The 144,179-nt window shown below is 46.3% G+C and overlaps 1 protein-coding gene across 1 annotated transcript; it reads right to left on the reverse strand.

Annotated features, from left to right (window-relative positions):
- Positions 1-49,894: 49,894 nt before the first annotated feature.
- On the reverse strand, positions 49,895-115,766 carry LOC138249313 (extracellular calcium-sensing receptor-like). The gene is made up of 6 exons (XM_069203271.1): positions 115,609-115,766; positions 96,222-96,513; positions 81,798-82,640; positions 72,323-72,550; positions 59,363-59,486; positions 49,895-50,808 (listed from the first exon to the last, which is right to left on the reverse strand). The coding sequence occupies exons 1-6, from the start codon at positions 115,764-115,766 to the stop codon at positions 49,895-49,897; spliced, it is 2,559 nt and encodes an 852-aa protein (XP_069059372.1).
- Between the last annotated feature and the right edge of the window lie 28,413 nt (positions 115,767-144,179).

The raw sequence follows: 144,179 nt of genomic DNA on the forward strand, positions 1-144,179 counted from the left end.
ACTGCCATTTGTTAGACAGTCAAGGTGAAGGTGGGGACTACAGTTGCTGTTGGTCAAGGTGAGAAAGGGTCTAGACACAGCCTGACTCTTAGTCTGTCTCTGATTACTGCCTCAAGAGGATGATGGTAGCCAGGTGCAGAGAACTCACTTCAGTTGGCCTATGTTTGGGTGCTCCTGCTTGGAGTCATGCCCATTGCTACCTGCTGGGCAAGCCATCACTTTCCAAAAAGGCAGTGTGTGGAGAGCAGCTGAAAAAGGTAATTTGAAGAAGAAGCAACCCAAGTTGTTTCTGAAGACTTAGACAGTGGATTTACAGTCCCTGTCTGGAATATGTCTTCGGTCTCCAGCCCGGCGGCCGTCTGTGATGCTATTAATGGTGCTTGACCAATGACTTTGTGTTTCACCACTGCGCATATTAGTTGCTCAATGTTCACCAGTAGCACGTTATGGGCCTCATTCCGACCCTGGCGGGCCGGAGGTAGCACCGCCAACAGGCTGGCGGTGCTACATGGGTAATTCTGACCGCGGCGGTAAAGCCGCGGTCAGAAAAGGGCAACCGGCGGTTTCCCGCCGGTTTACCCCTGCCCAAGGGAATCCTCCATGGCGGCACTGCTTGCAGCGCCGCCATGGGGATTCCGACACCCTTCCCGCCATCCTGTTCCTGGCGGTTGTTACCGCCAGGAACAGGATGGCGGGAACGGGTGTCGTGGGGCCCCTGGAGGCCCCTGCACTGCCCATGCCACTGGCATGGGCAGTGCAGGGGCCCCCTAACAGGGCCCCATTAAGATTTTCAGTGTCTGCCTTGCAGACACTGAAAATCGCGACGGGTGCCACTGCACCCGTCGCACCCCTTCAACTCCGCCGGCTCCATTCGGAGCCAGCTTCATTGTTGAAGGGGCTTTCCCGCTGGGCCGGCGGGCGGCCTTCTGGCGGTCGCCCGCCGGCCCAGCAGGAAAGTCGGAATGACCGTCGCGGTCTGTTGACCGCGGAGCGGTCTTCCGACTGGGTTACTTTGGCGGGCGGCCTCCGCCGCCTGCCAAAGTCGGAATGACCCCCTATATGTTTTGTTCAGTTTAGCCGCCTATTGGCTTTGACATGGCATTAGCCATTACTTTCTGTATTCTGCCTATTGGCTTTGACATGCTGTATTCAGTCTAGCTGCCTATTGGCTTTGACATGATATTAGACATTACATTTTGTATTCAGCTTAGCTGCCTATTGGCTTTGACATGATATTAGACATTACATTTTGTATTCAGCTTAGCTGCCTATTGGCTTTGACATGATATTAGACATTGCATTTTGTATTCAGCTCAGCTGCCTATTGGTTTTGACATGACACTAGACATTACATTTGATATTTAGGTTAGCTGCCTATTGCCTTTAACGTGGAGTTAGACATTGCAGTTGAGAATCCAAGCTGTATTTTTCCAAGCTGTGTTTTTCCACAAGATGAACCAAGATGTTTTCTTCACACCAGACTAGACCTGATAAGAGAGAGTACATTTGGTGTTTTCCTTTCTGCTCAGGCTTGGGAAGAGGAGAAGTCTAGGAGATCTGGCCAGTCTCCAAAGGCTTGCGTAGTTTTCCCGAGTCTGAGAGGAGGGGGCACGCTTTTGTAAGGATGACTCGGGGCTTCAGAGATTTAGATTCAAATCTGCTTGACTTCGGGCTGGAACTTGGTGCCAGTTGCCAGTCTCCCGTGTGGGTAGATAATCTCTTTCTCGCAGTTGACCAGAGTCATCAACTTGCAGACCCCAGAAAGATGAAGCTGTAAATAGTTTCTCACACAGTGAAGTATTTGTTTTGCTTTGCATTATATACATATAACCTGCTGTGTACATTGCAACTGAGAAGTACTGTGATATATTTTGTTTTCATTGCTGCGATACTTTTACTCATTTGAACGTGTGTTTGAAATCTATTAATTCGTCTCTCACGAACTTGTGGGTGGGGAAGAATTAACAACAATAAAGGTCTTCTTTGAACTCAGAAGTGCATTCCAGATATGTTCTGTAAGCTCTGATACGAGATAAGAAGGAAGGCAGAACACCGTCATAATCCCACCCTCAGGATTACGACCTGGCCCACTGCCATGGTTTTCGAGCCAATCTTACCACCACGAAAACCATGGCGGTAGGCATTATCAGTGACAGGGAATCCCTCCCCTGGCACTGATAGGGGTGTCCCCCACCCCCCTCCCCAGAGCCCACGCCTGCCATCCCCCTCCCTCCCCCACCCCTGCACATGTACACACCCACACGCGCACCCATATACACACATGCACACACGCATACCCACATCCACCCACGCATGCACACATACATAGCCACACACTGTAATGCACACCAACATACTTTGTCGCACACAGGCATTCACAACACACAACATACACTCACATTCAGTCATTCACGCACTCTTTCAAAGCGACTCACACCAACATGCACGCATACCAAAACGTACACACACCCCCCCACACACACACAACACCCCGACTTACCTGCTTGCAGAGTTCCTCCGGCTGGAGACGGGACGCGGCGCTGCTGTCAGCAGCAGCGTCCACCAGCAAAACCGCCAGGCCGTATCATTGCTCGTGATACGGTCAGTGGTGTTTCGCTGGCATGACGGTGCTGCTGTTAGCAGCGCCGCCTTACCGCCGTTCGCCACCATGACCGTTGGCGGTATTCCGCCAGCCTTCTGGCAGAATACCGTTGATGGTCATAATACGTGTAGACGGCTGGTAGCCACAGTGGTGGCATGTTGGCTGTCGTCGCTGTGGCAGTAGGCGGCAGTTACCACCAAAGTTATACTGAGGGCCTATATTCCAATCACACATTGTAACTGAATATTTGAGCAACATTAAATATTTTAACATGCTTTGAAACAATATTTACAAACTCAAATAAAAACGGAAAGAATTAGCTGTGTTTTTTGCAGCATTACTTGTGTGCTATGGAATATTTGCAAGGATTTGCTTTGTGTCCTTATAGTATGGTGAATATTGGAGGACCAAGCAGGGTGTATCAACTTAAATGTTTTCTTAACTTTTGGTGGGAGTCACCTTAAAAGATGTGGATTTCAAACCTATTTTACCAATAGACCTTAAATAAAGGACAACAAAAGTTGGACCTGGACATATTTCGGCAGTTTCATTACAGGAACTTGCAGAGTTAGTTACATGTTTTATATAGAGTGAAGCCTCCACAGGTAGCAGTTTTGTTTTTATGGGAAATGTTGCAAAAATAGCTGAGTAGAGAATCATGTAATACCAGTAAACAAATCTATAGTACTATAAAGCAGTTACAGAAGGTACTTAGAAGTGGTGGTTGGTAACTATGGTGATTGGAGGGGGCAAATGAGTGGTGGGTGGGTACTAAAATAAAAACTTCCTTAACCAATCCTGGCGCTGCTCTCATGCTGTTAAGCAGCATGACAGAATTGCCAGGATTGAAGGGAGTGGCCTCTCTCGGCGCTCCCCGGGACACTGGAGGCTTGTGCATGCTGTCAAACCAGCTGTCTAGGACAGCTGGATTGAGAGGTTTATAGTGTGCATGTCCGGCTGGCTATCGCCAAACAGCTGGCCAAAGTGACATGCGCACTATAAATAAGTGCACAGGCAGCCTTGCCCACCACTACTGCCACTGAGCAGGCCCGCCCCGTCCTGACACTCGGTTCAGGAAAGGTTGACAAAAAATAAAATGGTAATAAATTAACTTTATCACCATTTAATTTTTTGTCTCTGGGGTTTTCTGGAGGTACTTCAGTGAGGCAACACTCCTCCTCTATAATGGAGAAGCCGCCCCTGGAATATGGAGTATGAGAAGCATGCAGTCAGACCGAAACATTATCCTATACAGGACCCCTTCCTCAGCAGACAGCATGGATAAAGAGGTCATTCACATTTAAAAGATACAGTCTCAGTTCATCTTTTAAAATGTGGCAGGGCAGAATAGCTATAATATCCCTTGGGATGAAGCTCCATACCAAAGGTACACTTCCGGAGAAGGATTGTTTAGAGTTTTTTTTATGGAGCAGTGTTCAATGGAATAGCCGTCTTTAGTGCTGCTGGCACCCACTGTGACAATCTTTGTTGGCGCCCCCCAATGACATCCTCCTCCATGGGTTCCCTTACTACCACCCTCCTCATCTTATGTTAGTCCGTCTCACATGTAGTTCATTAGTTTTTAGTGCTACTGTAGGATATCAGAGCACTTCACATCACACACACACATAGGCCCTCATTCTGACCCTGGCGGTTCTCTACCGCCAGGGCCAACGGGGGCGGGAGCACCGGCGACAGGCCGGCGGTGCTCCCTTGGTCATTCTGACCGCGGCGCTTTGGCCGCGGTCAGAACGGGAAAACCGGCGGTCTCCCGCCGGTTTTCCACTGACCTTAGAATCCTCCAAGGCGGCGCAGCTCGCTGCGCCGCCGAGGGGATTCTGACCCCCCCTACCGCCATCCTGTTCATGGCGGGAAAGCCGCCATGAACAGGATGGCGGTAGGGGGGGTCACGGGGCCCCTGGGGGCCCCTGCCGTGCCCATGCCATTGCAATGGGCACGGCAGGGGCCCCCGTAAGAGGGCCCCGCAAAGTATTTCAGTGTCTGCCTTGCAGACACTGAAATACGCGACGGGTGCCACTGCACCCGTCGCACCTTCCCACTCCGCCGGCTCGATTACGAGCCAGCATCCTCGTGGGAAGGGAGTTTTTCCCTGGGCTGGCGGGCGGTCTTTTGGAGACCGCCCGCCAGCCCAGGGAAAAACTCATAATACCCTCCGCGGTCTTCTGACCGCGGAGCGGTATAATGGAGGGCGGGATCCTGGCGGGCGGCCTCCGCCGCCCGCCAGGGTCATAATGAGGCCCATAATATAGAGACAATGAATCATACAAGTGTAGATCAGTGTACATAAAATATTACATAAGTCACTGAGGACTACAAGGTGTGGGAATCAGAAGTCATCCATTCTAGTAGGCAGTATATTTTAAGAGTGCTTGGTCTGGAAAGGCTTAAACATAGGATTTAAAATGTAACACAGTGGTTGGGGTTGGTTTTACTAATAAAAATGTATTTCTACCCAGATGAAACATTTTTTAGGAACATTACGGCAATGAAAAACTGGGGCAATAATACAGGTCTAAGTTGCACCTTCCAGTTCTCATGCAGCTGTTTGTTGTCAGTCACAGGTCACTGTGCTTACCGTAGGTCGACTACCTGGCTAGCCATAACCCACTATCATTCCGCCTATGGGAGTAGACAAGTTCAGGGACAGCTTTTTCCATGCAAAAACAATGTCCCCATGGAAGCTTGTGTTGGACAGTGTAGGTGTACATTGTACTGTGTGGATGTGGTGTTCCCTATGCAAGAGTACCAAGAAAAGCGTTCATTCCTATATGTATATGTGGATTTTTGACATAGTACCCCTATGCCCTCCTAAGGGCCCAGACACTTAGCAGGGCCAGAGCCAGGGGTCTGGAAATAAGATTCACATTTTCCTAGCTTTATTTAGACAGGTAAATTAAAATGTATTTAGTGCTAAAAATCCGTGTAACACCAAATATTTGGAATCCTTAAGGGAAGCCATCCTCTGAAAAGGAGGTACATGATCAGTGAGTGTATCATAAAAATCGTGTCTGGCTGATAAAACCTCAAAGCTTCCATGGCCTTTGCCAGACAATATTTTTTTGGCAACTATTTGTTTTATTAGGAAATATTTCGAAACAGTCTTACATGTAACCATGATAGCAAAACCTATCTATGGGTACAACTTAGCATCTTAGATATGGATATAACTTAGATATCTTACATGTAGCAGAATTGCAAGGGCAGTAAGATTCAAATGTAGTATATTTGTACTACTTCAGAAAATTCCAGGATGAGAGTGAATCAGGAACACCCTGGAGAAGGCACAGGTCTTTTGAACTGTCCTAGTGTTCACTAAGGATTTTGGAGCCTACTCACAAAGGTAGAGTTACTAATGAAAAAATGTATACATGTGCATTACTCCAACATTATTTCACACTCATGCAAATGTAAAGCTTCTCAACAGTGTGGGCTACCCTACCTCCTAAAATTGGGGGTGGAGTCAGCATAAAACATCAAATGCAACTGTAAGGTGACAACTAGCAGTGACTTAAAACTGTATTTAGTGTTCTACAGTCTTGACAGAGACGTCCGCTATCTGGGAAGATATCTGCGCTTGGTAAAGTATAAGAAGAAATTCAAAGGTTTATTCAATTTCCACAAAATTAGAGAAAAGACTTTTAAGTTAGAATTTAATTTAATTTAATTTTAGATATTTATTTAAATGTAGAATAACATTACAATAAATTACAGCATCATTAACTTAATTTTACATAAAAGGTCATTATTTTGACAATAAAACGTTTAAATAAAGTTATGTTTCTGAAGTTTAATTAAAACAAAATCCCAAGTAAGGCAAAAAATTATATTACGTCTTACGTATTTAAAATTATTAGAAGTGATGTATGGAATGAATTAACAGTAATCTAATTATCTTTATTACATATTAATGTTACATTAATTGTTATATTGATTTGTTTTGAATAAAAATAGAAAAAATATATATATTTTAGTTTTAGCCTTTTAAATATTAAATCAAATGCAATTATATTTTGGACAAATGTATCAATTGAATTTATTTTAATAGTATTCTAAGCCTCTACCTCCATTAATGTCTATAGGAGGGTTTTGCAGCAGCTGTAAGTGGCTATAGGTGGTGCTGAACGCACTCCACCTCTGTGCTGGAGTACATGTAACTTTAGAAATACAGTTTGTGTCTGGACTGTCTTTTTTGTCGATAGGAGAGTGAACATCACTAAATCCATCTCTAACCTTCACTTAACCTCCTTTCTCCTTCCCTAACCCCTTCCCTTTAGTAGTAAATATTCCCCATTTTCAATCCACTACCATCTGTCCCACCCATATTTACTACTAATACATGGACTTACATGTGCAGAGACTACACAGTTGAGATCTTCTCACAAAAAAAGATAGGATAGGCGAAACCTTCACGCATAAGTTTCTGGATAGTATTTTGTAGTACTACTAATGGACTACAAAATACAATTTGTGAATAGGCCCCATATAGTAAAGCAGTGAGGTGTGTGTGAGGATGACTAGACCATTTAAAGTTATTGGGACAGAAAAGCTGGCAAAAGAGGTGCCGCGACTTGGGGGTGCATGGCAGGTATTTTTTTCCAAAGGAGCATACTGGATCTCATGAGGAAACATTTTAGGAGCAGCAAATAAGATTGGCCATCAACCATCAGAGATCTATAGCCCAAGATCAGTCTGTAAAACAAAGTACAAGAAAATGTCTGAGCAATCTAACCAGTACAGAGGATTATGCTGCTTTAATGTCCTATCATACGGTGACGTTTTTCAAAGTAAATCAGTGAGAGGAGTTGCACAACTAGAGAACAAAGGAAGAAAATCACATCTAATAGCCTATACAGCCGAAAAGATTTGTTTTTCCTTCTTTAAACAGGTGAGTGGATTGCTTTAAGATGTTGTTTTTAATCTGTGTGTGGCTGAATTGTACCATTACCAAAAGTATATCCCAGATAACAAACATCTCCAGAAGCCACTCTCCAGGGCTACTATGGTGTTGACTATTTTCTTACCATGTAGTACAGAAGACTTAAATAAAATCTAAATATGTCAAACGAAAAGCCTCATAAGGTTAAAAAAATATTGGAAAGCAGGTAGTACCCCTTGGAATCTAAAATGAAGTTCCTTAACGTTGAATACGCCCTTGGAGAATGTAGCCATATGTCTATTTGAATCACCTTTGAGCACTTGTCAACAGCCAATAGCCCTAATTTAGACGTAAGGTGCTTATGTGCCATTGCAACTTTAACTTTTCATCAACTCATCAATCCTGGGTATTTGGATATGTATCCAATTTTGATACCTGCATTAATTGTTTAAAGACTAGTTTCAACACTAAAGTGGTCATTATGATCATGGCGGCAAATGCCACCCCGCCAGCGGTGGCAGTAACTTCCTCCAACAAGCTGGCAGTCCGGACCGCCAAATAATGAAGCACATGAGAAACAAGTAGCGGTCCATCTACACACCGCCATCATTGGAGTGGCGGCGAGGAAGGAGGAGGCCGCCCACAGGCCGGTGGAAAGGTTGCACCAGCCCACTAAATAATGAAGCACAAGACCGCCGTCAGTGGCAGGGTGGGAACAAACTAAATAAAAGGAAACACTCACCGGAGGTACACACAACATACCGACGCAGACATTGAGAGAGAGTTGGAAATAATGCCAGTGTTGCTCCTTGCCATATACCTTCACGACTGTGACCGCCGACGAAGACAATGACTGTAAGTACTACAACCTAGTACACATGGGAAGAAAGGGAACAGTTACACACACACACACCCCACCCACCATGCAACAGACCCCCAAACGCTCCCACATCCCAAGCCATACACACCAAAAAAAGATGTACTTACCCGACACAAGGCAACAAACACCTGCACCAACGTACACACATGTGCACAACAACCCTCCACAATGAAACGATGAACCATGTCACCACATTGTGCCAATAGCAACAATGGGCACTCAAACTTTATTAAAACTAGAAAAATGTAATGCCCAAATAAGGCCATTGGCCAGTCCATTCTGAATACCCTAAAGGGCCTAAATAGACCAGACTTGACTCCCACATGTGCACAGGGTACTCCACTGTAAAGGGACATCAATGGGGCAGCCAGGCACCTCAGGGAACAAGGTCAGGGGGTGGCGGGGCTGGGGACTTAAGTCTGGAGGGGGGGGCTTGGGCTTGGGCTTAGGTTTGGGAGGTGGAGGGGGTTTGGGCTTGCCCTTAGAAGGTGGGGGAGTGGGCTTGGACCGGAGGGCTGGCAGAGGGACCTGGGGCAACACAGGGCTTCTTCCTCCCTGGGGACGGGGCACGGGAATGGGAAGGGCGAACTGGGGCGGACTTGGATGTGGAAGGAGTGGACTGGGCAAGGAGATGGCACGTTTAGGGACGAGATGGGGTGGGCCATTGGGTTCAAACAGGTCAACACGGGAGAGGAAAAACTTCTTAGGGGCAGTTCGGGGGGACTTGGAGGAAGGTGTGGGAGTGGAGGTTGAGGGAGTACTTGTACCAGGTGTAGGTTTGCCAGACGTGGATGCAGGTGCCTGTAAAGTGTGCTGATGTGTGGTGGATGTGTGTTGTGTGGGTGGCTACGAAGGTTTGAGTGTTTTGGGTGGAGGGGGGGAGGACACAGTGAGACAAGACAGGCTGCCAGTGTACATGGATGCTGTCTGTGTGTGTGCAGGTCTGGTGAGTGTGCTGCATGTGCCTGTCAGTGTAGCTGTGGTGATTGCAGGTGTGGTGTATAGGGTGGATGACTGGATGTCAGATGTTGTGGTGACTGCAAGAACGGGGGCAGCAGCAGCAGTGACTGATGGTGCAGTGCTTGTGGGTGTGCATGTTGAGATGACAGACCGGGAGGCAGAAGACGTGGACTCAGTGGTGGAAGTGGATGTTGTTGTGTGTGGCTTTGTATGTTGGGTGTGTGTATGCCTGTGGTGGGAAGTGTGGTGCTTGTGTTAGTCTGTGTGCTTCTTGTGCGTTGAGGTGTGTGCATGGCTGTCTGGATGTGTGCTTGGTATGGGTGAAGGGAGTGGGGTGCTGGAATGGGTAGAGGTGGTGGGGGGGGACGGAAAGCCCAGGGACACTGGCTGCTGTCAAAGAGGAGGCCAGAGCCTGATGGCCTGACATGGCACAGTGAATGCCTTCCAGGTATGCATTGCATTGCTGCATCTGGGATGCTAGCCCCTGGATCGCATTCACGATGGTTGTCTGCCCTACAGAGATGGTCCTCAGGAAGTCCATAGCCTCCTCCGTGAGGGCAGCAGGGCTGACTGGGGCAGGGGATGAGGTGCCTGGGGCGAAGGGGACTCCCACCCTCCTGGGTGATCGGGCACGGGCAACTCGGTGGGAAGCATCTGGGAGGGCGGAGATGGCATGGGGTGGCGGAAGATGACATAGAATGGGTGGGCCCAGTAGGGTGCGCCACCACCAGGGAGCTCCCATTGGAGGAGGTATCAGAGTCACTACTGCCAGTGGTAGTTGCCCCCGTGGTAGTCCACTCGCCCTCCAACCCACTGGTCCTCTTGGCCTCTGCCAACTCTGCCTCCTTGGAACCGTGGGCCGCTTCATCCCCACTCACTGGTGTCACTGCTCCCTCGCCAAATGATGCTCATGTACACAAAGGACACAAGAGCACAGGGGTGGAGAGACAAACCATGAGAGAAACCTGTAAATACCTAAATTAAAGTATATCCCTGGCTCACACACACTCCCATCCAGGTCACGCACCTACATGCAGCAGCTACAACAATAGTCATGGCTGTGTCCCTGACTAGTGGTCACTACCCCAGAATACACACCATTACCCACAGGAAACACGGACCTGAGAAACTGTGTGGAGTACACACATGGGGAACCATGCCCAGCCAATGCACCCACTAGTCAATGAGCTCACAAAGCATCCAAGATTACAGAAAGGCAAATCACCTTTTGGGCCTATTGGGACCTCCCACACCTGCCCCACACCATCCCCGGGTCTATATGGGGGCAGGGCTACAGGAACACACCTGTCCCAGTGCTTGGCACTAGACAGCATACATACCACAGCACCCAAACACATCCATCAAAGTAGCATTACAATAATGTTGGTACTCGACTCCCCCTTGTGGCTGCTTTGCTGCTTTCAAGCGCCCATCCAAATCCGAATAGGCCACCGCCAGAATGCGGGCCATTAGGGGGTCAGTGTCCGACGGGCACCCCTTCCTCAGATGGGCCTCGCCGGTCTTCCTGGTGCAGCACCTTAGGTCCTCCCACCGCTTCCTGCAGTGGGTGCTCCACCGGTTGTAGACCCCCAGGGTCCGCACTTCCTTGGTGATGGCTTGCCACAGTCCTCTCTTCTGATGGGCGCTGACCTGCATGGGACACACAGAGCAGAAAAACAGATGTTAGTATGTGTGCCCCTAATAAAGATGACATGTTGGCCCCTATGGGACGGACATTTTAAAAAGTCATTCTACCAACTCACAAACAGAACATGCCACACAATCTATGGCTGTGCAGTTACAAATTGAACACACATGTATACAGGCATCTGCCACCATCACACACATCCAAGCAAGACAGCCACCAACTCACCTGCTCCTCTAGTCGCCCATACAACTTGCCATACAGGAGTAGGACCCCGTCCACCAGCTTCTCAAGCTCCTCTGTGGTGAAGGCCAAGGCCCATTCCCCTGTGACTCACGCCATTTTAAGGACCAGAGTCAGGACACAGTAGCACACTCAGTGGAGTACTGCCATGCACCGGAATCAGGAGTCAAGTGTCAAGGGTGCACAGTGGGGGACACCGCCTTCCACCATGACGACTACCGCCAGCGGAATGATTTCACTTCCACTCCCTCAAAACTGAATAACAGGAGGCTGCCATCTTGCTACCATCACGTAAACATATCCTGCCCAGGGGCCCCATTCAGGGCCTTCAAGTCTCCGACCTTAGTCGCTTACTTACATAAGTGTCTGATCCTCACATGCACCCATCTTAGGAAATGTGTCCACACTGGGATACCACTACAACAGAATTGACTCTGCACACATGTGCCTGACGTTGTACATAATACATAGCATTTGTGTGTGTAACCTACATTTTGCACATCCATTAATACAGTAACAACATGTGTTGCACGTCTATGTGTGTCCCTCATATGTGTTCTTTCCTCTCCCATAGGTACAGACCCATGTGGCGAAGGAGGGCCCCATCTGTGTACGGACCTCTTGTTGATTTGGAAACCATGGATGAATGTCATATCATTGTCACCTACAGACTCAATCGTGCAACAATCCATGACCTATGTGCTTTACTGGAACCTGTACTGAGACAGGCTAATCGGAATCAGCATGCCATCCCTACTGAAGTGCAAGTGCTATCTGTACTCCATTTTTTGTCTACATGCTCATTTCAAGTGACAGTGGGCATGGGTGCAGGGTTCTCACAGCCAATGTTTAGCCTCATCCAGTCCAAATTCTGGGATGCGTTCGTCCAACACATGCAGACATATGTTCAGTCCCTCCAAAGGGCTGAACTTCCTGCCATCAAGTTTGGATTTTATGCCTTTGCTAACATCCCCCATGTGATAGGTGCCATTGATGGAACCTACATTGCTCTCATACCCCCAAGAGTGAATGAACAGGTGTACAGGAATCGAAATAACTTCCACTCCATGAACATACAATTGGTGTATACTGCTGACCAGTATATATCACATGTCAATGGCAGGTTCCCAGGATCAGTCCATGATTCCTTTTTCCTGAGAAACAGCAGTGTGCCACACTTAATTGGACAATTAGAAGGGGACAGAGGATGGCTCATAGGTGAGTGTGTATGGCACTAGATCAGTACATAGCTGACAACCATTCTGTATGCAAGTAATGGCAGTTTGTTAAAGTGCTCTTTTGATCCCTTTTGTAGGTGATTCCGGCTACCCCAACTTGCAATGGCTCCTGACACCTGTGAGGAATCCCAGGACAGATGCAGAGAGGAATTATAATGAGGCCCATGACGTACTAGGAGGGTGATTGAGCGCACTATAGGTCTCCTGAAGGCTAGATTTTGTTGCCTCATCTCTCTGGGGGATCCATGTGTAACTGCCCAAAAAAGGTGTGTAGAATAGTGGTGGCCAGCTGCATGCTGCACAACTTGGCTGTGAGGAAAGCTATTCCCCTTTTAGAGGAGGAGGGTGCTGTCCAACCAGACCTGCAACCTCAGAGAGGTAATTAGAGTAATGGTAAGGAAGAATTGGTGATGTGGTGTCTGTAGTCATTACACTGTTAACTGAAGACTGAAGTGTCATGTGACAGGGAACCCAATATTTTGTACATTGTGACTTACTTCAAACACTACAGTGCGTGGGATCCCCTCCTGCAATAAAGGTATGAACATGAAATTGACTGGCTAATGCATACACACTCACAATTGTGAACTCATTATGACAGGGGACATACAATCTGGTGCAGATGTGTTTTTAATAAGTGTTACAAATGTGTTATATCGCTGTACAGTGATATGGAGTGGGCTCATGGAGCATATCCATACTCTGGTACATGGGCTCAGCTTTTGGTGGCAGTGGGTATAGGTCCATTTGTCCCTTGGTAGATGGTGTGTTGGTAGTGGCAGGCCAACAAGGTAGCACAGTGGCACACATGGGAGACAGTTCAGGGCAGAGTCACTTCTTAGCGGGGGCCTTGGTCTTGGCAGGTGTTCCAGTGCCATATCTGGGTCTGAGGGCATGTTTGAGTGACTGGAGCTGGGCTGCAGGGCTAGGAGTGCTGATCTCCTGTGTGTCCTCTGGGAGTGCCACCAGTCCTGTAGCTGCTGCAGATGTAGATGGCAGGGCAGTGTCCTGGCCAGTGGTAGGGGCTTGCTGGTGGGTGGAGGTCTCAGGCTGGCTAGGGTAGTGGTGCTGCAGCACCCCTGCAATGGTGGCCATGGTGGCATTGAGCTGTTTCCATTGCTCCATGGCCTCTTGGTGGTGTGCTATCTCCAGCCTTTGATACTGCTCTGGGGTGGCCAGGATCTGGCCCATCCTGTCCTGGGTATGGTGGTATGCTCCCAGGACCTCTGAGATCAACTCCTGGGCTGCAGCATCCATCCTTTGGATTCCCCCCTGGGCCACTGATGCCCTCCCATTGGCCCTTACCCCCTTTTCCTGTATCCCCTGCACAGGTCTGGCAGTCTCACTTACACTGGAGCCATCATCATCCTGCCTGTTGGGTGGTGAGGAGAGTCTGGTCTCTGTTCATGTGGTCTGTCAGTCTGTGACCGGGAGACACTGGTGTGGGGTTGTTTGGCCAGAGCTGATGGTGGTGGCTGGGTGGTAGGGCTGTCAGTGGTATCCTGGGTGGGGCTGCTTTAGGGAGATAGTCGAGGACTGTGTGATAGGCCAGGGTATTCCTCACTTTCCATACATCCCTCTCCAGTCTCCTGAGTGGGGCCTTTGTCTCCGCGTGGGGCACTGGCACTCCTTGGCCTTTCCATCGGGTGGCATTGGTGGTGGTGTCTGTGGGGACTGGGGGAATGGACATGTATGTTACATGTACTAATTTCAGAAATGAATGCACAGCTCTGCCCTATTTTGTGCTTTTATTCCCCTGTTGTGCCATTCAGGGTCCTTTCGTGGAATTATCCTTTCATTTTGGGTGGGAGGTGGAGGTGCATTGTGGGTGCAGTAGTGCCATTGTGAATCCTTGCAAGGGTAGGTGACTGTGCACGGGGAAAGGAAGGGGGCCTATTGGTGGGTTTGTGGGCATGCAGGGTGACTGGATGTGGGTGTTGTAGACTGTGTGGGGATGTGGTCCTGGTGGTAGTGGGAGGGGTGGGGTGGTACATGCTTTACAGGTGTGGCGAATATGAAGTAATTGTAGTTGACTTACCCGAGTCCAGTCCTCCTTGAGTCCAGCGAGGCCCTCCGGGTGCAGGATGGCCAGTACCTTCCCCTCCCAGTCGGTGTAGTCGGGGGTGTAGGTGGGGGTCCTCCACCAGTCTTCTGTACCAAGATGTTGTGCCTGGATGCCATTGACATCACCTTCCTGCACAGGTTGTTCCATCTCTTACGGATGTCCCTTGTTTGTGGATAGTTTCCCACTGCATTGACCTTGTTGACAATCGTCTCCCATAACTCCATCTTCCTGGCGATGGTTGTCTGCTGCACCTGTGCCCCGAATAATTGTTGCTCGACTTGAGTATTTCGTCCACCATTGTCCTTAGCTCCCTATCTGTGAAGCGGGGGTGCTTAGGGGGTGCCATGGTGTGTGTTGTGGGTGTGGTGTTATGGGTGCATTGGTGAGGGTGCTGTTGTGTGTTTGTGTGTGTGGCTTGTGATGGTGTTTGGGGAGTGTGTGGGTTTTGGTGGTGTATTTCTGTGTGTCACTTTTGTTATGTTGTGTTCAATGTATGCTTGTAGTGTTGTCAGTCTCATTCATGCACTTGGCGTTGCAAAGGATTGTTGAGGTGTGTATGTGAGTGTTTTATAGAGTTTTGGATGTGTGTCAGGTGTGTGGGTTTTAAACTTGCCAATGTGTGCCTTTGTTGTTGTTGGGTCCCATTGCTGGCCGTGGCCGTCCATACCGCCAATGGTCGTTCGATATCCATTATCCGACACAGTGATTTGTGCATCGTTATTTGGTGGGCGGAGGATTTGTCTGCATGGCATGTTGAGGTGTACAGCCTTTCCGCCATAGGCCCTGGTAGTGGCTGGAGGTTGCAGGATTTTGGGAGGTTTGACTTTTTGGCATCATTATACGGCGGTGTGCTGTTCACCGCCACCGGCAGTCTTCTGTTCACCGTCGCCATGGTGGTCAGCGGTAATTGCCGCCATGTTCATAATGAGGGCCTAAAATGGTATGTGACGTCCATTTGTTTTGTGGGAGCTCAGTGATGTTGAAGGTCAACATGGTTTTAATTTCTTGACATCCTGCTTGTCTCCATTTTTGTGGCCTGATCCTTAGGAGGGGGTATGGTTTATTATTGAGTAGGTGTTCTACCAGGGAGGTCTTTCTGGAAAACTTTGGTAACACTGATCTCACATCTGTACAAGGTTCCTCAGATCGCCATCTATGTCTTGCGAGAAACCCGAACTTGTCGTACAAGATAACAAAATCAATACTTTACTGTAGAGAACTAGGTATTTTGTTGCAGTACCCACCCCAATTTTTGCCTGGTATTTAGTGCAACTTTGACTGAAGTGCACTGTCTCCCTTCCAACCAGGTTTCCAGTGCCAGTGTTCTTTCCCCCCCAAAACTGTACTATTGACAATATCTTTAGAACCCTCTTTAAGTCCCTAGTAAAAGGTACACATGGTACCTAGGGCCTAAGGTGCTAAAGAGGGTATCTAAGGGCTGTAGCACAAATTGTGCCACCCTAAGGGACCCCTCACCAAGCACATGACAGGCTACCATTGCAGGCTGTTTTTTTGGTGCAGTCAAAAGTGAAAAGGGGAATTCCTGTAAATGGCAAGTTGCATAGTGTTAGACTCACGGTTTCACTGCAGGGTTGTCTCAACTTCAATGCTGCTCTGTCTCATCAACCGTGTTTTGCAAGAAGGCTAAAACTACTCTTGCGAACACATGGAGAAAGGATTCGGGAAAACCATTCATGACTATGTACACGGCTCTCATGTTTCCCAGATCCATGTGTGTCGATCTTCTCCTTGCGAAGTCAGGCTGCCTCGTTCTGGTTGAGCTACCACTCAAACAGAATATGAGGATAGCCCTAATGTTAGCCTATGAAAGGAGCAGACCTCACAGCAGTGTAAAACAAATTTAGGAGTTTTACACTACCTGGACATGTAAATTACACAGGTACTTGTCCTGCCTTTTGTCTACACAGCACCCTGCCCATGGATTACTTTGGGCCTACCGTAGGGGTGACTTATATGTAGAAGAAGGGGTGTTTTAGGCTTGGCAAGTACTTTTAAATGCCAAGTCAAATTAGCTGTGAAACTGCACACACAGGCCTTTCGATGGCAGGCCTAAGACATGGTTAAGGGGCTACTTAAGTGGGTGGCACAATCAGTGCTGCAGGCCCGCTAGTAGCATTTAATCTACAGGCCCTGGGCACATATAGTGCACTTTACTAGGGACTTATAAGTAAATTAAATAAGCCAATTGGGTGTGATCCAATGTCATCATGTTTTAAAGGAGAGAGCATATGCACTTTAGCACTGGTTAGCATTGTAAAGTGTGCAGAGTCCTAATTCCAGGAAAAATTGTGTCCAAAAAGTGGAGAGTGGGAGGCAAAAAGTTAGGGGTGACCACCCAAAGGCTGTCAGGTCTAACAATGTGTGATGTGCTGCTCCACTCCAGTTCTTTTCTTTGCAGTCTGCGAGTTGACAACCTGTTTTATAATGGAAAAAACAAGACTACAAGGAAAAACCTGGAATGGAGCAGCACATCATGCATGGACCTGGGAAACTTGGCAGAGCTCTATGTAGCACCCCCTGTTGGATGATTTGGTATGGATTTGTCTCATACATTAAGGTCCCGATAAGGGTAAACAAACAACATTACAATTCAGTCTCCTGAACTGAACTATCTAATGAACTGCTATAATATACCTTATAGTTTTGGGTAACAGTTTGTAGATATAAGTATTGTCAATACAAAGGGTTTACCACGACATATAGGCCTTCATTACAACCCTGGCGGTTGGTGATAAAGTGGCGGTAATACCAGCAAAAGACCGGCAGTAATAAATATGAAATTATGACCACAGCAGAAACCGCTCGGACAGACAGGCACTTTTTTAATACACTGACTGCCAGGGCGAAACCAACAGGCACCACGGCGGTAACCGCCAATAGCCAGGCGCAAGACAATGTACCGCCCACCGTATAATGACAGTCCAATCCACCACCTTTTCCGGGGCGGTACCAATGACATCAAAAGCCTGGTGGAAACACTGCACAGAAGGGAAACGACTCACCTCTGGAGACTCAAGGAAGAACCACGCCGCCATGGAGCCCGAGTTGCAATTCTTCCCCATGCTCTTCTACCTTCTACTCCATTATGAACATCAACGCTGGCGAAGATGACCATGGTGAGTACAGCTGCCTAGCACATAGTGGAGCGGGAGGAAAAAGAGAGTGACACACATACGCAACACGCAACACCCCCACCACCCAACACTACACACACAACCATATGCAGTAACATAACATATACATCCCGTACCCCTCAGGAATAATGCAAGGACAACTACAATAGTGTAAAAATGCTGTAATAAGATAAATATAGGTGAAATCCACTCCCCAGGATCAAGCACAGGGCATGTTGCCCCCTCCAGACCCAGGGGTGTTGTTCTATCTGCCGGCTGAGGAGCCCCCGTATCCCCCTGAGGTACCTTCCTATTTTCCAACTGATGCCCCTGCAGTGTTTTCTCTGTGTTGATGCAGGTGACAAGTGGGGCCTTGGACTTTGGCCTGTGGCCCTGTGGCCCATGCACACTGAGGACTGGGCAGTATCCCTTGAACTGTACATTTGTTTATACTGTAGGAGGCTGGCCTGGCTTGTACTGGGTACCAATGGTATTTACACCTTGTGCCAGGTCCACTTATCCCTTATTAGCAGAAGAGAGGTTTTTCTAGCAGCTTAGGCTGACAGAAGGTAGCTATGGCAAAGCAGCTTAGGCTGAACTAGGAGACATGCAAAGCTCCTACTATACCACTTATATCATATACACAATATCATAAGAAAACACAATACACAGAGTTACTAAAAATAAAGGTACCTTATTTTTATGACAATATGCCACAAGTATCTCAGTGAGTACCCTCAGTAAGAAGGTAAGTAATATACACAAGTTATATATACACAAACCACAAATAGGTAAGTAAGAGTCAGAAAAGTAATGCAAACAGTGTAGAATTACAATAGGTTGCAATAGACAAGCATAGGTCTAGGGACAACACAAACCACATACTCCATAAGTGGAATGCGAATCACGAATGGACCCCAGACCTATGGGAGCTTGTAGAGGGTCGCTGGGACTGTTAGAAAACAGTCAGGGTATCCCAGATACCCCATCCAAGACCCTGAAAAGTAGGAGTAAAGTACACCTACTACCCCAAGAGAGCACAATCGTCGTGATAGGGGGATTCTGCAAAAACAACGAACACCAGCAGTGCACTGACAACGGATTTCCGGGCCTGGGGACCTGCAAGGTAAGGGGACCAAGTCCAATAGTCGCGACAGTGTCCAGGGGGACGCAGGAGCCCAGGAAACCCCGGATGAAGGTGCAAGGAAGCTGCCTCTGGATGGAAGAAGCTTGGATTTCTGCAAGAACGAAGAGGACTAGGAACGTCTTCTTTGGCAGAAAGATGTCCCACGTCACGATGAAGGTTGCAGAAGTGTTCCCATGCAGAAATACCGCAAACAAGCCTTGCTATCTGCAAGGGTCACGGTAGAGGTTTTTGGGGGCTGCTGAGGACCAGAAAGGACCAGGATGTCGCCCCTTGGAGGAGGAGACAGAGGGGGTGCTCAGAAACTCAGAAAGCCCTCACACAAGCAGGCAGCACCCGCAGACGTAGCTAAACAGGCACTTGAAAGATTTGTGAACCAGAGTCCATGCATAGTTACAAAAGAGGGTTCCACTATGTCAGAGGCCAACTCAGCGGGTGGAGCACTGCAGGACGGAGTGCTGGGGACCCAGGCTAGGCTGTGCATGAAGGAAATCCTGGAAGAGTACACAGATGCCGGAGCAGCTCCAAATCACGCAGTACACAGGTTTGCAGTCTAGTGTGGGGAGGCAAGGACTTACCTCCACCAAACTAGGACTAAAGGGCCACTGGACTGTGGGAGTCACTCGGGTAGAGTTCCTGTGTTCCAGCGACCACGCTCATCAGGTTGAGAGGGGACCCAGAGGACCAGTGATACAGTCTTTTGGTGCCTGCGTTAGCAGGGGGAAGATTCTGTTGACCCACGGGAGATTTCTTCGGAGCTTCTGGTGCAGAGTGAAGGCAGGCTACCCCCAGAGCATGCACCACCAGGAAACAGTCGAGAAAGCCGGCAGGATGAGGCGCTACAATGTTGCTGGTAGTTGTCTTGCTACTTTGTTGCGGTTTTGCAGGTGTCCTGGAGCAGTCAGCGGTCGATCCTGGGTAGAAGTCGAAGAGGGAGATGCAGAGGAACTCTGGTGAGCTCTTGCATTCATTATCAGAAGAATTCCCCAAAGCAGAGACCCTAGATAACCAGAAAAGGAGGTTTGGCTTCCAGGAAAGGAGGATTGGCTACCAAGAAAGGTAAGAGCCTATCAGAGGGGGTCTCTGACGTCACCTGCTGGCACTGGCCACTCAGAGCGGTCGAGTGTGCCCCCAACACCTCTGTTTCCAAGATGGCAGAGGTCTGGGACACACTGGAGGAGCTCCGGTCACCTCCCCTGGGAGGTACTGGTCAGGGGAGTGGTCGATCCCCTTTCCTTTGTCCAGTTTCGCGCCAGAGCAGGGCTAGGGGATCCCTGAACGGGTGTAGACTGGCTTATGCAGAGATGAGCACCATCATTGCCCATCAAACCATTTCCAGAGGCTGGGGGAGGCTACCCCTCCACAGCCCTTCACACCTATTTCCAAAGGGAGAGAGTGTAACACCCTCTCTCAGAGGAAATCCTTTGTTCTCCCTTCCTGGGCCAGGGCTGCCTGGATCCCAGGAGGGCAGAAACCTGTCTGAGGGGTTGGCAGCAGCTGCAGTGGAAACCCTGGAAAGGCAGTTTGGCAGTACCCAGGTTCTGTGCTAGAGACCCGGGGATCACAGAATTGTCACCCCAATACCAGAATGGTATTGGTGTGACAATTCCATGATCTTATACATGTTACATGGCCATGTTTGGAGTTACCATTGTGACGCTATACATAGGTAGTGACCTATGTATAGTGCACGAGTGTAATGGTGCCCCCGCACTCACAAAGTTCGGGGAGTTTGCCCTGAACGATGTGGGGGCGCCTTGGCTAGTGCCAGGGTGCCCACACACTAAGTAACTTTGCACCCAACCTTCACTAAGTGAAGGTTAGACATATAGGTGACTTATAAGTTACTTATGTGCAGTGGTAAATGGCTGTGAAATAACGTGGACGTTATTTCACGCAGGCTGCAGTGGCAGGCCTGTGTAAGAATTGTCTGAGTTCCCTATGGGTGGCAAAAGAAATGCTGTAGCCCATAGGGGTCTCCTGGAACCCCAATACCCTGGGTACCTCAGTACCATATACAAGGGAATTATATGGGTGTACCAGTGTGCCAATGAGAATTGGTAAATTTAGTCACTAGCCTGCAGTGACAAATCTAGAAAGCAGAGAGATCATAAACACTGAGGTTCTGGTTAGCAGAGCCTCAGTGATACAGTTATGCACCACACAGGGAACACATACAGGGCACATACTATGAGCACTGGGGCCCTGCCTGGCAGGGTCCCAGTGACACAAGGACTAAAACAACATACATACAGTGAAATATGGGGGTAACATGCCAGGCAAGATGGTACTTTCCTACATATACCAGTTACATTGCATATTTCTTATTTATACTGTGTTGATCTTAGTACACTCACTTGAATATATTCCTATTGTCCATTATTCATCCGAGGAACGGGGTATATATGTTTTATTACTGCATCTGGTTGAGTGTATGGTGTTGGGGGATGTCGTGCGTGTGTTTGTCACTCTCTTTTTCCTCCCCCCTCCCTTGTGTGCTAGGCGGCTGTACTCATCGTCTTCTTCGCTGGCGTTGGTGTTTGTTTTGGAGCAGCACATAGAAAATCATTGGAAATACATGCAGCTCAGGCTCCATGGCGGTGTGGTTTTTCCCTGTGTCTCCAATTGTGAGTCCTTTCACTTCTAAGGTGTGTTTCCACCAGGCTTTTGATGTCGTTGGTACCACCCCGGAAAACGTCGCGGATTGCAGGGTCTTAATACGGTTGGTGGGACATTGGCTTCCGCCTGGCTATAGGCGGCTACCGGTGGCTGTTGTTTCCGCCCTGGCGGTCGGTGTGGTTAAGTGGCTGTCTATCTGAGTTCTCACCGCCATGGTCATAATTTGGCAGTAATTACCACCAGCCAGTTGCTGGTATTACCGCCACTTTATCACAGACCACCAGGGATGTAATGAGGGCCTTAGTCTGTCTCTGACCTCTATAGAACCATATTTATTTTGTGGTTCGGTTATTATTGTTTGCTTAATATAGTAGGTCCTTCTGGATTTATTTACTATAAGATACATCACAATCTCAACTTAAGGGCTCCTCATTATTGGGCAGTTTATCTCTCTTTCCGCTTGTTGCAGTTTGCTTTCTGCCCCTACTTACTGGCTGTTCTCCACTCATACAGAGCAAAATATCTGCGGGAATCGGGGATTGTTATTTCGTCTACAGTGACGCCACTGGGCCACTTTGGGTTTTTCCCTCGGGCCACAGTTGTAGTATTAATGCCTATCTCAAGTGATCCTTACAAAGTTTGTCTTTTATCTATACGTAGGGAGCGGTAATGCATGTTCCAATATGGCGGCCATGTTCATTAAGCGCATCTAGCTCATCTGATGTATACATTGACATCTCAATAGTCCGTCTTTACAAGGGATCTTTACAAAGTTTGTTTTTCATTTATATGTAGGGAGCAGTAATGCATGTTCCAATATGGTGGCCATGTTCATTATCGTTTTGACCTGCCTTTATCCAGATAAATATTACATATTTTTCTAAACACTGTGTGGTGTATTTTTGTGGTGTTATATTGTGTTATTGTATGATTTAATGCACAAATACTTTACACATTACCTTCTAAGTTAAGCCTGACTGCTCAGTGCCAAGCTACCAGAGGGTGGGCACAGGATAATTTGGATTGTGTGTGACTTACCCTGACTAGAGTGAGGGTCCTTGCTTGGACAGGGGGTAACCTGACTGCCAACCAAAGAACCCATTGCTAACATTGGTGATCAGCAGTGGGATAGGACTTGTATTTGTGCAGTGACATTCGATAGCTAAGTATTCCACTACCGACCCACAGTTGAAGGTCAACTTGATTTTTATCTCTTTTTGCAAATTCAGTTTTTTTGCTGACAATTTTCTAAACTTAAATCCTCACTCAACATGTCTCAGGCTGGGTCTCAAGCAAGAGATTTTGACCTGGCCCTCTTGGAGACATATAGGCCCTCATTACAACCCTGGCGGTAAAGTCCGCTGACCGCTGTGCTGATGGCCGCCAACATACTGTGTCCGCGGCGGAAATTCGCTACGGGTATTATGACCCACACTTAGAAATCAACCACAATACAGACAACCACACAAGTCCGCCACACCAAAGGTCAGTGATAATCTGGCGGTACCAAAACCCACACCGTCACGCCAACAGGAATACGCTCACACTATCACGACCCACGAATCAATGCAGCCGTCATTCAACCGCGGTAAACCATTGCCGGTACACACCACTGCGCTCAAAATACACACACATTTACAAAACACAACCACATTGGACAATTCAAACTACACACACCTGATACACATAGATACACCACACCCACACACCCAATCCAATATAAAACACATACCCACATTACCCAAAACCCCTTACAACAAACTTTTTGGAAGAAGCAGAGAGACAGAAAAGACAACACCAGCATCCAGAGGCACACAACACCATCACTCATACACCATCCACACACAAAGCACCACATACCCCAACACATCACCCCACACATCACACCAACCATCACCTCACACATCACTCACACCACATCATGGCACCTCAAAGACACCCCAGGTTTTCTGAGGAGGAGCTCAGGGTCATGGTGGAGGAAATAATCCGGGTAGAGCCACAGCTATTAAGATCACAGGTGCAGCAGACGTCCATTGCTAGGAAGATGGAGCTATGGAGAAGAATTGTCGACAGGGTCAACGCAGTGGGACAGCATCCAGGAGCAGGGGATGACATCAGAAAGATGTGGAATGACCTACGGGGGAAGGTACATTCTGTGGTATCCAGACACCAGGTAGCCGTACAGAGGACTGGCGGTGGATCCCCACTTCCTCCCCCACAACTAACAACATGGGAGGAGCAAGTCTTGGCGATCATGCATCCTGAGGGCCTCGCAGGAGTAGTAGGAGGACTGAACTCTGGTAAGTCAACTCTATGCTATTATATACCCCCACCCTACCTGCATGCCATTACAAACCCCAACCCCTACCCTCACACCCCTCACTCCACCACCTCACATATACCTCACTATCAGAACCCACAAGTCCTAATACCAAGCCCTGCATGTTACACTAATGCATGGACACCCATCACAGACCTGCATGGACACCCATCACCAAAGCATGTCCAAGGGAGGGACTCACCCATGGCACACAATCACCACTCACACAAGGGCCAAGGCGATATTGCAAGCACAGTAGTAGAGGGAAACACCCCTTTGCACAAGATGGCACATACATATACAATAACAATGCATTTAAACCCCAACAGTACCCCTACACAACGTCACCGGACAGGAGGTGCCAGCCATATCCAGTCCCCCCCAGAAGAGGCCCACAGTGATGCCAGCAGCTCTGCACCCCTGGATCAAGATGACCAGCCCGGCCCATCAGGGACCTCTGGACAGTTGGTTCCCCTGCCACAGTCCCAAACCACCACAGAACCTCCCCCCTCAGGAAACACCACCACAGCACCCACCCAGGAGGCCCATGCCACTGTCCCCAGGACACATCAATCAGCAGTGTGTCCACCACTACAGGGACCCCAGGCAACCCCACAAACCCAGGACAATAAGGGACCTGGGGTCAATGGCAGTGGGCACACGGTTCAGGGGACAGAGGCACAGGATAACAGGGAAGCTGGGAGGACTGCTGTGCGACAGGGGGAGGACAGGCCAAGGGAACCAACCCTCCACAATGCACTATCAAACATCCTGGGAGCATACCACCATTCCCAAGAGACCATGGGCACAGTACTGGCCAAGTTTCAGGAGACACAGCGGCTGCGGGAGGGACAATACCTGGGGATCAGGGAGGACTTGAAGTCCATTAAAACGACCCTGGTCACCATTGCAGGGGTGCTGGCAGACAGGGCCAACACCATGAGGGAGACAGTGGCATACCACCGGGCCCCTGACACCAGCCCAAACAATGAACAGCCTTCCACGTCCGCCGGCGCTAGTGGACAGGAGGTCCACCACAGGACCAACAGGCCACCAGCACCCCACCCCATGCAGAAGGAGACCACCCCACAAACGGTCCCTGCGATCCAGGCAGAAGACAGAGAACATTGCCAAGACCCCGCTAGGAAATGAGACTCTCCTGATTGTCACCCTTCTGTCCCACTATGTCACCCTAAGTCAGGTTGTGCAACATGCAGCATGCCACGATTATCTGGCACACCTTCTTCGGTGAGTAGTATAGGGAGCCACCTGTTAGATGGAGGCACCAGAATCTGGCCTTCAGGAGGCTGAAAGTCCGCTCAATAATACACCTAGTTCGCCCATGTGCCTCATTGTAGCGTTCCTCTGCCCTTGTTCTGGCATTCCTCAATGGGGTCAGTAGCCATGAGAGGCTGGGGTAACCAGAGTCACCTGCAAATGTCGAGGGAAATCTGTTAGACACACACTAATCCTTAGGGACTACCCCATACCCAGAAACCTATTCATACTGTGTGGGGACCTTGGGCTCACCTATTAGCCACACCCGGTGCCTCTGGAGTTGGTCCATCACATAAGGGATGATGCTATTCCGCAAAATGTAAGCGTCATGCACAGAGCCAGGATACTTGGCATTCACATGAGAGATGTGCTGGTCTGCCAAACACACCATCTGCACATTCATAGAATGGTAGCTTTTCGATTTATGTACACCTGCTCTTTTCTGCAGGGGGGACAAATGCCACATGTGTACCATCAATGGCACCATTTATGTTGGGGATATGTCCCAGGACATAGAAGTCAGCTTTCACTGTGGGCAAATCCTCCACCTGGAGAAAATGATGTAGCTGCGCATGTGTTTCAGAAGGGATGACAACACTCTTGCCAACACGTTAGAAAACATTGGCTGAGACATCCCTGATGCCATAGCCACTGTTGTTTGAAAGGAACCACTTGTCAGGAAATGGAGTACTGACAGGACCTTCTCTAGAGGGGGGATATCTGTGGGATGGCGGATAGCTGACATCAGGTCAGGCTCCAATTGGGCACACAGTTCTTGAATTGTGGCACAATCAAGTATGTAGGTGATAATGATGTGTCTGACTTCCATTGTCAACAGGTCCGACAGGGGTCTGTACGCCAGAGGATAACACCATCTCATCATCTGTCCCAGAGGATGTGCCCTATGGAGGAGAATGGTGAGTAGAGGGTCATGTATCACATAGGTTGCACAAGTGCTTCTGCAGTAATGTGAGTAAATCTGTGTGTGGCGTTGTCTGTCTGTATTTCTGCCCAAATGTGCTGTGATGCAGTTAGGTGCCATGCCATGTGCCACCCTGAAATGGCGGCTGCCTGACCTATAAGGGAGGACAAGTGGAAATGAGGTAACTGCGCTGGTGTTGTGCAGCGTTGTGGTAGGCGGTCGAAGACCGCCACGCAATTCAGCATTGGTTATCTTTGGGCCCTATGGGTTCCAGGAGCCAATGACGATGTAAGCCGGTGGTGACGGTATGCACCGCCGCGGACGTGACCGTCATTTTCTATCTGTTCACTCACTTGATACCTGACCTTCAACAGGAGAGGACCTACACTGCAAGTGCTGCTGTGACCTGTGTCTGGAAGCGACAATGGCTCGAGTGTCTGGGGAAAGGGCCCCTGCCTTCACTTCGGAGGAGTTGGAGAGACTAGTGGATGGGGTCCTCCCCCAGTACACGCTACTCTACCGTCCTCCAGACAAACATCTGATTACACTGTGAGCATGATGCGTGGGCCATGAATGTATGGAGTGGTGTGGATGGAAGATACATGGGGGGTTGAGGGCTGAGGCCTTCATGTGAGGATGGTGAGTGTTTGTGTGTCAGGGCATGGGTGGGAACTGGTGGGCAATGAGTATGACGAACCGGACGGGGGAGTCATTTCCTTTCATCCTATACCTTTCCTCTAGGTCAACGCTCACAAGAAGAAGGGTATTTGGCGTGCCATCACCAAGGACATGAGGACCCTGGGGGTCTATCATAGACGGAGCACCCACTGCTGCAGGAGATGGGAGGGCCTGCGCCGCTGGAGCAAGAAGACGGCAGAGGCCCAGCTGGGGCTGGCCTCCCAACATGGAAGGAGTGCCTGTCGCACCATGACCCCCTGATGTTCTGTATCCTGGCGGTGGCATATCCGGAGTTGGATGGGCGCTTGAGGGCATTACAGCAGCCACAAGGGGGTGAGTACATTCTCATTCAGCTGACTCTGCGCGCTTTACGAGGTGTCTGGGTGGGGGATGTGGGCTGTGGGTTCCCCTAGGCCAGGGCGAACTTGGTAGGGTAGGTCCCTTGTTAGGCAGGCTCTGTGGCACTCCAACCCCAATAGTGTTAGTGGGCATCTACAACTAGTCAGCCTCCTGTGGGTTTCAGGTGTGCAGCAAATGGGGTTAGGCATAGTCCCACATGGGCAGGTGATTTTCCTACTAACTGCTAGCGCATGGCCTAGTGCATAGGGCTGCTCCCTGTGTGTTGTGTCTGCCAATGGTAGTGGTGTAGCTAGCATTGACCATGTGTCTCCTCTGTCTTCCCCCCTTCTTGTTTTGTCACACTGTACTTGTGTGCATTAGCATCATCTGGCGGAGGAACAGAGGCACCGGAGATGGCGGGAGCTGCATCCCACATAGCCCATGACGGTGAATCTACGGAGTCTGAAGGCACCAGTGGGACGGAGGGTGAGGGGAGCTCCACGACGGGGACAGGAGGGGACACTAGCGACAGCGACTCCTTCTCTGATGGTAGCTCCCCTGTGGTGGCGAGCACCTCTGTCCCCACCACAACAACAGGTACAGCGGCCACCCCCCTACCAGCACCGCTGTCCCAAAAACCCCTCAGCGAGTTTCCCGTGCCCTCTCACCCAGGAGGGTGGGCATCTCCTTTGCCCCAGGCACCTCAGGCCCTTCCCAGGTCAGCCCTGCTGCCCTCAGTGAGGAGGCTATTGACCTCCTGAGATCCCTCACTGTTGGGCAGTCAACCATTCTGAATGCCATCCAGGGTGTCGAGAGGCATTTGCAGCAAACAAATGCATACCTGGAGGGCATTCATTCAGGCGTGGCGGCCCAACAGAGAGCATTTAAGGCTCTGGCCTCAGCACTGATGGCAGCCATTGTCTGGGTGTCCAGCCTCCCCCCTCCAACTTCTTCTACCCAGACCCATCCCCTCTACCTCAGCCTATCCCAAGCACACCATCAGGCCAGCATGCACACACATCAACACACAAAAGTGGCTCAGGCAAATATAAGCATCACACATCCGACAGGCACTCTCACAAGCACCATAGCCATGCAGACACACCAACATCCACTTCCTCCACTGTGTCCCCATCTTCCACGTCCTCCACCTCCCTCCCTGTCTCGTCTCCACTCACACCTGCATGCACTACATCCTCAGCCACTACCTCCATCACCAGCACGCCCATCACTACACACCGCTCACGTGCAATCACCACCCCACTACCCTTCACATGTCCCGTGTCTTCTCCCATTGTGTCTGTGAGCCCTCCTCCCAAAGTACACAAACGCCGGCACACACCCACTCAACAGCCATCCACTTCACAACAGCCTCCAACCCATGCACCTTCACCCAAACTCAGCAGACGTACACCTCCTACGACCACTACCTCTTCCTCCACTCCCAAACTCCCTCCATCTTCCCGTCCCAGTGTGTCAAAAAAAAATTACCTAGCTAACCTGGAGTTCTTCCCTACACCTTCCCCCTGTCCTTCTCCTAGGGCCAGGATGTCTAGACCTCAGCCCAGCACCTCAGCCACCAAATCTGCATCCACTGTGGTCCCTGCTACTCCAGTACGGTCAAAGGGGGAACCCGTCCGAGCTGCCAGTGTGCCACCAATAGAAAAGAAGGACCACCCTAATCCACCACCTGCAAAGCTCATAAAAGAACTGGCTTCAAGCAGGGACAGTCACACCACCCACCTAGCAAGGCCTCGCACAAACAGAGTGGACAGTGCCAAGGTCCCTGCAGCGACTGTCAAGATGGGGAAGGGCCAAAAGCCAAAGGGCACATCACCTCTGGCCACAACGTCACCTGGTGAGGGGCTGGTGACCACCAACTCATCAGGGATGGCAGCCACATCCACCCTAGTCACCAACGCCGCTCCGACCGCTACCTGCACCGCCACCTGCACTGTCGCTGCCACAATGTCAGTCTGCAGCATCCTCCCCAAGGATTAGCCATCCGAGGCTGCCGGAGACAGTGAAACAGTCACTTGCACCACGGCCAGCACTGGCAGCATCTCCACCGCAGCCATCGCCGCCTGCACCACCATCAGCACCGCCACGTGCACAGCCGGTGCCACTCTGTTGTACGTCAGCCCCATCCCCAGTTTACAGCCGTCAGAGTCTGCAGGTGACGCCCTGGACACGCCACTTGAGACACCAGCACTGACACGGACCAGCAATTGGCAGCCTAAGTCGCCGCAGGATGGGTCTGCCTCCATGGAGTATCATGCTACCTGTTCCGGGTACATCGCGTGGCTGTGACACACAGGTGAGACAAAGTCAACATGCCTCACCCTAGGAGCAGCATCACTGGGCACAAAGACCCCTCCAGAACCAGTGGAAAAAAGCATCCACTAACACAGTCCTAGGCAGGATGAAGCACTCTGGGAACAAAGCCCCCTCCAGAACCAGTGGAGAAAAGCATCCACCAACACAGTCCTTGGCAGGATGAAGCATTCTGGGTACAAAGCCTCCTCCAGAACCAGTGGAGAAAAGCATCCACCAACACAGTCCTTGGCAGGATGAAGCACTCTGGGCACAAAGGCCCCTCCAGAACCAGTGGAGAAAAGCATCCACTAACACATTCCTTGGCAGGAAGAAGCACTCTGGGCACAAAGTCCCTTCCAGAACCAGTGGAACATGTCACCGACTTGAGAGACTGTTGCTCTGACCTCCCCAGGAGCAAGCAGTGGCCAGTGGACCCACTTGAGAGACTTGAGAGACTGTGGCTTTGCACTCCCCAGGACCAAGCAGTGGGCAGTGGACCCACTTGAGAGACTTGAGAGACTGCGGCTTTGCACTGCCCAGGATCAAGCAGTGGGCAGTGGACCCACTTGAGAGACTTGAGAGACTGTGGCTTTGCAATCCCCAGGACCAGGCAGTGGGCATGGACCCCCCTCGAGGAGCAGTGGTGTCGTCCCATCATCCGGCTGAGGGGGCCCTGTCGAAGTAAGCCTCAGCAAGGCCTACTAGTGCAAGGGGTTCGCCCTTCTCTGCACAAAGTCCTCAGACCATATAGGAAGAAGTTGGCACAGAAACAGAAATAAAAGACAAAGTTTATTAAACCTCATGACGTGGTACTACAGTTCAAACAGCACCCTTCGATAATGTTTGAAGTAGCACACTGAACTAAGAGAGCATGGTCCTTTTATACCCATGCAGGGGCTAAAAAAAGGTGGTACAATTATAGAAGCAAGACTTATATACATATAAGGTCATATGGAAATGCACAGTCGACAGTTTTCAAGGACTAGTAGACACATTACTGTCAGTTACTAATTACTAACAGCTGCAGACTATACTGGGCATGTGCAAAATGGGAGATGCTAAATATAACTTGTCACTAAACAGATTTTCAAGAGTAGTTAACAGGAAGGTAGGACAGAGCACATGGTGAGCACGTGGCAGCATGTGGCAGAGATAATGGCTGCCATGAATACAAAATGGATTCCGTGAAATGTTCACAATAGTTGCTAAATACAAAATGTCTTCTGCTAATGCTTAATCTAATCGCTACTAAATTACAAAAGACGACCCTTTCAGCATTAGCTGAAGACATTCGTCTTTCTGGGATAATCTAAATATTAATCTTGTATATTTATGCTCATCATTTCAGCTATTTCCTTATCTAACATGTGTTGTGCTTTCATTTCTGTAATATTTCTTTTGGTAGGCATACAAGCAGTAATACACATGGAGCAGAACATTGGACCACACTGAATACAGATACAGCATGTGAAAAATATTGCAATCATTACACACAGGATAGTCGGTAGGTTCCAGCCCCAAGAGGAAACAAACGCCCAAAACCATCCAGAAAAAGTCCAAGTACCAGTCTCTGTGTGAATTTCTGCAGCAATTTTATGCAATTTAGATATTGCATCATATACTGAAGGTGAGTGATCTGGAATGAAAACGCAGCAACTACTACCGATGATGCGACATGCACCACCTCGATCAGCTAATATCACATCTAGTACCATATGATTTTGGAGCGCTACAATCCTCGCAATTTGGAGCTCCTCTGTAATATTCCCAAGTGCCAGAGCTGCTTGATTGGTAACAGCTTTCACAACCATAGTCAATCGTCTCACTTTCCTACTGTTTAAAGCAGCACCCACAAAGGAGAACAACTCTAAATTAAAATCAACATATTGTTGCAGGCTAGTGTCCGTTTGGTCTACCTCGTTTGTACTTATTGTCCTTTTATATCTATTTTTAATGATGTCATTGAACAGTTTAAAATCTCGGTGATATGATGCAGGTGCCAAAAACACAGGGGGTAATAGAAAAGATACATAACACACACCTGGCCACCCAACAAGTAGTTGGCAATATCCATAGTTACCACAAACAAAATATGTATTATGTGAAGCTGTAAAACTACTATTATTTACACCCTCAATAGTTAAAATCAAGGTACAATCGCTTGTCCCCACTGGAATTCGCCCAATGCTATGTATACATAAATCTGCTTTAGTTTTTGTAACAGAAATCACAAATTGTTCTTTCTTGTCAGAGTCTCGTATATTTGTGAAGACATATGGTATTGAAACATTGTCCGGTTGATACTCTTTCCATTCCCATTTAGTTCCTTTGGCTTGGGGATACCCATCTTTGTCTTGGTAGCATACTTTAATAAGGGGAAAAAGAAGTCCGCCCTCTGTACGTTTTCCAGATGCAAACAAAAGCGTATACCAAGCTTGACAAGAACCATTGTGTGAAAAAGGAAGAAGAATGAAAGGTGTTCCTCCTTTCTTTTGATGCGCAGGTATCATTCCACATACCCAACAGTTAGTAGTATTTGTAGCATTATGAGTATGATACAACATCTGAATGAAAGTATTATTGAAGTACGATTGACGGTGCTTCTGCTCCTGATAGGGAAGCGTAAAGTAATAGTGATCCTCTGGTACTGGAGTAGTGGCAACAAAAAACTCACGAGCAGGAGCCATCTTTTCAACAAACCAGGTGATTATTGCTATAACCACCAAAACAACAACAAACCCCATAGTACTAATGATCACTTTGTTATTCATTTTAGCAACAGTGATAATCGACCCTTACAGAAATTAATTAAAAACAATAGTTGGAGCTTTTATCCCTAGGCAGCCGCTGATTTCTTCACCATGGGCCAAGACGGGTGTCACTACTCTAATGCATGACTGATCCTCACCCTTGCCACATTGGCTCTCCGTTTCACTAACCCAGGGCGGTAGCCCAGGCAGTTTTTTCAGCACTACATATACTTTCCTCGGTCTCAAATTATATTGCGATACTCCAGAAATCGTATGGTCCGGGAAGAACTCCGCAGATTCGTCAGGTGATATAGCACAGCCATTCTCCGTAGTCAACATCGCTCGATGATCGGTCAGCACAGCAGGTTCCACCAAGGTAGGTAGCACTCTCTTGCAGTGAGTACTATGGACCCAATTCTTTCGGTTTGTCACTCGAACTGCTGTCCATGTCGCAAGGAGCACCTGCTCTGGGCCTCGCCACCTTGGTTCCAAGCTGCTTGATCTTTCAAAGGACTTAATCATCACCTGGTCACCAGGTCGGAGTTCATAGCCTTTACCTGTAGATCTGTCAGGACGTGCTTCTCGAACAGAGGCGCGGCCTCCTGCATTGGTTTCGCGTGAACTATCATAGTCTTATCTGTTCCGAAGATGGAAGCTTGCAACCCGCCGGTCTGAGATGTCTGTGAGACTACGTCCACAGCCCTTTTCTCCTCTTGCAAACGGACTGCCGCAACACATAATTTCACCAAACGCCTGATTGCATCAGCCACCTGGGAGAAAACTAAAAGACCATCACGCATTTGCTTATATTCAGCTGCTACATCATCGGGTTCTAACTCATCAGAATATTTCCGAAATAGTTCAATAACTTCTGTGCCAAATGCCTCAGTAAAATATAGCTGCTCCTGTTCCATCCACCCTTTCATGTTGTCTAAAAGTTCAGAAGCAGAGACAATGCTACAAATAGTTTTACGAGCAGTAGATCTAAGCTCAGACGCACGGTCAGCAGGCAACATAGAGCGACTGTCTCGTGTCTTCTGTTGCTCCGAACCGGAGACCTCAGCTAACTCATGAGGGGCAGAAGGAACGACATACGGAGGTGGAGGGCGATCTAGTAACAAAAACTCATTGTGCGGTTTATTAAGGGTAGGATAGAGAGGTTGCCGAACAGTGTATTGGCCAGTTACCTGTAATTTACATTATTTCTCTTCTATCTCCTTTAAATCATATATTTCTTTCTTTCTCATTTACAATGCTCTCACATATACATTCTTCCGCTGCTCTTTCTCAAGCAAGGCTTGCTCACGCTTCACTCATCCACGCACTTCTTTCTCCCACATTCGTACACAGTCAAACATATCTTGCCTAGACCTTTGCTTACACATACATTGTTCCACATAGTCAATCTTTCGCAAATCAAATGACCCATGCATAGGCCAACATAACTCAGGATCCGCATGAGTGTATTTATTCCAAAATGTGCTGTACATTATAGAAGAAAGACCATGTTTAACATACATATCTCTATTGGGCGTCCCCTCTGAGGGTGCCGGTTGTGATTCTTCCAGTTTCAAATTGGTACCATTACAAAAGCAACACATTCTACGAAGTGCGCTAAAAACAGGCATGCCAAAAATAGTGCAGAATATGCAGTATTATAATCAAAGTAGCACTTAAGGTGCTGTTCAAATCAAAATCAAATTGGAGAAAATTCTCCTCATTACCTGCCTATATAAATTGCAATTTATATATCAATTCAAAGGACACAAATTGACTAGTCACCCAAAACACAAGAGCTACAATAAGTGGTGAAACAAAGGCATCAAAACCCACAGCAAGTGCAGTAAAACGGCTCTTAACAATCACAGGGCGTCCAGGTTCCAACTGCCAAGTTCTAAAATCGACCAAATGGTCACTGCACGATGAATGAACAAAAAGGATCTCAGTTGAAGACCGGAGCCACCTGGATGGTCAAATCAGCAAGAAGGGAAAAACGCTGTGGTTGCCAAGACTCGGGTCTCCTCAGGCATTGATCGTCCACAGCGAGATCCCAATCCTTCGTCGCGACCAATCCGTCGGGCGTCCGAGTCGCCGGTGAGTCCCTGTTCGGGTGCCAGTTTTTCGAAGTAAGCCTCAGCAAGGCCTACTAGTGCAAGGGGTTCGCCCTTCTCTGCACAAAGTCCTCAGACCATATAGGAAGAAGTTGGCACAGAAACTGAAATAAAAGACAAAGTTTCTTAAACCTCATGAGGTGGTACTACAGTTCAAACAGCACCCTTCAGTAATGTTTGAAGTAGCACACTTAACTAAGAGAGCATAGCCCTTTTATACCCACGAAGGGACTAAAAAAAGGTGGTACAATTATAGAAGCAAGACTTATACACATATAAGGTCATATGGAAATGCACAGTCGACAGGTAGGAGGGGCTAACAGTTTTCAAGGGCTAGTAGACACATTACTGTTGGTTACTAATTACTAACAGCTGCAGACCTTTCTGGGCATGTGCAAAGTGGGAGATGCTAAATATAACTTGTCACTAGACAGAATTTCAAGAGTAGTTAACAGGAAGGTAGGACACAGCACATGGTGAGCACATGGCAGCATGTGGCAGAGATAATGGCTGCCATGAATACAAAATGGATTCCGTGAAATGTTTACAATAGTTGCTAAATACAAGATGTCTTCTGCTAATGCTTAATCTAATCGCTACAAAATTACAACACCCCCCTCCCCTTTCCCCTGAGGTGCCTGTATTTTTTTCGACCTGATGCCCCTGCAATGTTCCCTCCGTTTTGAGGCAGGTGTCATGTGTGGGCTTCACCTTTGCTTTTTGGGACCATTGGTCCACAAACATTTCATAGGACAGTGTACGGACTTGTGCACTTGCTGTAAATATTTGTGTATACTGATTATTTACTGTTCTCTTGGGCTATCTGTTTGTTTGAATATTTCACTAGTTAACCTCATTTCGTTTGGTCCAAGGGGTGACGGGGTGTATCTGTGATGTGATTGGATATGTGTGTGTGTGAGTGTTGTTGTGGGTGGGGGTGTTGCGTTTTGTGTGTGTGAGTCACTCTCTTTTCCCTCCTCCCCTCTCCTGTGTGCTAGGTGCAGTACTCACCGTGGTCATCGCCGCTGCCGTTCGTACTCCTGGTAGATGAGAAGATACACCAACATTGGTAACACCTGTAGTTCGGGCTCCATGGCGTCCTGGTTCTTCGTTGAGTGTCGAGAGGTGAGTGGTTTCCCTTACAAAGACTGTTTCCGCGGTGCTTTTGATGGCGTTGGTTCCGCCCTGGAAAAGATGGCAGATTGCTGCCTTGTAATAGTGTGGGCGGTACATTGTCTTCCGCCTGTCTGTTGGCGGTTACCGCCGCGGTGTTTGTTGCCACCACCCTGGTGGTCGGAGTGTTAAAGTAGCTGTCTGTGTTGGCGGTTTCCGCTATGGTCGTAATTAAATTTTTTTGACCGCCGGCCTGTTAGCGGTATTACCGCCGCTTTATCACCAACTGCCAGGGTTGTAATTAGGGCCATACTGTCAAACAACTAAAAGGGTTCTGAAAGGAGATGACTGTACTCACCCAGGGGGCCTCCAGAAAGGAGGACTTTCAAGTGGCACTGAGGGCCTGGGCAGAAGCCCATTTAGAGGATGATGCTGAGGAGGAGGAGCCAGAAGATGGCCCCTCAGAGGATTTCTTGCCCTCAGTGGATGATGTTACCACTACAATTGTGCCCCCTGCCAGACCAGGGAGCAGTGTCTCTGTTCAAGGCCTGACCCCAGAGGAAAGGAGAGAGTAGAGGGAGTTCCAATTGCAAATGGCAAGACTGAAAATTGAGGCTCAACAGGAGGAAAGGAGGGCAGAGAGAGAAGCAAAAGCAGCTGAGACAGCCTTGGCTGAAAATAAACTATTGTTGGCTCATGAACTGAGTCTCAAGGAGCTGGATCTTAAGGCAAAGCAGTCTGAGCCCAGCAGTAATGGACCTGCTGGAAAAAAGAAGGTTTGTATACCAAAAAATGTGGTGCCCAGTTTTGTGGTGGGAGATGATATAGATAAATAGCTAGCTGCTTATGAAGTTGCACTACGGGCTCATGAGGTTCCTGAAGGGCAATGGGGTACAGCTATGTGGAGTTATGTGCCAGCACTGGGGAGGGACACACTTCTCACATTGGACCCAAAGGATCAAAACACATACCCACTTTTGAAAGCCATTTCACTTTCCAAATTTTGGCTGACCCCTGAGAAATACCGTCAGAAGTTCAGGGACAGCACCAAACAGTAGACACAAACATGGGTAGATTTCTTTGACTTTTCCAGTAAGGCACTGAATGGATGGGTGCGGGGCTGCAAAGTAGATGATTACACAAGATTGTATAATTTGATTCTGAGAGAGCATATGCTCAGTATTTGTTTTGCAGAGTTGTGCCAGCACCAAGTAGACAGTAGGCTGACTGATCCCAGGAAGCTTGCTGAGGAGGCAGACCTCTGGACTAGCACCAGAGTATCCAGAAAGGTATCTGGGGGGGACACCCACAAAGGTGGTCAGGGTTCCCATCAGAGGAAAGAGTGGGGAGAAAAACATAAAAACAAGGAGTTCTCAAAAGGCCCCCAAAATAGTTCCCAAGGGAGTAGTGGTAACCAGTCCCGGTCTGATTCCAAAAGGAGAGGTTTTACTGACCATAAGACAGGGAGGTTTGTACCCCAATGTGCAGAGTGCAATAAGTATGGGCACTCTGTGGGCAACTCCAAGTGTGCCAAGAGGGCACAGCCCCCCAAAGGAGGGCAGACACCTGGGTTGGCTATCGTAGCACTTGGGGAGGAGAGGGTCACAGACAGTTTTGGGGAGCAGACAGAGGTAACCCTAGTGTCCCTGGGGGATGCAGAGATGGTGCCAAAAGCCCACATGCCTGCCAATACTTCCAAGTATAGGCAGTGGGTCACCATCAATGCGCAAAGGGTGGAGGCTCTGTGTGACACAGGAGCCAGCATGACTACTGTCAAGGGTCAGCTGGTATCAGCAGAGCAGGTCCTCCCAAATTCATTCCACCAAGTCATAGTCTCCGACAATTGTGAGAGCCACCCACCGGTAGCTCTGGTTCCTTTGAGTGGGTGGGAGGGTCTCTGGTACTCTAAAAGTAGCTGCCATGCCTGTAGATTGTCTGTTAGGCAACGACCTTGAGCACACTACCTGGAAGGAGGTAGAGCTAAGGTCTCACTTGGAGATGCTAGAATTGCCTGAGTGGGTCTGCATGACCACACGGTCCATGGCTGCCCGGGAGGGAAGTCAAGGGCGTCTGGAGCCTGGAACAATGGCCCAGACACCTGCCAAGAGGAGGGGCAAGGGGAGTGGGAAACCAGTCCCAGCAGTTCCCGCAGTTGTTGACGGGGTTACCGAGGAGGAGGCCCCCGAGCCAACTGGGGAAGACATTGCCGCCCTAGGTGATCTACCTGAGCTTGATGTCTGGCAAGATGAGGGTGGACCCACCAGGGAGGAATTCTGCAAGGCGCAGAAAGAAGGTCCCACTCTAGAGGGCATGAGGAAACAAGCCTCAGCCCAGGCAGCAGGTGAAGCCTCGGACGATCATCACATATATTGGGAGAATGATCTCCTCTACAGTGAGCCTAAGGTTCCGGCCATTGGGGCAGCGCGTGTGCTGGTGGTCCCCCAGTGTTACCAGACCTTCCTACTGGGACTGGCTCATGACATTCACCTGGCAGGACATTTGGGGCAAGACAAGACCTTTGCCGGCCTTGTCACCCACTACTATTGGCCCCAAATGAGGACAAACTCAGATACGTTGTGTAGGTCCTGTCCTACCTGCCAGGCCAGTGGTAAAACAGGAAAAAGGGTTAAGGCCCCCCTGATACCACTTCCTGTCATTGCCACCCCCTTTGAAAGGGTGGGCATCGACATTGTTGGTCCATTGGACCCCAAAACTGCCCTAGGCAACAGGTTCATCCTGGTTTTGGTGGACCATGCCACCCGTTACCCAGAGGCGATCCCTCTGAGTACTGTAACTGCACCGGTGGTGACCAGAACTCTAATAGGGATATTTACTCGTGTCGGATTCCCAAAGGAGATAGTGTCTGACAGAGGCAGTAACTTCATGTCTGCATACATGAAGTCCATGTGGGATGCGTGTGGTGTAACCTACAAGTTCACAATGCCTGATCACCCCCAATCTAATGGTCTTTTGGAGAGATTCAACAAGACCTTGAAAGGCATGATCACAGGTCTCCCTGAGGCCCTGAGGCATAAGTGAGATGTCCTCTCACCATGCCTTCTCTTTGCTTACAGAGATGTACCCCAGAAGGGGGTGGGGTTCAGTCCCTTTGAGCTTCTCTATGGGTACCCTGTCAGGGGACCCTTAAGCATTGTCAAAGAGGGGTTGGAGAAAGCTCCAAATAAACCCCCTCATGGTTGTGGTCAACTACATGCTGGCACCTCCGCAACCAGATATACCGCTGCTGGAAAACGGCCAAAAGTAACCTTGAGGCCAGTCAAGAGGTAATGAAATGCTGGTATGACCAGAGGGCCACCCTGGTCGAGTTTCAACCTGGAGACAAAAGTGTGGGTAATGGAGCCAGTAGAGCCTAGAGCTCTCCAGGACCGCTGGTCTGGCCCATTTGAAGTGAAGGAGCGGAAAGGGGTGGCCACTTACCTAGTGGACCTCCAATCCCCTAGGAACCCCCTAAGGGTGCTTCATGTCAACCGACTGAAGCCTCTCTTTAAGAGGACTGAAGTGAACATGCTTCTGGTGACAGATGAGGGTATGGAAGAGGAGAGTGAACCTCTCCCCGACCTCCTCTCTGCCAAGGAAGGTGATGGGTCAGTGGAGGGTGTCATTCTCTCTGACTCCCTGACCCTAGACCAGCGAGGGGGCTGCTACCAGTTACTACTGGAATAGTACTCCTGCCTGTTTTCTCTCACCCCTAGACTCACACACTTGTGTGTCTATGACATTGACACAGGAGACAGTCCCCCTGTAAAGAACAAAATTTACAGGTTGTCAGACAAGGTGAAGGCCAGCATCAAAGAGGAAGTCTCCAAGATGTTGGCTCCAGGGGTTATTGAGAAGTCTAGTAGTCCTTGGGCCAGCCCTGTAGTGCTGGTACCCAAGGCTGCTGCACCACATGCCAAGCCAGAACTTTGGTTCTGCGTGGACTACCGGGGTCTCAATTCAGTCACATGGACTGACGCTCACCCCATCCCCCGAGCAGATGAGCTCGTAAACAGATTAGGCACTGACAAATTCCTCAGTACTTTTGATCTCACATCAGGGTACTGGCAGATCGCCTTGACTGAGGGGGCTAAAGAGAGATCGGCATTTTCCACACCTGAGGGCCATTACCAATTCCAGGTGATGACCTTTGGGTTGAAAAATGCCCCTGCTGCCTTCCAACGGTTGGTCAACGGGGTCCTAGCTGGCAAGGATGCCTTCTGCGCAGCCTACCTAGACAACATTGCTTTCTACAGTGACAGCTGGGAGGCACACCTGCTCCACCTCAAGGAGATGCTTCAGGATCTGCAACAGGCAGGCCTGACCATCAAGGACAGTAAGTGCCAGATTGAGCAGGGTTCCGTGGTGTACTTGGGACACCTAGTAGGTAGTGGCAAAGTGCGGCCCCTCCAGGCCAAGATTGAAACTATCAAGGCCTGGCAACCACCTAGACCCCAAACAAAGGTGAGTGCCTTCTTAGGCCTCACTGGATATTACCGCAGATTTGTCAAGGGTTATGGAACCATGGTGACACCCTTGAGAGAACTCACATCCAAAAAGCAACCGAGGTTGGTGAATTGGACAGAGGTTTGTCAGAAAGCCTTTGACTCCCTGAAGGAAGCCATGTGCACGGCCCCGTGATCAAGGCTCCTGACTACTCCAAGGAATTTATCGTGCAGACAGACGCTTCAGAGCATGGCATAGGGGCAGTCCTAGCACAGCTAAATGAGGAGGGCTTAGACCAACCAGTAGTCTTTATTAGCAGAAGACTATTACCACGGGAACAGAGGTGGAGTGCTATTGCTGTGGTCTGGGCTCTGAAGAAGCTGAGACAATACCTGTTTGGGACTCACTTCCGGGTTCACACAGACCACAGGCCCCTCAGATGGCTCATGCAGTTGAGGGGTGAGAATCCTAAACTCTAGAGGTGGTCCATTTCCCTACAGGGGATGAACTTTACGGTGGAGCATCGCCCGGGGTTTGACCACGCCAACACTGATGCTCTCCCCAGATACATAAGCCTTAGCGATGAGAGCTCCCAGGAGGGTGGGTAGCTCCCCCCACTTTCAGCTGGGGGGGACACATGTTAGACCTGACAGCCTTAGGGTGGTCACCCCTAACGTTTTTGCCTGCCTCCCTCCACTTTTGAGATACTGTTTTTGCTGGTTTTTAGACTCTGTGCACTTTACCACTGCTAACCAGTGCTAAAGTGCATATGCTCTCTCCCTTGAAACATGGTAACAATGGATCACACCCAATGGGGCTATTTAATTTACTTATAAGTCCCTAGTAGAGTGCATTATATGTGCCCAGGGCCTGTAGATTAAAAGCTACTAGTGGGCCTGCAGCACTGATTGTGCCACCCACTTCAGTAGCCCCTTATCCTTGTATCAGACTTGCCATTGTAAGGTCTGTGTGTGCAGTTTCACTGCCAATTCGACTTGGCATTTAAAAGTACTTGCCAAGCATATAACTCCCCTTTTTCTACAAATGAGTCACCCCTAAGGTGTGCCCTAGGTAACCCCTAGGGCAGGGTGTTTTGTAGGTAAAAGGCAGGACATGTACTTGTGTAGTTTACATGTCCAGGTAGTGTAAAACTCCTAAATTCATGTTTACACTACTGTGAGGCCTGCTTCCTTCATAGGCTAATATTGGGGCTTCCCTCATACATTGTTTGAGTGGTAGCTGCTGATCTGAAAGGAGTAGGAAGGTCATATTTAATATGGCCAGAATGGTAATACAAAGTCCTGCTAACTAGTGAATTTGGATTTAATATTACTATTTTTAAAATGCCACTTTTAGAAAGTGAGCATTTCTCTGCTCTTAAATCTTTCTGTGCCTTACAATCCACGTCTGGCTGGGTTTAGTTGACAGCTCCTTTGGACATTCACTCAGACACACCCCAAACACAGGATACTCAGCCTCACTTGCATACATCTGCATTTTGAATGGGTCTTCCTGGGCTGGGAGGGTGGAGGGCCTGCTCTCACACAAACGACTGCCACACCCCCTACTGGGACCCTGGCAGACAGGATTGAACTGAAAGGTGACCTGGTGCACTTCTAAGCCACACTTTGAAATCTCCCCCAATTTAAAAGCACATTTGGGTATAAAAACATGGCCTCTGCCCTACCACCTCAGACACTTCCTGGAGAAGAAACCTGAACCAGAACCTGCACTCTGACAAGAAGAATTACCTGGCTGCCTAAAGGACTCACCTGACTGCTTTCTGAAGAGGACTGGTGCCTTGCTGTTTCCCTGCTGTCTTGCTTCTCTCTTGCTTTGCTGCAGAAGTACTCTCCAAGGGCTTGGATAGAGCTTGCCTCCTGTTCCCTGAAGTCCCAGGACCAAAGAGACTTCACTCCTGCAGCTGAAATCCCCATGCAGCGAAAATTCAATGCACCGCCTGCCAAGAACGATGAACAGCCTGCTCGCGGTGAGAAATTCATCGCACGCCAAGTACGGAACAACGCAGCCCCACTTTGCGACAGAAGATTGACGCAGCGGCACAACAGGAACTTCAACGCACAGCCCTTCTGGATCGACGCATGCTGACTCAGAATGACGTCGCCCGACTTCCTGAGAGGAATCGATGCTGCACCTGCCATGCGGACGAAAATTCTACGCATCGCCGACCGGAATCGACACAGCCCCTGTGACTTCACTCCGCAAGCCCAGGATTCGATGCATCATCCCCGAGGTGTCTGAAAACCCTACAACCCGAAGAGGATCCAAGTCTGCATGCCAGAAATCAATGCAACGTTTTCCCTGCATGGAAAATAACAACGCAAGTCAGTGTGCGAAGGGGCGAAACTGACGCACACTCACCGTTTTCCACGCACCTCCTCTTCTGCGGTCCCTTGCGAGGACTTTTCAGCGCAAACCAGGTACTTTGCCCTGCAAGAGACACTTGTTGTTTCTAGGAGAACTTAAGACACTTTGGCGGTCACCGCCAAATAGCCGCTCCGTGGTCAGGAGACCGCGGATGCCATTCTGGCTTTCCCGCTGGGCCGGCGGGCGACCGCCAAAAGGCCGCCCGCCGGCCCAGCGGGAAAGCCCCTGCAACATAGAAGCCGTCTCCGAATGGAGCCGGCGGTGTTGCAGGGGTGCGACGGGTGCAGTAGCACCCGTCGCGATTTTCACTGTCTGCAAAGCAGACAGTGAAAATCTTCATGGGGCCCTGTTAGGGGGCCCCTGCACTGCCCATGCCAGTGGCATGGGCAGTGCAGGGGCCCCCAGGGGCCCCACGACACCCGTTCCCGCCATCCTGGTTCTGGCGGTGTAAACCGCCAGACACAGGCTGGCGGGAAGGGGGTCGGAATCCCCATGGCAGCGCTGCAAGCAGCGCCGCCATGGAGGATTCCCTGGGCCAGGGGAAAGCCGGCGGGAAACCGCTGGTTCCCCTTTTCTGACCGCGGCTTTACCGCCGCGGTCAGAATGGCCCTGGAAGCACCGCCAGCCTGTTGGCGGTGCTTCCGTTGCCCTCCACCCTGGCGGTCATAGACCGCCAGGGTTGGAATGAGGGCCTTTGTATTGCTTCTGTAGTAATATTTCAACTCTAAGACACTTGATATCACTTTCAGTGATACCCCTACATTTGCTTATTTCATCCTTAATCGTTTTGACCTGCATTTATCCAGATAAATAGTATATATTTTTCTAAACACTATGTGGTGTATTTTTGTGGTGTTATATTGTGGTATTGTATGATTTATTGCACAAATACTTTACACATTGCCTTCTAAGTTAAGCCTGACTGCTCAGTGCCAAGCTACCAGAGGGTGGGCACAGGATAATTTGGATTGTGTTTGACTTACGCTGACTAGAGTGAGGGTCCTTGCTTGGACAGGGGGTAACCTGATTGCCAACCAAAGACCCCATTTCTAACACAGGCCAAAAGCTGTTTTTCAAAATGAGTATAGCGCTCCCCTGAGTCTGGTAGTTTTCTAGTCCAAAAATCCCAGGGGCACCCTTTTCCTCCCCTGTTTTTGCCACACACTCCAATTTGCATACTGTCCCTGAACAGTTACATGTAACGCAATGTCTCCCTCTTGCACTGGCCACAAGTCTAAAGTCTGTTGAATTATTTAATTTGACAAATCAAAGGCATACTGCTGCTCTTCACCCCATTCAAACTCATGTTTTTTTTCTTGTTACTTTGTACCAAAGGGTTAAGATTTTACTCAGATGAGGATCATGCTCTTTCCAAAAATCAAACAATCCCATGCAACACTGTGTCTCTTGCTTAGTGTAAGGAGTAGCAAGCTCCAAAATCTTTTGTTTTACCTGTGGCAATATCTCTCTATGTTCTGGATTCCACTGAATTCCTATAAACTGAACATTTTGTGATAGTCCCTGTGTCTTGTTGGAATTAATTGTACACATTGCACTCTGCAAAAGTTCTGTGTATCTATCATTAACATCCTGAACTTCTTGCTGTGTGTAATCTTTTAAAGAATGCTTTTCAACTCCTGCCAAAAACTGTGGGCTACTCTGTATTTTTCGTCCAAATATTGGCTGCACATGAACTATGTTCTGCTCATGCAGCTCACGCTGGCCCCCACCTTTTTTAACCTCCTCATTACTGGAATGTGAAAACTCCGATTCCCTGGTAACAGCTTGGTAGATTTCAGCTTTATCTTGTAATAACTTGTTCTGGTTAAATTGTTCTCTCAGTTTCTGATTTGCATATTCTAACTGTTTACATCTCTCATGCATTTTTCTGTAAGCAAACAAAAGTATCCAAACTCTCCTGTCAAGGACAAAAGGAATATCATGGCGTTCAAAAAGCACATTTTCTAAACATGGAAAAACATTCCATAATTTTGTTTTATCCAAGCACCCAACCCAAAATTTAGAAAGTCCTGATAAACAAGAAAACACAGTTGACAAGACATCATAAGGCATTTTAATTTCACATGCATTTTCAAACATGGTTTGCGGTGCTTCCTTTAACTCTCTGAATAAAAACATATATACACTTTTAAATCGTGCACTCTCAACCTCTCTTTTAGACTGTTCGATAAACGCCAAAAAGTTTTGCTTTTCACTAATGACCGAGCTGAAATACTCATACACTGACAAAAAAATCTCTGGAATGCACTTCTTAGTCCAAAGAAGACATTTATTATTTCACTACCCAATGTTTCTAAAAGGAGATTACCATGTTGAAAGCACATGTTTAAAAATAGTCACAACAGTGAAATGAAAACATACATGAATGATTCTCCACTGCAATATACACATCAAATATATGTATCTATATTATAATGCAAAGCAAATAATGAATTAAAAATGCATCACTGTAGGTCCTGTCAGATGCTTCATCTTTCTCCTGCCAGCAAGCCGATGACCCCATTCGACTGCGAAAGAGAAAGAGAGCTCTCTACCATCACGGGAAATCTATATCAGGCATCCAACATCTGAATCCTGATTGAGTTCTCTGAATCTCCTACTGTAGAACTTGGTCTCTGTTATATCTTAGAAAACCAAAGAAGGAGCTTTATGGAGAAAACCCTCCTGTGGCGTAAGAAGCATTCGAACATAATGGCTAGTTTAGGTATGCTTTGAAAATAACATGTTGGGATTTGGACACAATCCCAAGATGTCAAGTCAAAGCAAGGCCGTTCCCTGACGTCTGAGTACATTCTTATCAACCAAAGCTCTTGGTGAGAAAAAAGCACAAAAACAGACAGCCAACATTGAAAATCACCGGCAGCCTTTAACATGGCAGTGTCTAATGCTACAATAAAGTCAATAGGCAGAATGAAGCTAAGGGTAAACTGAATACAACATGGAGTCTGTAACTGGTGAACACTGGACAGCTAGGCCAGGTGCAAAGTGGTGAAACACATATTTCACTACAGGCCTCTGTCAGTCAAGAATATGAGGCAGTGTCTGGGGGATGTGCAAAGGGTAGGAGAACCTTTGCTGGGGCACAGGTTGCCCTGATGTGGTCTCTGGGAGTTCCATAGGAGCCCAAGTGTTGGGGACCATGACACAGATATCTATTTAAGGCATGTGTACAGATGGCTCTGGAGTCAACAAGTGCTGGACTCTGATGATGTTATCTATAGACTGGTGATGCTGCTGTGGAGAAAATGGGAAGCAGCTGGGAGTGGGAGGCTGAAAAGATAGGCAGAACCATGTGTACAGACAGTCATGTGTACCTTACATTTGAGAGTTACCACAGCCCACTCCCAGGCATATCCAGAGAGTAGTCCCTGGTTCCTAAAATCAGAGGTGTGTTTTACTGAAGCAAGTGTTCTTCCCCAGTAGTAGTACTGTGTACAAGGTGTGGACCATGAGATAAGTATTATTTCTGGTGCTCTGCCATTATCCAAACAACTAAGCAGGACTGAAGTAATAGTGGCTGTATTATGATTAGAGAAATGTGAGAGAAATGTGGGGTATGGCTGAATGGGGCTAGATGAGTGGAAAGAAAGTAAGAGCATTGAAAGGAGGACATCCCTGGTTTGGTTCATTCATCATTAGACTTACCACAGTCAGAAAGGGAAAACAAAATTGTTGTTCTGTATGCAATAAGTATGATTAACAAATTTCTGGTGAAGCAAGTCAAGTGTTTCAATTTAAACTCAGATTTATTAAGCCTCTTGTCACATGCAACTGTAGTGCTTTAGGGATACATTAACAGGGTTTCCAAACTTGGCATAAGAGTGGCTTATTAGTAGAGTTTGAAACCAATTGTCCAGTGTCTGTTAACTAGTTAAGTTATGAGAGAAACATCTATTTTACACCCAAGGAAATGTTTAGGACAACTGTTTATGTCCTATGTTTCAAGCAAACGAAACAGTTGAATCCTGTGGCGAAGGACAGAAAAAAAGTACATCAGACTGTCTGCTCTAAGTGGCTCCTGCTACATTTGCCGTTGGCGTCAGCTTTCCCAAGGATGAGCCAACCACAGTCGGAAAGATGATGGTCCACTCAGCTCATAATAGAGCAGGCAGACTGAGGATTTGCATGACAGGGTAATCTGCCAAATTTGTGGTAGAGAACTATGTCAGACAAACTCTAAATTTGACCCTAAGATTTACAAATATAAGGATTTGAGCTCATTACCCTCATTCTAAACCATATTTTTACAATGGAGTTCCAAGAGAGCATGTACTGATGTAATCCTCACCTGGTTTGCTGAATGTGAGACTCCATCTCTCATTTTATCATCAGTCTGAACTGATGGAAAAGTATATTGTACCTCAAATTGTTGCTCAATTCACTTTCACTGAACCTACCTTGTGTCATTGAGATGCAAGGTAGGTGTTCCCATCTAAAAAATGGTGCTATCCCCATAGTCCCATATTTATCCTGCTGTGCTAAAATGACTCACGGTGGGAGGAGGGGCTAAATAACGGTGCAAAGCTTGCTTTGCATCATTATTTAACCCCTGGGTCACATCAGGCATTAGGGGACCTGTGCACCCATTTCCATGGTCAGACACCATGGAATGGGTCCACAGGTGCCCTCCCGAAGCACCAGGAATACCCACACCAGAGGGACACTGGAGGATGGAGGGCCCATTCCAGGTAAGTAGGGTAAGTAGAGGTAAGTATTTTTAAAAGTTTTCAAAAGTGCCATTGGGGGCCCTGAAATGGGCACCCCTACATGGCACAGGGTGCAATAGCCGTGCCCAGGAGACCCTTGTTCCCTGTGCTGGCCACTGGGTTAGTGGGCATGATCCTGTCTTTTATAAGACAGGAGTCATGTGGTATGGTGGTTTTGCTTCAGAAAATTATGCTACGCTGGTTAACAGCATTTTGTTTTTGCCTCTAACCAGCCTAATGTCATTTTTTAGTGCAAAGGCCTCTTCTGCCATACCGCCACCCCCACCCGGCTAATGTCATTTTTTTATGCTAGCCCACCATTTGTGCCGGCTTGCGGGATTCCATAAATTTGGTGCCCGGCTGGCGCTCTGGAATGAAGCAAGCCAGCTCTATACTTTTTGATGAAAAAATGGGTCCGAGAATCCTGATGTAGTGCTAGAGGAAGTTCAGGGTGGAGGTGTATTGTCATCAGAAACTAATTTAGCAAATCTTTATTTCAGAAATGGAGAACGGGTTGGATAAAAAAAAGAGTAAGCCATTAAAATGGTTAGAAGATTATATTTGTGTTTCTAGTTTATAGTTTTTCTCACATGTAAGGTCTACTACAGTATTATTTAAGGTTAGCTTTTTTGTTCCACAACTATTATTATGTACTTTGTATATTCTTTTGTATAAGTACGGGGAGGTGTTGTGGGCTGTATTGTTATGGATTGTTATAAAGGATGGGGATGTGTTGTGGGCTTGGGGGTCTTCTTATTATTCTAATGTATGTTCTGATTCCTTTGATGTAAATGACATTCCAGGGGAAGAATGTGGTTGGTGGAGGAGCTATGACGACAACTCATAACTTGCTTCTGTTGTGGATCTGTACCTTGGAACTAAAGTAGTGTTTTCTAAGAATCTATGTGAAGTGCTTCACTAAAGAGCACCTGCACTTTAGCAGTGTTAACGTGTATGGAGTCCTAAGTCCAGCAAAAACAAAGTCAGCAAAAACAAACGGAGTGAAGGCAAAAGTTTGGAGGAAGACTACCCTAAGGCTGACAACTCTAACATGTCCCACTTAGGGCGACATACTGGAATGCTTGAATTATTCTCAGTCACTGGTATTTACTAGGGACACATCCCAGTCCATCAATATTTTGCACACCATGCCACCTCAGTTTGGTCCCATCCATATGCAAATCAGCCTTGATCCAGCTCCAATGGAAACAGTCAAGCTTAAACTGTCAGGCCAGGTTGCCTCTGAGTGCAATAATGTGTGTCATTATAATGTTTGACTCAGGAGCCTATCCCATTACCTTGGCAAGGCATGCATATCTTTTTTATTGTTTCAAATGACCACTTGATGAAGCGAAAGGAGGCTAAATAATGTTAGACATGTCTAGAAATAGCTTATTATAAAATAAAGCAATGAGAAAAGGTTCAGTCTACAATTCCCTCTTTCACTGGCTGCAAGAAATAGCTTGGACATCGCATAAAATAAGAGTAGCTACGAAATGTATTGATCATCCAGTCCCTTTTGGGTTTTCCGTGGCCCGTTAAAAAGTGAGTGAGTTTCTGGGAATTTTAAAGGACAGGTTCGAACAACAGACTTTTAAATAAAGATAGGCTCAAAAAATGGGAAGGATAACAAAGCTTTACAGTGACAAGCCCTGGATTGGGGCTTTAGGAACCTTGTAACAGATGCTGGCAAGTTCAGTGACACTTTGGGGGATCAGTCTGAGATGCAGGTGCAGTGGTAGCAGGCACATGAGTGTTAGGGGCCTTCACCACCCAAATTCTACCTGTGTTTTACTGTCCAACCTGTCAATGGGGGTCCATTGTCCTTGCTTGCACCACGGTCCATAAAACCATTGCTATATTACTGCAGCCACGCAAAGCCATATAATAGTGTCTGGACAATCAACTCTCCTTCTTATCTACCCGATTGGTTAGTGAGCTGAATTGTGGTGACTGGAACAAAACAGCATCCATTTCTTCAGTCAGGTCTTGTAATTCAAGTGATGGGAAACAGTTTGGCCCTATTAGCTTTTCATGCCAGGCTCTGGTTTGGATTTTGAGCAAGTTATAGCACACATTTTAATTACAAAGTGTTATTGAACATGAGACTAGTTTCAGCATCAGAAGTATGTCAAGAATTAAAGGGCAGAGCAGGTCGACATCTTATCATCTTAAGAAACAATGATTAATGACCATATGTGTGTGAATCCCGATTTGTGGTGCTCACGTATCAAGGCATTTCCTCATAGACCCACAGGGGACTATTCACTCACTGCAGTTTGGAGTATGTTTAGTATTATTATTAGAGTAGGACTAACGTGATACAACATGCTATTCACAATTTACGAATGTAAATCTCTACCTCCACCTCCCCTCTCTATAGGGAGATCCTCACACATTGACGTTTGCTACTTAGTAGTAAATGTAGACGGACCAGAGGGAGTGGCTGGAGAAAGAGACATATTTACTACTAAATGGGAGGGGATTAGGCAGGAGTAAGGAGGGGCTTAACAAGTGTTGGGGAGGTTATGAGAAGTGACATGCACCCACCCACAAAAAATAAACATTCTGCTTTTCACAAACTGTGCTTCTTAAAGTAACTGCAGCCAAAAGGGACCCAAAACAGCAGTCAATATATCCAGCTCAGAGCTGCAGCAAATCCAGCACCACACTTGGCCAACCACAGTTACTACAACACCATCCCATAGAGAAAATGGAGCTTGGGTCTTAATGGAAATAATGATAACTTAAAATTACATTATTTAAACATTAAAATAGTTAAATATATAACCAAATACAATTTAATAATGAAACACAAATGTAAAAATCTAAAGATATAACATATGTATTGTTTAATTATAAAATATTTTAGCAACCTTTTTTGAATTTACCAATGAATTTAAATGCAATGTGAATTTTGCTAACATTCTTGTGAAGGGTGTGCACTGAAATGACAATGTGTTAATGCATTTATAGATAGAATTAAGAGGCTAGGTAAGGTAAGATTATGTTCAACAGGTACTGTAACATTCCGTAACACATTAACTGAAACATGATAGCTCTGGAGTGTCCTTATTCAATCTTAAAATTTGTTGTCTATTTTTTTACCAACAATAAACTGTTTAGAATTCATATGTGGCCTTAACAGAATGATATAACACTTTGGAAAGAATATGCATCCCAGCAGTCCACCACTGGAGCACAGGATGGCAAACACCTCCACAGCCACCATGTACTTCCCCCGTGTGCTCAGGTATGCCGGGATGAAGGAGATCCACACACTGACAAACACCAGCATACTGAAGGTGATCAGCTTGGCCTCATTGAAGCTTCCCGGCAGATTCCTTGAGAGATAGGCCACTATAAAGCTGACTGTGGCCAGGAGGCCCATGTATCCCAGCATGCAGTAGAAAAACATTGTGTCTCCCTCGTTACACTCAAAAACTATCTTCTCTTTAAAATATTCTATATTTAATTCTGGAAATGGAGGAGTCTTCACTGTCCAAACAGCACAGATGATAATTTGGACCAGTGAACCAAAGACCACTATACAACTTGGTGTCTTTGATCCAAGCCACTTCCTGGCAGAGCTGCTGGGATTTGTTGCCTTGAAAGCAATAACAACAGTTATAGTTTTAGCCAGTACTGCAGATACACTGATGGAAAAAATGACCCCAAATACAGTTTGCCGTAGCATGCAGGTGAGCTCTCTTGGATGGTTGATAAATATAAAGGAGCAGAGAAAGCAGAATATGAGGGCAATGAGGAGCAAGTAACTGAGCCCACGATTGTTGGCTTTGACAATCGGAGTATTTTGGTACTTAATGAAAACAAGAAGTACAGTAACAGTTAGTAAGGTCAGTGAGGTGGCAGAGATGGTGATTATAAAACCCAAAGGCTCTTCAAATGTAAGGAACTCTATCACTTTTTGGATGCATCCATCAAGCCTCTCATTGGACCATTCACTGTCAGGACACTGAATGCACAAGATCATATCTGAAAAGATAATGAAAATAATGTTAGTGCTGTTTGAGATGTGTTCACAGTAGAACAATTCAGAATTCTCTCCATCAGAGCCTGGATGGATAAGAAAACAGCACATTAATGAATGAGCATCTATTAATTGGAAGATGCAACTGGATTAATTCCGATCTTTCTCTATGTTTAGACTACATGCGAGCATTGTGATGCAACATGCAATAAACTGAGTCAAAAAGAACCAGATTTAGACTTACACATGTTTTCTGGTTTATACCTTTAGTGGTTGGTCACTTCTTAACTGTAATATGAAAGGCCTTACACTCTTATTTATTAGGCAGATCTTACCATATTTAAAAGGATTCATAGACAAGTGTAGCGGGACCTCAACTGAAAAATACATGCAAACCATCATTGCATAAATGTATATTTTCAGTCAGTGAAAGTAGGGTTAATTAGGAAATTTTGGAAAGCACATACAACCCTACTCATAGTCATGCATAATCACATACCCATACTCATGAAGCAAATAGTTCATTAATTACATACTATCTCACATAGTGAAAAATCATTGTATGGCTGGCAATGCTGTGAGCTGGTGCGAAAAAATTAATCACAAAAAGTCGAAAACACTAAAGGGAAACTGCAAAATAGCTAGAAGCACAGCTAAAGATCTGAGACAATTGTAATTTCAATTGACCAGGGCTCTTGATGAAAATGGCCAGTTAGACAGAGAGCTAAACATACACTGAAATTAAACCAGTGTGTATATATATATATATACACATATATATATACTGTGACTCCCTAGATTTGCTCTCCTCCAATGTGTGCCTTTCTAGCAATGTTTTTAAGCAGAGGATTAACACAGTGCCATCCATGCTGAGGTAGAAAATGACAAAGGCCCTCATTATAACTTTGGCGGTCTCGCCTTAAGACCACCGAACCCACGGGTGCCAGGAGACCGCCAGTGCTGGTGGTCTTCCGCCTGCCATAATATGGATACTGCTGGATTTCTGCCACAATGTGGGGGGAAATTCAGCAGTATCCATGTTGGCGGGTGGAGGTGCTTGGGCGGTGCTATCACCTGCACCGCCCCACGAGAAGGATGCCCCCAGCCGTATTATGACCATTAGTACGGCCTGGCGGTGTCCTGCTGGCAGGGTGCTGCCAGCGGTAGCAGCGCCCCTTCCCGTTCCCTGCCAGACAACATCCTCGCAGGTCTGATAGGAGAGGGGGGTTGGAAGGTGTTGTGTGTGTGTGTGTGGTGTCTGCGTGTGTGTATGAATGTGTGTGTGGGTGTGTGAATGCGTCTGTGAGTGTTGTGGTGTATGTGTGGTTGTATGCATGTGAGTGAATGTGTGTATGAATGCTACAGTGAGTGCGTGTCTGCATGTCAGTGCATATGCGTTGGAGTATGCGTGTGAGCATGTTAGTGTGGATGCATGCCTGAATGTGTGTGAGTATGTGTGAGTGAATGCGTGTATGGATGAGTGTGAGTGAATGCGTATATGGATTAATGTGAGTGAATGAGTGTATGGATGTGTGTGAGTGGATGCCGGTCTGGAAGTAGAGGTGAATGGGTGTATGCATGGTGCGAGTGCATGGATGCAGGGTGGGGGGGGGGGGTGCTGTGACTGTAGAGGGTGGGGGTCAGGTGATTGCTAGGGGTGGGGGTGTGCTGTGACTTTAGGGGGTTAGGTGATTGCTGGGAGGATGTGGGAGCCGTCTACCAGTGACAGCGAAGGAATTCCCTGTCACCGGTAGCCCTACCGCCATGGTTTTCCTGGCAGTGCTACCGCTGCGGAAACCATAGCGGTAGGCCGGCTCATAATGCCGCCGACAGTCTTCTGTGGACCGCCGGGTCGGAGATTAACATCTCTGGCCCGGGGGTTCATACTGCGATGGTGGTATGAGTGGAGATGTGGCGGGTTGGCAGCGGCACACTCATAATGTGGCGGTATACACCGCCAGCCTGTTGGTGGTGATACCCCCACAATAACCCTGACAGTCAGAAGGCCACAAGGGTCAAAATGAGGGCCAAAGTATTTGGTCATTTATACAGCAAAGTCTTTAAGCATAGGATTAGAACAGTGCCATTCTTGGAGAGCGGTAAATGACAAAGGCCTTTCACCATTCCAGGCACAATATAACAGCTGTAAATTGGTTAAATGCCATCCAAGCCAACCTGGAATGAGCAAAAGCAATCCCTGTCAAGTGTTTCGCTACCATTATAGCTCTTCAGACGTGTTGTAGGGAGCTCTATACTGGAACTGCTCGCCACCTAAACTTGGGAACTACCAACTACCCAGAGTTCTCTCTTCTCTTTTGCATAATTTATGCGTCACTGTAAACCTGAAAGCTCCGTTTGATGAATCGTCCCAAAAGTTTCGTACAAACAACAGTGGTCACTACAGCTGCTGTCTGTAAAGTTTCAGGGTGATCTGTTAACCGGGGCAGAGAAAAAGCGGGGGGGCAAAATGTGCTCCCCATTCATTTCTCCATAGGGATTTTCAACAGCGATAGTGCCTAAACCACTGGACAAAATTACACCAAATTTGGCAGAAAGATAGATCTCGGTCCCCCTGTGGTCCCAGGTAGCCCATAAGGGCATATTACAAAATAAATGAAAAAATATAGTTAGGGACCACGGGGTAGGCCTTGAGGCTCCCCCACAGTCCCAGATAGCCAGTAAGGACATATTACGAAATAAATAAAAAAAATATAAAAAAATTAATCAGGGACTGTGAAGGACTCCATGAAGCTCCCCTGCAGTCCCAGTTAGCACATAAAGGGCTAATATATATATATATATAAAGCTATAAAGCTTCAGCCAGGCCACAGCAAACAGCTATGTCCGGGGGGCTGATAACACTTCAACAACAGAAGTGTTGTCATCCATCTTGGGACTCAGCTTCGAAATATTAAAAAATACAAAAGGGGCCAGGGTACGAACACCCTGACCCCTTAGCTCTGGTGGTGAAGTCCCAAAGGGACCGCACCAGGGCTAAAAAGCATTTTTTTTTAAGTTTTACAGACGGATCCACAGCAGATCTGCCATAAAATTTTAAAAAGAAACAAAGCGGGTGCTCCCACGCTATTATGAAGCCCCCGGGTGGGCCATGTCCCAGGGACATATCTTTAGAAATGTGGAGTGGGTGGCTTCTCATCCCCTCTCACTGAAGTCATTTTAGATGCCATCAGTGATGTCATCAGTGATGTCCCTGACCATGTCATGAGTGATGTAATATGTGAGGTCATAAGCAGTGCATTATGGGGGGCGCAAGTTATAGTCAGCTCAGTTAACTATAACTGCTGAATTTCACTGGTTTTGTAGGTTTGAAGTGGTAACCTAACTATAACATCCCTATAACCTTCGGTTTTTCAGTGAAAATCTCTCTCTCTATACCTCTCTCTCGCTCTCTCTCTATATATATATATCTATATATATATATATACATATATATATATAGATATAGATATATTCACTTAGATATAGATACATACATATATATATATATATATATATATTTTCACTGAACAAATAAAGCCTACAGGGACGTTATAGTTAGATGCTGAATTTACTCGTACAAAGCCACAGAAATTCAGCATTTATAGTTAGAGCTCCTTCAAGAAATTATAACTCACACCCTAAGGTAACTATAACTCGTGCCTTCGCCATTCACTCCACATATTATATCACTGATGAGATCTTGTATAGCATCTTTGATATTATCACTGCCACATTTGCAATAATATTATTGATAAGAAAACTGTCCATGGTGAAGGCGCAAGTTATAGTTACCTTAGGGCGCCAGCTATAGTTTCTTAAAAGAAATCTAACTATAACCGCTGAATTTCTATGGTTTGTATGAGTAAATTCAGAACTTAACAATAACCACCTGTAACCTTTGTTTTTTTCAGTGAATTTCTATATTTTTTTAACATAAAGTATTTTAAATGAATATATGTTATTCCAAACCAGCCATGCACCGCCTTCAGCCGTTCATGGTGGGGGTTGATCGCAAGGCCTGGCCTTAGCCAGGCCTTGCAGCCAAACTCTTAAAACCACCCAAGCCCATGCACGGCCTTTGGCTGATCGCATAGCAGGGCCTGTCTCTCTCAGTGGATCAGTGTGTGGGTGTGTGAGTCTCTGAGTGGGTCTGAAAGTGGGTGTGAGTTTATGAGTGGGTCTGAGTGAGTGCATGAATGTGTGAGTGGGTGTGTGAGTGGGCGCATGAGTCTCTTAGTGCATGTATGAGTTAATGAATTAGTGTATGAATGAGTATGTGTTTTTTCTTTCAAATCTTTTCACATTTGAGAATATTTTGTGAACAATTTGCGAAAACTTGCAAATATTTGTGAATATCATGCATTGTGCTGCAAAATTATTTTAATTCCATAATTTGCCCCTAATATTGCACCCCTGGGGTCAGGGTACCTTCACCCTGACCCCTTATGCCACTTTCAATTCAGATTTTGACTCCTGGGGACCTTGTCACGTGAAATAAAATGGCAGCCGAAACCTTTTGGTCAGGTTGCAGTCAGCCAATCACACCACTTCTTTTTGCACGTGCATTCATGAAAATACATTAATTTTCGTGAAATATTCACGGAATAATCGCGAAGTTCCGTGGCCAGAGATATACACATTTGGATTTACCTAAATATCTCAAAAACTACTGAACAGATTTCCACCAAATAAGTGAAAGCACAATCTGCATACCGACAGCTAGCTTTCTGACAAATGTGGTGCAATTCCATCCAGTGGTTCGGGTTGTAGACGTATCTAAAGGTCCTATGGGAATTAACACGAGAAACACAACTTTTTTCACTCGCCCTTTTTCTCAGCCCCCACTTGACGGATCACCACCAACCTTTCCATACACAACAAGAATCACTGCAACACTTTTTTGAGAAAATTTTGTGAAGATTCATGAAACGGCGCAAAAAGATATAAGCAAGTCCAAAAATGCTTTTTCTATGGAAACATGGTCCTATCTATAGCTACCTAGTGACGGCCACTAGGTTTTTATATATATATATATACTGAAAGGAGGACCCGGCACATCTAAGTATCTATTAGTATTCAGAGAATTATTAACCCATATTTTCACAAATCACATTGTTCGAGAATTATGAGGGTCATTCTAACCCTGGCGGTAAAATGACGGAAGCACCGCCAACAGGCTGGTGGTGCTTCCTTGGCCATTCTGACCGCGGCGGTAAAGCCGCGGTCAGAAAAGGGCAACCGGCGGTTTCCCGCCGGTTTACCCCTGGCCCAGGGAATCCAAGCAGCGCCGCCATGTGGATTCTGACCCCCTTACCGCCATCCTGTTCCTGGCGGTTTTCACCGCCAGGAACAGAATGGCGGTAACGGGTGTCGTGGGGCCCCTGGGGGCCCCTGCAGTGCCCATGCCACTGGCATGGGCACTGCAGGGGCCCCCTAACAGGGCCCCACTAAGATTTTCAGTGTCTGCAAAGCAGACACTGAAAATCGCGACGGGTGCCACTGCACCCGTCGCACCCCTTCGACTTCGCCGGCTCCATTCGGAGCCGGCATCCTTGTAGAAGGGGGTTTCCCGCTGGGCCGGCGGGCGGCCTTCTGGCGGTCGCCCGCCGGCCCAGCGGGAAAGCCAGAATGGCCGCCGCGGTCTTTTGACCGCGGTGCGGTCATTCGGCGGTTCCCGCTTGGCGGGCGGCAACCGCCGCCCGCCAATGTAGGAATGACCCCCTATGTCTTGTAAAATCACTATTCTTTTTTCATCCAAATTGAAAGTAAATAATCCATAGCCATAACCAACGAGTTTCGTCCTAACTGACTTCTTCAGGGCTCATAGTTACAGCGTGTAATGTTTTCCACAGCAGAACGCCATCTGACAGCATACCAGCAAAAGCTTTGCTGGCGGGGTTCTCACGGTAGGACTTCCGTACTGCGGTTAGCCATTGCGGAGGTCCTTTAGTGCAGGACCGACCACAAGTGCAGATCCCCACCACAAGTGTGGAGGCCTGTAGTGATTTGGCCCCTGAGTCTTCTGGCTTGTGGCCCTACTTGAGCCATAAATTAGAAAACATATCCAATGCCACAGGAAGCTTCAAACCACTATAAAACAACATATAGATTTTATGATAAGTTTTGTACATTCTTGGTTATATATGTGGTGAATAACATTGTACTGCAAAGTAGTATATGAATATGATACAGACATGATTTAAATGTTCATACTGGTTAATGTTTAACAATTCAACCTCAATATGAAAAGTGATCCCAAATATGGATAAGGAAGGCCTTAGTAATATTTCAGGAGTGGTTGGACACACAGTCTATTGCCTTAAGGTATCCCATTACATGGTGGGCCAAAGGAGCAGCAATAACATATCTGACACCCATATTCTTCTGTACAGGATTTAGCCAGAGTATCCTGACACAACTATAGCCAGGAGAAAACAAATAAAATGAAGAGCAGTTTCTGAACAGCTTCTTTTTAGTGGGCAAATATCTCTTTGCTCTCACTTCCAAATCATACGCTTCTAGGACTAATATTTCCAGGCTCCCAGAGTTAAGTCAGCCTTGTATACATACACCAGTCACAAGAAAGTTTTTTTTCATAATTATTATAGCACTTAGGGCACTCCTAAATATCTTACCACTGGGGTTTACCTTCATTAGTGAAGCTTTACATCAACAACATCACTAACTAATCAAATCCATTTCTTCCCTCACACAAAGTGATCACACACTCATTGGTAATGCCATCAAGGCTTTCAAAACTCCAACTCTGCACCGTCCAGGTTCCTACATGGTGTTTTTCAATCTTCATGAGAAGTATAAGCCATTTGAATGCTAAATGTATTGGAAGTGTCCAAGCTGTTACTGGCCAGAGAAGTCTGGAGAAGTCCTGGGCAAACTAGCTTAGAATTATTCACCTTTCAGGTGATGTGAAGTTTACCTAATCCATTACACTTTTCATAGTTTGTGCAGAGTGCTCTCTGGAGTAGGGAACAGTGAGCATGTTAATTTATGAATGTTTAAGTACAGCAGTCAGGGTAAACCTGGCAGGCCTGGGCTAAAGCTGTGCCATGGGCCCAGTGCAGTGGTTTCTATTCTTTTGTAAGTCATGAGGGTAGGCATTGACAAAGCAGTGATTTTTGCATGAGTTTTTATAAAAGCCTATGACAGAGTCCACGACTGGCAAGGCAGTGCACTATGCGTTGGCAGGCGCCAGCTAGGAATTGGTTGCTTTAGTAAGCCCTGTAAGAAGGGCAAACTCCTGCATGGAAATGTGGCATTAAAATCATCCATTATAATATGCTAGAAATACTGCCTTCTGTGTCATGTAAGGTGCATTTACTCACTAAAACGCTCATGCATCTTTTAGCCACCCTTATATTCGTACAGCATGGACAGTTATGTATCAACTAACACTAGAGTATTTTTAGTTGATTTTAAAGTTGCATTTCAGTGTATTAGTTGTTTCTAGTTTCTTTTTGATGGTCTGGCTTGACTGTGCAGCTGTCGCCAGGCTATTATGTGAGCAGAACTGGAGAGGGGCTTTGGCTCCACCCAGATGTTAGGAGCCAGCAGTACATGTTTTGATTGGGTAGAAGTTGAGTGCTTCTACAAAAAAGTGCTTGCACGCCACGCAACTGTGGTCATTTTGTTTATTTATCCAGCTGCGTAACCATGAACTTCCAGGGGCACACACATGGCATTGAAATGCTGCTAAAATGTCTTAAATAGCAAGGTAATTATGTTGTTTTTGCCTCTGGCAGCAGCACAGATGGGGGGAGCGCAGTCATTGACCTACATGGATTTTTAGACCTGGCTTGACAGTGCAACTATCACCTGACCTTTTAACTTACACCAATATACCTCTACAGTGTTTTGCTTTCACACAAACACATATCTACTTCTGTTCTGATTACTTCGACCACTTTACATTGTCCTACAATATTCCTTTAAAGCCAGACCTATTGGCTTTGCCAATACTTGTTTGGCTTCTGTACTCCAGAGACTAACAAACCTTTAAAAGTGTGGTGTGCTTTTTGGAAATATTGATATGGGTTTAATTAACTGTAAATGATAACGTTGCAGCATTTGGCGTAGCATCTTTGTCATTATCTCTGGCATCCACTGTTTGTGTTCAGTTTTTTTTTACTTTGTTCAATTTTACTCCTAACTCTGAAAGTGCAATAAAAGTTCTACCTCACTGAGACTAACCCCAATGCTCAACTCCTGCTTATCTCTTCCGCCTCCTCAGCACTATAGTGAAAATCTGCATTTACTCCTTATACATCTGTGTCTTATTTGTGGGAAGTCGAAATAGGACTTTGATCAACACAATTGTTAAAATTGAGTTAATCATAAAATTGATAAATAAATGTGATTGTCCCTGAGCAAAATGTAATAACCAGGAGCTGCAAACAACTGAATGTAGTGCTGCTGTGTTACATTAGAGAACCTTTTTTCATGTAAATGGACAGATAGTATCAAAAACTTGCTCATGCTGTGTTGATTTGCCACCAATAACTGGCATTTCGCGTTATGACATATTTTAAAGCACAAGCCCACCTGTGTCATTGCTGATAGTTCCTGGGGAGCAGGGGAGACAGTCAAAGCAGCACAGCGGCTCCCCCTCTCTGGCGGCCTTTCTGTACCCCGGAGGACAGGGGTCACTGCACACAGAGCGTGGGACCTGCATATTAGTGACAAGAGAATTGATGCATCAGGCAATGTGTGATATCTGCAGGAGAAACAAAGAGCTCTGTGATGGAAAGACTTAGAGGAGCAGTGGCCTGCCTCTAGAGAAGAAGCAAAGAGGAAACTAAAGGAAATCATCAGAGACATTGAGACGCTACTCCTGGCTCTGTTCATTGATTTCAATAATGTAAGTCAGATGTGAAGCACCCCCATATCTTGACATATGTTTTGTTGGTCATCAACCTTCCACACGATCCTCACATCTTTATACTTTCTAGACCAATGTAGATCCAGGAGTGCCCAGTCAGTGGCAGATTTCAGAATCTCTACATCAGTCAATATAAATGGGACACATTTATGGAATCAGTGGTTATCCTGAAATTCTGGCATGGAATATGCCCTCCTGGAACAAGGATGATCACCCGTGTTCTCTATAACCATTTTGACCATTTCAAAAAGGAGCATGCTGAAACTGCAGCTTCACCTGCATAGAGAATGGATTGATCTAGCATCCCATTGCACAGTGTGGTAGACACTCCAAGTTATTTACCCGTCATGATTGCTAGAGCCATAGCATTAAGGACTGAAAACAGGGAGGACTACACAAGCCACCCCCTCATACCACCACAAGCCACACAGCACTCAAAAGCTTTTGATTACTCTAATCTTGATCATTAATCCAAAATGCCTATCCTGACAGAGCTCTCAGACACAACATCCACTCCTGAGAGAGCACAAAATATTTAATATGGACCATAGCATCATCACAATAATCCAGGGAACTGACACTTTGCAATGTTTGTGTGGACATACACCAGGCACCCCTACACCCATGTCTCTGGAGCTCCTGGGATACACAGCTCTTACTTCAGGCAAAAGCACACATGATGGACTCACTTTTGGTCCTTCGTGGGCAGCAAAGGACCTCGTCCAGACCACCTATGAGGTGCTGTGCCTCAATGAAGGAGAGCACCAGCCAAACAACCCAAATGTTCACGGTTTGGAGAGTTGGTCAAGCTTTATACTTCTAAGAAAGTTTGGTTAATTAGTTTTTCCGGCTATAGCAGCTATAGAAGCTCCAGTTTGTCCACAATTTGGTAGAAGAGGGCAGAAAAGAAGAGCAGTTATGATCTAACTCTTATTCAAGATATACAGAGAAGAGAAGCTACTATGGAGATGTGATAAAAAAAAAAAAAATCATATAGGACTTCTGCTTGTTTTTTCAAAAAAATTTCAGTGCAACATTCTATAAATTACCATGAAGATCCTTTATCATGAGGGGCGGGGATTGAACACAAATACAATAGTTAAAAGATTATAACACATGCACATATAAAAATAAACAAATAAAACTTTCACAGAAATGAAGCAAGGCCGCAAAGAAAAATGTTTGAAGGTAAGAATAGAATCTTTTATTGAAAATAACTATGATTGTGACAAACTGAAACCCCAAAACAGTCTAAGAACTGATCAGCATGCAATTAAAAAAAGATCCCTACATTTTCTCAACTACAAAAATTCTGTTTTTAATCAAAATGATACACAATACAGGTCAACAAGCTGTGTTATCTTTGTTATATATTGGACTGAGGGAGGCATGTGTCTTGACTTTTACATTCTTAGGATCATTCTTTTTGGGATTGAAATGCCTGCTGCATGGTACAAAGTCATGATACCCTGCCCTGAGTGCCCAGCTACATCTGACACTAGTGTGGATGGATGGAGACAGGGCTACCTTTGGAAATTCTATGAAGTGCTTGTTAGCAAAGGTCTTCTGATTAGTATTTCCCAAGGACTGCTATTTGGAAGCAGGTTGGTTAAAGGTAGGGACTACAGTTGCTTTTGTTCAAGGTGAGGAAGGGGCTAGACACACCTTACCCATTAGTCTATCTCTGATTACTGCCTCAAGAAGGTGATAGTAGCCAGGTGCAGAGAACTCACTTCAGTGGGCCTATGTTTTGAATGCTCCTGCTTGGAGTCACGTCAATTGCTACCTGCTGTGAGAGCCATCACTTTCCACAAAGGCTGTGTGAGGAGAGCAGCTGGAAAAGGGCATTTGAAAGATAAGCAACTCAAGTTGTTTTTGAAGACTTAGACAATGGATCTACAGCCCGAGTGGAATAGGTACATTTGCGGGGGGACCGTAAGATCACACTTTGTTCCTGCTTCATGTTCTTCATGACCAAGGAAGAGAGTGTTACTCAGAGCCCCCGCCAACAACATCAAAACTACAATCAATAGCACAAGCATGACCCAGACTGCCCCCAATAATGTTTATTAATAAAACTCTTGCCACCAGTTACAAAGCTACTCAAGCTCCTCTTGCCACCTATTGCAATTTGTGTCCATCGCTTAGCAAAGAAAACACAAATAATTGTAATTTCTAAAATAATTAAATAAAGAAATAAATTGTAGCGGCACCGTGCTCCAAAAGAAATTAATTTAAAAATGAATTACTGAACACTAAACACAAGGCACAAATTGTAATTGAAAATTTGAGTATTTAGCAATACTAAATATTTCCACCTATTTTGAAAAAATATTTAAAACATTAAATAAAAGTTGCAAGAATTAGCTGTCTTTTTTACAGTATTACTTCTGTGTTAGGGAATATTTGCAAAGATTTACTTTGTCCCTTATAGTATGGTAGGAGAACCGCGCAGGGTGCACCAACATAAATGGTTCCTAAACTTCGGGTGGGAGCCACCAGAAAATCCCCTTAGAAGTTGTAGATTTCAAACCTATTTTACCAACAGACTTTTATAGAGGCTGACAAAAGTTGCACCTGAACTTATTTTGGCAGTTTCATGGAAGCAATCTGTAAAGTTAGCTATGCATTTTTTACAGAGTAAAGACCCAATGGATAGCAGTGAATTGTACAAAGGAAGTTTTGTCGAAATAGTTCAAACTGCAGATGTTAATATATTAACAGTAAAAATATATATTATACTGTAAAGTAGTGACATATGTAGAATATAGAGTGTGAGTAACATACAGTGGCTAAAACATTGCCCAGTACTGTACCCCTTCCTCACCAGACATCATGAAGAAAGAGGTCATTCACAGTTAGAAGATACATTCTCCCTTCATTTTTTTAAATGTGGTAGGACAGAAGGGTTGTAATGTCCCATAGGAAGGAGCTCCATAGGGTTTTTGTCATGGAGCAATTGTCAATGAAGCAGTCAGTTTCAACGCCTCTATACCAAGGCCTTACCACTCTTCCTTCTTCCTTTTTTGCCAGTTTGCTATGCAGGTGACATGGTGAAGGCCTCAGTGTTTAGAGCAGTTCTCTGGTTAAAATCTTTAGACCCCCCTGTCTTCCATGGTCTCCTATTCAAAACGTAAGCACTGAACTAACTGCTTGTGGTGGGCTGAATCTTTGGCTAGCCAAGACACACAGTCATTCCACCTGTGGGAGGCAACAAATTCAGGGACAGCCTTGTCCTTATAATGAATATGTTCTAATGGAAGTTTGCATCGGAGAGTGTAGGCATATGTTTTACTTTTTGGGTGTGGTGCTCCTTCTGCAAGGGTACCAAAAAAAAGTTGTTCTTGTGTATAGGTGGATTTGAGATAAATATCGTAGCCCCTCTTGACCCCCTCAACACCGCACCAGGAGCCCAGACACTAGGTAGGACCAAAGCTAGAGATATGATCCACATTTTCTTGGCCACGTGTCAAATGGTAGGAGATAATGAACTGCATGCCAAAAGTCAGTGCAACACCAAAGGAATCTTTATGGGAGCCGACCACTGAGGAGGAGGTGTAAGATCAGTGTGTACCATAAAAGGTCTGTCCACCTGGTAAAAGCAATTGCCAGACATTAATATTTTTTAAATTTGTATACAAGTAACTATGAAAGCAAAGGCTATATTCGGCTACAACTTAAGATATGTAATATGTAGCAGCATTACAGTGGCAGTAACATTTCAATGTAGCATCTTTGTACAACTACACATATACATATAATATGTAAGAGCAATATAAGGGCAGCAGCAGGTGAATGTAGCATCTTTGTCCTAGTACACAAAATTCCATGGTAGAAGTAAATAATCAGGGGTACCCTGAGAATACGTGTTTCGAACTCCAGCCCTTTGAACCATCCTGGTGTTGCCGAAGGAATTAGGGGCTTGTACACAAAGGTAAACTTGCTCATGAATAAATCTACATCTGCACATTTACTCTTAAACTTACACAAATGTTAGGTTTCTCAAAAGTGTAAACATGTCCCCACCCCCTAAAACTGAGGGTAGAGTTAGTAAAATTGTCAAATCTGACTCCAAAGTTATTATTAGTAGCAACTTAACCGTATTTGGCATTCCTCGCTATTGAGCCAGTGATCTCCGCATGGTAATATATACAGAAAAGGTCAAAATGTAATTAAACGTTTGAAAAAATAGAGAAAATATTGTTCAGTTAAATATTAATGTTTTATCTATTTATTTTAAATGTTGAACAATATAATAGCATTTCACGGCATTGCTAAGTTATTTATTAAAAATCGAATTATTTTGAATATTCTAAACTAAAAAAATCATTTTTCTGAAATATAATTAAAAATACCACCCAAAGTTAAAAAAAAATATCTTTACTATTATATATTTAAATTTATTAACCCCTTCGCTGCCAGGCCTTTTCCCCCTCCTGTGCCAGGCCTTTTTTTGCCTATTTGGGGCAGTTCACGCTTAGGCCCTCATAACTTTTTGTCCACATAAGCTAACCAAGCCAAATTTGCGTCCTTTTTTCCAACATCCTAGGGATTCTAGAGGTACCCAGACTTTGTGGGTTCCCTTGAAGGAGGCCAAGAAATTGGCCAAAATACAGTGAAAATTTCGTTTTTTTAAAAAAAAATTGAAAAAGTGGCTGCAGAAGAAGGCTTGTGGTTTTTCCCCTGAAAATGGCATCAACAAAGGGTTTGCGGTGCTAAACTCAGCAGCTTCCCAGCTTTCAGGAACAGGCAGACTTGAATCAGAAAACCCAATTTTTCAACACAATTTTGGCATTTTACTGGGACATACCCCATTTTTGCAATTTTTTGTGCTTTCAGCCTCCTTCCAGTCAGTGACAGAAATGGGCATGAAACCAATGCTGGATCCCAGAAACCTAAACATTTCTGAAAAGTAGACAAAATTCTGAATTCAGCAAGGGGTCATTTGTGTAGATCCTACAAGGGTTTCCTACAGAAAATAACAACTGAAAAAGAAAGATATTGAAATTGAGGTGAAAAAAACATAAATGTTTCTCTACGTTTTACTCTGTAACTTTTCCCTGCAATGTCAGATTATCGAAAGCAATATACCGTTACGTCTGCTGGACTCCTCTGGTTGCGGGGATATATAGGGCTTGTAGGTTCATCAAGAACCCAAGGAACCCAGAGCCAATAAATGAGCTGCACCCTGACGTGCGTTTTCATTCTATACCGGGTATACAGCAATTCATTTGCTGAAATATAAAGAGTAAAAAATTGCTATCAAGAAAACCTTTGTATTTCCAAAAAGGGCACAAGATAAGTTGTTGAGGAGCAGTGGTTATTTGCACATATCTGAATTCCGGGGTGACCAAACTAGCATGTGAATTACAGGGCATTTCTCAAATAGATGTCTTTATTACACACTCTCCTATATTTGGAAGGAAAAAATGTAGAGAAAGACAAGGGGCAATAACACTTGTTTTGCTAATCTATGTTCCCCCAAGTCTCCCGATAAAAATGATACCTCACTTGTGTGGGTAGGCCTACCGCCCGCGACAGGAAACACCCCAAAGCGCAACGTGGACACATCCAAATTTTTGGAAGAAAACAGAGGTGTTTTTTGCGAAGTGCCTACCTGTAGATTTTGGCCTCTAGCTCAGCCGGCACCTAGGGAAACCTACCAAACCTGTGCATTTCTGAAAACTAGAGACCTAGGGGAATCCAAGAAGGGGTGACTTGCGGGGCTCGGACCAGGTTCTGTTACCCAGAATCCTTTGCAAACCTCAAAATTTGGCTAAAAAAACACATGTTCCTCACATTTCTGTGGCAGAAAGTTCTGGAATCTGAGAGGAGCCACAAATTTCCTTCCACCCAGCGTTCCCCCAAGTCTCCCGATAAAAATGATACCTCACTTGCGTGGGTAGGCCTAGCGCCGGCGACAGGAAACACCCCAAAGCGCAACGTGGACACGTCCAAAATTTTGGAAGAAAACAGAGGTGTTTTTTGCGAAGGGCCTACCTGTAGATTTTGGCCTCTAGCTCAGCCGGCACCTAGGGAAACCTACCAAACCTGTGCATTTCTGAAAACTAGAGACCTAGGGGAATCCAAGATGGGGTGACTTGCGGGGCTCGGACCAGGTTCTGTTACCCAGAATCCTTTGCAAACCTCAAGATTTGGCTAAAAAAACACATGTTCCTCACATTTCTGTGGCAGAAAGTTCTGGAATCTGAGAGAAGCCACAAATTTCCTTCCACCCAGCGTTCCCCCAAGTCTCCCGATAAAAATGATACCTCACTTGCGTGGGTAGGCCTAGCACCCGCGACAGGAAACGCCCCAAAGCGCAATGTGGACACATCCAAAATTTTGGAAGAAAACAGAGGTGTTTTTTGCGAAGTGCCTACCTGTAGATTTTGGCCTCTAGCTCAGCCGGCACCTAGGGAAACATACCAAACCTGTTCATTTCTGAAAACTAGAGACCTAGGGGAATCCAAGGAGGGGTGACTTGTGGGGCTCGGACCAGGTTCTGTTACCCAGAATCCTTTGCAAACCTCAAAATTTGGCTAAAAAAACACATGTTTCTCACATTTCTGTGGCAGAAAGTTCTGGAATCTGAGAGGAGCCACAAATTTCCTTCCACCCAGCGTTCCCCCAAGTCTCCCGATAAAAATGATACCTCACTTGCGTGGGTAGGCCTAGCACCCTCGACAGGAAACGCCCCAAAGCGCAATGTGGACACGTCCAAAATTTTGGAAGAAATCAGAGGTGTTTTTTGCGAAGGGCCTACCTGTAGATTTTGGCCTCTAGCTCAGCCGGCACCTAGGGAAACCTACCAAACCTGTGCATTTCTGAAAACTAGAGACCTAGGGGAATCCAAGATGGGGTGACTTGCGGGGCTCGGACCAGGTTCTGTTACCCAGAATCCTTTGCAAACCTCAAGATTTGGCTAAAAAAACACATGTTCCTCACATTTCTGTGGCAGAAAGTTCTGGAATCTGAGAGGAGCCACAAATTTCCTTCCACCCAGCGTTCCCCCAAGTCTCCCGATAAAAATGATACCTCACTTGCGTGGGTAGGCCTAGCACCCGCGACAGGAAACGCCCCAAAGCGCAATGTGGACACATCCAAAATTTTGGAAGAAAACAGAGGTGTTTTTTGCGAAGTGCCTACCTGTAGATTTTGGCCTCTAGCTCAGCCGGCACCTAGGGAAACATACCAAACCTGTTCATTTCTGAAAACTAGAGACCTAGGGGAATCCAAGGAGGGGTGACTTGTGGGGCTCGGACCAGGTTCTGTTACCCAGAATCCTTTGCAAACCTCAAAATTTGGCTAAAAAAACACATGTTCCTCACATTTCTGTGGCAGAAAGTTCTGGAATCTGAGAGGAGCCACAAATTTCCTTCCACCCAGCGTTCCCCCAAGTCTCCCGATAAAAATGATACCTCACTTGCGTGGGTAGGCCTAGCGCCGGCGACAGGAAACACCCCAAAGCACAACGTGGACACATCCAAAATTTTGGAAGAAAACAGAGGTGTTTTTTGCGAAGTGCCTACCTGTAGATTTTGGCCTCTAGCTCAGCCGGCACCTAGGGAAACCTACCAAACCTGTGCATTTCTGAAAACTAGAGACCTAGGGGAATCCAAGATGGGGTGACTTGCGGGGCTCGGACCAGGTTCTGTTACCCAGAATCCTTTGCAAACCTCAAAATTTGGCTAAAAAAACACATGTTCCTCACATTTCTGTGGCAGAAAGTTCTGGAATCTGAGAGGAGCCACAAATTTCCTTCCACCCAGCGTTTCCCCAAATCTCCCGATAAAAATGATACCTCACTTGCATGGGTAGGCCTAGCGCCCGCGACAGGAAACACCCCAAAGCGCATCGTGGACACATCCAAAATTTTGGAAGAAAACAGAGGTGTTTTTTGCGAAGTGCCTACCTGTAGATTTTGGCCTCTAGCTCAGCCGGCACCTAGGGAAACCTACCAAACCTGTGCATTTCTGAAAACTAGAGACCTAGGGGAATCCAAGATGGGGTGACTTGCGGGGCTCGGACCAGGTTCTGTTACCCAGAATCCTTTGCAAACCTCAAAATTTGGCTAAAAAAACACATGTTCCTCACATTTCTGTGGCAGAAAGTTCTGGAATCTGAGAGGAGCCACAAATTTCCTTCCACCCAGCGTTCCCCCAAGTCTCCCGATAAAAATGATACCTCACTTGCGTGGGTAGGCCTCGCGCCGGCGACAGGAAACACCCCAAAGCGCAACGTGGACACGTCCAAAATTTTGGAAGAAAACAGAGGTGTTTTTTGCGAAGGGCCTACCTGTAGATTTTGGCCTCTAGCTCAGCCGGCACCTAGGGAAACCTACCAAACCTGTGCATTTCTGAAAACTAGAGACCTAGGGGAATCCAAGATGGGGTGACTTGCGGGGCTCGGACCAGGTTCTATTACCCAGAATCCTTTGCAAACCTCAAGATTTGGCTAAAAAAACACATGTTCCTCACATTTCTGTGGCAGAAAGTTCTGGAATCTGAGAGGAGCCACAAATTTCCTTCCACCCAGCGTTCCCCCAAGTCTCCCGATAAAAATGATACCTCACTTGCGTGGGTAGGCCTAGCACCCGCGACAGGAAACGCCCCAAAGCGCAATGTGGACACATCCAAAATTTTGGAAGAAAACAGAGGTGTTTTTTGCGAAGTGCCTACCTGTAGATTTTGGCCTCTAGCTCAGCCGGCACCTAGGGAAACATACCAAACCTGTGCATTTCTGAAAACTAGAGACCTAGGGGAATCCAAGGAGGGGTGACTTGTGGGGCTCGGACCAGGTTCTGTTACCCAGAATCCTTTGCAAACCTCAAAATTTGGCTAAAAAAACACATGTTCCTCACATTTCTGTGGCAGAAAGTTCTGGAATCTGAGAGGAGCCACAAATTTCCTTCCACCCAGCGTTTCCCCAAATCTCCCGATAAAAATGATACCTCACTTGCATGGGTAGGCCTAGCGCCCGCGACAGGAAACACCCCAAAGCGCAACGTGGACACATCCAATATTTTGGAAGAAAACAGAGGTGTTTTTTGCGAAGTGCCTACCTGTAGATTTTGGCCTCTAGCTCAGCCGGCACCTAGGGAAACCTACCAAACCTGTGCATTTCTGAAAACTAGAGACCTAGGGGAATCCAAGGAGGGGTGACTTGCGGGGCTCGGACCAGGTTCTGTTACCCAGAATCCTTTGCAAACCTCAAAATTTGGCTAAAAAAACACATGTTCCTCACATTTCTGTGGCAGAAAGTTCTGGAATCCGAGAGGAGCCACAAATTTCCTTCCACCCAGCATTTCCCTAAGTCTCTCAATAAAAATGGTACCTCACTTCTGTGGGTAGGCCTAGCGCCCACGAAAGGAAATGGCCCAAAACACAACGTGGACAGAACATATTTTTTCACAGAAAACAGAGGTGTTTTTTGCAAAGTGCCTACCTGTGGAGTTTGGCCTCTAGCTCAGCCGGCCTTGGGAGGGGGGGGGCAGAAATGCCCTAAAATAAATTTGACCCCACAAGCCCCCCCTGCCCCTGCCCGGGAACAACCCCTGCCTACGGGGTCGCTCCCCCTGCATGACATTGGCGGCAAAAACCAAATCCCAGGTGCCTAGTGGTTTCTGCCCCCTTGGGGGCAGATTGACCTAAAATCGGCCAATCTGCCCCCAAGGGGGGCAGTAATGGCCTAAATACAATTTGCCCCCCCAGGGGAGCGACCCTTGCCTGATGGGTCGCTCCCCATCTCGAAAAAAACAAACAAACAAAAAAAAAAAACACAACAAAAAAATTTGCCCTGAGGGTTCTGCCCCCCCCTGGGGGCAGTTCGGCCTAATAACAGGCCGATCTGCCCCCAGGGGGGGCAGAAATGGCCTAAAATAAATTTGCCCCCTCAGCCCCCACCCCCGCCCCCAGGAGCGACCCTTGCCTACGGGGTCGCTCCCCCTGCGTGACATTGGCGCCAAAAAACAAATCCCAGGTGCCTAGTGGTTTCTGCCCCCTTGGGGGCAGATTGACCTAAAATCGGCCAATCTTCCCCAAGGGGGGCAGTAATGGCCTAAATACAATTTGCCCCCCAAGGGGAGCGACCCTTGCCTGATGGGTCGCTCCCCATCTCTAAAAAACAAACAAACAAAAAATAAAAAATAAATACAAAAATTTGCCCTGGTGCCTAGAGGGTTCTGCCCCCCCCGGGGGCAGTTCGGCCTAATAATAGGCCGATCTGCCCCCCGGGGGGGCAGAAATGGCCTAAAATAAATTTGCCCCCCCCAGCCCCCACCCCCGCCCCCGGGAGCGACCCTTGCCTACGGGGTCGCTTCCCCTACGTGACACTGGCGCCAAAAAACAAATCCCCGGTGCCTAGTGGTTTCTGCCCCCTTGGGGGCAGATTGACCTAAAATCGGCCAATCTGCCCCCAGGGGGGCAGAAATGGTCTAAATACAATTTGCCTCCAGGGAAGCGACCCTTGCCTGATGGGTCGCTCCCCATCTCTAAAAAAAGAAACAACAAAAAAAAAAAAACACACAAAAAAAAATTGCCCTGGTGCCTAGAGGGTTCTGCCCCCCCCCCCCTGGGGGCAGTTCGACCTAATAATAGGCCGATCTGTCCCCGGGGGGGCAGAAATGGCCTAAAATAAATTTGCCCCCCCCAACCCCCACCCCCCCGGGAGCGACCCTTGCCTACGGGGTCGCTCCCCCTGCGTGACATTGGCGCCAAAAAACAAATCCCAGGTGCCTAGTGGTTTCTGCCCCCTTGGGGGCAGATTGACCTATAATCGGCCAATCTGCCCCGGGGGGGTGGGCAGAAATGGCCTAAATACAATTTGCCCCCCAAGGGGAGCGACCCTTGCCTGATGGGTCGCTCCCCATCTCTAAAAAAACAAACAAACAAAAAAAAAAAATTGCCCTGGCACCTAGAAGTTTCTGCCCCCCCCCCGGGGGCAGAAATGGCCTAAAATAAATTTGCCCCCCCAACCCCCCCCCCCCCGGGAGCGACCCTTGCCTACGGGGTCGCTCCCCCTGCGTGACATTGGCGCCAAAAAACAAATCCCCGGTGCCTAGTGGTTTCTGCCCCCTTGGGGGCAGATTGACCTAAAATCTGCCAATCTGCCCCCAGGGGGGCAGAAATGGTCTAAATACAATTTGACCCCCAGGGGAGCGACCCTTGCCTGATGGGTCGCTCCCCATCTCTAAAAAAAAGAAACAACAAAAAAAAAAAAACACAAATTTTTTTTTGCCCTGGCGCCTAGAGGTTTCTGCCCCCCCCTACATATCGTCTGTAATTTAAAGTTTCTCCCGTGGACTGCATCACTTATGCTGCCACAACCTGTGTGAAAGCAAAGCATGACTCCCAGCCTGCCAGTGCTGGCTGCCGGAGCAGTTTTCTACTGCTACATCGACCTTACCACTTAAAAGTAGTGGCAAAGTCCAAACATTCCTTATTAAATTATTTGTAAGTCACCCCAAGGCAAGCCTACTGAGCCTTAAATACAGAGTGCATTATATTAAAGTCAGGCATGTGCTTCTTAACTCTACATGACCTGACAGTAAAAACCCTGCATTGTCATTTTACCTATGGAAAGGCTAGAAGCCCCATTGGTGAGCAAAGATTTACAGGCTGGCAAGTCTACACTAACTCTGAATGCCAATACTAAATTTGATACTTCAAGATATAAAAAGAATTGATGCATATATCCCAACTTCATGCTCAAGTAAGTTTAATGTGACTTTTGCACAAGTGGCAATTTTAATAATGATGACCAGCCTTCAGCAGAGATGCAGGGCCTTGGATACTCCAGCACCTTGAATTCAAGGACGAGTGGCCCTCTTGGGAGTGCTGCAACAGCAAGGCAAGCATGGCTCTTGAGTGTCAACACAGTTTAAGTATGGAGCTGAGACCTAGATGACCATCAATCCACCAAATGCTGCAGTTCTCTCAAACTTTGCAGGGCCATCCCAGGTCCCACAGAATTTTCCTCTAGTCTGCTGAGCACCTCAAATCTGAGGCAAATCCCATTAGCGGAAGCCCATTCACATGTGGGCCTTCTCTTGGTCAACAATATGGGGCTGTGTGGGGAGGGTTTGCAACTTTCCAAGAGAAAAATACTGGCCATTTGTTGTTGTTATAAAGGTCTGCAAAGGCTCGAACTTGATACTCAGTAGTACTATAAACAAAATTATATGTATTAATGTTTAATATGACTTTTCTGCCTTTGTATAGTTTAAATCTTAGTCAGGGGTTGTTAACGCAGCTTTGTAACACATTTAAAAGTACTTTCTGTGTATATTGGCTGTTTGAAGCATGTACAGATAAGGGCTAAGAATACCAGCTTTAGGTGATTTTGTTTATTTTTGCACCAGCCAGGACTTTAAAATACCGGTGGTGCTGGTAGAAAACTACTTAGGTCTCATCAATGAAGTATAGTTTAGTTCTATGGCACAGTGAGTAAGGGACTCACATCTGGGATTTTCTTTTTTTTGCCTGCTCCAGGATATTATTATGTACAGTATATGGTAACTGCCCCTAACAGTTCAGGCATGTTCACAGAAAATAAGGCACTTTTTTATTGCTGTTTATTAAAAACATAATTTACTTGAGGTTGTTTAACCATGCAACACTCACCGTAGAGGATCCATCACTCCACAGGATGGCGCTCATGTTGATGGAAACTTCTCTACCTCCTGGAGCTGTAGTTTCCACTTGTCCTACCTTTACAAGCCGGAAATCCTCATTTTGTGATACCTGAATATTCAGGATGTGAAAAGATGTGCGAAGGTCTCCATTGCCATCAAAGAATATCTTATCCCCACTGTGAGACTTAAACTCCATTTGTTTCAGGTAATGCAGGGTCTAGAAAGTGTGAAACAACAGGTTCATGCATATAGTGCCATGTCTTTACTGTCTTTCATCATCTAGCCTGTGAGATACTTCACCACATTTGCTCTTTTAATGGTTCTCCTGTTCCATTCACCTAATATTAGCTCCCAATGCTTTCCCAGCTCACACCCACCTCCCTTACCAAAGTCCTGTTACTGATTCTTTTATTGTCCTGGTTTGTCTTGTAGTTATCATTTATGCTCTTCTGTTGACTTATTCTCTTAGACTTGTGTTTCTTTCACTCTTCACTATGTTTTACATCCCTCTAGTGTAACCCTCATTCCCTTTGACTTTTGTTAGTCTCTTAGCCTTGTTTAATCTATTATTGTCTTTTAAGGACAAACATGTAATTCCCTACTGCTAATGATACAGTCTTTATCCTTCCTATTTCACCCTTATTCTCTAGTTTCATATCATTTGTACGTGTTTGCCCTTTGGAAAAACCTAGTACATCATCCAGACAATATCCTATAGCTTCTAATGTCACTCCCTGCCATTCCTTATCTAACTCTACTATTATATTCTAATAGCCTTCTTTGCTCTTATCGCTTCCTAATTACTTGTCATTGTCTACCAGCCTCCTTCATCCACTCAGCAGCTGCCCATCTTTTGTTAGGGTTCTGGGCTCGTTCATGTTCCCCAAAAGTCTTTCTCCTCACAACAGTCTTCAATTGTCTACCAGTGAACTGTCCTCATTTACTGTCGCCTAGCCTCTAGTCTCTGCTCATCCTTCATTCTATCTCCCCAAGGTGCCCTGTCCACTTTTGTTATCTTCGAGCCTCCTTTCTTCTCCCAACAGCAAGCTGTTTTTGCTGACGGAACTTAGCTCATTTCTTTACTCAGTCTCCTTTTTCTGCTCAGCATCCTCCTATCATCTCTCAGTGTCATAGTCTCATTCCTTGGCCTATACTCAGCATCCTTCTCCCCCACCTTGTGTCTTGCCCCATTTCTTTCTCCCTTTGGCTCCTTTAACCACACATTAGCCTTCATTATTCTTCCTCTTCTACTTCCACCTAAATTAATTTTCCTTGTAAATTATTCATTCTTCTTTTCTATCTACTCTTAATCACTTTTTCCCACTACATGCTCAGTAGTACCTTATTTCTTTGTCAGCGTATCACAATATTCTCCTAGCTACGCCTGGGACCCTGTCCACTCTCTTTTCCTCTTAGCCTCCCCTCTCTTTTCCGCACATCTTCTTCCTCTTTTAGCTTTTACTTGTTCCATTCCCTCTACAGTAATCTTTCTCCCATCACAACCTTATTATTATCCTTCCTCTGCTAGGGTTCATCTCACCATCTTCTCAAGGGCCTTTTGTCTTACCAATTCTATGTTTCATCTCATCTTCTCAAAGTTTTCTGTTTCCCGCCCATCTTCTTAAAATGTTTCTTCACCTACCTGTACTTGTGATGAATGCCAAGATTTTTGTAAACCCCAGGTGATACATTGAAAGCGGGTATATTGATATTTGAAAAAAAAAACATGGCTCATCTGAAAAACTTCAATTTAGGGCACCATTGCAAGGGGTTAGTGAATTGAGAATCGATCAAAAAGCTGCACTTTTCAGTCAAATGAATTGATGATAAATATAAAAATAGAAATGATATAGCGACAGACCACACAGTGAAATCTACACTGCACATTTTTATACAGAAAATTACTGCAGTAATCAAAAATAGTACAGTGGTCATATGCTCCTGTTTGTGCTGCAAACGTGATGGAACAACAACAAGAAATGGAAACGGGTGGTGAGAAAACGATTCAGTTGAACATACCAATGTTTTTCTAATGTCTTTTAAGGTGAACTCCTTCAGTGGTATTATCTGCTCTTTTGTCCACTCACAATAAGCTGACATTTTAACCCCTTATGCCCTAATGACTAAACAATCTGCAGTTCATCATAGGAACAAAAGAGTTAGTGATAGTTCCTGTCCCACTACAGTCTGTGAAGCATGTTACTGAGAAAACGAAAACCGAGGAGGAACTGTCCATGCCAGTGGCACATGGAAGGTCTCTCAAGAATATTTTGGTTAGCAGCAAAAGTCAAGGGGCAGGGCAAACACAAAATGCGGAAGTTATTGAACAAGGAGCAGGTATCCAAGATGGACAAAAAAGTCATCCAATCATTGACAAGATGTCCAAAACCCATTCTATGTACTGTATTGGAGTCAATAGGTCTTAAGCAACAGACAAGTGAGACCTAAAAATTAGATGTGTTTGGAAAAAAGACAGTGTTTCTCATTATTATAGGAAAAGTGAGATCAGAGGAATTCTAGATTCATTACTAATGATTGTGCTATACAAGTCAGTGTAAGGTGAAAAGAATGATACAAAACAAATCTTGAGTATTGGCCAAAGAACTATCAAAAACATTCCATGAAGAAAATAAGCCATCTTCCCATTAAAGTAGGCAATGATCCACCAAATTTGTCAAAACATAAATGACTATAACAATTATACGTATCAAAAACTCACCGTAATGGGCTCCATCAGTAGTTGTGTCAGTTGAGGGAATGTCTGTTATTACCCTGTGTTACGTTATGTTATGTTATGCTACATTACACTATGTTCTGTTATGTTAAGTTATGCTATGTTATAGGTGGATTTGTAGAGCGCTATTAATCACCTGTACGTGTATCCAGGTACGTGAGCAGGTGATTGGGCATATGATTCCCACAGATTTATTCGAACAACCAGGGCTTCAGTTTCTTGTGGAACTCAAGAAGTGAGGAGGAGGCTTTAATATTCTGGGGAGGTCATTCCATGTTTTGGGTGCAATGTAGGAGAACAAGCAACCTCCTGATGTGGAGGATGTATGGGAGAATGAGTCAAAGCATAGGTGTCTGGTCGGCTGGTAAAAGTGTATGAGGCTGTTGAGGTATGTTGGTCCAATGTTGTGTGGGGCTTTGTATGTGTGAGTGAAGAGTTTGAGTTGGCTGTGTTTCTGAATGGGGAGGCGTGGAGCTCCTCTAGGTGTGGAGCAATGTGGGTGTGGCGTAAGAGGTCCAGTAGGAATCTGGTGGCATTCTGGATGGTTCTGAATCTTCATAGGGGTTGCTTAGAGACGATGGCGTAGTGTGTGGTGCTGTACTCAAGCTTGCTTGTGATTGAAGGTTCCAGCTGTCCCCGTGCTGCTGCATTGCTCTTGCTCCTGTCTTCTTGCGTTTTCCTCATTTTTTGGGTGTCTTCTCCTTGCCTTTTCCCCTGTTTTATGTGCCTTCTCCTTGCTTTTCTCTTAATCCAGCTGCTTGCTCCTTTCTTCCCCCTGTTATTTTCATGTCTTCTCCTTGCTTTTTCCTTGTTTTCACTGCTTTCTTGTTGCTTTTTGTCCCACTTTTTATGTGCTTTCTCCTTGCTTTTCTTTCATTCTCACTGTTTTCTCCTTGCTTTTTTGCCCATTCCTTGTATGCCTTCTCCTCGCTTCTCCCTCATTTTCACTGTTCTCTGCTTGTTTTTTCTCCCTTTTTTGACCCTTTTCCTTGCTTTTCCCTCATTTTTCAATTTTTTCTCCTTGCTTTTTCCCTCCTTTTTTGTGCAGCTTCCCCATGCAACTCCAGACCATTACCTCACTTCTGGAATTCCAAAGGGTCCTCAAGACCTGGCTGTTTAAATGAGCCTCCGGGACCTGCAAGTGTCTGGAATACTCTGTCAGATGATTAGCTGTGCTTTATAAATCCTGATTGATTGGTTGATACTCTGTCACCGGTAATTGTATTGTGCCGTAATTCTGGCCCCATTTTTTTACTTTCTGGTCCTCAGACCTGAGGACTACTTGTCAGGTCACATGGGCCTTGGATAACAGTGCTGGCATCCTGTATTCACAATTTCATCAGACTGGGCTGCGCACCCTACAAGGAGAGAAGATCAGCTACACATAAACTGAAATTGTTAGCCAACACAGATCTAAATATTCCAGTTGGTATATTTAATAGCAGAACCTCAGCAAAAAAAGATAATGGCTCTGGGGCCCACTACCAAAATATGATGCTGACTGCTCGTCAGCCCACCATGTGCCAGTGAGGAAATGTAGGACCATATGTACATAGGCATTTTGAAATCTAAAACCCTGCAATCCACACATTCACAATGGTCTCCACTGAACAATGTGTTATTGCTACCTACTAAATCTGTTTAGTGATTGGGAGAAACCTTTACAAATCACAAAAGGAGGGTCTGTGACTCATCCCAAATTGCATTATTGAATTTAGGAGGGGGCATGAAAGAGGCCTAACTGCAAATCAGTTTGATATATATGGATGGTTTCTGCCTGCTGTCAGCCACAAACCATTGAATAGTTACTGATGTCACAAAGAAGATGCTAACTCATTCACAAAGGAGAAGGTGTCCCTATCCACGGGACACCTGTCTGTGACCCCCAAAATCAGATTGGTACAAGTTTATCTCATGAAACAGAAGTCGCATATTTCAAGAAACATGGGTTAAGTGCCAGGTGCTTATAAAAACCTATAACTGTAGAATTTTGATATCTAAGGGGTCAACATTAGGGGCACTAAAACATAGATTTCAATTGTCAACCAACAGTGGTGGACATTAAGTGCCAGGATATCCAACAGCCGCTTCACACTTTCAAAATTGGACTCTTGTTCAATCTTTTTTATAAAAATACTATATATAAATAAATATATATATATATATATATATACATTATATATATGTTCAACAAAAAGAAGCACTGCACTCCCAAGAGATTCATTTTAACCCATTTAATGGTAATAATCAGCAGCATTTCATCCATTACCACCTACATATATATATATATAAACTAAGGTTAAAGGGATGTTATGTTTAGGTCCTGAAGAATTTACTCGTACAAAACCATAGAGTTCTTTTAAGTAACTATAACTCGTGCCTTAAGGTACCTATAACTCCAGCTCCCGCCATGCACAGCTTTTTCTTAAAACATTTGATTGCTAATGTTTCATTCTTAGTTTTAAGGACGTTCTAGAAATTGTCATGACTGCTGTAATATCAGAGGGTAAGTAGCAGTGAATGCGAAGACACAAGTTATAGTTACCTTAGGGCGCTTGTTATATTTGCTTGAAAGAACTCTAACTATAACTGCTGAATTTCTATGGTTTTGTACAGGTAAATTCAGAACTATAACAACCCTGTAACCTTTGTTTTTTTCAGTGAATTTCTAAGTTTTTAAAATTCTATTTCCTAACTATAACGTCCCTGAAATCTTTGTTGTTTTCAGTGAATTTCTATGTTCTTTTAACATAAAGTAATTTTCATTTCATTTACTATAACTCACACCTTCGCCAATGCACTGCTAATTACCCCACAAGATACATCACTCATGACATCTTTGATAACATCATTGATAATATCGATGTAATATTTGCATTAAAGTTTACGACATAAAATCTGTGCATGATGAGAGGGCAAGTTAAAGTTACCTTAGGGCATGAGTTATAGTTACTTGAGATAACTCTAACTATAATTGGTGAATTTCTATGGTTTCATATGTTTACAATGTGAGCCTAACTGTAATGTCCCTGTAACCTTTGTTTTTTTCAGTAAAAAAAAAATATATATATATGAACATAATGATATAATATATAACAAAAAATGTTGTAGAAAGTATATACATTAACATGATATAAAACAATAATATAACAATAAAAAGCCTGAAAACTATGTATTGAAACATCATGCAAAAATGTTTGTTAATATAGTAGTTTAATAAGGGCTGATGATGAATTAAAACTAACTATATAGGTAGTTCTTAAATCTAGTAGGCACTCTATTCTGGCTTCTATCCATCACCAAGTTGTCATGTTTATCTTCTGATTTTCTACAGTTTCATATTCAAATTCAAATCTGTCATTCTCTTTTCCTTTTCCAAACTTAACCAATCTAATTTTTCTCCACCTTGATCCATCCTCCATTTCCATGTACTTAATACCAACTCTTTTGACCATTTTGGGATCCGGAAATATACATTTAGCTTTGTCACACTCCATGGGAGTTTAACATTAATATTCTGACCCACCTTCACCAAGAAATCAGTTCTGAACACCTCAAATTTCCTTTTTAATACCATACCTCTTGATTGCCCAAAATTATTCACTCCACTTCACCTTCATCAATTTCCACATTTTCACTACTTTTATTCATGTAGACAGTCAATCTGGGTTTCCTTTTTCAAAATCCAAATTATGACTGACCTGTCATGCAATGCATATTCGTTTTAAAAGAAAACTCCATTTGCCTCACATTGTCCAAAATGGGCTTGCAATTTCCCGCAGCCATATGCACAAAATCTCTAATACATTCCTTAACCTGTCATCATGTTCCTTTTCCTCACTGGCAGAAATTCAAATGTCATCCTGGAAACAGCAAACCCCATTGACACCTTCAAACAATTTGTGCATAATGATGTATAAATTATGTTAGATGTGGTAATGGTTCATGCAACTCTATTTAACTGATGAGAAGTCCATTGTTGAAAACCAATTACTCTTCCTTCTAATAGCTAACATTTTATTTAGATTGGGCAGTGGATGCATGTCTACCCATATAGCGTTAGTTAATCCACAGAGGTTTACACACATCCTGATTGACTGATCTGTGTTGCGCACAACAACTATGGGTGGCAACCATTACGTTGACTAAATCTCTTCTATAATCTCATTATCAACCAACTTCTTCAGTTTTTCTTTAACCTTATCCTTCACAGCAAATGGCTAATTTCTCACTTTGCGAACTTAAGTTTGACTACCCCATCTTAAAATAATTTTATGAGTGAAATTCTGAAGTTTACTCAATTCAGTAAACACTCCTGGAAAACTTTGAACAACATTGTCCAGTTCTACAACTGAATTCAGTAAAACAATTGCTCTGCTGCTCCAGGTCAGAGTTATATCCCCATTGCAACCTGCTGCATTAAACCTACTAGTGGTACACCACTCTTTGAAACAAATGCTCTACCACTAATATTTCTATATTTAAATATAATATTAAGCAATATAAGAAAAAGATAAGCTATACAAATGAAAATATTCTCCCGATCTGCCTTCAATTATTTATTAGGTGGGCACACACAAATACTAAGAAACTAATGTCCAAAATCTTTTAAAATCTTGAAGTGATATGATGGTGCCTAGGGCTCTAGAGTCTACTACCATCTGGAAACCTTTACCCTCAATTTCTATCCTTCTTTTCGGACCCCTTATCTTTAGCCACCTTTCTTTGTCATAGTCCATTGTTGTAACTATTTGTCCATTACCACATTTTTCATGAATATCCTCACCAACTAAACAGATACGGTTCGTCTTAATCCTCCAAACCCATTTCACATTCAGACTCCTCACTTAAAGCACCTACCATCCTATTAGAAGTACCAGACTTCTTGCATATCTGTGCATACTGACCAAAATGCTTGCATTTTTTACAAGTTCTAGCTGGGCATCACTTATCATTGGACCAATCAGTCACACTACCACATGTTATACAAACGTTTTAAGCCACTGTTCTATATTTGTACTCATTATTAGTGTTTGCCTATTGGTGTCAATGATGTTATCTTTTCCTACACTCGACTTAACAGCATTTATTTGCTCATGCTTGCCATCACTTTATCTAAGATGTTCCAATGATTTAAAATTAGCCTATTAACACTCATTCATTATTCTCACTAATGTAGATGTTAACCTTTCCCTCTTGCTATGTTGAGGCTTCCAGAAATATAAGATTGTAAGCATTCCACAATTTTACTAAATATTTGAGGTGTGCTCCATCATTTGGTCATTAATGTATTCGCTTTGGTCACCAGTAAATGCACAATTAATCTTTGTAGCTTCAGCTCTGCGTTTTGATGCCAAGCCACTGATCATCTGTTTCACAGGCTCTCTCATTTTCTCTGGTATTCCAGCTTATTTCAGTGACCAACCAACCATTTGGGTGTCAATTAACTATTTCAGGCATTCTGTTGGCATAAGCAATGGTGGTGAATTGCAGGTTACTGTACTTTCTTGCTTCACTCTTCCTTGTCAACATGCACAGACAAGACCAACTCATCACCAGTGTTATAATTCAGAATACAACTCTTGGTGCAAGAAGAAGGCAGGGCTCACTGGCCACAAATATATGATTTTTATTTATTGCAGGGTTCAGGTATATACCTGTAAGAGAACACTCCTCCAGGAGCAGCCTTCCTCTCTCCTCAGTGCCCCTCTAGCCAAAGCCTATCAGTTACTTCACCCTCATAGGTATACATAATATTCCAATCCATCTGACCCATCAGACTGAGTTTAGCATATCCACACACACAGGAAGAAAAGAGAAATCATAACAGAAGTGGGGCCACATGTACGTAGCCTTTTTCTTGTCGCAAACGTCCTGATTCGCAGAATTGGGTCGTGTGCGAAAGAAAAAAGGCTTTTTTGTATGTACAAACCCTATTTTGCGATTCGGTAATCTATTTACCGAATTGCAAAATAGGTTTGTGAGTCGCAAATTAGGAAGGGGTGTTCCCTTCCTGTGAGTCACAGTGCGATGTATGATTGTTTTATGACCGTGAATGCGGTCACAAAACAATCGCAATTAGCACCAATTTCAAATTGGTGCTAACCCATTCGCAAACAGGATGGGGTCCCTGTGGGACCTCTTCCCCTTTGTGAATGGTAGAGAAAATATTTTTTTCGGAGCAGGCAGTGGTCCCACGGACCACTGCCTGCTTTGAAAAAATGAAAAGAAAACTTCTTATTTTTGTTTTTTAAATGCATTGTTTTCCTTTAAGGAAAACGGGCTGCATTAAAAAAAAAATAGCTTTATTTAAAAGCAGTCACAGACATGGTGGTCTGCTGTCCCCAGCAGGTCACCATCCCTATGAGTGCAGCCATTCCCAATGGGGTCGCAAATTGCGACCTACCTCATGAATGTTAATGAGGTAGGTAATTTGTGATGTACACTGTTGTACATATGGTTTTGCAACTCGCAACTCGCAAATGAGTCGCAAATTGCGAGTCACAAAACTCTGGGTCATACATCTGGTCTTTTCCACAATCTTACTTTTCGTTTGTTTGGTAGATACATTTTATAAATATTTTCCCTGTCACTCATTCCAATTCAACCTAAACTTTCAATTCTGTGATTGACTTTTTTGTTCATGAACTGAATAATATACTTAAGCTCTAAATTGCTTTAAATACATAAACCTCGTTACCAAAGTAGGATGTGTACTCTCCTTTCCTACCTGCCATGGTTGGATGCCACTGATGTCCACACAGAAACCATTATTGAAGGGTCCTTGCCCTGGTGTGCAGGACATCAGAGAGTTCAAAGCATGAGCAAAGGCATAGACTGCAAGGTAACTCTGGTAGGTGTAGCTCAGATCACTCAGTTCAAACACTGATAAGGTTTTTTTATCCAAAGATTCTATTCCGGAGCAATATGCCAACTGTTCTCCCTTCCCTACTGTAGGTGTAGTATCACTTCCATTGGTGTGTGGCCACTGACATTTGAAGATCTGCTCCCATAAGAGTTTGGTGAAGATATCATCTGAATTTACGGAAGGTTGCAGGGCGTATAGGAAGTCTTCAAGGCCGGGCATGTTATCTGTATAAAGTGTGAGCCCTAGGCTTCCATTAAGTATTTTCCAGGCTTGGTCAGCAAAAATACCAGGAGAAATAACAAAGTAGGCAGAGAACACCCAGATCTTCCCAGTAACATTGTATGCATAAAGAGTTTCCAATAAAACCTTAACATAAGCCTCTGCACTTTGGACGATAATCACCTTGACTGAATGTGTTTGGATCACATCAACAACTTGTAGAACCTTCTCCTTGGAGTACCGTAGGTGAATCTTTTCCATGAATGCCACACAGCCACCATTCTCTTCAATCACCTTCTTAACATGTTGGCCACCTTGCAAACCAAGCTCATCATCAGAAACAATCATTCCCACCCACGTCCAACCAAAGTGCCCCATTAGCTGTGCCAGGGCAATGTTCTGTATGGTACTTCCTGGGACAGTGCGGAGGAAGGATGGAAATTGGTGCTTGTCACTCAGGATGGAGAGTAAAGCTGAATGGCTGACCTGTCAGAAAAGTGGGTGCAAGTCAGTCATCAAACCTATCATTATAAGTGCAATAAGCCCCAGGCAGACAGTGTACTTCTACAATATACACCGAAACACATTAGAAACAAATCAAACATGGAAATATCAATATGCATCAGGTAGAGCAATCTGAGAAGGCCAGTTGTGTATAATCCACAAACCCGGTGGATTCATTCGACATTCAAGATCCTGGATGAGAAATAATACCGCTCATGGCACCTGCATTGTTTGAAAAGCCCTTAATGATTTGTAGCTTTTTTGTCAGGTCCGGGGGCTTTAGCAATATTAGGGCTTTTGACAACTGGAGTGCACTCAGGAGAGGCCATCCACCCTTCATCAGAGAGTCAGTGGCCATGGATTTAAGTGAATCCCAATCCATTGGCGTCACTCACCAGGGCCCCCTTCTGACTCATGCAAAGGAATGAGGATAGTATCTTTGTGGTTGACATCTGGAAAGAGTGCATTTCTCAGTCTTTTTGTTGGTTCTACTTACTACTTTAGACCCACTAATTGTGGACAACCGGTAAATACAATGCTTCGCCAAGAATGATTGAATTCTCAAATTAACAAAAGAGTTGTGGTGTCCTGAAAATATAAACCAACAGCAGAGCAAGTGCCCCAACTCCTACAGATGAATAATTGCTTGAGTGACCCTGCAAGAAGTTGTACATGTGGGGAAAATATCAGCATCAGCAATACATGTAACACACGGAAATTGAGAACACTGATCTATAACTTGATGCTTTTACACATAATAAGCAATACCGGTAAAGTGATTTATCTTAGCCCTGGAAGTGAAATAGACAATATTTGGATTACAAACAACATTTCTGTGCTTCTGGACATTTAAAAATCCTCCCAAAATAACTTAATGGAATGCAACTTTAACATATAGGCCCTCATTACAACCCTGGCGGTCAAAGACCGCCAGGGCTGTTTTGGAGGTTGCACCAGCAACAGGATGGTGGTGCAAACTCACATATTACGACCGCTGCGGAAGCGCCACCGTCGTTTTTCCACCACGTTGGTCCCGGCAGAATTAATCCGCTTGCAGCGCTGCCCAGGGGATTACGAGTTCCCTTCCCGCCAGACTTTTCACGGCGGTAGGAACCGCCATGGAAAGGATGGCCGAAAGGGGAGTCGAGGGGCCCATGGGGACCCCTGCACTGCCCATGCCTTTTTAGATCTGGCTTGAAAGTGTAGCTTTCAACATTACCTTATGCAATCGACAAAAAAGAGCTTGGAGAGTCCTAATTAGCAAGGGGCTTAGACTCAACTCACATGTTGGTCCATCTGAAGACATGATTTGAATGGGTTTTATTTGTGTGTTTGAACTAAAAAGAATGCATGTCTTGAATCTTTTTACCTGTGGCAACATTTATACTTGATGCAGAAGGACTGAGTTGGTTATGGTGGCAATCCAATGATTATGACTATAGTATGATCTGTTTATAATGAAATATTATGATATAAGTAATATGTCTGACATATTTATTGTGAAAAAGATGTGTTAAAGTCGATAGGCATTAAGGTCGGAATTGTTATTATTCCATATTGAAGACTAGAGATAGGTATTTTGTTTTATGAAATATCACACATTACTGTAATAGTCAGGGCTTTGATTTTGGCTCCAGACACTCACTCTGCCAAACCTACATATTGTGAAAAGCATGCATTAAAGTCAATAGGCTTTTAAGGATGGCTTGTCATTACACTCTGCTAAAGCCTGTAGGCAGGTATTTTGTTACATGAAATCTCACATATTACCATAGTAGTCAGGGGTTTTGATGTTGGCGACCCGCCATAATAAATTCATTATTAGGCTCTCTTAGGCGAGATATTAGTTTGCTTTACTAACTGTAATTTAATAACTTTTGTAATTTTATGATCGTATGCTGGATGGTTGCATTGTGGAATGCTTACGCTCAATACAATAGGCTTAATTTGTTATGATGACAAGCCAATGATAAAGGCTATATGCCTGAATGTTTATTGTGTAACGTTACAATAAAGGCAATAGGCCTGACAAATGGATAGTGAAAGGCATATGTTAAAGTCAATGGACATTTAAGGGTGTATTGTTTACTTTTACAGATATGTTTTTGTCAGATGAAATCTCTGATATTTCCTTGGAAGTCAAGTAGCATATTTAACAAACAGTTGGGTCGCTCAACGGGGAGTAAGAGTTAGATTTTTCAAGCCATGCAAGGTTTCACAAATCATTGCATTGTGTTGCTCTGCCCTGAGAAGGCATTCCATGGATGGAGCATTGGTGTTCCTACTCATCCACCCATGGATATTGGTGCATTCCCACATTTACCATTACCTGTAGACCTGGGAATGCATCAAGATCCTATGCCTCCCCAGGTGAGGAGTAACAAGGAGAAATATCTTTATTTCCCAAGTTACATTAAATACTGGTTGCAGAGCTTTGAGAGGTTGTGCACCAACAGTGTGTCGTGCAGCAACAGTTCCAAGTAGCTGGGATGCAAGGTCTTGCATTATGCAGAGGTGGTTATGAGGAGCTGTGGGTCCTGCATCAAGCATGTGTCACGAAGTGGTGGTTCCGAGGAGCCGCATGATTGTGATGTGCGGTCCTACATCGAGGATGCGTCACACAGCGGCAATTTTGAGGAGTTGCCACTCCTGCTTTGGGGATGCATTGCATAGTGGTGGTTCCAATGCAAGGCTGTGATGTCATGCATCAAGCTGCGTTGGTTCACGTAGGACCACAGCTGGACTAGCAGAGCATCTTCAGGCCCACTTCCAAAGATCCAGGAATAGGTTGATACCACTTGTGAGGCAGGAATCACAGCAGGCAGAGCCAGGTGCAGGGTTCAAGGTAGTTGAAGACTTTTCTGTCTCTGATGCTCTGATCAGGACACCAGCCAACTAGCCCCTCAAGTCACTCTGGTAGTCTTGTTTTCCAGACATAGGTCCTGTCCTTCCCCCTCAACCAGCCAGGCATCATGGTAGCAAAGTAGCAGTCCTTCTTGCAGCAGAGCAGCACAGCAGCCCTTCTTCTGAATCTTCCACAGGTTCAGATGTGTACTCAAGAGTTGGGTCTTAGTGTCCAATATTTATACCTGATGCCACTTTGAAGTAGGAGAAGCATTTAGAGTCCTCCCCTTCTTCTCATCATTCAATTCTATCCTCATTGAGATGTCATTGTGAGAGCTGGAATCCTTGGTGTGGTTTCTGCCTGTCGTTTTGCCTCTGCTTCCTGTGTTTTTGACTGTGTTCTGGATTTTGTTTTTGCTGGTTTTTGGTACTCTGGGCACTTTACCACTGCTGACCTGTGCTAAAGTGCAAGTACTCCATGTGTAAATTGTGATTGTGATTGGTTATCCATGATTGGCATATTTGATTTAATAGTATGTCTCTAGTATAGTGCACCTTGTGTACCTAGGGCCTGTAAAGCAAATGCTACTAGTGGGCCTGCAGGACTGATTGTGCCACCCACATGACTAGATCTGTAAACATGACTAAGACCCGCCTTTGCAGAGTCTGAAGTTTTAAACTGTCATTTCGACCTGGCATGTGCACCCACTTGTCATGTCCCAACCTTCCATTTTACTACATGTAAGTTAACCCTAAGGTAGGCCCAAGGCAGCCCCATGGGCAGAGTGCAGTCAGTGTATTTAAAAGGTAGGACATGTACTGGTGAGTTTTACATGTCTTGATAGTGAAATACTGCTAAATTCATTTTTCACTATTGCATGCCTATATTTCCCATAGGTTAACATGGGGATTGTCTTTAAATACCTTTTAAATGTGATGTTTCATTGGGAACAGATAGAGATATGGAGTTTGGGGCCTCTGAACTCACAATTTAAAAATAAAGCTGTTGGTAAAGTTGGTTTTTAGATTGCCAGTTTGAATATGCCAGTTTTAAAAAGTGGGCATTTTCTTGCTTGACCACTCTGTGCCTCTGCTTGCTGCTGAATATTGCCTGGGATATACTGACAGTTAGGCTGTTTGTGAATTCACTATAGACAGTGAGCTGAGGTGTGTTCTGCATTTCCTGGTGGGTTGTCCTGGGCTGGAGTAGAGGGAGAAGCTGACACTTGCACCTGAATAGGGCTGTGCCTGTCCATACACAATACAGTCTCCAACCCCCTGGGCTGTGTCTGGGGCCAGGACAGGGAGAGGCAGAGTCTGGTGCACTACAAAGACTTTCCTTTGAAGTTTGCCTATTTTAAAGGCAGAAATGAGTATAAGTATTGGACTGCAGACCCCACAACTTCAGAACACTTCTGGATCAAGAGGGACCTCTGCCAAGGAGAATAGCTGAAGAGCTGTAAGGATGAGCACTGCCCCTTTGCTGTGTGTGCTTTTCTGGGCTGGCATGCAGTTGCTGCTTCTGCCTTTGAGAGGACAAAGACTGGACTTTGCTGTGTATCATGCTTGTGAAGTTTCTCCAAGGGCTTGGACTGAGCTTGCCCCCTTTTAAGAAGTCTAAGGGACATCGAAGGCTTCATCTGCCAGCACCTGGGCTCTCTTGCTGAGACCCCTGACTTGGAAGTGGTGCCACAGCCAATCCCTGGATCTTTGGAAGGAGAAGCTGGTAAAACCTGAGAGAAAATATACGCACCGGAGCTGAGCAGCAGAAAAATCAATACAGCACCTGCACCACGGCTGAAAAATCTATGCAGGGCCAGTTAAATTTACGCATCGCCTGCTTTAGCTTGGACCCATCATCGTTGTGCATCAGGATTTTCCACGCATCGCCCCTGGGTGTCAAATCTTCAACATTACTGCACGGACCTGAGGCTGTTTGTCCAGTATTCGACCCATTGTTCTCCTGTGGGAAAGAATTGACGCATCGCCTACCCGATGAGGAAAGAATCGATGCATGGCCTCATTTGCGAGTAAGGAATTGACACATCACATGCTTTTTGGACGCAACTTAGTCCCTGCAGCTTTATTTTTGACTCACACCAGATACTTTGTGTTAAAACAACGCATCCATTGATTTCTGTGGTACTAAGACTTTTTTTACTTTAAAATTTCATATCTTTGCCTGTGTATGTTAGAATTTTGTTGGTTTGGTTAGATAAATATTGGTTATTTTTCCTAAATTGGTATGGCGTCTTTTTGTGGTGTTTTCACTGTGTGGCTGTGTGTGTTTGTTCAAACACTTTACACATTGCCTCTGAGCTAAACCAGACTGCTCGTGCCAAGCTACCAAGGGGGTGAGTAGGGGTTATCTTAGTTGTGTGACTCCCTTTCCCTGACTAGAGTGAGGGTCCCTACTTGGGCAGGGTGTAAACTGACTGTCAACTAGAGACCTTATTTCTAATAGTCATCATCGTCACCATCCATAAGAAACCTTAATCTTCACTCAATACATCCTGGTCTCCCTTGTATCACTCCCCCATCTTGTTACCCCTCATCCCATAGGAAGGTGGTCTATGTATTTTCTCATGCCAGCTTAGCTGCCTGTTCCACCTGCCCAGTGTGACCATCCTCTCCTTTTCTCTCGATCACCTTCAATAATTGTCCATATCTCTGTCCATCTTCCTCTCATTTCCTTCCTTCCTCCCGAGTTCAACATTACCTCTGACATCACCAAGGGAGCCAGCCCTGGCCCTCACTCACCATTTCATCTCTTGCTCTCTTCTTTCTTCGTTTGCAGTCTTTTCACACCAGTCCTTCAACTGCAGCTTGATTCTGTGTAACCTGAAGTTCACTGGTTATGGCTCCAGTATGCTCAATTTTGCTTATTTCTGCATCACTTACTTCTAGCCAGTTTCCTTCTTCTCTGTTTCTCCTTTCCATCTTTTCTTGCTTTTCTCATGTGCTACCTCATTGTTTCATCCAGCTATCACCTGTCTAGTACCCCACATGCTATTTTCATTGTTAGACCTGTCAGCCTTAAGGTAGGCAAGTAGAAGGAGGTCTTACCAGGGAGGAATTTTTCAAGGCGCAGAGGGAATGTCCAGCCTTGAAGGGCATTAGGCAACAGGCTGAAGCCTGGGCAGCAGGTGACCCCTCTGGTAGTCTCTGCATTTTCTGGGAGGACAACCTCCTGTATAGTGAGCCTAAGGCACACATGCACGGGAAAAAAGGACCCTGGTGGTCCCTCGATGATAGAGAACCTTTCTATTGGGGCTGACTCATGAAATTCCACAGGCAGGATATCGGGCCAGGAAAAGACTTTTCCAAGGCTTGTCCCCTACTTTTATTGACCTCAGATGAAGGTCTCTTCAGATGTCTATTGTAGAACCTGCTTGAGCTGCCAGGCCAGTTGGAAGACAGGGCAGAAGCTCAAAGTTCTGCTGCCTCCCTTACCTGTTGTGGGCACTCCCTTTGGGAGAGTAGGCACTGACCTTGTAGGACCCATGGATCCAGTTATCCTGGTTCTGATGGTTCATGTGAGTAGATACCCAGAGGCCATACCCCTGAGGTCTACTACTGCACCGGCAGTGGCAAGGGCCCTGATGGGAATTTTTACCCCAGTGGGTTTTCTCAAGAAAGTGGTGTCTGGCAGGGGCACCAAAGATATGTCTACTTACATGTAGTCAATGTAGAAAGTGTGTTGACTTACTTATAAGTTACTTATAAGTTCTCCAACCCATACCATCCACAGACCAGTGGGCTTGTTGAGAGATTCAACAAGACCCTCAAAGACATGATCAGGAGCCCACCTGAGCCTCTGAGGTGTAGGTGAGACATCCAATTGCCACGCCTACTCTTTGCTTACAGAGAGGTGCCACTTCTACAGGATGTAGTTAGTTGTATGCTGGCCTTCAGAAGCCACATGGCCAAGTTGTGAAAGGAAGCTTCAGTCAACGTAGAGGCTGACCATGAAGTGACGAAGCAGTGGTTTGACCAAACAACTGCTCCCGTAGAAGTGCTACCTGCGCAAAAGGTATAGCTGATGGAGACTGTTGAGAGGAAGGGGGAGGCTGCCTACTTGGTTGGCCTCAGGACTCCCAGGCACCACATCATGGTTCTTCACCTCAACCATCTCAATCCCCACTTAGAGATGCCTGGGGTCAGCAAGTTGCTGGTGACTGATGGAGGGAAGGTAGTGAAGAGTAAACCTCTCCCTGATCTCTTAGCCTCCAAAAAGAAGGGTGGATCAGTGGAAGGTATGAACCTTTCCCCTACCCTGACTCCTGAACAGCAGAGGGACTGTCACTAGTAGGTGGGTCAGTTCTCCTCACCATTTTCCCTCACTCCTGGGGTTACACACCTGTGCATCCATAACATTGATACGGGGGACAATCTCCCTGTCAAAAATAAATTCTTAGGGTGTCTGAGAAAGGGAGGGCCAAAATTAAGTAGGAAGTCCCCCAAATGATAGAATTAGGAGTGACTGAACCTTCTAGTAGCCCCTGGTTGATCCCTGTGCTGTTGGTACCAAATGCTGCCCCAAATGGCACTTCACCTGGAATCAACTTCTGTGTAGATTAAAGGGGGCTCAATTCAGTCACTAAGACTGATGCTCATCCCATTCCTAGGGCAGATGAGCTGATTGACAGATGAGGGGCTGCTCAGTTCCTGAGTTTTAACCTTACGTCAGGATACTGGCAGATTGCCCTATCTGAAGGTGCCGGGGAGAGATCAGCCTTTACTACTCCAGAGGGTCACTATAAATACAGAGGGATGCCCTTTGGGTTCAGAAATGCCCCTTGCCACCTTCCAGAGGCTGGTGAACCATAGTTTGGCCGGCATGGAGGCCTTCAGTGCTGTTTACCTGGATTTCATAGCTGTCTTCAGAAGCAACTGGAAGGACTACCTCTTTCACCTCCAGGAAATGCTTCAGGCCCTGCTTAATGCAGGTCTGACTATCAAGGCCAGCAATTGCCAGAGAGGGCAGGGGTCTGTGGTGTACTTTGGACACCTGGAGGGTGGGGTTTAGGTGCAGTCCCTGCAAGCCAAGATAGAAACCATCATGGCCTGGGAGACCCAAAAGACTCAGGCACCCATAATCGAGCTTGGCATTTTGCCAAACCAGCGGTGGAGGGGTGGTGGTGGTCGAGTCCTGGTCCGTCACGGCAGTGCTGAGTTCAGCACTACCATGCTGATCACGAGTCCTCTTTCTGACAGCCTTTTCATGGCGGGTCCCCACCATGAAAAGGCTGGCAGAAAGCCAGTGTTGGAAGCCTCCTACTACCAGCACCCTCGGAATGCACACTGTCTGCTATGCAGATAGTGTGCATTCCGAGGATGCTGTTGTGCCAAGGCATTGGCCTCAGCTCCCTTAAGGGAGCCAATGCCATGGTATTGTTTCTGCCGCTCTGACCGGCGGAAATGTCATAATACAATGCTTCCACCAGTCAGTCCTGTGGAAACATCATAATAGAACTGGGATGGAGGCTGCCGGTATGACTGCAGCCTCTTTCCAGTTGCTTTGGCTGTCAGATCATTCCGACCGCCAAAGTTGTAATGAAGCTCTTGGACAGAGGTGAGAGCCTTCATATACCTGACAGAATATTACAGAAGGTTTGTCAAAGGGTATGGCACCATTGTTGCCCCCTTGACAGAACTGACATTAAAGAAACAACCCAGATATGTGACAGAGGCATGTCAAAAATCATTTGACTCCCTGAAGCTGGCCATGTGCACAGTCCCTGTGCCTAAGGACCCTGACTTTTCCAAAGAATTCATAGTACAAACTGATGCCTCAGATTGTGGCACAGGGGCCGTACTATCACAGTCTAATGAAGAGGGCCTAGACCTGTTTGGGATTCACTACTGGATTCAGACAGACACAGGCCCCTCAGGTAGCTAATGAAAATGAGGAGAGAGAATCAAAAATTGTTGAGGTTATTCATCTCCCTACAGGGAATGGACTTTACAGTGGAACACAGACATGGGACAGACCATGCCAATACTGATGGTCTCACCATGTTCTTTCCCCTTAGTGATGAGCTCTCCCAAGAGCTTGTGTAGCTCTTTCCATTGTATCTGGTGGGATACATGCTAGATCTGTCAGCCTTAGGTTAGTCTTCCCCCAAACATTGTGACTGCTTTGCCTTACTTTTGCTGATCTGTTTTTGTTGGCCTTAGGACTCTGGGCACTTTACCACTTCTAACTAGTGCTAAAGTGCATGTGTTCACTCCTCTAAACTATGGAAACATTGGTATAGCCAAACTTGGCATACTTAATTTACTTATAATTTCCTAGTAAAGTGCACTATATGTGCACTGGGCTTGTAAAGGAAATGCTACTAGTGGACACTGACTGTGCCATCCACTTAAGTAACCCTTTAAACATGTCTCAGGACTGCCACTGCAGAACCTGTGTGTGCAGTTTGACTGCCATGTCGCCTTCCAATTTACAACCCCATGCCAAGCATTAAACTCCCTTTATTTACATATAAGTCACTGCTAATGTAGGCCCTAGGTAATCCGCAAGGTCATGGGGTCATGTATTTGAAAGGCAGGATATATACTTTTACATGTCCTGGTAGTGAAAAACTTCCAAATTTGTTTTCCACTACTGTGAGGGCTGTCCCTCTCAAAGGCTAACATTGGGGATTCCTTATTGCATTTAATAAAGTGTAAGTACTGGTTGCGACGGGGTAGAACTATCATGCTGAGTACCTATCAAAAGTTTAATGATAAATCTTCTTTAAAGTTGGATTTTACCATTACAATTTTAAACATTTTTAGAAAGTTAGCATTTTCCTGCTCTTATCCCTGTGTGCTTTCAGCCTGTCTCCAATACAGGTCTGGGCTGGGGTGACATCTGGTTTCCTGCATTCCCTCTAGACAGCCTCACACAAAAGAAGAGTAGAAGTGACTGAGTGCCCATCTGCCGGTTGATGGGCCATCCTAGTTAGGATGGTAGGAAGGAGCTGACACTTATGCCTGAATAGGCAGTGTCCAGCTCCCACGCAAAGGACTGCTTAACCCCCTGTAGTAAGCTTGGAGCCAGGGCAGGAAGGAAGGACCTATGTGCACTTCAAAGACCCATCTTTGAACTCACTCCCACTTCAACGGCACACTGGGTATAAGAACTGGACCTCTGATCCTACCAAATTGGTACACTTCTGATTAACTCTTCCAGGAAAAAGGACTGCTGAGCTGCTACAAGGACTGTCACTTTGGACTGCTGCTCTGAAAGAACTGCTTTTCTGTTGTGCTGCCCTGCTGAGGAAGCACTAGACCCATCTCACTTGAACCCAGGGTGGTAAAAATTCCACCTTGGTAAAGCTTCTTTGCCTAACCATCTGGTGCCTGTGTCCTGGGTCACATGGCGATGATTGACCTTTGTGTATTCTTGCCAGCTGGTGTGACAAAGGGGAAGTACGTGTTGGCAGGATGGGAAGGACAGAGCTGTTCCCAGCCCCACTTACATTTCAAAGGAGCTAACTCTACACTTTCACAAGAAACTAGACACCCAGCTTTTGTCAAGTGCAGACCTATTGAAGCCTGGGCAAGGAGGAAGACAATTCCAAAGCCATATGTGGGGGAAAACTCAAGAGGTTTCTACCACTTCAAACCTGGAACCAGGTATATTAATTGGATCCTAAGACCCACTCTTCAGTTCATTCTTGAACCTGCAGAAGACACTCAGAAGGCCTGCCTTGAACCTTCAAAAAATAGCCCTGCTGCTTGAGGACTGGCTTGTTGCTTGAAAGCAGTACTATTAAAATGAATCCAAGGGCTAGGTGGCTAGCCTCCTGTTCTGATTTACAGGGACACAAAAAATACCAACAACTTGAAACCTGCATCTCGACCCTGCCTAAAGCAAGTGTTACCCTCCAAGTGGTGCCTTGTCAGTTCTGGTCCTCTGGAAGTGGTGCTAAAAATGCCCAAACAGACAGTATCCAAAATTGAGGAATTGAAACAATTTCAGCCAAAACATGCTCTGTGAATTGACAAGAGACTGGCCCTTCTTGCTTGTCGATTTGATCAAGGTGAATCACCTGTAGGCCTGACTCTGTGGTAGCTTCAGCTACATTCTTTTCTGGAGCAGCAAATCAGACAGTCCTCACAGAAGGAGTATTTAGCTTTGTGAGGCCCTGGTTGGCTTTAGCCAGCAGCTTGTTCCCACTGGAGATTTTCAACTCCTAATAAAAGTGACAAAGCCTGAATGTATAAATATTCCAGTGGTTCCCGGATGACAACTCCTCCTCGGACACCGCTGGCTGTCCCATTGAGGGGTTAGGGCATTGCTCCCTAACCTTTTTCCCCATGTAAGTCTAAACTGCAGTCTCTGTGTGTGACAGTGAACAAGAATATACAAAGTGTGCATGATAGAGTCTCCTTACTTGCCAAGACATGTGTAGTGTGTGTTTTTTCTCCTGTCAATGCAATGTTGGATTCTGAAGCTGCTTCAGACTGTGAGAAATCATATAAAGTGCAGATGTCTTGGCTGGTGAGGAGAACTCATCAAGGCTGTCACACACTTTTTGTTTATGCTGAGCACTGCCAGGCAGTGCTCTCAGTGAGCGAAGGGAGTCCATCAGGCAAGCCTTACAGCTCTCTAATAGGGAGCTGTTTCTTAGAGCTCTAACGAATCGCAAGGTCCAGAGTCAAACTTACAGAGTGATTGATAATGCAGGGCCAAATCAGGATCTGTGATGTCAATCAATTAATCTATGATTAGAAACCTTGCAACACAGGAACCTCAGAGGGAGGGAGCTGGTCCATGTTCCAAAGTTTCAGCATTGGCCACTGAGGAGGACCTGAAGTGGAATACTGCAGCGGTTAAGATGAAAAATGAACGCTCTGAAAGTGCTGCGCATGTGTTTGAATACTAGAGGGGGGCAAGTGTGTGGGTGACTGTATGTGTATATGTGAGAGAGAGAGCGTATATTTTTGATAGAGGAAGCGGGAGAGATTGAGCGTGTGATAGAATGAATGAGTGAGAGACAGACAGGGAACTATTGAAAGTACGAAAGCGAATGAGTGAGACAATGATTGAAATAAGGAGAGAAAGTGAGGGAAACTATGAATGAGAGAATGAGTGAGAGTCAGTGAGTGAAGGGAGTGAGACACAGTAAGCGTGAGAGTGACAGTGAAAGTGTGAGGAGAGTAAGAGTTAGTGAGAGTGAGGAAGTGAAGAAGATAGTGTGAGAGTGAGAGACAGGCGAGTGAGTGGGGAGAGAGTGAGTGAAGCAGAGAATGAGTGCAGGAATGGGTGAGAGTAAGTGAAAGTGACAGAAATAGTGAGAGATTGTGCCAGAACAAGTCAGAAAAGAGTGACAGAGAGAGTGATAGAGAGAGAAAGTAAGTGAGAGACGGGGTCAGAGTGAGTGAGAGAGAGTAACTGAGAGACAGAGACGCAGGGTGAGACAGTTGGTGAGGGCATGAGATAGGATGACCGAGAGAATGAGAGAGTGGGAGTGAATGTGAGCAAGATTGTGATGGTTGTGCAAGAACCTTGTCAAAAGACTCCTTCAAAAACCTACAAAGTTAGTGAGTGGCAGGGAGGATAGAAGCCTCAAAAGTTTGTACCAAATGTATGTGAAAAAGTATGCAATAAAATGCACTATTTGGTTCCATTTTTTCAAACCTTTCTTAGGGGAGCAGAAACCCTCTGAACCTGTGTTTTAGTTAGTCCACCTTTGCTCCCTAGGTCATTTAAATTTGTGGAAAGGGCTACAACCCAATACACTCAATGATCACCACCTGCCATTGCTGAGAAGCCTCCATACGTCATATTAAAGCAGGAGAAACCTCACATACCCATCTATGTATAATGAGAACATTGCAATGTGGGAGCTCCACTGAGGACAATGGAGCGGCTCTGGGCTCATGGCTGGTGTAACCCGGAGCTCCAACATTCCAATGTCTGTCTCGATGTTTCTCTTTTTTAGATTTAGACCATTCTACCCTCAGTGGGTGGGATGTTCTAATAGCCTTTATGCCTTGGGCTTTACTGGTTGTTAAAGGTTCTCTCCTTCGTTATCACTCAGATGCAGGGCCTTTAACAACTGGTATAGTTCTCGGCATCAGGCTATGAGGCTATAATATGTTCCATATTCTTATGTTTGCTATAATTTAGCTTGTGTCCACCACCACTTCCAAATAATTTTAGGTGCTTACTCTTTCTAACTTGGCCTTGGTAATGAATCGTGTATAATTAGGTTTGTTTTTGCCAAATAACTTTGCTTGGGTTTTGTGGAAATTAATAACCAAGTAGAATCACTTACACTAGGTACTCATTGACTTTGAAACCTATAAACAAAATGTGTACATGTATTATGTTTTTGTGAAGCATAAAAGTAGCTAAAAGGCAGTGAAATGGACAATGTGTTCTTAACAAGGCAAAATAATTGTTTGTCTAAAACTCCAATTTCTTAACTACATATTAAATAATGTTTTCTTGTTTTCATTACCCACAAACAAGCAGTATTTAACTTTCTCTTTTCATTAAACATTTGCTGTTACAAAAAGGACAATGTTCATGCTTACTTCATCAAAAACACATGTAACACAGAAAGCATCTTAAGCAGCTTGCCATCTCAGAGTTCATGTGCCATTTGCAAACGACTCATCCTTCAGCTTTTATGGTTTATGAAGTCACCAGGGTCTTTTGATATGTGCATGAGAAGTCACAGTGAATAGTGGGCAGGAGGAACTTCCATGCTTTACCTGTGGGTAGTGAAGAGGTCCCATGATTCGTGCCATCGGGACGGTTAAGGAAGACATGGTCTCCCCAATGATGCCGGCCAGTGCCGGGTGATGTGGTGACCTGTATCCAGGAATCAGACTGTTTCTCCCAGAGAGTAGCTCTAGGGTACCCCTGATGGCTCTGACCTCAGACAAGCAGGAATCAAAGATCTGGAAGCCCAGTGTGATATTGGGTAGAAAGCTGGGAGTTTGATTAATTTCTTCTATGGCATAAACCATCCCTAGTACGTCCCTGTAGTAGCGAATGACGAGCCTGAAAGATAACAGCATATGTGTTAGACAATATCAGATGCTACACTGAAACGGTATTATACCCCCCAATCAGTGCTTACTGTGTAAAAAATAAGTGCACGGCTCTCGTCACGAGGCACTGCACCTTGCACCACACATTGCTCCGGCCATGCTGCCAATGATAGTAACAAGAGATCCAGGCCCCTAAAGCTATAAGAAAGGCTTCAGTGGCAGATAATAGTCATTTTATTGTATATTGAATTAATACCTAACTTTTGTTTTGGTCATCTCTAAATTAGCCAGACAGCGCCACCTTGTGGCAGATTGTCACAAGCACTGGTGTTGACAATTAAGTGCCAGTGCTGAGCACCGGAAACCACTGGCTCAAATTAAGTACTGCCCAATATTTGTACTCTCATGAAAGAGGTGGCATGTATTTGATCAATATAGTGCCCAAAATGGGTTCTGCTCAGTGAGATTTGCCATTCCAGCCACCTGATCAACACACAAAAGCCCTCATGGACATTTTAAGATGCTAAAGTCAACAGCAGAATTGCAGTAAACAATATTTTTACTTGTATGGCGATGAAAATGCAATGTTGCACCACAGGCAAGAGACAGAACCAATGGCAAAGCCAATTGATTTGGCTTTGTGGTTGGAAAGTATATGGTAACAAGTGGGAGAATTGTATCTGTACTACCCCCTCTTTGACCGACAAAGAAAATCCATTAATGAAGCAACATATTGACATGCAGAATATGGAAGCTGTTATAACACTGAACGCACTCCAAATAATGCACTCTTACTAACTGCTCCTTACGTCGCGGCTGCAGCCTGAGAAAGACACTACGTGGCACCCATCATAAATGGGACTATCCAACAATTTGCAAAATGCCACAGCTTTACCAGACAGCTCTTCCAAGCAATGGCAAACCATGAAAGAAACATGAAAGCTAATGGGTTAAGAGGGCTAACCCAAAGCCAGCTCGTTTTCTGTCATTTTTAATTTTTAGAGTTCAAGGGGGTGATTTACTAACATTGTGTGCTGGGTTTGCTTAATAAAAGTGGTGCAACCCAGCACAAATTGTTTTTTTTATTATTTACTTTCCAGCACATAACTTGTTTTGCGCTGGAAATTGACTAAAAGTAATGCAAGGTAGGGTGAAGTGCTGCTTTGCGTTACGTAGCGTCAAGAGTGCGCTACATGGGCATTCCCATGCATCCACCCACCCTTTTTGATGCAAAACCCTATCTACCAAAAACGTGAAAAACTGTTTTGCATCAAACAATAACGCCTTTTGATACCACATGTAAAAGGGAGATTTTTTTTCATTTCTCCTTTCTTTTCCTACTTTGCATGTGTGCTGCACTGTACAGCACACAAACATAGTAGGTTTAAGGTTTAAAAGTTGTCTAAATATAACATTTTGTACTGGGAGCATACCCATCCAGTACAAAGCCTATGCTAGACTCTCGTACACACCACCACTTGCGCTCTGGCTCAAAGCTTTGTGTGAGAGGCACTCAGCAGTAAAGCTCTGTGCCAGCACTAGGGAGAGGGGAGGAGAGGGCTATATCTGTGTAGATGTGGAGCTCTCCTGCTCCCTCCCTGTCATGCAACACAGCACAGCATTTTGTGGCTGCTTCTTTGGGTGACACTTTAGTAAATCTGTCACAAACCTTACTTAGAATAAAGAACCTTACAATCCATTGAGAGATAAGCAGTGTTATAGAATTCTATTACAGGCAAAACAAATGCACATGCCAGCCTGGAGTATGAATGTGAAATACTAGGACAACAATACTACTAAGCCATTTTCAAAAGATTCAAGTGAGCTGAAAGCTTTGAAAGTTCAGGTACAGGGAATATAAACATAGGACTTTTCATTTGTTACAATACAATGCTTTACAATACAATACTGCGTTGACCTAGATGCAAGCATCCAACTACAGAGACCAGCTAGATTTAAAGCTACCTTCACCATCCCTGTGTCTGTATGCTATTATTTCCAAGCATTGCTGACCCATTATGTAACTAATCAAGTTGGCTACATTTTGAGTACTTTTCAGTTCTATGGGACGATTCATTCAGCTATCTAGAGTCCTAACTTTGCTTGAGGTTTCAATTGAGGAGAGGTCATTGAGAAGCAGAATAGATAACTTCAAATGAAGTTCTAAATTTTTTAATGTCTTAGTTTTGGTAAGAGTCTCTCTCAATCAAGGCAGAGCAAACTGAAATTCAATAACCATGCACAAATTCACCATATACCTTTTTGCATCTCCAGCAATGGCTGTTATCTTTAAGATGTAGTTTGTAGTGTTTCTGTGAAGAACAATATACTCTTATATCATTTGTTTCTGCATTACCTGAAACTGCAGACCTGGGTGCTGTTTTTATATGGCTTTAGTAGTAGCCTAATGTGGACGTCCATACTTAGATTTAGCTCTGTTTTTCAGTTCTCACCATTTAAATCAATTTGTACTGTTCTGTTGAGATTACAAATAAGATTGTCCTCCATCTTCAAAGTATTGCTGATAGTTTTCACTACCTTTAGAGGTTCAGAGAACTTTGGGGTACCCCTTCTGTTGACAAGGGGTTCAGTGCCATATGTATCATGTTTTTCACACAATGCAATGCAGCAAGACACCGTGGTGCACTGTGCTGCACTGCATGAAAGGGAGAGGGCATAAATGCACCACATTTATCAAGATATGGTGCACTACTGCTCGCTCCTTGCGCTGGCACATTTTTGGCTGCCTAGCGCCACTGCAAACACTCTACCACCATGTTGAAAAGCTGCCAGGGTTGCAGGCAGGATTGTTTTTGTGTAGGAAAGGAGACCTTCCTGCACAAAAAACAATCCTCTGAGGCGTTGTCCTCTTTCTATATGTGGTTCAGAAAGAGGCACACATAGAAAGAGGAAAAGAACAGAAGAAATAAACATATTTCTCCTCATTGCACCTTCCCTGGGAAGGCATAGTATTTTGACACATTCCCATGTCTACTACTCATGGTAAATCTGGGAATGCACCAAAATCCATGGGTGGATGCCTGGGAACACCCACGCTCCACCCATGGAATGCCTCCACAGGGCAGATTAACTCAAGACAGCAACTTGTGCTGCCTTGCGTTACTCCAGATTTACCACGCCATGCAAGGCCACTCAGAGTGGCCTTGAATGACTTAGTAAATTTCATCCTTGGTCTTGCATTGCCCTGCGTCCCCTTGTGTGGTGTAAGGGCAATGCAAAACCTTTGAGAAATAGGCCTCCTAATTTATACATCATGTCCCGCTTTCAATAAAATCACTTTTGTTGCTCTCCAACAAACAATGCCTTCCTGTATTCTACCTTGCTTTTTTCTTGCTCCACTAATCTCCAACATGTGTCAGCTAGTGTTTTTTTCCTAGTTGGTCAGGAAGGACTTGGAAAACTATGAGCTTTCTTTCCTCTGAACTGTTTGAAATGAGATCTTCCAGTCACAGTAGGTGGAGTAACCCTATACATATTCACCTTGACTTCATCTCTTCAATATTTATCACTTAATCTAGCAAGCTGAATTGCCTTTTTAATTGACTTGTTAAATCTATCTAACACCCCATTGCTTTGTGGATGATAGTGAGCGCATCTCTTAAGCTTGAGATTCCTTTCTTTTGAAAAAAAACTAATATCCTTTGATACAAGCTGTGTTCCTTTGGCAGTCAACAGTATTGTTTGAATCCATCTCTATTGAAATGTCATCTAATAATTTAGTGATGACACTGGTTTCTCCCTTATTTAATATTCTGACTTTTAGCCTTCTGCAATATGTATCAATTGAGCCACAATGTAGTGACCCTTTTTCACTCCAGAAATGGGACCTAGGATATCAAAGTCTATTTTTTCCACAGATTACTGGATATTGTGTGCTTTTCTAATGGTTGAGCGTGTCTTCCCATTACTCTTATATTCTACACACTCCCTCACTCTTCTCTCAGCTTGGAGATCCAACCATGGACACCAATAGCCTTGGCTCAAATTCTCCTTGACTTTGCTGATGCCAGGTGTCTTTCATGGGCAAGACTAATACGTTTTTTTTTCTTCAGTTTAGTGGGTGGAGCTAGCCTGTTACCCCTGTAAGGGATAATTTCTTCCTAGCCCACCAGAACTTCTCAACTTTCTCACTACACTTCTTCCTTTCTTTACATTTCCCTTTAACCCTTTCTATTACTTCCTGAAGAATTTCACCTTTCTTAGCTTCTTGCCTCAATTTATTCTTAGTAATGCAACTCTTTCTGATAGAGCACACAGTAGTCTAATCATTATGTTCGGCATTTTCTTCTTGTTCTGAAACACCCTCATCCTTATGATTTTCAATCAATCTTGAGAGGCACACAAAGCCTTATTATTGGACCCTGGTACACAGCCAACCTGAAACTGATATTCTTGCAAAGCAGTGACACACTTGCACATCTAACTAGTGACTGAATCAATTCCTTTTTCTTAAGACTTTCCTTAATGGTTTATGATGTACTCTGATTACAAAATCACTTCTCCGTAGGACAGTCTACATTCTCCTTAAAACCCAAAATACAGCTTAGGCTTCTCTTTCAATTACAGAGCAAATATACTCTGGATCTTTTTAATTTCATAACTTTTTTTTAAAGTTTTGGGTTCACAAAATAGACGGTCAGCAAAATCATTAATACATGTCATATGAAAGCATATATCATATGTGCGTATTCAACTAGATAAAGGAATTTCAATTGCCTCACCGTATGGTGGGAACTAAGTAAACAGAGGGAAAGAAAGTGAAAGGGTAGAAAGTGGAATGTGTACAAAAACAAAGATCTAGGGGGAGAGAAGGAGAGAGGCATCGTGGTTATCTGTGTATTTGGAGAAGCTGTGGGGAAGTCTAGACTGTGTCAGGGAGTTTTAATGTTGAAAAACAGTTTGATTGTAGCATTGATGTAAATATGAGATGAACCTTGGAGGGGGAGAGGTGCTGGCGATGGTGGGTTGACCAGTTCCAGGTATTTATTGATTTTGTTCCAAAGGGCCTTGTTGGCGGAGATCCAGGGGTACTGGGCTGAGAGGATGGAGTGAGCACCTAACACATATTAACCACTCCCACCAGGTGTTGATAGAGGCATTTCCCACAGATTTCCAGGTGGATAGGATGTTGTTATGGGCCAGAGTAAAGGGTAAGTCGGCTAAGAGTAGGTCTTCCCGCCACAGGACAGAACTGTATGTAGGATGAGAGGTGTTGCATACGGAAAAGGAGAAGAGCCTAGGAAGTTTAGTTTGTAGAATATCATCAATAGTGTCATGAACTTTAGTCCAAAAATTGTGTTGGAGGGCATTCTTAAAACAAGTGACACAGGTCTGTGTGAGATGCATTGCAGCTCCAGCAATTGTCATTGTCCGAGATGACTAGAGTAGCAAGTCGGTGTGGGGTAAAGTATGTTCTGTATAGGATGTGTAGTTTGGTTTGTGCAAAATTTGGAGTTATCTTTTTGGAGAATGGGAGGACCATATCCTTTGCCAATTTATATTTGAGGGTTTGTGTAGTCCATCTTGAGCCCAATCATTTTGCCACTACTGTTGATGGAAGTAGGTTTGAGCTTGGAGTAGATTCTGGAGGCGGTGTGTCCACCCTTCTGGAGGAGTGATAATAGGAGAGGAGTGAGGCATGCTTAGAGGGGGAGGCCTTATGCTTAGAGAATGCAACCTTCAGTTTAGGGAAATCATAAGTCAGAGGAGGGAAGGTCAAATTGTCTTGAGCTATCAGAGAACAAACAGGGGTGGTTTTTGGAACCTAGGTTGTTTAATAAGGTGATACCTTTTGTCTTCCAGGAATTGGTAATAGGGAGTTTTGGGTCCAGTTTGATGTCTTTATTGCACCAAATAAAGATTGCAGGGAGGGTCTAATTTTTGTTTTGGAAAGGCGTCTATCGAGCTGTAAAAGGCTGAGCCAGGTATGATTTAGGATAATGGGGGTCATTTTGACCCTGGCGGTCCGAGACCGCCAGGGCTAAAATGACGGAAGCACCGCCAACAGGCTGGCGGTGCTTCCTGGCCTATTACGGCCGCGGCAGTAGTGCCGCGGTCGCACCGCCGGGGCCGGCGGTTTCCCGCCGTTTTAGCCCCGGCTGTGATAATCCGCCAGGGCAGCGCTGCAAGCAGCGCTGCCTCGGGGATTATGACCCCCCTACCGCCAGCCTGTTTCTGGCGGTTTGCACCGCCAGGAAGAGGCTGGTGGTAAGGGGTGTCCTGGGGCCCCCTAACAGTGCCTCGGCCAGCTTTTCACTGTCTGCATAGCAGACAGTGAAAAGCGCGACGGGTGCAACTGCACCCGTCGCACAGCCGCAACACCGCCGGCTCCATTAGGAGCCGCGTCCTATGTTGCGGCCTCATTCCCGCTGGGCCGGCGGGAATGTCTTAATAAGGGCCGCAGGAGTGCGCCGCATTGGCGGCCGCATGGCGGTTACCGCTACAGCCGCCCGCCAATGTCGTAATGACCCCCTATATTGTTAAAGGTAGGGTGTTTTTTGTTAATAGTTAGCAGGCATATTAATGGGAATCCATAAGTTAGTTGTCGTTCTAGAGAGAGCCAAGGTGGTGTGAACATAAGGTCATTTGAAAGCCATTTCGCTCCTTGAGTAGATGGGAAAGCAAGTTGATATTTTCTATAGTTTGCAAGGTTCGCCCCACTCAAGTGTTTGGGTGATCGGTCTTTGAGCTCCAGAGGAACTTGTTTATAAGGTGGTGTAGGTTTTGGAAAAATTAGTCTGCGCATAGTATGGGGGACAAGTTCAATAGGTAATTAACAATTGGACTAATCACCATTTTAATGGATTCAAATTTGCCCCACCAGGTTAGGAATTTGATGGAGCAGCTTCCTAGGAAGTTCTGCACTTTTTGGAGAACTAAGAATTAATTGTGGTGCATAGATTCCGACAGGCAATCATTAAATTTGAGACCTAAATATTTATGAAAGTTTGCTTGCCAAACTAGGCCAGACGATTGCAATACCTCTTTGGTGCAAAGAATGTTTATTGGGCGGATCTCAGACCTTATTGAGGGTATATCCAGACGCAGCTGAATATTCCGAGATTTTGTTCATCATCTCTGCATGTTCAGTCATAATTAGAATGTCTTTGGTGTATGCTGCTGTCTTGAAGGAACTATCTCCAATATTTATACCTATAGAGTTATTTTTGTCATAAAACAGAGTATAGGAGCAGTTTGATGGCTAGCAGGAAGAGGGCTGGTGATAGTGGACAGCCTTGCATTGTGCCTTGTTTGAGTCGGAATGGGTCCGATATTACTCCATTGGTTTTTATTTTGGCGCTGAGATTAGAACATAGGGCTATTACCATTTTTATGAATGTTTTGCCTAGATTGAAGCTTGATAAGGTGGATCCTAAAAAGGGCCAAGCAACCTTATTAAATGCTTTTTCAGCATCTAGTGCTATTGCGGCAACAAGAGAATCTTTGGATTTGACTATTTGACCAAGAAGTCTAATGTTATCGTTAGAAAGTCTACTTTTAAGAAAGCCTGCTTGATAGGTGTCAATTAGTAGGGGGAGTATTATTTCTATACATGTGGCCAGGATTTTAGCCTAAAGCTTGCAGTCCAAGTTATTAAGTGAGATTGGTCTATAGTTTTTTGGGTGAGGTTGGTCTTTCCCTTCTTTGGAGATAAAGGTTATGATGACTTCCGCATTGGTGCCTCCTTTGTGTCCTGTTTTAGTGTAGTCATGCAGAAGAAGTAGAAGTGGTTTACGTAATTCCTCAGTAAAACTTTATAAAATTGGGTGGCAAAGCTATCCGGGCCAGGGGCTTTCCCCACTTTGAGTGATTTAATTGCTGTGAGAATCTCCTGATAAATAATGGGTCGATTCAGTGATGATTGTTGGGCATTGTATAGTTTAGGGAGGGGAAATTTGTTAGGGTAGGCCAAACTATCTGACTGATTTATATTAGGGTTCTGTCATATAAAGAGCTGTAAAACTATAGGAAGATTTTAGAATTTTTGTAAGGATCTATTTGTATTTGTCCCTGATTGTCTTAAACTGGAAATATTTGTGAGTTGCTTTGTTTGCTTTTTAGGTAACGAGCAAGTATTTTGCCAGGGGAGTTGCCTTTGCACGGTTGTATCAATTTGAATTTCATAACCCATTGGCCTGCCCTAGCACTCAAGATTTTATTGTATTCATATGTTTTCTGTTTAAAAGTGTCCAGACTAAGGGTGCCTTTTTCAGTATGAAGTTTAGTCTCCAGTTGTTTTATCTCGATTTCTAGTTATTCAAATTGTGAGTTCCTAGATTTGTTAGTCTCAACGCTGATTCTCATTATTATCCCTCTAATAGTCAATCAATCAATCAATCAAACAAATAATTTCCTAAGCGCACTACTCACCAAGTAGGGTTTCAAGGCACTGGGGGGGGGGGGTTACTGCTCGAAAAGCCATGTCTTTAGGTGCTTTCTGAAGGTTAGGAGGTCCTGGGTCTTGCGTAGGTTGGTGGGGAGGGAGTTCCAGGTCTTGGCAGCGAGGTAGGAGGAGGATCTTCCGCCGGAGGCGAGGTCGGCGGAGCAGAGCTGGCGAGTTGGTATGTGGAAGTTGACTCGTTCATTGAGGTAAGCCGGTCCAGTGTCGTGGAAGGCTTTGTGAGCGTGGACGAGGATTTTGAAAATTATCCTTATGTTGATGGGCAGCCAGTGTAGGGATCTGAGGTGGGTGGATATGTGTTTGTGGCGAGGGAGGTTGAGGATGAGACATGGGGTGGCGTTCTGGATTCACTGGAGTTTTCTTTGAAGCTTGGCTGTGGTCCCTGCGTAGAGGGCGTTGCCGTAGTCCAGTCTGCTGCTTATGAGGGCGTGGGTGACTGTTTTTCTTGTTTCTAAAGGGATCAATTTGAAAGTCTTGCGTAGCATGCAAAGGGTGTTGAAGCAGGAGGATGATATGACATTGATTTGCTGGGTCATGGAGAGAGACGAGTCCAGTATGATTCCAAGGTAGCGTGCGTGCGTGGGTGGTGGGTGCTGGAGGTGGGCCGAGGGTGGTGGGCCATGGGCCAGTCTGCATGATGGCATCTCATTGTGTCTGGGGGGGCAGTCATCAGGGGAGTTTTCGAGAAAGAAGTTTCAGATGGCGGTGAAGATCTTATCAATGTTAATTTTGTCTTTCAAAAGGTCTGGATTGAGCCTCCAGGGCTTAGAGAGAGAGGGAGTTGTGCCCCAGTCCAGTGATGTTAACATGGCCATTTGGTCAGAGATTAGTCTGAGTTCTATAGCTGTGTAGGAAATCGTTCTTGTCAGGTTATTAGACACTAAAATATGATAAATTCTTGATAAGGATTGGTGAGGAGTAGAGTAAAAGTTAGTCCCTTGTGTCTGGGTTTTGTATGTGCCATGTGTCTATGAGAGTAAATTAGGAGCATATTTTAGGTAGGAGTTTGTATGATGGTGAACTTGGCTCTCGAGTTACGGTCAATCGTAGGGTCAAGGGGTATGTTAAAATTATCTCCCATGGTTAGTTTTGATTAATTGGGGAGATTTGATTTGAGATCGTCACTGCTTTGTGATGATGTTAATAACTCTGTTTTTCTTTTTTGTGGCTGGTGAACCAATGACCTCCAAATATCGGCGCCTCCGTGTCAGGACGCACTAGCTGGGCGTCCTGACATGGAGGCGCCGATATTTGGATAATCGAGTTAATAATCAGGAACATTCGGTGTATTTGAACTCCCATTCGGAGAAATTTCACATTGCAACATATCGGTTTTGGATTAACTGACACTACTGTCTAGTGCTTAAGTGGTATTGGATTTGTAAGCCCTGAAGAAGTCGTAAGGGATGTTAATAATTCCCAAAGACGAAACACGTGTTGGCTGGAAAGCTGGAAGTACAAATTTCTTTTGATTGCTGACCATTCAATATGAAATCATATTCTCAATAAACTCTGGACTGATCAATTTACTTTACTGGTTGACTCCACGACCTACAGATTGCATTATGGACTGATTTGTGCAACTATGTGTATGTGAATTATATATTTCATTGTTCTGTGTGTACTTTAGGGGCACCTCATTGTGCATTTTTCTGAGTTGTGAGGTTGTTTGACCTCTAAGGGTTGGGTGTTTCCCTAGTGGGGTTCCCCGGTATTTACTTTGGTAGATTGGCACCCTGAGCGCCACATTTCCTCATATTACACCCTGTTCTTTTATTTCAGTTTACAAAACTAGTTCACAGAATTATTGAAATGTTCTTATAGTTACGCTAACAATCACATTATACCATTGGTAACGGAATCTGCTATCTATAGGAAAGTAGCATGTAGTATGATAGTTTGAGCCTAACAAAGAAATTTTGGTGCAACATATTTTTAACTCAATGACTATTAAACATAATCTTGTACCATCATACGGCTATTGTCCCTTCGAGTAAACCGGATTCACTTGCAGTGAAGATTACTCTATATTCTTCAGTGTGCCTTACAACAAATGACTAAGGCCCTCATTATGACATTGGCGGTAAATCCCACTTACCGCCACGCTGACTGCCACCAACTTACCGCTGCGACGGCGGATATCCGCTCACCATATTATGACACACACACACCAATCCGTCACTATTCAGCCACATACACAATTCCGACACACCAAAGTTCAGTGATAAACTGGCGGTACCAAAACCAACACTGTTACGCCAACAGAACAACGCCCATCACATTATGACCCACGAATCACCACGGCAGACTATCAATGGCGGTAAACCATTGGCGGTACATTCCGCTGCGTTCAAAATACACACACACAAACAAAACAACACCACATTGGACAATTCAAACAACACTCATCTGATACTCATACACACACCACACACACCCACTCACACCACTATAAAACACATACCCACATTAATCACAACCCTTTACCATTACAAACAAATGCCACCAGAGAGAAAGCAAGACCATAGACACAACCAGAGCCACACACTAACTACACCTATACACCACCCACGCACACCCTAACACATTACCCTACACACCCTCACCTACACATCTCACACAACACCCATGGCACCACAAAGACACCCCTGATTCACAGAGGAGGAGCTAAGGGTGGAGGAAATCATCAGGGAGGAGCCTCAGCTATCTGGAGCACAGGTGCAGCAGATATTGATAGCTAGGAAGATGGATTATGGTGGAGAATCCTGGACAGGGTCATCGCCGTGGGACAGCACCCAAAAACTAGGGATGACATCAGGAAGAAGTGGAACGACATACGGGTGAAGCAAGACATCCATTGCAGCAAGACATCAACTCGCTGTACAGAGGACTTGCGGTGGACCCCCACAACTCACAGCATGGGAGGAGCAAGTCTTGGCAATCATGCATCCTGAGGGCCTGGCCGGAGTAGGAGGAGGACTGGACTCTGGTAAGTCAACTCTTTACTACTATCACCCTCCTACCTGCATGCCATCACATACCCCCACCCTCACCCTCACTCCCATTACTCCACCATGTCCCACACCCCCTACCATCACATTTCACTCATCCCAGTGCCAAGCCCTGCATGCCATACCAATGCATGGACACCACTCACAGCCCTGCATGGACACATATCACAAAAGCATGCACACTAGAGAGAATCAGCTATCCCACCACATACCAACTTACACAAGTGAAAACTGCCAGGGCAAATACAACCAAAGAGGGCAAGCCACAGATGCACAACATGTCAGACACAGAAACCATAACATATCATTTACATCCCCACAGGTACCCCAGCCAATGTCAGCAGAGAGGAGGTGCCAGCAATATCCAGTCCCCCAACTGAAGAGGCCACCAGTGATGACAGCAGCTCTGGTCTTCTGGATCTGGATGACCAACCTGGCCCGTCAGGGACCTCTGGACAGTCGGTTACTCAGGCCCAGTCACACACCACCACAGAGCCTCCCCCATCAGGAAACACCACCACAGAACCCACCCAGCGTACCCACACATCTGTCCCCAGGACACGTCAATCAGCAGTGTGTCCACCTCTACAGGGAACAAAGGCCACAATACCCAAGACAATCAGGGACCTGGGGTCAGTTGCAGTGGGCATACAGTTCAGGGGACAGAGGCACAGGCCAACAGGGAAACTGGGAGTAGTGCTGTGCACCAGGACAGGCCCAGGGAACCGAATCTCCAGGAGGCACTTGCAGAGGTCCTGGGAGCATTTCAACATTCCCAGAACACGATGGGCCAGATCCTGGACAATGTGCAGGAGAACAGGCGGCTGCAGGAGGGACAGTACCAGGGGATCAGGGAGGACTTGCAGGCCATCAACACCACCCTGGTCTCCATAGAAGGGGTGCTGGCAGACATGGCCAATATTATGAGGGAGGCAGTCACACAACAGCAGGCCCCTGCCGCTAGCTAGACATCTGAACTACCTTCCACCTCCGCTGCCGCTAGTGGACAGGAGGCCCCACCACAGGACCAATAGGCCACCAGCACCCTTCCTCCTGCAGAAGGAGAACCATCCCGCAAACGTTCCCTGTGATCCAGACAGAACTCAGAGACCCTTGCCAAGACCCTCGCCAGGAAATGAGACTCTCAGGATTGTCACCCTTGTGTCCCACACAGTCACCCTGTCCACCTTGAACTGCCATTGCTCCCCTTCCTATGTCCCCTTGGACAATGCACCTGTGCTACAGACTAGAACAATACCCTGGAACAATACCCTGGACTTTCCTCGATCATCACCCCATCCCATTGCACTTGCCCCTCAATATTTGAGCACTTCAATAAACACCCTTGGGAAAAATAGAAGTATGGAGTATGTCAAATTTTTCAAGTATGTATTCATTTAACCAGGTTCAAACATTGCAATTCAACTGTACAGTAAATGAGAATATGTTAATGACCTGTAGCTGGCTGCAGTGGTCACACCAGGAGCTATTGTGAGGCACCAACATCTGTAAAATGAATTGTCAAAGGGTACAGTAAGTGGGCATAGAAGTGGGAAATAACAGCATGCCAGTGCCACAGAAATTCTAAATAATTACAATGAAATGTGAAGTAACACTTTCTTACCTGTGTGTCATTGGAAGTATTGTCTGATGACTGCTGTTCTGTTGTCCTCATCCTCTGACTCCTCATCCTCACTGTCCACAGGGTCCACTGCTGCCACACGGGCATCTCAGCCTCCTCCTCCTGGAGAAAAGGCACATGGCGTCTCAGGGCAAGGTTATGCAACATGCAGCATGCCACTATAATCTGGAAGACCTTCTTGGGTGAGTAGCACAGGGAGACACCTGAACATGGCCTTCAGGAGGCCAAAGGTCTTTTATATAATCCTTCTGTATCACCCATGTGCCTCATTGTAACTTTCTTCTGCCCTTGTCCTGACATTCCTCACAGGGGTCAGCAGCCAAGATAGGTTGGGGTAACCAGAGTCACCTGCAATATTGAGGGACAACATTTAGCCACACACTATCCCATATGGCCCACACCATACCCATACACCAACATATACTGGGTGGTGACCAGGGCTCAACCATTAGCCACACCCTGTGCCTATGTAGTTGGGCCATCACATTTGGGATGCTGCTATTCCTCAGGACAAAGGCATCATGCACCGACCCAGGATACTTAGCATTGACGTGGGAGATGTACTGGCCCACCAAGCACACACATGTGTTCCATCGATCTTATGTTGGGGATATGTCCCATTGCATAGAACTCGGCCTTCACTGTGGACAAATCTTCCACCTGGGGAAAAACAATGTAGCTGCACATGTGTTTAATCAGGGCAGACAAAACTCTTGTCAGCACTAATGAGAACATTAGCTGTGACATTCCTGCTGCCAAGCCCACTGTCACTTGGAAAGAACAAGTTGCCAGGAAATGGAGCACAGGTAGAACTTGCACAAGAGGGTGGATTCCAGTGGGGTGACAGATAGCAGATATCAGGTCAGGCTCCAATTGGGCACACAGCTCTGTGACTGTGGCTCTGTCAAGTCTATAGGGAGGATAATGTGACTGTTCTCCATTGTTGCCACGTCCACCAGGGGTCTGTACATGGGATGTGCCTCAAACTTCTATTCATCCGCAGCGGTAGCAATCTATGGGGCAAAAGAGTGAGGGGACGGTCACAAACTGAACAATGGGGCTACAACATAACATTGTTGTTGTTAACTTGTAATGGGTCAGTGTGAATTGTCCAGTATGTCCACATTTAAACCTTGACGCAGCAATTATCCAGGGCCTGCTCCCCCCGAAATGGCATCCGCCGGTCCTGTGTGAAGGGACAGGTGGCAGTGAGGTAACTCCGCTGACGTTGTGTGCCATTGCGGGAGGCGGTCGGGAACCGCCGTGCAACTCCTCATTGGTTATAATTGGGCCCTATGAGTTACAGTGGCCAATGATGATCTACGCCGGCAATGACGGTATGCACTGCTGCGGACGTGATCGCCATTTTATATCAGATTCCTCAGTTGCTACCTTATCTTCAACAGGAGAGGACCTACACTGCATGTGCTGCTGTGACCTGTGTGGGGAACCTACCATGGCCCGTGTGACTGGGAGAAGGTCTCCTGCCTTCACTTCGGCAGAGTTGGAGAGATCTTTGGATGGGGTCCTACCCCAGTACAGACTGCTGTATGGGCCTCCAGACCAACAGGTGAGTACATGTGGCATGAATGCATAGAGTGGTGTGTGAAGGCCTCGTTTAAGGGGCGGGTGGATATCCTCTGTGCGGCTTATTGGTTGTGTGCTGGGCAATGTGTGTGGAAAGGGTGATGTGAAGGGGTATGGTGGGCCATAAGTGTAACAGGCAGGACTGTCTGACTAATACTATTTTCCTGTGTTTATTTCCTCTTCAGGTCAGCGCTTATCAAAAATAGGGTATATGGCGTGCCATCGCCAAGGACGTGCGGACCCTGGGGGTCTACAGCAGGTGGATCACCCACTGTCGGAAAGGGTGGGAGGAGCGAAGATGCTGGGCACGGAAGACCGCAGAGGCCCAGCTGGGGATGGCCTCCCAACGAGGAAGGGGTGCCCATCGAACCCTAACCCCCGATGGCCCACATACTGGAGGTGGCCTATCCAGAGCTGGATGGGTGCTTGAGGGCAGCACAGCAGCCACAAGGGGGTGAGTACAGTGCTCATCATTACTACTAACGCCTGGTGGGGTGGTATCCGGGTGGTGGGTGTGTGTCAGTGGGTGGCCCTAGGCCAGGCCTGACATTGCAGCATAGGTCCCCTGGTGGCTATGGTTCTGAAGGGATAATTATGCTACCTAGCTCATAGGCATCCACTACTGGTCAGGGCTGCGTGGGTCCCAGGTGTGCTGGATTTGCCGGTGTGTGCCCCTCCCCATGCCTTGGTGGCTAGCAATATCACTGGTAGTGCAATGCATAGTGCCTAGGCCTGTTCCCTGTGTGTGACGGTGCTGTGTACGGCAACGGTGGTGTTGGTGCAGCCATTGACCAAGAGTATCCTTTGTCTCTGCCCCCCCTTCTTCTTTTGTCACCCTGTCCTTATGTGCATTAGCATCATCTGGCGGAGGAGCACAAGCACCAACGATGGAGGGAGCTGCATCCCACAGGACCCAGGAGGCACAGTCCACCGACGCTGAGGGCACAAGTAGGATGGAAGGCGAGGGGGTCACCATGCCAGACACTGGAGGGGACAGTTCGGACACGGATACCTCCTCCGATGGAAGCTCCCTGGTAGTGGCGGACACCTCTGTGACCACCCCAGCTACAGGTACAGCGGCCACCCCCGTACCAGCACCGCCCTCCCAGTAGCCCCTCAGTGAGTTGCCCGTGCCCGCTCACCCAGGAGGGTGGGCATCTCCTTCACCCCAGGGACCTCAGGCCCTGCCCCAGTGAGCCCTGCTGCCCTGAGTGAGGAGGCTATGGACCTCCTGAGATCTATATCTGTAGGGCAGTCAACTATTATGAATACCATTCAGGGGCTGGCAGCCCAGATGCAACAGACTAATGCATTCCTGGAGGGCATTCACACTGGCTTGGCGGCCCAACAGAGATCAATCCAGGCTCTGGCCTCCTCTCTGATGGCAGCCATTGTCCCTGTTTCCACCCTCCCCCCTCCAACTTTCTCTTCCCAATCCCACTCTCCTCAACACCAAACTATCCCAAGCACACAGGCAGACGAGCATGCACTCAAGACAACACACAAGAGGGGCACAGGCAAACACAGCACCACACTTGATCCCACAGACACTCACACAAACACCATCCAGATGCAGACATACCAACATCCACAATTTCCACTTTGTCCCCCTCCTCCTCCTCCTCCATCTCCCTCCCAGTTCCGTCTACACTCACACCTGCGTGCACTACACCATCATCCACTACCAGCATCACCACCACACCTAGCAAAACACACACCTTACTGGCAGACATCTCCACAACAGCCATGTGCACGTCCCCTGTGTCCTCTCCCACTGTGTCTGTCCCCCCCTCCCAAGGTACACAAATGCAAGCACTCAGACACCCAACAGCCATCCACCTCACAACAGCATCCAGCCTATGCACCTGCATCCAAAATCAGCAGACACCTCCTAAAACCACTCCCTCTTCCTCCACTCCCAAACCTTCTCCCTCTTCCCAACCCAATGTCCCTAAAAAAACTTTCCTATCCACCATTGACCTCTTCCCTACCCCTTCCCCTCTATCCTGCATGTCTGGCCAGGATGGCAAAACCCCAGCCAAGCACCTCAGCCACCCAGTCCACGGGCCCAGTCATCACCATACCCACTTGTGGTGGAAAAGGATCCAAGGCACATGCCCTGAGGGTGAAGGAGTCTGCACCAGGCAGCCTCAAGGGAAAGGAGCCTGCCAAAGCTGCCGGAAGGAGCAAGGATCCTGCCCAAGCTGCTGCCAGGAAGACAAAGGAGCCTGCCCCAGCTGCTGCCAGGAAGACTAAGGAGCCTTCCCCAACTGCTGGTAAGAAGTTAAAGGAGCCTGCCCCAGCTGCCAGGAAGAGCAAGGAGCCAGAACCAGCAGGCAGGAAGGGCAAGGGGCCTGGGGCAGGGACTGTGACGGAGCCCCCACCACCAACCATGGTTGTGCAGATGTCCGAGGCTGTAGGGGATGGGCAGGAGCCTCCCCCCACCAGCAGCACCACCACCACCATTGAGCGGCCATCCAAGGTTTAAGGGGATGGGCAGGAGCCTCCCCACCCCAGCAGCAATACCACCACCATTGAGCAGCTGTCCAAGGTTGCAGGGGATGGGCAGGAGCCTCCCCCCCCAGCAGCACCACCACCACCACCATTGAGCAGCTGTCCAAGGTTGCAGGGGATGGGCAGGAGCCTCCCCCCCCAGCAGCAGCACCACCACCACCACTACCAGTGAGCGGCCGTCACCACAGGCAGATGGTATGTAATCCTGCCTCCATAGGCTGCTGTGCAGCCTGTCCCCTGCAAATCCAGTTGGTCTGACACCCAACTGAGAGACTGTGTCCTTGCACTCCCCAGGATCAGGTGCACAGAGCACGATGCCCCCTCCAGAACCAGTGGGTAAGACACCCATCTACCCCAGGCTCGCCAGGATCAAAAGCACAGGGCACAATGCCCCCTCCAGAACTAGTGGGTAAGACACCCATCTACCCCAGACTCCCCAGGATCAAGAGCACAGGGCACGATGCCCCCTCCAGAACCAGTGGGTAAGACACCCACCTACCCCAGACTTCCCAGGATCAAGAGCAGAGGGCATGATGCCTCTTCGAGAACAAGTGGGCAAGTCCCCCACTCCAGAGACTGTGGCCTTGCACTCCCCAGGACCAAGCACAGGGCATGTTGCCCCCTCCAGAGCATGTGGGCAAGTCACGCACTTGAGAGACTGTGGCCTTGCACTCCCCAGGAACAAGCACAGGGCATGTTGCCCTCTCCAGAGCATGTGGGCAAGTCACCCACTTGAGAGACTGGGGCCTTGCACTCCCCAGGACCAATCCCAGGGCATGTTGCCCCCTCCAGAACCAGTGGTCTTGTTCCATCTGCCGGCTGATGTGCCTCCCCGTCTCCCATCCCCCTGCGGTGCCTGCCTATTTCCAAACTGATGCCCCTGCAGTGTTCTCTCCGTGTTGAGGCAGGTGCCATGTGTGGCCTTGGAATTTGGCCTGTGGCCATGTGGACAATGTACATTGTAGACTGGGCTGTGTCCCTTTTTATGTACATATGTATATATCTATTATCTTGCCTCACTTATTCATCTTGATGTGTTGCTCTCACTACATTCACTTTTTCAAAAATGTTTTGTCCTTGCATTATTCATCCGAGGTAAATATGTTTCAGTACTGCAGATGATTGTGTGTATGGTGTTGTGTGTGTGTGTGTGTTGTGCGTTTGTATTTCACTCTCTTTTTCCTCCCCCCTCCCTGTGTGCTAGGCGGCTGTACTCACCGTCGTCATCGTCGCCGTCGTTGGTGTTCGTGGTGGAGCAGCACGTAGAAGACCATGGAGAAGACAAGCAGCTCGGGCTCCATGGCGGCTTGGTTGTTCCCTGTGTCTCCAATGGTGAGTCCTTGCCCTTCTGAGGTCTGTTTCCGCCAGGCTTTTGATGTTGTTGGTACCACCCTGGAAAAGTATGGTGGACGGAACATTGACTTCCGCCTGGATGTAGTCAGCTACCGACGTGGTGTCTGTTTTCCCGCCCTGGCGGTCGGTTTGGTACATTGGCTGTTTATCGGAGATAGCACCGCCATGGTCATAATTTGGCGGTAATTACTGCCGGCCTGTTGGCAGTATTACCGCCACTTTTACACCAACCGCCAGGGTTGTAATGAGGGCCTAAGTCTGCATAGGAACAGGGTAAAATGGGATCAAGTCTGCTTCAGAGAGTATTTACCAAATGTCTGAAGCATAGAGGTGCTGATGAATATAAGGAGTACACTCAGGGAAGTTATCTGACTTTGATTAATGTTTGACCTATTGCAGTACATTAATTCAGTGAGCATTAAACTGTGCGTATTTCCTCTTAACACAATACGAACCTGCCATCTCAGTTCACAGGAGAGACTTACCATAATTGTGAAGTTTACACATAAGATAGATGTATTTCAGAGAGTATCTAATATGGTCTGAAGCAGGTAAGTGGAAGTGATAATATATTACAGAGGCTCTGTCTTGGAGGGACAGGCAGTGTCCATTTCTTCTTCTTCGATGTTGTTTAGGAAGGAGATCAGATCTCCATGAACGTTAAACAGGTGTGATGAGCCTTTGTAGGTGATCCGGAATCTTGCCAGGCCTGAGAAAGAGAATGGATTGTTCATGTTCCGTAGTCTGGATCTGAAGGAGTGAAAGACTTTCCTGGTTTGAACCATTGATTTTGAATAGTCTTAAGAGATTGCGCTTCAGTGGCCTTCCCATAAAATGTATTTGTGTCTGCGGATGACATTTGGTACTCGATCTCCATCATAATTTAGAAGTGTGGTTAAAAATATATTGAAACTATAATCCACATAGAAGAAAGATGGTTGCCAATATGGTCACATCCGATAGTCCTGCTTTCCCCAAAGCACTTATGACCGGAGGCATGTGAACTATAATCAAAGTCCGTATGTCATTAATTTTTATGTGGCAACCTCCTTATGTCAAAGTCGATGCATTTCAGCCCCTATAAATATGGGCCTCTTCACGACTCACGGAGAGATAAAGACCTACTTATCATGGGTATCTCAGACTTAAGGTCATGTTTATAATGTCAGGATTTCCCATATGTCACCTCTGAAAAATGTTCTTATTAGGGGCAATAAGTTTCGCCTCCAGCAGGCCGGCTTTTCATCCCGCTAAACGCTTGATGAAGATAAAAAAGTGTGTATAGGTGTACATAGGTTGGTGTTAATACTTATATAACTTTATGTAGAGAATTTCAAGCTTGTTTATCACTTATGTTTTCTTTGTCCGAGACAATTGTTAAATGTTTGCTGTAATTAAACTACATTACCAATGACCAATTGAGAAGTTCATTGTGAATAAGTCATTTTTTGTATCTGACCCATTTTCAGATCATGTGGCACCTCAGGCTAGTATCGTTTTGCCTGCTGAGATACGTTGGTGTCTTGACAAATCCCTTTTAATAGATAAAGGATGGGTACAGACCCTTAAAACCTCCTTTACCGACTTTTTAGAAACTAATAAAGATTCTGCTTCCATATTTTCCATTTGGGAAGCTCTTGAGGCTCACATAAGAGGAGAAACAATATCCCATAAAGCTTATATGGTTAAGGCTGCTAAACAAAAGGTAGAAGAGCTTCAGCAGGTATGTAATCAAGCACAAAGAGCCCTGCAGACCTCCTACAACTCCGAGGTGGCCGTAAAATTGAGAGAGGCTCAGATTAATCTAAAGGACTATTGTTTATCTCGCGAGATAGTCAATCAACATAGAAGCTTTCAGAGATGTTATGAAGAAAGTGAACATGTGGGTACATTTCTGGCTGGCACGGTGAAAAAGATAAAATCCAAGAGAGAGACTAGCAAAAGCATAGTTGATATAGGACAAGGTATTCTCGTCAATCACTCTGGAGATATTGAAAGGGTGTTTCTATCTCATTATGCAAATATCTACACGTCCTCTCTTCCAACCAATATTCAGCAGACTACTCAATATCTTGATGCATTGCATCTTCCTGAACTAGATGAGACATCGAGGGCAAAACCTGTCTCGCCTGTTACACTTATTAAAGTTAAGGAGGCAATTATGGCCTCAGCGAATGGGAAGGCATGCGGGGAAGATGGTCTCCCAGCGGAAGTCTACAAAATTCTGGTTGATAAATTAGCTGGGTGCTTGGTTTCTCTTTTTAATAATATTCTTCAGGGTGGAGAGATGCCCACATCCTTTACAAGGGCCACTGTTTAGCTTCTAAAAAAAAAAAAGGCCACCCCAACAACCTGACTCATAACGTCCCATTAGCCTACTTAATTCTGACTATAAACGTCTAGCAAAGATTTTGGCACAAAGACTGGCAAAAGTAGTACAAGACTTATTCACGAAGGCCAATGTGGCTTTATACCAGGTAGGCTGTTATCAACAATCACTAACTTTCTAATCCAGCCAATTGATTATTACTTCCACAATACTATACCGGCTGCCATTATAATGTTGGATGCAGAGAAAGCCTTTGAATTAATTCAATGGGAGGTGCTTTTCAGGATCTTAACAAAGTTTAACTTTCCAAGACAGCTTATTCAAGTAGTCAGAAATCTTCATTCTAAGGCCCAAGCCAATATTATTGTTAATACGTGTATTGCTGGAACTTTACAAATTTAGCATGGTACGTGTCAAGGATGCCCTCTCTCTCCGGTCCTATTTGTGCTGTTTATTGAACCGCTGGCTGCAGCAATATGTCAAGATAATTCTATTCTCCCTCCTGTTCCGCTCGCACCCAAATTAAAATTGTTTGCAGATGATAGATTTTATTTCTTTCAGTAGAGACCGCAAATATTGCTAGGGCTTTGGAAAAAATAAAGATATTCTCAGACCTGGGGAGATCCAAGTGGTCCTGAGAGAGGTCGGTTTAGGCGCACAGAGAGCGCCCACCTTTGATGCAAGTCTGACAATAAGAGGACACTCCCTTTCCTGGACACCAGAGGCCAGTAGCCTCTCGTGATAGGGCCCCCCAGGTAGTTCCCTGGCAAGGTAGGACCCCCCTATATTTTATTATACTTACACAATTGTTATTATTTCTTCAGCACTTATTCTCACACTGATCATGAGTAACAGGGATCCTTCGACCTGATGAATGCCCCAAGACTTTCCAGAGCTCATTACTGAGGGCAGAAACATGTCGGCTCCTTCCTCTTAGATAGGTGACCCTGTGAGTCATTGTTCTCACATTGGTGTCCCAATCTCCTTTTTTAACCACATCAAACAGAACCTTTTATTAAATACTCACATAGGTATCTGTTTAGGTGTTTTTATTTCTTAGTCTAGCTGGATCCCTCCATTTCCAGAACCAGAATTAATTTACGCACTACCTCCTGTTCCTTTAACAGTGAGGTTGAGTCCGCCTAGGTGGCACTGTCCTACCTGGGTGGGGCTAGGTGGTCATATGATGAAGCATGACACTATATAGTGTGTGAGACCACCTAGTCCGTAAAGGAAATTCCCCCCCTCCTCCCCACCTTCCAGGGCTTCCAGACCCTCCACAGCACCATAGTTCACCGATATCTCGCCTCTAGTTGAGGACTACGAGGGGTCTGGTGTTCAACTGATACACCACTGACCCACCCCTCGTTACATTAAAAGAACCCCGTACTCCCTGTTGTGATTTTGTAGGGATATAGGATCAGTCATGCTAAGCTGGAAACTCTGCTAATTAATACCTCCGATAATGTGGATGTGCAGGCTCAGTTTCATCTTCAAACCCCATTAGATATTTAGGCATATACATTTTGCATAAGTTCTCAGATCTTTTTGATTTAAATTATGTCTCTACTTTTAAGAAAGCTCAACAGCTACTACAGAAATGGCAAGCTTCATCGTTGTCAGTTATTGGACGTGTAGCATTGGTCAAGGTGATGATCCTTCCTCTCTTTCTATTCATTTTCTCCAGTGTGATTTTGAAAATTCCTCAAAGGTTTTTTAAGGATCTTGATATGATAATTTGGCTGTTTATATGGGCTAATAAGAAACCAAGGGCGAAACTTGAAGTTCTCTGTCTTTCTGTTGAAGAGGGAGAGCTATCTTTACCGCATTTCAAGATGTGCTATGCAGCTCCACTTATGGATTGGGATAGTAGAACAGCTTCCTCTCCTAATCTCAACTTCTACCTGAAAGCTATGCTGAAAACAGAACAAAGTTGCCGGCTTGCACCATTTCTTAAATTTCTGCGACAGCCCAAACTTACCAGATCCAAAGTCCCTACTTCCATCTGTACTAAGCTTCTGCAAATTTTTTCAGAACTACCAAGTCCCCATGTTTCATCCAGCAATATCGCTTGTCTATTCAGGGATGATGGGGCTAAAATTGATTCCATGCCAGGTTAGGCAATGGGCAGAACTGGGGTTTACCCGATTTTCTGATTTTCTAATTGGGCAACAAATTAAGACTTGGACACAATGTCAGGGTGAAGTACCAATTCCAGACATTCTTAGAATTTCCTACCTTCAAATTGTGCATTTTCTGCTTCCCAGCGTTCCACTACTTGACCTATATTCCTCCACAATATCTCAGGCATTTTATGGGAACCAGAAGGGGATAGGCAATTGATATCGGATTTTGAGCTCCCAGGGAGCATCGCGAATAGTCCCTCATTTTCTGACAAAAATCGAAAACACCACAGGGTGCAAAATAGATCTGCAAAGATGGAGGAAGTACAGTAGTATTTTGTATAAAGCTATGAGGGGGGCACATTTCAAGAGAATGGCTTTCTTTTCAAAATGGATGATGTATCTCACTCCAGCGCAGATCAAAAAAGTCTATCCAGATACTTCAGGTCTCTGTCCAAGATGCAACAATATTCAGGGGGACTGGCTTCATATGGGCTTTTCATGCCCCAAGCTTATACAGTTTTGGGACAGAATCTTTCAGGGATCAGTGCAGAGTTACGAGTGGTACTAGCCCCTGACGCTATGGGAGCCCTGTTTGGTACTTCTTGCCACTCCAAGCTAACTATTCAGGCAAAATAGATTTTATTCACAGCATCACTGATTGCCACGTCTCTAATTCTGTGGGGTTCGACTTTCAAAATAGAATGATCAGATCTGGTAATAAAGGATGTTTTAAAGATCACTGTTGTATCATAAGGTGAATAGCTGGCTTAGGAGCATAACTCAGGATAAGATCGATGGTAAATGGCTCAGCTGACAGGGCTTCTTTTCTGTTGTCTTTTCCTTCTTTTTTCTTTTGCCCGTAAATGTGCTTCAGGCACCCAACATTGTTATTATGTATTTGAATATATCATCTTGCTTAGTTTTCACATTGTATATTTGCTCAATAAAAGTACAAAAAATAAAAACAATATTTAGTTAATGGAAATGCAATAGATTAAAATTATTTTTCTGGAGTTTAAATTAAAAAACGAATCATTGCTTAAAGTGAAGATATTTGTTCATTAAGCTCTAATGTTTTTAACAGTGAATAAAATTAATGTAGTTCTATTTTCATGAAAATTATAAAAATTCATTTTTAATACAAATTAGGGTATAACATACATACTTTATAATTATAGAAACGTAAACATATTTTATAATTATAGAAATGTAAACCTTTCCCTTGAGAAACCTCTCTTTGTAATCAATACAATCAATGAAATAACCCAGCAATTGTATTGGGTTCCCCCCCTAACCTGTGGGTCTAACATCTGGTTTCTACATTTTAACTTTTCCCTTGAAATATTTGTGATATAACTCTTTGGAAATCAATGTGACTTTTGCCTCTGAAGCAAACAGCATCTGCACTTCATGACCATCAATCTTCAGCTTTTTTACTAGAGCTGATTCTCGTTTTCCTCCTTTTTGCAATATCACTTGCATTACTTCTTCACATAACTCTTGGCCAGTTTTGGGGTATGTTTACAGATTTACACACTTCTGAAAAATGACCCCACTTTCTATATTGTTTGTGTACAGATTTCCTGGCTGAACATCTTTGGCATACGTGAAATGCCCCAACATTTGAGTGCATTGTTTCCATAGTTCCTTTTCGCACTTTTGCCCCTGTTGGCCACTCCCTGTACTCTGTCTCTACTCCCATTTTCTTTTCTAATTTCTTCCACACATGCAGTGCAGTGCTCAGTTCTTTAAGCGGCTTGCAAAACTCCTGCAAACCTAGAATCACCTTTCAACTAGAGTTTCTCTTTTTTGCATCCAAGCATAAAATTATCTTGTCATCTATCTTCCAAATTGCCACCCAATTTGAAGTCAGTAGTACATTTTCTTACTTCTGTAATATGTTCTCCAAATGTCTCCCTGTCTTGTTTCACTGTCTAGATAGGTTAAGTCTCATCTTTTTATAAAAAAGTAAATTATTTGAGCCCATCTGATTGTTTCGAGAAACAATAGGGGAGATATTCATACTACTGTAGTATAATGCAGGCAAATGTTCCTCTGCTTTCCTTACTTGTTTGGGGGAGCTTCCAAGGAATCTAACAAGAAAGGGGTGGATAACTAATCAATCTGTTTACTGTAAACCTGAGAACTCAGATTGTCAATGTGTTCCTGTCATTTATGCAACCGTTGTAATGCTTTGTATCTCATGCTTTCTGGAAATCTGTCCAGAAACTTCATTTGGTACAGAATGCTGCTGCAGGGAGGGTACTAAAGCTAAAATAATAGGATTTACTGGGATCAGCTCTGCCAACACAGCATTGACTCCCAATAGCCCAGAGAAATGCATTTAAATCCATAACCCTTTATGATCCTGACCTAATCTTCTTTCAGGTATATTTATTTTTCAACAAACAAAAACACTTATTATTATCAGACGGACCGCCATTAGTGAACATTCCTATATTTAAACGAATCCCTCTAGGAAGCAGAGCTTTTTTTTCTGCAGCTGCACAATATCAGAAAAAACTGCCTTTTGACTTACCGATAGATCCCAGGGGGTATATTTGTCAAAGATTTGCATTGCCCTTGCACCTCACAAGGGGATGCAAGGGCACTGCAAAGCCTAAATGAGATTTATCAAGCCATGGAAGGCCAAAAATGCGCCAGCACTGGGAAAGGACAGGAATGTGCCTTATGATGGTAAATATGGCACATTCCTGCCCTTTCCCTTGGCACATCAAGATGGCTCACTGCACTGCTTGATTTTTCACTAAATATGGCCTCCAATCTTTTCAAGTTTAGAAACATGACTTTTTCTGGCTCTTTAGGGTATACTTTTTTCTAGTTAACAGCAGCTTCTGTGAAGGCATTTTATCTATTTCAGTTGAATTACATTTTCAGCTCCAAGGTACCCTAAAGTGAATATTACACTAAACAAATACAAAAGGTAATTAAATAAATAAATGTGGTTTTGTGTTAACAATTGTGACTAATTATTACAGAGCAATATCTCTACAGTAGACATCTTACTAAAATAAAAACAGCCTGAATATTTCCTCAAACATAAAGAACTTTAAAGCAATCTGGTCAAGTATATCTGGCTCTCTGAACATACTGCCTTTTCCACATTGAAGAATAATTCTTGGAACAAGCCCTTGACTAATATTGGACACAAGAAGATTTTGTGGGAAAAGCTAGACAAGGAAGTTATGAAAAGTAAACAAATGTGGTCCTAAGATATGACTTCACTTTTTGAGTTGAGAAGTTTTCATGAATTGTCAGAGCTGAATAGATTTATTGAGGTGACCCATGGTCTACCTATTGTGAAAGTTCAAGACAGTCATATTTTTCAAACTTTGATGTCACTAATAGTATCGAAACACCACTCCTAGCAGCCACTGATGAAAGGCGCGTCATACTGTGCCACGGAGAAACGGTTGCACTCATCCTCCTCGACCTCTCCACCACACTTGACACCGTCTCCCACTCCACCCTATGTGCCCTCCGTGGCCTCCGTGATAAAGCACTGGATTAGATCAAATCTTTCTTTATCGGAAGAACACAGTGTCAGACTACCACCGTTGACACTGGAACCTAAAGAAACATGCTGTGGAGTGCTCCAAGGATCCCCACTCAGCCCGACAGTTTTCAAAATTTACATGGCCCCGCTCGCCAAAATTATCACACAACATGGCCTAAACAAAATATCCTATGACGATGATACCAACTGATCCTCTCCCTGACCGGCGACACAGCAAAGCCAAGAGAAATATCCATAACAGAATGAGAGCAGTCGCTGCCTGGATGGAAGCCAGCTGCCTCAAACTCAACTCGGACAAGACAGAGATCCTCATACTCGGCTCCACCCTCTCTGCCTGGAACAACTCCTGGCTACCTACCACCCTGGGAAATGCCCACCAACCACGCACACAATCTGGGCATCATCCTAGACTCGTCCCTAACCATGACCTGTCAAGTCAACACCGTCTGTTTGTCATACTTCCATACCCTTTGACTTCTTTGAAAGATCTTCAAATGGATCCCCACCGAGACGAAGCGGACAGTCACTCATGCACTTCTCAGAGGCAAACTGGACTACGCGTCACACTCTATGCCGGCATCACAAAGAAACTGCAATCAAGACTACAAAGAATCCAGAATGCAGCAGCCAGGCTCATCCTAGACATCCCCGACACAGCCACATCTCCTCCCATCTCTACACTGGCTCCCGGTCAACAAACGCATCAATTACAAGCTTCTGACTCACACCTACAAGGCACTACACATCCATAGGACCGGCCTACATCAACAACCACCTCACCTTCTATGCACCCAACAGACAACTCCGTTCTTCCTACCTTGCCCTCGCACCCATTCCCAGAATCCGAAAAAGCACAGCAGGGGGAAGGACCTCAAGACCTGGCTATTCAAATGAGCAGCACACCGGCAACAGCACCTTGAGTCCCTACTGGTGATAAGCTGCGTTATAGAAGTATTGATTGATTGATTGATAATGTTATACAGAGCACATTTTGTTGCATATTAAATTAGTGGTCAGAATAGATTTTTACAGGAGGTAGATTTTATGCTAATACAGAAAGCATCTTGTAGAGGAGAAAACGTGGACACAGATGACTCAAAAACTGGCAATGCTTTTTGGGGATCTCAATCTAGGGACACAACACCATAAAATCATTTTACTAATGTACTGGGCACAAGAGAGAATGTATAAAGTAGGAATTAAAAGTGGTAACTTCAGTTGAATATATGAAAATAGTATAGGGAATATGAAGCATTTCTTGTGACATTGTAAGAAAGTAAGAAGATTATGAAAGGATACTGTGAAAATGTTGCAGCTCATTCCCAATGTCTTCTTACACAACAATAGAAAGAGACTTCTCAGAAGTTTTTTTTAAATTATTTTGAGATATACGAACTCGTGCAACATTGTAAAACAATTGCCTGAAGGACGATTTACACTATTGTAGGTCTATTTTTGAACTCACTGGTAAATTGTGTGAGTGCCTGGGAATGAAGGGTTACTTTTAGGAAAAATAATTGTGTAAACATTTTTGAACATTTGGAATGCATATTAGAGATGTGTCCTTAATGTACACAAAAGGTAATACTGTATATTGATAGAACGTTGTCCTTGATATCTAGTTTGTATTTTGTTTAAAAAAAGTATTATTGATAATGTTGATGTGAAATGGTATATCTGTTATTCGGTATTTCCATTGAATTAAACTGAAATGACAAACAAAAGTCAAAGAAGCCTTCATGAGACCAGAGAACCACTGCTGCTGTCTTTACCGACCACCAGCGCCTAATCTGAGGCAGTGGTTGATGGTGGGGGCCACCAGCACTTGTTTTGGGGGCCCATGGGACTCAACTGCACTCAACTGTTGGAACTGGAATTTATTTTCCCTCATCCCACCAGGATGAAAAAGAGAATGGTGGAAAACCCATCAGGGATAAAGCACTCAAGGAAACAAAAGAAAGGATCATTAATCATGCCGCACTGAAAGAGTACAGCCGTCCTTAGTACCCTGGCTTGGGTGGGTCAAGAGTCTGGAAGGACATGCAGCTGGGTGAGGAAATATTTGACTAGCCCTGAGGTCCTGCAGACCACCACCCATGGGAGGTACTGCAAGAGTGCAGGCGCCTTAAAGTAAGCGCTGCTAGGGCCCACCCGCGCAAATTAACCCCTGTGTAATAAACTGTTCTTACCTCTCACAGGATACCTTCTGTGAAACACCTATACTTAATGTAAGCATACTGTAATAAACTGTTCTTACACCTCAGAGGGTATCAGCTGTGATACTTCTATATATACTGTAATAAAGTGTTCTTACCCTTCACATGATACCAGCTGTGACACTTCTATACATACTGTAATAAACTATTCTTAGGCTCCCAGGGTGTAACCTGTGACACTTCTATATATATGCAAACCAATATGTCATTCTTACCTCTCAAAGGACATTAGCTGTGGCACGTCTATGGATACATCAGGAAGTTGTTCTTATCGCTCACAAGGTAAATCATGTGACATTTCTATACATACATCAGTAGGTTGTCCTAACCTCTCACACAATAACACCTGTATAAACAATAACTTCTATATAAACTGCTGTTCGTAATTCTTACCTCTCACAGGATATCAGATGTGACACTTCTGTACATGCATCATTAAGCTGTGTTTACCTCTCACAGGATAACACCTGTGGCACTTCTATATAAACTAGTGTCCTTCATTCTTACCTCTCACAGGATGTCAGCTGTGACAGTTCTATACATACTGTAATAACTGTTCTTACCCCTCACAGGATATTGCCTCTGGTTGTTCTTCAAAGGTTGGTTCAGGGGATGAAGGTTGGGAGCGAATGACGAATGATCCCCCAATGATGATATCTCCATCTTTGGAGTAGGAATCCTGGTCCCAGACCCGAAGTCTGCACGCGGACGGTGGGGGCCCCTCCCTGGCAGACAAGAGTGGGAGAAGAACCGCAAGGCGTAAAGGAATCATTGATGCACTGAAGTGAACACAGCAACTCTAGTCCTAAAACAGGGTCTGAGTTTTACTACGAATCAGTATCTTTGAGCAGTGATTCCTCCTAAATATTTTTATCTTAACCTTTACTCATTGGCTCACAAAGTTGCAATAATACATTAAAAGGAGCAAAATATGTCTTTGTGGTTTCCAGTAGGATATCCAACAGTTGTCTTTCCACATCTTGAAAGGCTTTAGCTTTGAGCTTCTCAGGTGCAGGTTTTTAAACTGTGTCACAAATGTCCAGGGCATTTGCAAATGTAAATATAGTCCCAAGGGATTGTTGTAATTCATCAAGAGAGGGAAAAGTAACAGTAATGCAGATAATAACGGTTTGTGTAATTATACATTGAAAAATGTCTTTACCAATCTTCTGATAATGATCATTATGTCAAGCACTGTCCTAGGATATTTATTGTGCACAATCTGTACTGAAAATCTAATACTGCAGCTGCATTTCACCAAACGTTAAACTGCACCTGTGACTCCAGATAAATGATGCAAAAGACAGTAAATTAATATTATTATTATTATAAATAAATAGTCCAAGGTGATGGCACAAATAAGTGTACACGTCTTCTGCAGTGGAAAGCGATGTAGAAGAGGGTGCAGGTAAAAGTGGCTCACAACTATGGGGGTCATTACAACCCTGGCGGACGCTGTTAAAGCGGCGGTAAGACCGCCAACAGGCTGGAGGTCTTTTTTTGAGTATTATGACCATGGCGGTTACCGCCATGGTCATCCGCCGCTTCACCGTTCCGCCCACCAGGGCGGAGACGACCTCTGGGCTGGAGACCTGGGTCTCCAGCCTGGCGGCCGTCAAAATACCGCCGCTGGTATTTTGACCCGGCTTACCGCCGTAGATTTCCAGCGGTAGGAACCGCCATGAAATCCATGGCGGTAAGCACTATCAGTGCCAGGGAATCCCTTCCCTGGCACTGATAGGGGTCTAACCCTGACTCCCTCCCCTACACCCCCCACCACCCCTGCCACCCCCCCAAAGGTGGCAGGACCCCCCTCCCCACCCCACCCCCAACATTACCTTCCACATACACTCCCTACACGCACGCAGGCACCACCAACACACATACACGCACACACACCGACATACATGGCAACATCCACACACACAGTCAGACACGCACACCCACATTCAAACATACACGCACACATCTATACAGACATACCTACACGCACTCATTCCCATAACGAGCAAAACCCCCACAAGCATACACGCACTCACACACCCCCTCTACAGACGCACACTCCCATGCACCCACACAACACACAACACCCCTCCACCCCCCTCCCCTAACGGACGATCAACTTACCTGTTCCGTCGATCCTCCGGGAGGGGACGGGAGCCATGGGGGCAGCTCTGCCGACACCACACCGCCAACAGAACACTGCTGCGCCGAATCACAGGACGTGATTGGCTGGGCGGTGTTCTGTTGGCGTGGCGGTGGAGGTGGAGCAACCTCCACTTCTCCGCGTCCCGCCAGTAGGGCTGTTGGCGGCTCTCCGTCGGAAAAACGACGGAGGGCAGCCAACAGTCATAATACGCCGAGCGGCAAACCACCACTACTGGCGGTCTTCCGCACGGCAGTTCCTCGGCGGTCTTGTTAAAAGACCGCCGAGGTTGTAATGACCCCCTATATGTGTGCACTGGTGGCATCCCAGAGGGAGCTGGTGGTCTGTGATCAAGTCAGTGAGGTGAGATGATGGGAGTGGAGGACATGAGTCTGACCTTCTAATACAGGTATCACAGACTGTCTGTAACTCATGAGCAGAGAGCTGACTTCCAGACCAACCTCCACACGACCACACTCAGATGCTCCCACACAGAGGTGCCACGGCTCTCACTGTGATAGACTGGAGGCCTTAGGGAGAAGTCACCACAACACCAAATAGAAGATGAAGACAATGAGGTTTTACAAGCTAATTGACACTAAGGGGGTCATTCTGACCTCGGCGGTAAAAGGCGCTTACCGCCGGTCAGAAGACCGTCATAACACCGCCGCGGTCGCGGTAAACCGCCACGGTCATTCTGACCCGCAACTGGCAAACCGCCAAAAACCCGACATCAACAAAATGCCGCCACAGCAACGGGCAGCGAAAAACTGGCGATGACCAAACCTCCACCGTCACGCCAACAGAAATACGCTAATGCCATTCCGACCCACAAATCCCCGCAGCGGTCTTTCAACCGCATTATTCCATTGGCGGTACACACCGCCGCAGTCAAAATACACACACCTTTACAAAACACTACCACATTGGACAATTCAAAGTACACACACCTGAGACACATACCCACACCACTCCCACACACCCAATACAATATAAAACACACAACCACATCACCCACAAACCCTTACGACCACAATTGCGACTGAAGGACAGAGAGAGACAGCACAGAATAGAGTAGACCATCACACAGAGGCAAATCACAACATCACCCACACAATATCCACGCACAAAACACCATACACCACCACACTCACCACACTCTACAACACATACACCACCCCTCACCTCATCCACACCACCCCATGGCACCCCAAAGACACCCCAGGTTCTCTGACGCAGAACTCAGGGTCATGGTGGAGGAAATAGTTCGGGTAGAGCCCCAGCTCTTCGGGACACAGGTGCAGCACACCAGCATTGCCAGGAAGATGGAGCTATGGCAAAGAATAGTGGACAGGGTCAACGCTGTGGGACAGCATCCACGAAATCGGGACGACATCAGGAAGCGGTGGAACGACCTACGGGGAAAGGTGCGTTCCATGGTATCAAAGCACAACATCGCAGTGCAGAAGACTGGCGGCGGACCCCCACCTACTCCCCCAGAATTCACAGCATGGGAGGAGGAAGTCTTGCACATCCTGTATCCTGAGGGCCTCGCAGGAGTAGGCGGAGGAATGGACTCTGGTAAGTCAAATCTTCACTACTTCATTCCCCCACCCCACCTGCATGCCAAATCATACCCCCACCCTCACTCCCACCCCCATCACACCAACTCCTTGCAAATGGCTCACCATCACAACCCACCCATCCCAAAACCTAGCCCTGCATGTGTCCCCAAAGCATGGACACCCATCACCAAAGCATGCCCACTGCACATACCCATCTCCCCCACAAGCCACCGTCACAAAAGCCCCCACAAGGGAATGCCAGCACTGGGGTACACGGCCACCCACCCATTACACGAAATGGCACACACAGAAGCAATAACCATACTCTTATACCCCTGCAGGACCCAAACGCCACCACACCGCCCAGGAGGGTCCAGAGATGTCCATCCCACCCCCAGAGGAGGCCACCAGTGATGACAGCAGCTCTGTCTCCCTGGAACCAGATGACCAGCCCGGCCCATCGGGGACATCGGGACAGTCGGTTCCCCACAGACAGCCACAGGCTACAGCAGACCTAAACCCCTCTGGGAACACCAGCACAGCTCCCACCCAGCGGGCCCATGCCTCTGTCTCCAGGACACGTCAATCAGAGGTGTGTCCACCACTACAGGGCACCCAGGTTGACCCACCACCCCAACAACAACAGGGACCTGGGGGCAGTGGTAGTGGGCACATGGTCCAGGGGACAGAGGCCCAGGGAAACAGGGGAACTGGGAGGGCTGCTGTGCGACAGGGGGGGGACAGGCCCAGGGAACCGACTCTCCAAGAGGCCCTCTCCTCCATCATGGGAGCATACCACCGCTCCCAGGAGACGATGGCTACGGTACTGGCCAGGTTCCAGGAGATCCAGGTACTGCAGGAGGAACAGTACATGGGGTTCAGAGAGGAACTGAGAAACATTAGTTCCGCAATGGGGACCATCGTCGTGGCCCTTAACCAGATAGTCACCACATTGCGGGACCATATGGCACCACAAAGGGCCCCAGTCACTAGCATGGACCCAGACCAGGCTACCACCTCCGCCGGCGCTAGTGGACAGGAGGCCCCCACACAACGACAGGCCACCAGAACCCCACCTCCTGCAGAAGAAGAACCACCCCGCAAGCGGTACCTGAGATCTCAGAAGAAGACAGAGTAGGATGCCAAGACCCCCGCCAGCAAACGATACCCCCTGATGTCATCCCACTGTCCCACATTGTCACCCTGTCCAAACTTAAACTGCCCCTGCTCCATCCTTCCACAGGCATATGGACAATGCACCTGTGAGACTGAAAACTGGACCCTGCCATGGACATTACTCCACCATCACCCATCACCGTTTTACAATCATGTTCCTAAATTTAGCACTTTAATAAAATCACTTATTGCACTTAAAAAATCTGGAGTCTGCTTGTATTTTGAACAAATGTATTAGACATAACGGTGCCAAAATGTTCAGTTACATTGTGATGACAACATACCACTGTCACACAGCTGTAGTCCATGGGCAAACAAAGCAGAGGTCACGCAGTGGGGCCCACAGCTCTGAAAACGGAAGGGAAAGTCACAACTCAGTTAACAGGAACTGGGGGGAAACACATACAGTAGAGAGGCAGGAGACTTTAAGTAAATGTAAAATGGCGGGGTTGATTCGTACCTGTGTGCTACTGAAAATACTGTTGTATCACTGTGTCCTTGTTGTCTGTGTCGTCCCCGTCGTCTTCCTCCTCTTCACTCTCCACAGGCTCCACAGCTGCTACAACACCACCATCTGGACCATCCTCCTGCAGGAAAGGCACCTGGCGTCGCAAAGCCAGGTTGTGAAGCATACAGCAGGCCACGATGATATGGCACACCTTCTTTGGTGAGTACATTAGGGATCCACCTGTCATATACAGGCACCTAAACCTGGCCTTCATGAGGCCGAAGGTCCGCTCGATCACCCTCCTAGTACGCCCATGGGCCTCATTGTACCGTTCCTCTGCCCTTGTCCTGGGATTCCTCACTGGGGTCAGTAGCCACGACAGGTTGGGGTAACCAGAGTCACCAATTAGCCACACACGGTGTCTCTGTAGCTGTTCCATCACATAAGGGATGCTGCTATTTCGCATGATGTACGCGTCATGCACTGACCCAGGGAACTTGGCATTTACATGGGAGATGTACTGGTCAGCCAAACAGACCACCTGGACATTCATCGAATGATAACTTTTTCTGTTCCTGTACACCTGTTCACTTTCACTGGGGGGAACCAAAGCCACATGGGTCCCATCAATGGCACCAATGATGTTGGGAATAAGTCCAAGGGCATAGAAATCACCCTTCACTGTAGCCAAATCGCCCACCTCAGGGAAAACAATGTAGCTCCACATGTATTTCTTCAGGGCAGACAACACTCTGGACAAAACCTTAGAAAACATAGGCTGAGACATCCCTAATGATATGGCCACTGTTGTTTGGAATGATCCACTTGCCAAAAAATGGAGTACTGACAGAACCTGCACCAGAGGGGGAATCCCTGTGGGTTGGCGAATGGGGGACATCAGGTCTGGCTCCAGCTGGGCACACAGTTCCTGTATAGTGGCTCGGTCAAGTCTGTATGTCAGTATGACATGTCTTTCTTCCATTGTCGACAGGTCCACCAGCGGTCTGTACACGGGAACATTCCTCCATCTCCTTGCAAGTCCCAGCGGATGGTGCCTAGGAAGGACAACATGGAGCACAGAGTCAAGCAACCCACAGGTACGTAACCACAGCTTGCACAGAACACGATTCGCTATGCATTGAATGGCTTGTATGAGTGGCAATGCAAGGCCTAGGCCTGTGTGACGCAGTAGAAATTAAGCCATGTGGGCCCTTGAAATGGCGGCTGCCTGACCTGTGAAGTGTGACAATGGGATGTGAGGTCAATGCGCTGGCGTGGCACACCGTGGCGGTAGGCGGGCGAAGACCGCGGCGCAAAGCAGCATTGGTTAACATTGAACCCTATGGGTCTCAGGAGCCAATGACGATGTGCACCGGCGGTCGCGGTACGCACCGCCGCGGTACGCACCGCCGCGGGCGTGACCGCCATTTTCTATCTGCTTAATCACTCGAGACCTGATCATCCACAGGAGAGGACCTATACTGCAAGTGCTGCTGTGACCTCGGTCTGGAAGATACAATGGCTGCTGCGACTGGGGAAAGGGCCCCTGCCTTCACATCTGAGGAATTGGAGAAACTTGTTTTTGGGGTCCTCCCCCAGTATGCGCTACTCTACGGTCCTCCAGACCAACAGGTAAGTACACTGGGACCATGCTTTGTGGGCAATGCCTGTGTTGAGTGGGGTGGATGAAAGATGGTGGGGAGGGGAGCGAATGAGGCATGCATCGCACGATAGATGAGAGCATGTGCCATATGGCAAGGTTGGGGGGGGCCACTCACATCGACCATGCAGAAAGTGATGATATTTATTTTCCCACCCTGTCCATGTCACATAGGTCAGCGCCCATCAGAAGATCGACATTTGGCGTGCCATCGCCAAGGACGTCCGGACCCTGGGGGTCCACAACAGACGGGGCACCCACTGCCGCAAGAGGTGGGAGGACATCCGCCGCGGGAGCAGGAAGACCGCGGAGGCTCTGCTGGGGATGGCCTCCCAACGTAGGAGGGGTGGCTCCCGTCAATTGACCCCCCTGATGTCCCGGATCCTGGCGGTGGCCTACCCCGATTTGGATGGGCGCGTGAGGACATCACAGCAGCCACAAGGAGGTGAGTACCAGCACATTCTGCTATGTTAGCGCGCAGTGGAGGTGTCTGGGTGGGGGAGGAGGGCTGTGAGTATCTCTAGGCCAGGGCGATTTCTGTAGGCTAGGCCCCTCCGTAAGGCATGGCCCTGTGCCCCCGCCCCCCACCTCTGTAGGGTGCTAAGTACAGCTATCCATGGCCCTGGGTCACCTATGTGTGCAGTTGTCGTCCATAGGCTTATAGGCCAAGTCACAATAATTGAGTAGTGTACACCGAGTGCGCGGCGTAGTGCAGGGGGCTTCTGTGTCTGTCCTCTTCGCCAACGGTGTCGCCAATGCATGCACTCAACATGTCATTTTTTCTCCCCCCCCCCTTTTTTTTGGTCTTCCTGTTCATGTGTGCATTAGCATCATCAGGCGGAGGAGAAGTGGCATCGGAGCACGAAGAAGCTGCATCACACATGGCCCCAGAGGGCCATGCAACCGACTCCGAGTTCACCAGTGAGACGGAGGGCGAGGGGAGCTCCACAACAGGGACCCATGGAGACGTCAGCGACACAGACACGTCCTCGGAAGAGAGCTCCCTTGTGGTGGCGGCAACATCCGTGCCCACCGCTACAACAGGTACAGCCGCCACCCAGCGCACCAGCTCCGCCCTCCAAGCAGCCCCTCAGCGTTCACCCCGTGCCCGCTCGGCCAGGAAGGCGGGCATCTCCTTCGCCCCAGGCACCTCAGGCCCTGCCCCAGTTACCCCTGCTGCCCTCAGTGAGGAGATCATTGACCTCCTCCAGACGCTCATTGTTGGGCAGTCTACCCTTTTGAATGCCATCCAGGGTGTAGAAAGGGAGGTGCACCGGAGCAATGCATACCTAGAGGGCATTCATTCGGGTCAGGCTGCCCATCAGCGATCGTTCAACGCTCTGGCCTCAGCACTGACGGCAGCCATTGTCCCTGTCTCCTGCCTCCCCCCTCCAATTTCCTCATCCCAGTCCCACTCCCCTGTTCCTCTGCCTATCCCAGCCACACCTACAGACCAGCCTGCACACACATCAACACCCAAGGGCAGCTCATCCAGACATAAGCACCACAGATCACACAAGCATTCACACATGCAACATCCACATGCAGACATGCCAACAGCCACTGCCTCCTCTGTGTCCCCCTCCTCCTCGTCTCCCTCCTCCCTCCCTGTCACGTCTCCACTCACACCTGCATGCACACCACCATCAGCCAGTACGTCCATCACCAGCACACCCACCAGAACACTCCGCACACGTGCACTCACCACCCCCACTGCCATTTACACGTCCCCTGTGTCCTCTCCCAGTGTGTCTGTCACCCCCTCTTCCAAACCACACAAACGCAGGCAGCCACCCACCCAACAGCCATCCACCTCACGACAGCCTCCGTCATAAGCACCTGCACCCAAAGACACCACACTTGACTCTCCTACAACCACATCCTCTTCCTCCACTCCCATACCCACTGCACCTACCCTTCCCACTGCTCCTAAAAAGTTTTTCCTCTCCAAACTTAACCTCTTTGCATCACCTGACCCACCCCCTCCATCTTGTAAGAGTCCAACCAGCACCTCAGCCACCACAAGCCCTGCACCTACAAGGACCATAGTCCAGGGCTATTGGAGTCCACCAGCTTCTAGGGCAGCAACATCGGCCAGCAGCAAGGGGACAGCCAGCCCACCCCCTGGGAAAAAAACTAAAAAAGGGAAGGGCCGTCGCGAGAGGCCAGAGACGGCAGCCCCCAAAGACACTACCCTGGCACCGTCACCTGGCACATCCACAAAGGGAGGCAAGGGCCCCAGAGAATCGCCGAAGGAGGGCAAGGGCAGCAGGGCGGACAAATCCGGCAGCAGGCGAGCTGGCCAGGAGGGCCCCACCAGCCCCATTTCGGGTGTGAAGGAGGACACCCACGGGCCCAGGACTCCAGCACAGGAGGGCCCCGCAAGCGAAAGGTCGGATGGCGACTGAGCGGAAAATATTGGCCCGATCTGGTTCCCTGGGAACACATGTCAAGCACCGCTGAACAGGGACCCGCCGTGACAAGCACCGCTGAACAGGGCCCCGCCGAGACAAGCACCGCTGAACAGGGCCCCACCGTGACAAGCACCGCTGAACAGGGCCCGCCGTGACAAGCACAGCTGAACAGGGCCCCGCCGAGACAAACACCGCTGAACAGGGCCCCGCCGTGACAAGCACCGCTGAACAGGGCCCTTCAAGACAAGCACCGCTGAACAGGGCCCGCCGTGACACGCACCGCTGAACAGGGCCCTTCAAGACAAGCACCGCTGAACAGGGCCACGCCGTGACATGCACCGCTGAACAGGGCCCCGCCGAGACAAGCACCACTGAACAGGGCCCCGCCGTGACAAGCACCGCTGAACAGGGCCCCGCCGTGACAATCACCGGTGAACAGGGCCCTTCAAGACAAGCACCGCTGAACAGGGCCCTTCCTGTCAAGCACCGCTCCGCTGGGCCCTTCCTGTCAAGCACCGCTCCGCTGGACACTTCCTGTCAAGCACTGCTCCGCTGGGCCCTTCCTGTCAAGCACCGCTCCGCTGGGCCCTTCATCTCAAGCACCGCTCCGCTGGACACTTCCTGTCAAGCACCGCTCCGCTGGGCCCTTCATCTCAAGCACCGCTCCGCTGGACACTTCCTGTCAAGCACCGCTCCGCTGGGCCCTTCATCTCAAGCACCGCTCCGCTGGACACTTCCTGTCAAGCACCGCTCCGCTGGACACTTCATCTCAAGCACCGCTCCGCTGGACACTTCCTGTCAAGCAGCGCTCCCCTGGGCCCTTCATCTCAAGCACCGCTCCGGTGGACACTTCCTGTCAAGCACCGCTCCGCTGGGCCCTTCCTGTCAAGCACCGCTCCGCTGGGCCCTTCATCTCAAGCACCGCTCCGCTGGACACTTCCTGTCAAGCACCGCTCCGCTGGGCCCTTCATCTCAAGCACCGCTCCGCTGGACACTTCCTGTCAAGCACCGCTCCGCTGGGCCCTTCATCTCAAGCACCGCTCTGCTGGACATTTCCTGTCAAGCACCGCTCCGCTGGACACTTCATCTCAAGCACCGCTCCGCTGGACACTTCTTGTCAAGCACCGCTCCGCTGGACACTTCCTGTCAAGCACCGCTCCGCTGGGCCCTTCATCTCAAGCACCGCTCCGCTGGACACTTCCTGTCAAGCACCGCTCCGCTGGGCCCTTCCTGTCATGCACCGCTCCGCTGGGCCCTTCATCTCAAGCACCGCTCCGCTGGGCCCTTCCTGTCATGCACCGCTCCGCTGGGCCCTTAATCTCAAGCACCGCTGGCCCATTGGCAGGGCCGGATCTGTGTCGGCCAGGGCTTCACGAAGCACTCTGGGCACCATGCCTCCTCCAGAACCAGTGGAGTCTGTAATCCATTTGATGGACTGTGGCTTTGCACTCCCCAGGATGGTACAGTGGGCATGGAGGCCCCTCGTGGATCTGGCGTCGTGGACTCAACTGGCTGAGGTGCCCCCCCTTCCCTTCCCCCTGAGGTGCCTGTAGTTTTACTATCTGATGCCCCTGCAGTGTTCTCTCCAATGGAATCGGGTCTCGTGTGTGGGCTTTGCCCATGTGTTTAGGCCTATTGGCCCACGAACAATGGATGATAGCCAATATGGGCCGGACTTTTGACCTATGTATATATTGTTCATGATGTAATATATTTTATTTATATATTTCATATTTCACTTAACTTCAATTATGCTATAATATACTTCATTTTTAATGATCATTTTATTTTGTCTTTGCATTCTTCCGGGGGGTTTGGGGGGTGTCACTCTGACTTGTTGCTCTGCATTGATGTGTGTGTTGTAGTGGGTGAGGGTGGGGGTGGGTGTGTGGCGTATGTGTGTCCCCGTAATTTTTTGCCTCCCCTGTGTCGTAGGTGCAGTACTCACCGTTGTCTTCTGCGCCGGCGTTCGTGCTCCTGGTAGAGGAGCAGGTAGACAATAGCTGGTAGGATGTGTAGTTCTGGTTCCATGCTGTCCAGATTCCTCGTGGAGTGTGTAGAGGTGAGCGTTTTCCCGTTCGTAGTCTGTTTCCGCCGTGTTTTTATCGGCGGGGCTCCCGCCCCGGAAAAGGTGGCGGATTGGTGAGTTGTGATCGGGTGGGCGGTACATTGTCTGCCGCCTGTCTGTTGGCGGTGACCGCCGCGCTGTTTGTCTGTACCGCCGTGGCGGTCGGAGTGTTAAAGTGGCGGGCTGTGTTGGCGGTTCCCGCCAGTGTCGGAATTCCATTTTTTTGGCCGCCTGCCTGTTTGCGGGTTGGCCGCCGCTTTTACACCGACCGCCAGGGTTGGAATGACCCCCTAAGACCAAGATTTATGGGCTTTTGACGTAGAGCAGCACAGCAAAACTGCTTGCTGTGCTGCCCTACACCAAAGTGAAAAGGCAAGAATGCACCATATTTATCCAATATGGTGCATTCTTGTCCTTTCCCCGTCGCTGGCGCACAATTTGGTACCTAGCGTCAATGCAGGTACCTTTACATCGTAGTGCACAGGTATCCGTGTTGTTGGGTGGGTTGTGGTTTTTTTTGCAGGAAGGGGCACCATCCTGCACAGAAACAATCCTGGGAGGCTTTTTCCTCTTTTAGGGGAAAACGCAGAGAAATAAACATATTACTCTTTGTTGTGCTTCCCCTCGAGAGGTGTATGGTTTTGACACATTCCCAGATTTACATGGCCGTGTGAATCTGGGGACAGATCAAAATCAATGGGTGTTGCATGGAAAAATCCACTGCAACACCCATAGCACACATCCTTTGTCTAAGAAGGTCAAGGATTAATGATCAGTCAACCATACATACATTCATACGGACATACATACAAGGGGTATACACTAGGGTGGCTTGTCCTCTGTCTTTGAGTTGATGGTCATTACGAACGACTCCCAGTCAGGGCTGGCCTTTAGCATGGGCATGCTGGGCCCAGGTCCAGGGCGCCAATATTCTGAGGGGTGCATGGAGCTGTGTGCATTACGATTATTGAAGCAGCAGCACACCTGTCATCTGGCTCCAGCTTTGTCCCTCCCTGTTCGTTTCTGTCTGATTTGCCACTTTAAAGTGGTTTTAGTCTTTCAGTATCATATTGCTGGTAATGATTTAACATCTGTTGGAAATGGCTCTTTCTGCAGGGTCTCTTTTGCTTCTGACCTACTGTTTTGATCTTGTGCTGCATTTCATTTTTGCTGGCTTTAGAACTCCAGGCACCTTACTGCTGCTGATCAGTGCTAAAGTGCCACTTCTCCCTGTCTAAATTGTATTGGTGATTGGTTTCTCCATGATTGGTATATCTGATTTACCAGCAAGCTCCTAATAAAGTGCACTATAGGTGCCCAGGGCCTGTAATTCAAATGCTACTAGGGGGCCTGCAGCACTGATTGTGCCACCCACAGGAGTGTCCCTGTAGACATGTCTCAGACCTGCCACTGCAGTGTCTGTGTGCAATTTTGAACTGCCAGTTCGACCTAACCTCCTCTTTTACTACATGTAGGTCACCCCTAACATAGGCCTACGACAGCCCCATTAGCAGGGTGCAGTGTATTTAAAGTATTTAAAAGGTAGGACATATACTGGTGTGTTTTACAAGACCTGATAGTGAAATACTGCTAAATTTGGTGTTCACTATTGCAAAGACTATCTTTCTCATAGATTGCTTGAAATGTCTTTTGTAACACTGGGAGCAGATAGAGATATGGAGTTTGGTGTCACTGAACTCACAACTGAAAAATACATATTTTGGTGAAGTTGGTTTTTAAATTGTAAGTTTGAAAATGCCGCTTTTAGAAAGTGGGCACTGTTCTTGCTTAACCAATCTGTGCCTCTGCATGGCTGTGGAATACATGTCTGGGTCAGGATGACAGTTGGGCTGTTTGTGAATTCACTCTAGACAGTCACACAAAGGGAAGGAACTGAGGTGTGCCCTGCATATCCTGATGGGTCTTTCTGGGATAGAGTGGTGGGAGGAGCTGAAACATGCACCTCAATAGGGCTGTGCCTGTCCTTACACAATACAGTCTCTCTCCAACCCCTGGAGTGTGTCTGGGTCAAGGGCAGTTAAAGCAGGGTCTTGTGCACTACAAGACTTTCCTTTGAAGTATGCCTATTTCAAAGGCAGAAATGAGCCCACAACTTCAGAACACTTTTGGTCTGAGGACATTCTGCCAGAAAGAAGAGCTGGATGCTGTAGGAAGAACTGCCACTCTGACTGTTGCTTTGTTGTGCTGGCCTGCTGCTTGCTGCTTCTGTCCTGGGAGTGAAATGACTGAATTTTGCTGTCTACATCCAGCTTTCCAAGGATTTCCAGAGCTTGAACTGAGCGTGCCTCCTGTTAAGAAGCCTCAGGGACATCAAAGACTTCATCTGCCAGTGCCTGTGCACTTCTGCTGAGAGTCCTGACTCACCAAGTGGTGCCAAATCCAGTCCCTGGGTCCTTGGAAGTGAAAATGGAGCGTCTTGAGGAAGAAAATCCACACATCAGGTCTCTGTGGCCAAAAATCGACGCATCGCTGGGTTTAAGGCAGACAAATTGATGCAGCACTTGTCTTGAGGCGGAGGAATCAACAAAACGCCTGCCTTGCCTTGGAAGGATCGATGCAGCACCAGTAGGACTGATGCAGCACCTGTTCCACTGTGGCTCTGTCATCACAGTGCACCTGGATTTCCCACGCATCATTCTTGGGCGTCATTTTTGCATCAACTCCGCACCACGGAAGGAACCAAGGCTGCGTGGCAGGAAACTGACGCATCCCCTCTCCTGCGGAAAGATAACTGATGGATCACCTCTCCTGCCAGTAAGGAACTGGCGCATCACTTCCCCTGTCCATAAGGAACTGACGCATCACCTCTCCTGCGAGGAGGAAATTGACACATCACCTCCCCTGTCAGTAAGGAACCGATGCATCACCTCCCCTGCGTAGTAAGGACCTGACACATTACCTTGTTTTCTAGCGCCTCAGCTCCTCTGAGTCCCGCATCGTCTTTGTTTTTGATGCATTCCAGGTACTGTGTGTTAAAAAGAGACAACCATTGATTCCTCTGGATTAAGACGCTTTGTAACTCTTGAAAAGTGATATCTTTGCTTATGTGTGTTAGTTTTTTGTCATTTTGGTCTTGTTTTATTCAGATAAATATTGGGTTTTTTTCTAAACGGATGTGGAGTCCTTTTGTAGTTTTTTCATTGTGTTATTGTGTGTGAGTGTAGAAATACTTTACACATTGTCTCTGAGATAAGCCTGGCTGCTCATACCAAGCTGCCAAGGGAGTGAGCAGGGGTTATCTTAGCTGTGTGGCTCCCTTACCCTGACTAGAGTGAGAGTCCCTTCTTGGAAAGGGTGCAAACCACTGCCAACTATAGACCCTATATCTAACAACACCCGTTCAGCCCCACTTATTTCCCCTCCCTTCACCCTCTGAACCCTGCTGACACATATCAACAACAACATCATCTGCTTAAGGCAGCTAAGCTGTCAGGGATTTAGTTGAGCTGGGGGGACCGGGGATGTTTGTGTTCAGGGGCCAGTTGCTGCTCATACAGGTACTGACCAGGGAACACAAAAGGGACCCCCTGCTGCCTCATTTAATTCACTATCATCAGCAAGGGCACCAAATTTATATCCGCCCACGCTCAGGACGCTATCTTAGCAGAGGCCAGGTCTGCTCCCAGTTTAGTATCAACGTGGCCCTGGCCATGGTGCAGATAATTTGAGATTTTGTGTCCCTTCACTTTGGCTTATTTAGATAGGTCCCATGGCCATAGGTTCAGGTCAGAGGCAGAAGACATTCTGCAGTTCATGGCTGCTTGTCATTTAGTGAAGATCATAGCCAAATCTGTGAACTTGGTGGTAGACTTGCTGCATTTGGTTCTTGTCATGAGGCCTAATAAACAGGTTTTAGGCTGCTGCAAGTCCTTTTACCCTGCCCAAGCTCCCAATTGAATTGTAAGATCCTCCCACCAGCACTTCATAACTTTGTAGAAACAGGCCATATGTCCAAATGTGGCCCCCGCTTGATTGCACCGGAGACACACCATGGGTGTCTGAGGGTACATAACCAGAAGGTGTGAAGGCATCATGCAGGTTCTGTGTCATTGCTGCAAACAGTACTCCCTCAGTACTTGTGGTGAGAATGCCCCGATCCCCCCTTTACATCATTATGTTGTTCTGGTGCAGTAGGTATTGAATTTTAGCTAAACATGCTTGCAAGTGTGAGGATCTTCATGTAACATGGAGCTGACAAGGTGTGGCTAGGTGGCCATCTGGAGGTTCAGCTACAGATTGTCTCCCGCCCTTGTCTTCCATCCCCAGTTTTATTAGTTTTATCTCTTCTCTGTATTTATGGTCTGTCACACACCATCACAAATACAATGACAACTTAGACTTTCAAAATGTAATGGGGGTAATGTCCCCAAGGTGAGCAGGTATCTGATCCATTCTCCAAGGGCCTGTTTGCAACTCAGTAACTCTGTGTGCTGTTCGCTATGATATGGGACCATATCTCATGTCTGAGCGAGAGGCGCAGAATTACTTCGGGGGGTTGTGGGGTGGAAATCTCCATTAATTTTAGATAGTTTGAGTTGCCATTGCATTTGTGATGGTTTTATGACAGACCATAAATGATGATAGGAGATAAAAACTTACATCTGAACCCTCTATTGTTGTGATAGGAGATATTTATGGACAAACATTTTCACCAGAAGGAATGGAACATTTGCCAATTACAAGAGAGCTTTGTCATTTCACCACAATTGTTGAGATTTGAAATTTAAAAGCCTTTGTGTAGCTTTAAGGCCCTGAAGAAGCGGGGACACCTGCGAAACGTGTTGGCTGCTAACATCGAAATTGGCAGCTTACATAGAGACTTGAAGTCTGTATTATGTGATACCAAATACATGTAATAGATTGCACTATAATATGGAATTGTTTTATCCCTTTTTTCCAAATAGTGTACTAGAAGCATAAGATATTACATTTTGTTAGCTGAAATTTATTGAAAAACATATATATGTGGAAATAAATTATAATATATGATATATTGATTAGCAGATTGTGCTCATAGATTGTTATCTATCTACACGTGGCGACCCTGATCTGACTGTCGAGGGAACAACAAATGTAACTAGAACGTTTTCTACAGTCTGAAGAGCTTGTGGTATCCTAGACACAGCTCCACACTGGAATCACTGCAGGCAGCAACAACTGCCTATCGAGTTTTAAAAGGTTTTCCAGGGCCAACTAATTCCCTATCTACTAAATCTCAAGACACAGCAGATGCCATGGTACAACGGTGATCGACTGCAAAAGAAGCCGTGGTGGTGATGTCGTGGGAGGTGGGCTTGTCCCATAGGCTCTCATTATCCAAATGAGACTACTGGATTTTGAGCAACAAGATCGTCCACGATGTGGGGGACTGAGTCACTCCAAATCCGGGTTTTGCTCCAGCTAACTAGCAGTGCCTCATCTCTCCCAAATGGTAGAGAAAATTGGGCAGCCAAGCGCATTACATTTTAGTACTTCTCAGGGAAGTCGTGGTCACTCAGGTCACAGCCGGTTCTCTCATACATAGTACGGTCTCACATATAAATGACAAAAGGCAGTATAAGTTTTATAGATGGGTTTAATAAAACTACTGCATTTTAGATAGCAAAGCGTGAGCTGCAATAATCAGAACTATACAACACAGTAATATTAAAATACTGACGATGAGAGTGAAGCACAAGAATAAAGCTATCATAGTGCCGCTAGGTTATTCTCTCTCTAAATTATATTTCAAGCACAGCATCTTAAGCTCTAAGCCTGCCTTTCAGGTTCCCCCGGGAGGACATCAACCCTCATACCTGAGAAAAAGCCTGTAATCTGCATTAGCATCTGCAATGGGGCATTCAGCATACAGTTGTGGGTCCCTGGCTGGAATCTCCCTCTTGACGTATACTAGGACTCGAAAGTGTTTTTATAACTAACACGCAGATGTTCTAAGAAAATGTCCCTACGTAAGGGTGTGTATTTTCTAAGAATGCTGGAGACTAAACTTCTACCACGTTTACCGGCAATGTACCAGACTGTAGCCTTGACTGAAGCACAGGGCGATCAAGAATGCATTATTTGAGAACACAGTGCTGAGTTAAGCTAAACAGTGTGATAGAAGAAGTTAAAGCAAGACCGTAAAAACTGGTTATTGTAAAATAACAGTGAGAAGCTGAATAAAATATATCCAGGGCAAAGTGCACAGCGGCCTAGTATGTTAAACTAACGTGCATGGAGCTATATTTAAAATGGCTACACTACAGGCTATGACCAACTGGAGGTTCTCTGTTACCGTCCCCTATTGCTTCTTAATCTGGATTGTAAAATTCTATGGAAGATCCTTGCCAAAAGAATTCTCAAAGAATTGCCTTGCTTGATACATCAAAACCAGAATGGCTTTGTCCTGGGTTGCAGCACGGTCCTTAATCTTAGACAACTGTTCCATGTCTTGAGGAGGGTGTGCGGCAGAGTAAAATGCAGGGCATACGTCGGTGCAGATTAAGATGTTCTAAATTGTCAACTGTGTGAGGTCAGCGGTTTCGGATTCTCTATTTACATGCTCCTGCTATTATGTACGTGGTTTTCAACGTGTCACGTTCAATCCTTTGAAAGGGCGCGGAGCAGGCGGCCTCTCTGCAGACCCGTAGCGGCCACCGCTAGCCAAGGACCTGAAGTCACCCACTCGGCCACGCACCGGCTGCTGAAGAAATGAAGCCACGTCAGCGCTGCTTCGAGGCGCTTGTCACACCTGGCACTGAAACATTCGCACACAGGTCACACTCTCGCAAGGACAAAGCAGTGAAGGAAACTTGAAGCACCCCCGACTTTGCCCAAGTGAAGCCACCTCGAGTAGACCGCACTCCTTCTGTGCGTGACACCATCAGGATTTCACACTCGTGCGTAATCACAATGGCGTCTTTTCAGCAGCACCTGATCACGACCATAGCGCGTGGCTGGAAAATTAAACTTTAAATAAAATAAATGTTGCTGCATTCAGATGAACTGTACTTGTCCTGGAGTTGTGACACTTAGCCCCGGAGAGTTGCTTAAGTTCCTTTGGGCACACGCAGTGTGATACTCCTGGGTGTGCACAGAAGTAACCAGGCAGTCACTGCTACGGAGCATGAGCCCTCCAGGCATCCATGTGCGCTGCAGAGGTCCAATACACAGGGGCAAAGCTCTGCTACGGTGCACTAACCAAAAAATCACAAACCATGTGTTTATTTCTTCACAAAGAGCTACTATCCTTGCCCACAATATGAGCTGAACAAATCCCATTAGTCAGACATTTCCGTACGTCATTCAACCAATCATTCAAGGATTTATAAAGTGCAGAAAATCACCCGTGAGGGTCTCGAGGCGCTGGAGTTGCTAGCTGCTTCGTGGTGCTCTGTTCATTCCAACAGCCATGTCTTGAGTCCTTTTCTGAATTCCTGGAGAGATGCGGTGCTCCTGAGG

Source organism: Pleurodeles waltl, chromosome 8 (assembly GCF_031143425.1).
Source record: "Pleurodeles waltl isolate 20211129_DDA chromosome 8, aPleWal1.hap1.20221129, whole genome shotgun sequence".
Lineage (NCBI taxonomy): Eukaryota > Metazoa > Chordata > Amphibia > Caudata > Salamandridae > Pleurodeles > Pleurodeles waltl.

What these genes read in the sequence shown, in the direction of transcription:
- LOC138249313 (XM_069203271.1), bottom strand. Translation starts at nt 115,766, where the DNA reads ATGAACAATCCATTCTCTTTCTCAGGCCTGGCAAGATTCCGGATCACC. An exon ending in GGAGTGATGGATCCTCTACG is followed by an intron (nt 59,487 to 72,322) that starts GTGAGTGTTGCA and finishes ACTAATATGCAG; the next exon opens with GTCCCACGCTCTGTGTGCAG. An exon ending in AACTATCAGCAATGACACAG is followed by an intron (nt 50,809 to 59,362) that starts GTGGGCTTGTGC and finishes TTATCTTTTCAG; the next exon opens with ATATGATCTTGTGCATTCAG.